The sequence below is a fragment of the Osmerus eperlanus genome, chromosome 3, assembly GCF_963692335.1.
Source record: "Osmerus eperlanus chromosome 3, fOsmEpe2.1, whole genome shotgun sequence".
Taxonomy (NCBI): Eukaryota; Metazoa; Chordata; class Actinopteri; order Osmeriformes; family Osmeridae; genus Osmerus; species Osmerus eperlanus.
Genome location: NC_085020.1, coordinates 21,456,754 through 21,570,324, shown reverse-complemented (window position 1 = coordinate 21,570,324; position 113,571 = coordinate 21,456,754). Strand labels below are relative to the sequence as shown.

Sequence of the window (113,571 nt, the reverse complement as noted above, 5' to 3'; positions counted from 1 at the left end):
AAGTCACTAAGCATTTGCACCTGTTTCGTCTACAAAACAATAAAAAAAATAAAGCTTAAAAATTAAATGTGTACATTGTGTCATTAGTAACCATTCACTAGGTGTTTGTCTTGGACTTCCTGTTGGTTCATGTAAGCATAAGAAGGAAAACGGGAATGAATGTTGCAGCTGGTCCACATTTCCCCCCAGCGCCTGCCCCAGTGAGAAGGTGCCCCAGTGAGAAGGTGCCCCAGTGAGAAGGTGCCCCAGTGAGAAGGTGCCCCAGTGAGAAGGTGCCCCAGTGAGAAGGTGCCCCAGTGAGAAGGTGCCCCAGTGAGAAGGTGCCCCAGTGAGAAGGTGCCCCAGCACGCCGTCTACCTGACTGGATGACGATGGCCCCGGTGTTCCTCCTCGCCTTCTCCCGGCGGTAGCGTCGAGCGCCCAGCCAGCCCTTGGTGTAGGCCTGCAGCACCACCACGCGTGCTATCACCTCCCGCAGCAGCAGGTTCAGCTGCTCCACGTGGTAGTACTTCAGAAACACCTGACGCACAAGCACACCCACACAGGCCCTGATAACCCTCTCAACACACCTCAGCACACAGGAAGCATTCCCCTGGACTTAGAAGAAGCAAGCTAAATACACAATGAACCTTATGGTGTTAGAATTTTACTGTTGATTGTTTTTTCTACAGGGACACTCTTGCACTCTTGTGGGAGTTTCATGTTGTTTAATTGTAACTTGTTTAACTGCATGCTCTTATGGTTCTTCCCTTTGGCACTTATTTGGTTTTCCACCATGTATGCTTCATGTTTTGGCTGCTCGCAATGTTTGGGGCTATCTCGTTGTTATGATCAGTGACCTATGCTCTTTTGTAAAGCTCTCTCTTGGAAGTCGCTTTGGATAAAAGCGTCTGCTAAATGCATAAATGTAAATGTAGAATGCTCCTCGATTTGGTCAACACCATTTTAGTCAGGCAATCGATCCCTAAATGACTTTAGTATCTCATGTCTGAGACACGGGGAGACACATAAGACGTTTTTGTCCCTCAGTCGGTGAGACATGCTCTCTGAAACTGCTTGAGGGTCACTACCTTGGTCTTGCCCACGACCCAGTTCTCCAGCTTGGCCCGCTCCAGGATGACCACAGCGTTCTCCAGGCTCGTGTCGGGCATCTGGTGGGCGCGGAAGGCCAGGTAGTAATACCTGACACAGAGGAGGAGGAGGAGAACTTGACATCTGTCATTCCATCACAACACCCACTTTTCCCAGTACCAAAACGTAAAAAAAAAAAAAATATAAGTGATTTTTTTCTCTCCAGCGATTGCATTTCCACCGTGATTTCCTTCTCCGTGTAACAGAAAAAAACAACGTTGAAAGCCGAGACCAGAAGCCCAGAGGCTCAGAGAGACATGAGTCCCAGACAGAGGCCTATTGTCTGCAGCTCTTTTCAGTGGCCCCTGCTCTCTTATTTCAATGGCCTCGCTCGGCCCACAAGCCAGGGCCTCTCCGCGGGCATCAGCTCCACGGCGTGTTTACACCCCAGTCTGGACGGCCCTTCAGTTCCCCTCCTGCAGCCGTTTACCAAATACCCGCATAACAGGACAAAGCTGATCTAACTGTTTGTTCAGGGACATCAAGGCACACCAGACTGCTGGCTCATCCCTCATGTTCTGCTGCTGGTCAAAGAGAAGAAGAACAACAAGAAGGAGAGGAGGAGGAGGAGAGGGAGAAAAAAAAGGTTCTTTGAACCTCCATCCACTCCAGTCTACAGTCCTCCATTCTAATTCCTGTTGATACCTGTTATTTCTTTGATGGTAAATACAAAGCTCGCTCCTTGGCAACATCAGACGAGCCTTTGATATGAGAGCACACATTCAAATCAGTTTCCACTAAAGGTGCAGTTTAACCATGGAGTCTGTCTGTATTAGTTCTGCCTGGCTTAGGTGGGATGAGAAGGGGTTCAATGGCAAGGTGCTATCCAGACAGACAGGACCATCGCAGACGTGCATACACTCATGTATGCACAGACTCGAACTATTTGAGGGTTAACGGTGACTTTTTAAGGTGATCAACTATTATATTTAACACCGAACAAAACATTTACACAAATTTGCGTACACTACAAACTGGCCGCAGAAAACTGTCAAGCGGTCCTCCACCTAAATTAAATACACAATCTTTTAAACTCCCCTAGAGCAGAGAAACCAACCAGCTGTCTCACAGGTTTTTACACAGGCCACAAGCCTGAGCTAATTAAATTTTATATCATCTGAAAGCCTCCCCATTGGAGGTGCCCGGAATATTTTTCAAAGGATAATTGATCAAACGTAGGTTTCCTGCGTTTTCCCAAGGATCTTGTCTGAGTGTGTGTGTTGTTCATGACAGCACTAAGGAGGGTTTAAATGCCAGTTTTGAAAATTGCTGGGCTAAAAATATATTTTAAAGTGTTTGAACAGGTGATATTAATTAGACTATTAACACTTTAAAATAGTAACACACAACCGGTAAACATTTAAAAACCCTGTAAGAAAGTCACCTAATTATAGAGTCGCTTCAAATTCTGTCGTACGTAATTATCGCCCGGGGTGAAAGGGGACTGATTTTGTCCAGAACATTGAAAATAAGAACAAACCCTTCATGAATAGTAAAGAAAAGTCATTAAAATGTACACTCTCAACATCCTCTCTTCCTTCCTATTTGAACTTTGTCCTCATGGTTCAGCCGGGCAGAATCCACCCAGTTACAGCGAGTACTGTAGGACGTAGTGTTCTGCCGTCGCTAATGACTACCAATTAGTCAGTCTTCTGCTGTGCTCAAGTTTGACTCCTAACTCATTAAGGAACCCGTGTTTTCCTGTGATGTCGCACGCAGTGTGCTCGTCCTGGTCCATCTCTGGGGTTGTGTCGGCGTACGGCACCAGCGCACTCCGCCAGGTCGCGGCAGCCAATCAGGAGAGGGAGGAGAGGAGGGGGTAGGTCACAGAGCGCCATGGTTACCTGTTAACAAACTCCTGGAACAGGATGCGGTGGGAGTAGCCCTGCCGGCGGATGGCCACGGTCTCCAGGATGCCGGTGTAGCGCAGCTGCAGCAGCACCCTCTCCTTGCAGAAGCGCAGCGCCTGCCTGTCGTCGTTGGGCTTGATGCAGCGCACAAAGTGTGGCTGTCCCACCACCATCTTGGAGAGGAGGTCCATCAGGGAGTACTGGGGGGAGGCGCAGGATGGACACGGGGGGGGGGGGGGGGGGGTAGATATTGTTTGAACATCTATCATTGCTCCTCGTGTCTCCACCTAAACTTCACCTCTGACGTGGTCATCATTGCTGTGGCAGTCCCACTGATGCAGTATGTACAGTTGGGTTTACTGTGGCCACAAAACAAGCTGTTCTCTAGGAATTCAGTCTAACAGGTGAATGATTGGTTCTGGCTTGTCTACAATTACAAGTGATGATAATAATATAATCATAATATCAAGGATACAAAAGGTAGTATTAAGGTAGTAATAGGCATACATAAGGTAGTATTAAGGTGTTAATAAGTATGCATAAGGTAGTATTACAGCAGTAATAAGCGTGCATAAGGTAGTATTACGGCAGTAATAAGCATACATAAGGTAGTATTACGGCGGTAATAAGCATACATAAGGTAGTATTAAGGCGGTAATAAGCATACATAAGGTAGTATTACGGCAGTAATAAGCGTGCATAAGGTAGTATTACGGCAGTAATAAGCATACATAAGGTAGTATTACGGCGGTAATAAGCATACATAAGGTAGTATTACGGCGGTAATAAGCATACATAAGGTAGTATTACGGCGGTAATAAGCATACATAAGGTAGTAAAGGTAGTAATAAGCATACATAAGGTAGTATTACGGCAGTAATAAGCATACATAAGGTAGTATTACGGCGGTAATAAGCATACATAAGGTAGTATTAAGGCGGTAATAAGCATACATAAGGTAGTATTACGGCGGTAATAAGCATACATAAGGTAGTATTAAGGTGGTAATAAGCATACATAAGGTAGTATTAAGGCGGTAATAAGCATACATAAGGTAGTAAAGGTGGTAATAAGCATACATAAGGTAGTATTAAGGTGGTAATAAGCATACATAAGGTAGTATTAAGGCGGTAATAAGCATACATAAGGTAGTATTAAGGTGGTAATAAGCATACATAAGGTAGTATTAAGGTGGTAATAAGCATACATAAGGTAGTATTAAGGTGGTAATAAGCATACATAAGGTAGTATTAAGGTGGTAATAAGCATACATAAGGTAGTATTAAGGCGGTAATAAGCATACATAAGGTAGTATTAAGGCGGTAATAAGCATACATAAGGTAGTATTAAGGTGGTAATAAGCATACATAAGGTAGTATTAAGGTGGTAATAAGCATACATAAGGTAGTATTAAGGTGGTAATAAGCATACATACACGGAAGTAGGAGGCCACGGTCTGCCTCCTCATGTTGGTGGTCTCTTCCGGGTGACGCATCATCTCCATGGTGTCCACCTGGGCAGAGGAAGACACACATCAGCCTCCATCCTTCTGCCCAAGCAACTCAAGTCTCCTAATCAAGTGATTGCAGCTGGTCCAAACCAGACAGCTTCAATGAGAATGAGGGATATTAATGCCGATAGCTTTAAATGGGCTGGGCCAGAATGATTTTCTATAACTGTGTCGTCTTGAGCTGGGATGCCCCATAAACACTTAAAGCCAACTGAGAGGCTCCCCCACTGCTGTGGGGCATGGGAAAACAGCAGAGCATTGGGAATAATGAGACTAGCTATCCTGAAGGAGGTAGTCATTCTGACAAGGTATTAATGAGGACACAATATAAGCATTCTAATGGTGCCTGCACTTCATGGCTTCATCAAAATTAATGAAGCAATACATATTTTATAGTAAGTCTACACAGCAAAGTGCATATCTTAATACTATATTTCATCTTCGGCACAGAAGGAAAGGTATGTCAAACATTTTCTGAATAACTTCAGGGAGTAATTGGACGACTTGACAGTTTACTATGCGGAATGCTGTTCAGTTGGAAGCCCCGTCTGTCATGCAAGGTTCCATTTCTAAGGGCCCACTAGATGTCTGCTTTAATCTGATTGCACTGATGACTTTTGTAAGCTTCTCATCTGCTAACAGTAACAAACTTTCCTCCAACTTAGACTCGAGCAAAAGATGACACACATTTTACATCAATCATGTCTTGAAATGTAAGTCCTCGGAAAGTACAGTAGTGATTTCAACACTTTGGCCTGGATCTTTTGAAAACTACCATAAAGTTGAAAATACTAGTACTCAAATTTTTGTACGGTCTATGACACATGATCATTAGAAATATAAATAAGTAAAATATATATATATTCAAGACTAACTATCACAAGACTGTCTCATTGTAAGTTTTCAAGACTAACTGCTGACTACTGTTAAACACTACTGGTTTCCCTTACCTTCAACAGGTACCTGGGAGACTGACAACAGGACATGCAGGTGAAATGAATAGATATGAGGTGACAGAGAAGCAGTAAAGGATCTGAAATGTTACACACCTCGAATCACAGTGCTGAGCTACCTCAGAACAAACCACATCAACTGTCAAACGGGCCAGGCAAGTCGACACATTCATTCAGCAAATTCAACAAAGACATCCGGCGGCAGTATATGTATTTTCTCAAAACCTTTACATTATGATCTTTGTATAATTATGATTGTAGCGAATGTTGCCCCTTAAATAAGGTTAGTTTCAAAAGGAGAGACTAACAGAAAACAAGGGAAGCACATACTGTACACAAGCTGTCCTACCAATCAGCCAGGTGAGAAGGTGATAACAGCTGAGTGAAAGGTCAAAGGTGAAGGTAGGTTTGATTACTGACAGGCGTTGTTCCTGAACTACAGAGCGGGCTGTTAGATGGAGCACCTTGTTGCGTCCTGAGTTGAGCTGGGGAGGCAGGGATCTGGAGGCAGCCGTGACTCGGGCTCTCGATGTGGCTAGATTACCTGTCGTCATGCAAAACAACCCAAAGATCAATACATCGTATCCATAAATCATCTACATACGTATACATTTAGTATAATTTCATTATTACAGTGTGTACAAAAAAAGTTCAATACTTCAACACATGGTTTGTTGTAGAGGGTTAGGGGACTGTGTACAGTAGTACATTTCAAGCTAATACTGTAACTGTGGTGAAACGGTACTGGTGTCAAAGAGTAAGCCTACAACTGCAGAACTGCAGTTACTTTACAGGCTGGAAACATGCAGGATGGCATCTGTTTCTTTTCCCAGTAAGACAGGGAGCCAGCCGAGGCGGCGTATGTGGACTTGTGCAGTACTGTATGTTAGGTCATCTTAACAGATGGAAAAAAGGCAGTTTTAGGACCCTGAGTTGGTCTGTGATGGATCCTGTGGACCCTGCAGTGCAGCTGTCTGCCCAGCAGTGCTACAGTCCTAAACACACACACACCCACACACACACACACACACACACACACACACACACACACACACACACACACACACACACACACACACACACACACACACACACACACACACACACACACACACACACACACACACACACACACACACACACACACACACACACAGGAGAGGATATGAACCTCGCATATGCAAGACAGTCTGAACATTTCAAAGTTTCTGCACAAGATGTCCAAATGTTTTCTCTGGCGATATCTTCAGAGGCTAAACTGTGATTAATAGCACTGAAAGAACCCTTTGAAGCCGGATTGGTGACATCAAAGTCCTAATCCATGGGTGGCAGGATTTTTATAATGAGTGGGAAGTATCTTAACACATTTCAAAGGGTTTACTCCATGAATAAACAATAGCCGCGCAGATGTGCCACACACACCTTTAGAAAAATACGCCTGTGCAAGCAGGAGGCAGCCTGCGCCAAGTAGGAGCGAATGGCAAGCAGGAAAACCTTTGTTTTCATATTAGCTAAAGTTGAATTGACAGGCCACCGATTGTGCTGGGTTTTTATACAATGGAGTAAACGAACACACAAAAAACTAGGATGAGGTCATTCGTTTGATACCTTACTGCAACGCTTTATAGGTCAGTGGGCTGTGAGCGACTATTTCATGTATCAGTTTATAATGAAAAGCATGACTCGTACATTTCATAATCTCTGAGGAGATTGAAATCAATTTGTGGTGGATTAATTAAAAGTCACATCACATCTAACTTTAGATGAAGAACGCCCTGCTCGAGCCAAAGGAATGTGTCACATCACAACACACGCACACACACAGCTGTAGTCCAAATAAGCCACAGACATAACAGGAACAGGGAAGTACAGTTCTTATGCACGTAGAAAAAAAGTGCTAAAAAGCCTGCAAAGCTGAGACCTGATCCGAAGAATAAATGTGTTTGAAAAACCACACAAACCCAAACACAACACACAAACAGCGAGCGTGTTTTCCGAGCGGCGCTACCTTAACTGTGTCAGGTGCCTCCCCATACCACAGCCAGGGCTTCGCTCCAATTAGCCCAGAGTAAAGCTGGCTGATTAATTGGAGTGGGTCTTGTGCAAGCGAAGAGCCCTCTCCCCACTCCCCATTAGCGCTGCTGGGCCAGATCATCTGAGAACATTTGTCATGATGAATTAGCTGCTGGGAGTGGAACGGGCCCGCGGAGTGCCACTGGGCTGTCACGCCTCTCAGCACCATGACACCATCAAGGGGAGATGAAGGGGCTGCTGGAGATGAGGGCGGTTATGACAGTAGCACCTAAGCCCCGCTAACGGACACTCACAGCTTCCTACATGTATTCCTCGACGGTTCGAGTTAATTCATTCTCTTCGTGATTTCGTATCCCCCCCCTCCCAACCCCCCCCCCCCCCCCCCCCCCCGCTCCCCACCCCCACGACTGGGTGATTAGAGCAGGGGTTAATCGTCAGACTCCTGGAGGACGGGTCCTTCTGAAAGGTGTCAGCCAGCACCTGTGATGTCCCTCTCAGAAGCCAGGCTTCACAGAACAGCTGGATGGTGACGAGGGCCCTGTCAGAGCTGGACGGGCAGTAACCAGGGAATTCGCGGCAGGTTTCAAGATGCAAAAGATCGAATTTTGCAAGCGGGGCACAGCTTCCGTTTTAAGGCAGTCCCCTTTTAGTAGTGTCATGCCAGAGCCTTTAAACCCTCGCTAAACTCAAACCACTTTGCTCTCATCTTCTGCATCCCTTTTCATAGGTTGTCATTTCCATATGTTAATATAAAACCTATTTAAGTTCCACTATACCGTATGTTATGTAATATATTATGTTCAAGGGCTTGTGTAATATGCTTGTTATCATCACTTAGCACTTTGTATGTTGTGTGAATTATTGTGTGACTGAATATGTGTAGTTTAGCAGTATGCAATTGCTGCATATAACCATATTCTGTATCGATTGGTGTTGATGTTTTTTTTTCTGGGATGAACTGCAGCATGGAGCCCAAGACAGATGTACCTTTGGGGACAATAAAGATTGATCTTATCTTTCTCTTATCATATGCTATCATATCAGCCGATAGCTATCGTTTGTTCTGGCAGAGGAGAAGCAGGGTGGAGAGGGAGGAGAAGCAGGGTGGAGAGGGGAGGAGAAGCAGGGTGGAGAGGGAGGAGAAGCAGGGTGGAGAGGGGAGGAGAAGCAGGGTGGAGAGGGGAGGAGAAGCAGGGTGAGAGGGGAGGAGAAGCAGGGTGGAGAGGGGAGGAGAAGCAGGGTGGAGAGGGGAGGAGGAGAGGGGAGGAGAAGCAGGGTGGAGAGGGGAGAGGAACCGACTGGTTCCTCTTCCCATCAGGTCACCCTGTCATCAGAAACAGGCGGTGTCGGGGCACCTGACTGATCATTTCTGCTTCATGCCTGCTACTCTTGGCGCAGGCTGCCAGGACAGACACAGGGAGGGAGAGACAGGGAGGGAGAGAGGGAGAGAGAGAGGGAGAGAGGAGAGACAGGGAGGGAGAGAGGGAGAGAGAGGGAGAGACAGGGGAGAGAGGGAGAGAGAGGGAGAGAGAGGGAGAGACAGGGAAGGAGAGAGGGAGAGACAGGGGGAGAGAGGGAGAGAGAGGGAGAGAGAGGGAGAGAGAGACAGGGAGGGAGAGAGGGAGAGAGAGGGAAGAGAGAGAGGGAGAGAGAGGGAGAGACAGGGAGGGAGAGAGAGGGAGAGAGAGAGGGAGAGAGTGGGAGGGAGAGACAGGGAGGGAGAGAGGGAGAGACAGGGAGGGAGAATGAAGAAAGAGAAAAAAAGCCTTCCCTGGCATCTGTGCGTTCACTTTGAAAATTAAGCCCAGCAAGAATCCTATAGAAAAAAAAATCTCAAGCTGGCAGTTGTATTGGGTTTCTATTGACAAGAATAGTCAATGTGCCCAGGATTAAAAAGCAATCCCACGTTCAATATGACACCTCCCTACACGCTTTTATGAGTGCCAGTGAGCTGCCTTGTACTTCAGAAGCGGTGGATCGAGCTGTCGACGCGGGGGACAACCCAACTCGTAAGAGAAAGCTGCCTTCTCCGAGCTGAGCTAGCAGAGGATATCTCTCTGACTCTCCTCTCATGCACTCGTTTTGAATACATGTGGATCTGGAAACTCGACTCAGCAACCAAGCAAATGAGATTACGGCAGCCATAACCTCCGCCACCCAAACCCTCTACACAAGCAGCAGCGTTTAGGCCCACGGATCACTTCGGGGCTCGGCTGATTTAAATGGCATCCTCCACTGTCGGGGCACATCAATCATAAAAAGCACGGTGTAATTGGCTTTTCGTGACACAACATAGTGTCGCGTTTATCAAAGGGTGTTCAAGCATGTGCTTTCTGAGAAGGGCCTGCTCCCGTGCCACTGAAGAGGGGCAGCAGATCCCAGTGCTGACTCCAAATGTTCTCTCCACTACTACGATTAGATTTCTTTTTGTGGGGAGGGGTGGGGGGGGGGGAGAGAAGAAGATGAACAAAAGTATTACTTAGTAAGTGTCTCTGCATTGACAGAGAGTGTATGGGAGTGCAGTCTGGCACCCTGGTGAAGCAGTGTGGAATGTGCCCACTGGGATGAAAGACTTTCTACTGGGAAAGAACAAAGAGCTAAATGTGTCATAACGCTGGGTGAAGGATGTCACTTCTTCACAGGGGAAGAGAGAGAGGGAGAGAGAGAGAGAGAGAGAGAGAGAGAGAGAGAGAGAGAGGGAGAGAGGCACACTGCACTGTCTAGAAATAGAAAATAGAAAATGTTGAAACCAATATCATGTAGCTTTCACTTCAGATACTCTTACATTAAAGAAACTTTCAATATGACAAAAAAAATCACAGGAATGTGAAGGCTAGTAAAACAGGCGATGGAGACTAACTGTTTTACATAGCGGGCTTCAGTAATGTAATGACAAGTCTTGATAGAGCATACGAACATCATATCTGTGGTACTAAGAAAACCAGTGTACTCTAGATAGCATCTGACTACTATAACCGCTGAGATATAGATAGAGTATGTTAATTGTGCAATCTCCGGGTCGGGGAGGAGATCTTGTCCCAAGCGGAGGAGTTCAAGTATCTCGGGGTCTTGTTCACGAGTGAGGGAAGGATGGAGCGCAAGATCGACAGGCGGATCGGTGCGGCGTCCGCAGTGATGCGGGCTCTGCATCGGTCCGTTGTGGTGAAGAAGGAGCTGAGTCGAAAGGCGAAGCTCTCTATTTACCAGTCGATCTACGTTCCTACCCTCACCTATGGTCACGAACTGTGGGTAGTGACCGAAAGAACGAGATCGCGAATACAAGCAGCCGAAATGAGTTTTCTCCGCAGGGTGTCCGGGCTCTCCCTTAGAGATAGGGTGAGAAGCTTGGTCATCCGGGAGGGGCTCAGAGTAGAACCGCTGCTCCTCCGTGTCGAGAGGGGCCAGTTGAGGTGGCTCGGGCATCTGATAAGGATGCCTCCTGGACGCCTCCCTGGTGAGGTGTTCTGGGCACGTCCCACTGGGAAGAGGCTCCGGGGAAGACCCAGGACACGCTGGAGGGACTATGTCTCTCGGCTGGCCTGGGAACGCCTCGGGGTCCCCCAGGAAGAGCTGGTGGAAGTGGCCGGGGAGAGGAAAGTCTGGGCCTCCCTGCTTAGGTTGCTGCCCCCGCGACCCGACCCCCGGACATGCGGAAGATGATGGATGGATGGATGTTAATTGTGCTTTAGTAACCCTGCCCATCTATACACTAGAGAGTAGTCTTCGGAGCAGGAAGAATCAGCAAGCTTACATATTATAAACAGAACATACATTGGTTTGCAAGTGCATAAGTTACAACATATGAATATTTCAGCACACTCAGCCCACCCTTTTACTCTCCTGTTTGCACCAATAAGATGTGTGTGCCTTACAGATCACCACCAGTACAGAAGCCTGCATACAGCCATCAGCAAGGCCAATATTACAGTTCTGTTTTCCTATACATAACTGGCTTTTCGTATACTGCAAAAAAACTCAAAGATAAACAGAATGTATTGCTTCACCAGTGAAAATGCAGGAAGTTGCTAGTACTGTGTGTGAAGGGTGGCTGTTTGCATGGTTCAAACCCAAAACTGAAAGTATCCAAACTAGAGCCCGACCGATATATCGGCGGGCCGATATTATCGGCCGATATTGGGCATTTTCCAAACTATCGGTATCGGCATTTATAATGGCCGATAAATGAATATTAATGTGTTTTTTTTTTTTTTTAAGACTTCATATCTTAAGTTTGTATTTTTATAAAAAAAAAAATATCAGAAACTGCATTAACATATTATTTTAGTGAGGAAATAATAACAGGAGTCAGACGGCTGAGCAGTTAGGGAATCGGGCTATTAATCAGAAGGTTGCTGGTTCGATTCCCGGCCATGTCAAATGACGTTGTGTCCTTGGGAAGGCACTTAACCCTACTTGCCTCGGGGAATGTCCCTGTACTTAATCGCTCTGGATAAGAACTTCTGCTAAAAGTGACTAAATGTAAACTACAAATAACTACTGTAAGATAAATCAGTTTGTTTTGTTACGCGTTTCTGGATTTTATTTTTTTTTTATTTTTATATCGGCCGATATCGGAATATCAGATTTTTAAATCACCAAATATTTGTATCGGTATCGGCCTTAAAAATCCTTTATCGGTCGGGCTCTAATCCTAACTTCTGATTCCACATGAAGCCATGTATAGACTATACTGTAAGTGTGCAAGGATTCTTGCAGTGTTCTCTGAAAGTGGGCTGGCTGTGATAAGTAGCCAGGACTAGGGACAAGCCCACCAGGCCCAGGGACTAGCCAACCAGGCCCAGGAACTAGCCCACAGGGTGACCACGGGCTGGCCAGCCCCTCCTGGCCTCCACCACTCAGCCCTGCCAGTTCAAACACCGGGGTCTGACTGATCTGGGAAAGACCCTGGCTCAGAGAAATTTGTCCATGCAAATACATGCCATTTCCTCTGACAAAACAGCACCACATGTCCAAGCCTCCAGGTCCAAGACTCTACAAGGCTCAAGCACCTCTTCTCCTCACGAGTTGGGGGGCTGGGAGGCTGGGGGGGCTGTGAGGGCGAGGGGGGTGGGGGGGCTGGGAGGCTGGGGAGGCTGGTGAGGCTGTGGGGGCTGGGGAGGCTGTGGGGGCTGGGGAGGCTGTGGGGGCTGGGAGGCTGGGGAGGCTCTCAGCTACACACTGTTCTCAAGACAACGCGGCGTGAAGAATCCTTACTCACTCTGTTAATAATAAATACTACAACAGAGACATAATACAACTTAGGTCAACGTGATTTGTAAGCAGTTGCTGTCCAATGCTTGGAATCTACTGTACAACTTGAATCTTGAGACTGTTCAGAGTATAAACTTTTCACAGTACGGGGTGGAGGGCAGTATCGACTAAGTCTCTGACTGTATGTTCATACACACATTTCATAACACCGATATAAAGTATCTGAACTGTGCTAGTGATGTCTGGTCTCAGATCCAACATTAGGCTCTCACGCCACAACACTGTGCATCTGCAAGGGGGACCCCTAGTGGTGACATGAAGTCACATCACTCTGCAAGATGAAACCACCAGAGTGCAAAAGATTCAGATCAGATCCAGCAGATAGTTGTAATTTCACAGATAACGGGGAATCTATAATATGAACTAAAATGCAAATTAAATTGCCCCGGATTTTACCCCGAAGAATAGAATTATAATTCTCATATGCTACTTCTCACTTAAAAGAGAACTCAAGCTTTTCCAACTTGATAAGGAGCAGCAGTGTCTTGGAGGCGCTATCTGGTTTGATTATCTCTATTTTCATGGACTGTCAGAGGAAGATGGGACCTCTGGCTCTGGAGGATGATGGAGGTCGACGGAGAGGATCCTGAGGACACAACCTCAACTCAGAGAGACAGAGAGAACAAGACAAAGAGAGGAAAAAATAAAGAATAGAAGGAGAAATCGATTGCTACGCGCTCCACATCACCGAGTCTCCCCGTGACTGGCGTCTCACTCTGGTGATGCATTCCACTTTCACTCGCTAAAAAAAGCCCCCAAATTCAAAATAATAATCGCAATCCCAACCTAGTGCACAGGACCAAAAGGAACTGGTCTGCAAGTGAGTTTACGTACTCGACTAGGATGCAACACAAGCAGAATTTGAGGAGCTTTTAGGCCTTAATTGACACGACAGTAAATGGGAGATCACATTTCTGTCCCCGTTCAATTATCTGGGCACCAAAGTGCAGCTCATTCCACACCTCTGCTAATAGAATTGATTTCGCTATTAAACCTGCTGGATTCCTCGAACAGCTCACCTCCCAACTTCTCTGTACGCTGCATGGAAGGTGTTGAACAGCTCACCTCCCAACTTCTCTCTCAGGGACGCAGACACAAGGATTTTTTACTACAGACTAAACCCAGGTGTGTTTTTTTGCTATTTTATAAACCACAACTTAAATCAGCCATTTACCCAAAGGCAAAGAAAAATTGAATCCAGGAGAACATAATACAGCTTTGCTTGGGGGGGGGGCTCACAACTGAACCCATGCATTAGCACTCCCGCTAAATCAAGTGACCACGAGGCCCCAGCCTGGGCTGATGGCGAGAACATCCCCCTCATCTCCTACTGCACCCAGCCAGGAAGAGACTGAGGAACACTCGCTATTGTGATCTCTAAATAGCGTCTATTCATCCCCTGGGTATTTAGAAACCTTATCACGGAAATATCCCGCTGCACCCCCAATCTGCAGATAGCAGAGAGCGGCGGGAAACCAAGGGGGACAGCTTAGTGAAAATAAAAACAGAGCCCTGCGCTGAGAGCTGAGCCTCGGAGGAGATAATGGGAGACGGCAGACTTATCTCCCAGAGAGAGGAGAGGCTCCGCGTGGAGGGGGACCACACCAGCCCCTTCAGAGGAGTCTTTAAGAAACCGACTTACCTGAACATTCATGGAGCAGTGAACAACAGCAGGCACACACACTCTCAGACCGCCATGTCTGGCCAGGAGGCTGCTACTCAGTGTAGAGAAATGATCAAAGTTTCCAGTGAACTGCATTCGAGTTGTTTTAGGAATGATGGCAGTGCTAAAATAACACTCCTTAATACTCGTTTAGAGTACATTTACATTTAGTCATTTAGCAGACGCTCTTATCCAGAGCGACTTACAGTAAGTACAGGGACATTCCCCCCGAGGCAAGTAGGGTGAAGTGCCTTGCCCAAGGACACAACGTCATTTTGCAGAGCCAGGGATCGAACCAGCAACCTTCTGATTACTAGCCCGATTCCCTAACCGCTCAGCAACCTGACTCCCTAGAGTAGACACGTTGTTACTATACACATGTCCTATATTTTTGGGGGGGATTTTTATGAACACATTTGCATCTAACAAGCATCCAGAAGATGACCTGGGGAACATTCTCACCGGTTTTGGTCAGGGGGCTGGAGAACAGCTGCTGCAGAAGCTTGTTCTCTGAGGTTCTCAGGAGCACCACGATGTCTGCCGGGAGCGTGTCTCGGTTCTTCTCCAGGAAGCCGTTGACGTTGTACAAGACCTGCACACACACAGTCATTTAGTCAGCGACTTGGAATCCGCCGGACTTATGCTCAGCACTCTTTTAAATGCATCACTGATTTATCACAAAAATGTATCATCGATGGTCATTCGGTTTGATCTCCTCACGGGTGATTCATCTTATAAATAGAAAACCTAATAGCGCTACGATACTGTACCTTTCCCGCGTAGTGCTGAATGCCAAAGCAAAGCTCCAGACGCTTCGGTCTCCAGAAGTACTTGTAGCGCAGATTGTCCTCAAATTTATCTGGACAGAAGAGAGGACACATTTGGAAGTTTTAACTGTGCTGCTTAACAGGCCCTTCATACTTTAAACAACACTTTAAAGAGGATGTCAAGACCTGTTCCTGGACTAGGAGGAAACATTTAGTTTAGCAGGATTTTGGGGAAGCGTTTTCTGCTTTCTTTATAATGACAGTTTGAGAAAGACAGGGAGCGCAGGCAGAGAGAGGAGGGGATGACATGCAGCAAAGGGCCCGGGGTGGAATCGAACCCGGGCCGCTACGGTAAAACCTTGTCCTTGTCCTCTACCTGGTGAGCCACAGGGGCGCCCCAAGTACAGCAGAATACGTGAGGATGCATTATAACACACGCCCCAAGTACAGCAGAATACATGAGGATGCATTATAACACATCCAACTTAAAGGACTTTCTTCCACACAGGTGTAAACACATCCGTCCTGGTAGAAAGAGGACCATGGGTTCCCACTAAGGTCTGGTCAGTGACTCTTACCCACTAAGGTCTGGTCAGTGACTCTTACCCACTAAGGTCTGGTCAGTGACTCTTACCCACTAAGGTCTGGTCAGTGACTCTTACCCACTAAGGTCTGGTCAGTGACTCTTACCCACTAAGGTCTGGTCAGTGACTCTTACCCACTAAGGTCTGGTCAGTGACTCTTACCCACTAAGGTCTGGTCAGTGGCTCTTACCCACTAAGGTCTGGTCAGTGGCTCTTACCCACTAAGGTCTGGTCAGTGACTCTTACCCACTAAGGTCTGGTCAGTGACTCTTACCCACTAAGGTCTGGTCAGTGACTCTTACCCACTAAGGTCTGGTCAGTGACTCTTACCCACTAAGGTCTGGTCAGTGACTCTTACCCACTAAGGTCTGGTCAGTGACTCTTACCCACTAAGGTCTGGTCAGTGACTCTTACCCACTAAGGTCTGGTCAGTGACTCTTACCCACTAAGGTCTGGTCTGTGGCCTGGGGGAAGCGGCTCTCCTCGTCCAGCAGAGACAGCAGGCCCATGGGCTTCTGGAGGAACATGTCCAGGATGGGCCTGTTGTCCTCGTACTCCACCAGGCTGGCATCCACTCCCTCGCTCTGGTACTCCATCTAATTAGAGCCCGCGAATGTAGAACAACCTTCAGTTAATGATTTCCCTAAATAACCCACTTAAACAGTGTGCTGAATGTGATGTGTGGGTGTTTGGGAGGCACCAGTACTGGTGCCTCAGCTGCATGTGCAGAGAGTTCCAATTCTGTGACTGAGGTTTATAATAAGAGGCTGTCGCTGTATGTATTATACAGAGCCTTTTCGGAAATAACAAATAGAGCCACTTACTAATCTATAATTTATTTCAATTTGCAAATAACCCAGAGTCATATCATATTATTGCATCTGCTTAATTCAGATCAAAAAGTTCTTTTAAATATATATTTGACTAATAAAGCGGAACCAATGGATCTAAACATGGCTCATGTTTAAGTGATTAACTTGGAATAATAAGCTTCTGTGTACCACTGGATGGAAGCCATATTCCTTTTACAAAAAAATCCCTTTCCCGCTAAGCACTAACCCTTTATCGAAGGCAGCTAATATGTCTGTATCACGAGAACCCATAGAGGCAAGTTCACTACTAAGGTTCCAGAGAGAGACACTAACATGAAGAGGACTTGATATATGAGGTACTATAGTACGGCCTAAAGATATTCCTGGATACGTAGACGACAAAAGACATTGGCCACGTTCACCTCTTAAGTTATTTGATGTTAGTAAGCTAATGAAGGCCAGCTCATAATAATAACAGGATTTCTGAGAAGGCTGGAAGGCACATTAAGACAAAACACATTACAGCAAAAACAGCCTTTGAGTCATGTCTGTAACATGACGTCAAGGAAAATGAAGAGCTTCTTCAGAGTAAACAACTTCAATAAATCAATTAAGAAAATGATTTCCAGAGTGTGGAAGGCAAAATCATTTCAATGTCAATGTGCAGCTAGAGCAGGAGTAAAATATAATGAATTATAGTATTTTAGCCACCAGAAATGTGATTAATTATCCAGGCTTAGAATATTGAGACGCTTTTAGTAAACAATGATTGAAAATTAACAAGGCTTAGAATATCAAGAGGCTTTTTTGTTAACAATGGTAGAGAAAAAAGATCCCCATTATGCAGTGCAACAAAAGGGCATGTAAGGCTATTGTTGTGTAAATGTGTTCATTGCTATGTAATGGACTGCCCTCCTACTCTGAGTTCAAGAGGCAATTCATCTTCAATAACCCAGCCCTTCTAAACACCCACCTGCTCAAGGGCAAAGATATGCTGGTTGAAGTAAAACTGAATCTGTTCGTTGGCAATGTTGATGCACAGCTGCTCAAAGGAGTTTTTCTTGAAGTTCTCAAATCCAAAGATGTCCAAGATTCCCACATTCATTCCACTTTCCGCGGCACTTCAAAGGAGAAAAAGGGGACACACACACTTATTTTTCTGTGAGTAAATCCCAAGCAACCACAAGAGCTGATCAAATTTTCATGATAAACCAAGTTCAACCCAAATAGAAAGAATATCTGGAATACAGAATAGAATAATTATAATGGCCTATTCTACTTTAGTAGAGAAATTCACTTTAAATAAAACTTATTTTGGATCCAGAAAATACTCTAAATTCATCAACAAATGCAACTCTTTTTGTAACAGTTATGTAAACGAAAAAACTGTCTTTCAGACTAAGTGCAGAGTTCGGACCCCAGCGCTACAGCATCACCACTTCTCTGTTATTTGCCAGTTCCACTGTCTGCACACAGAGCCGCACGTCTTAGAGGTCACCTTCAGACTGGGTTAACAGGTTATTAATGGCAATAAGAGAGAGGAGAGAGATGATTGTAGTTTAGACAGGCACAGTGGGCCGCACGCAGCTCTGATAGAGACAGTCAGACGATTCTCTGACAGTCTACGCTCGCATTTATCAGGGAATTCTCACGGATCAATGAACAACCCTTTACAGTCTCTCTGAAGTCTTTTTAATCATCTGAATATTATTTTCTTGGCACGCAACTCGGTATCAAAAATTTATTAAAACTTCTTTTGCGGTTCTTTTCCCTCCTTGTGCTTGTCCATTAATATTCCACACCCAGGGTGCACTGCTCTACACAGACTTGAGGTAAAGGTCACACGAAGCTTCACAGATCGTACAAAACTAGTGAGGGGAGCTCTGCGTCCCAAGGACAGAGGGAGGCACCGGGCGGGGCGGCGTGCGTGCTCACCAGATGTTGGTGTCGGGCTGGAGGAGGGCGTTGATGCGGTTGACTATCCAGCTGAACAGCCGTCCGTACAGGGCCTTGGACATGGCGTCCCGCACGTCGGTGGCCTTGTCCACCGTGTTGGTGCGGATGATGGTCTCGCCCCGGGTCACCACGCAGTGCGAGGTCAGGGCCTCCTGCAGCTCCTCGGGGCCGATGCTCAGGAGCGCCGCCGCTGAGGCAGACGGTGATGGATGAATCTCATTTCGCTCATAACAGCTAATCCACAACATCTGTACTGCGGTGAAACCCTGTTTCACTCTGATCAGAGATTCATTCTTCTGATACTATATTCTCTGACTGAACCAGCATATATGGGAGATTTTGACTTTTCAATGACAATCCTTCCGTTCCAGTTTGGAGACACTAGAAAGGTTGCCAGCTGAACAGAGGCCTCACCGTTCTCCAGGGGTTCAGGGTTCGGCACTTCGCTCTTATCTGTCTGGTGTTGGGATGTGATGGCAGCGAATTCAATGTTTCCTGTATTTAAAATGGCACAGAGAATCCTGTACACCGAGTTCACCTCCTACAACAACAAAAAAAACAAGGAGGGAGAAAAAAAATAGCGCCATGTCAAGACAAGGATCGACATTCAAAAGTGCGTGGACAATTCCAGTTGAATTTGTTGAATTTATGAAATGTAAGGAGGGCAGTGTTTCAGATGAGCCGGAAGCTTCTGTGACCTCGTCTGTGAAGCCGATGATGCGGAAGCAGTCCTGAATGGCGTCAAACTGCTCCTGGTACAGCTTGTTGGACACGATGTCCTGCATCGCCCGGCCATGCTCGTTATTGATGTACCTGGGACACAGAGATCCTCACTGAGACCTGCTTCAGGTCGAGCAGGTGTTAAGAGCCCTCGGGGCAGCAGGGGGCGCCCTCTCAGGCGTGCTCACCTGGGGGGCTTCCTGTCAGGCAGGCTGTAGTGCTTCAGTTTGCCTTGGTGGTACAGCCCAGCATAGATGTAGTAAAATATGTGGAAGTTTTTCTCCCCGCTTTGGGTCAAACAAAAGAAGAACTGTGAGTTATAGTACGGTCAAAGAGTAAGTGTGCTGGGGAGGACCACGAGGGGTGCTGGAGCTAGCCTCACTCACGTGGCCTGGGGAGGACCACGAGGGGTGCTGGAGCTAGCCTCACTCACGTGGCCTGACCACGAGGGGTGCTGGAGCTAGCCTCACTCACGTGGCCTGGGGAGGACCACGAGGGGTGCTGGAGCTAGCCTCACTCACGTGGCCTGGGGAGGACCACGAGGGGTGCTGGAGCTAGCCTCACTCACGTGGCCTGGGGAGGACCACGAGGGGTGCTGGAGCTAGCCTCACTCACGTGGCCTGGGGAGGACCACGAGGGGTGCTGGAGATAGCCTCACTCACGTGGCCTGGGGAGGGGTGCTGGAGCTAGCCTCACTCACGTGGCCTGGGGAGGGGTGCTGGAGCTAGCCTCACTCACGTGGCCTGGGGAGGGGTGCTGGAGCTAGCCTCACTCACGTGGCCTGGGGAGGGGTGCTGGAGCTAGCCTCACTCACGTGGCCTGGGGAGGGGTGCTGGAGCTAGCCTCACTCACGTGGCCTGGGGAGGGGTGCTGGAGCTAGCCTCACTCACGTGGCCTGGGGAGGGGTGCTGGAGCTAGCCTCACTCACGTGGCCTGGGGAGGGGTGCTGGAGCTAGCCTCACTCACGTGGCCTGGGGAGGGGTGCTGGAGCTAGCCTCACTCACGTGGCCTGGGGAGGGGTGCTGGAGCTAGCCTCACTCACGTGGCCTGGGGAGGGGTGCTGGAGCTAGCCTCACTCACGTGGCCTGGGGAGGGGTGCTGGAGCTAGCCTCACTCACGTGGCCTGGGGAGGGGTGCTGGAGCTAGCCTCACTCACGTGGCCTGGGGAGGGGTGCTGGAGCTAGCCTCACTCACGTGGCCTGGGGAGGGGTGCTGGAGCTAGCCTCACTCACGTGGCCTGGGGAGGGGTGCTGGAGCTAGCCTCACTCACGTGGCCTGGGGAGGGGTGCTGGAGCTAGCCTCACTCACGTGGCCTGGGGAGGGGTGCTGGAGCTAGCCTCACTCACGTGGCCTGGGGAGGGGTGCTGGAGCTAGCCTCACTCACGTGGCCTGGGGAGGGGTGCTGGAGCTAGCCTCACTCACGTGGCCTGGGGAGGGGTGCTGGAGCTAGCCTCACTCACGTGGCCTGGGGAGGGGTGCTGGAGCTAGCCTCACTCACGTGGCCTGGGGAGGGGTGCTGGAGCTAGCCTCACTCACGTGGCCTGGGGAGGGGTGCTGGAGCTAGCCTCACTCACGTGGCCTGGGGAGGGGTGCTGGAGCTAGCCTCACTCACGTGGCCTGGGGAGGGGTGCTGGAGCTAGCCTCACTCACGTGGCCTGGGGAGGGGTGCTGGAGCTAGCCTCACTCACGTGGCCTGGGGAGGGGTGCTGGAGCTAGCCTCACTCACGTGGCCTGGGGAGGGGTGCTGGAGCTAGCCTCACTCACGTGGCCTGGGGAGGGGTGCTGGAGCTAGCCTCACTCACGTGGCCTGGGGAGGGGTGCTGGAGCTAGCCTCACTCACGTGGCCTGGGGAGGGGTGCTGGAGCTAGCCTCACTCACGTGGCCTGTTTGATGACTCGGGATTTCTCCAGGAGGTACTCGGAGATCTTGGCCCCCATGACGGCTCCGGAGGGGGTGAACTTCATCTCCAGGTACTTGCCAAAGCGGCTGGAGTTGTCGTTAATGGCGGTGCACGCGTTCCCGAAAGCCTCCACTAGGGGATTCACCTGCAGGATCTTCTCTCTCAGCATCCGGTTGTTAGCCTGCGATCACAGGTCATCTGTCAGACGGCCCGTCGATCCACGTAGCTCAGCGCTGTAAACAAACCTCGGAGAGGGACTGTGAGGCTGGGCCTGTCTGTGAGCAGTGATGTACCTTCCCCAGGAAGGTGAGATGCTGGACAATCAAGTGGGCGCTCTCTGTCTTCCCTGCTCCACTCTCCCCACTGATGATGATACACTAACCCACAAGGGAGTAGAGCAGAACACATCAGAGTAGAGCAGAACACATCAGAGTAGAGCAGAACACATCAGAGTAGAGCAGAACACATCAGAGTAGAGCAGAACACATCAGAGTAGAGCAGAACACATCAGAGTAGAGCAGAACACATCAGAGTAGAGCAGAACACATCAGAGTAGAGCAGAACACATCAGAGTAGAGCAGAATACATCAGAGTAGAGCAGAACACATCAGAGTAGAGTAGAGCAGAATGGGGGTCAGATGGCTGAGCGGTTATGGAATCGGGCTATTAGACAGAAGGTTGGCGGTTTGATTCTGGCTGTGCAAAATGACGTTGTGTCCTTGGGAAAGGCACTTCACCCTACTTGCCTCGGGGGGAATGTCCCTGTTCTTACTGTAAGTCGCTCTGGATAAGAGCGTCTGCTAAATGACTAAATGTAAATGTCTGAATGAATACATCAGAGTAGAATATAGTAGAATAGAGTAGAGTAGAGCAGAGTAGAGCAGAATACATCAGAGTAGAGCAGAGCAGATTGGAATAGAGTAGAGCAGAATAAAGCAGAGCAGAGTAAAGTAGAGGAGAGCAGAGTAGAATAGCACTTTATTGATACTACACACAGAATACGACACATCGTCTACCATGATCAGGAGCTGTACAACAGTCTGTACAACGGGTGTAGCCCCCACATAGTAACGTTCTCCCTCCCTACCTGGTCCTTGCTGAAGGTCACCATGCCCTGGTACACAGCTGTCCCTCCCCACCTGGTCCCTGCTGAAGGTCACCATGCCCTGGTACACAGCTGTCCCTCCCCACCTGGTCCCTGCTGAAGGTCACCATGCCCTGGTACGCAGCTCTCCCTCCCCACCTGGTCCCTGCTGAAGGTCACCATGCCCTGGTACGCAGCTCTCCCTCCCCTCCCTACCTGGTCCTTGCTGAAGGTCACCATGCCCTGGTACGCGGCGTCAGCCGAGGCGAAGATGTGTGGAGGGTGGTCGGCGCGCTTGGCCCCGTGGTACAGCTTGGAGAACTGAGGACGCAAAGAGAAACCTGCTACCGTGGCGCTTCACCCGTCACAACGCAGGACTGGCACACAATGTCACCCTGTCACCCTGTGACGATGACAAACAAACCTGCGGGGAGTAGATGCTTAGGTTCTGGAAAGGGTTGAGGGCGATGAGGATGTCTCCAACGTAGGTGTATATCTGGAGTTCGTCGTACCTCCTGTGGAGGTGCGTGATGATGGTTTCCTAGCGGGGTGGGTCAGAGACAGCAGCTGTACTGTACACCTGCTGACACGTTGTGCACTACAGCGGCTGTACTGTACACCTGCTGACACGTTGTGCACTACAGCGGCTGTACTGTACACCTGCTGACACGTTGTGCACTGGGTCAAACTACGGAGTGACTGAACGTGCGTTACCTCGTCTAGAACCTCCAGGTTGACGAGGTCGTCGTCGGGGGAACTCTCTATGATGAGGGTCTTGCGAGTATTGATCCTCTCATGCCTGCGTGAAGCCAAGCAGAAACGGAAGACTTGGGAAGCATCCAGATGAACGGTGGATGCAGACAAATGGGGGTGGGGGGGGGGTGATAATGTGTCGTTTCCATGGTGAGGCCCTCGGGGGAGGCCCCTCATGATCACAAGCTGTGATCGCACTTCATCTGGGCTTGACCTCTCACTCTGCAGGGGCCCGCTGGGGGGGTCAACACGCTGGCAGCTGCTCCCCGGGGCCGAGCACACTCCCAGGGGGCCTAGAGACAAAGTGTGTGTGTGTGTGTGTATGTGTGTGTGGCTGTATGTCAGATGGCTGAGCGGTTAGGGAGTCGGCTATTAATCAGAAGGTTGTTGGTTCGAATCCTGGCTGTGCCAAATGACGTTGTGTCCTTAGGCAAGGCACTTCACCCTACTTGCCTCAGGGGAATGTCCCTGTACTTACTGTAAGTCGCTCTGGGTAAGAGCGTCTGATAAATGACTAAATGTAAATGTATGTGTTTGTGTGTCAACAGACTAGACTATTGAGTAACAACAATTTTAGTCAGTTCGATAGAACTCTGCTGTCCGTACCACAGAAACACATTCAAGATCACAAAACTTCCCGTGACCTAACTAAGCCTAACACTCACAAGCAACAGCGGCAGTATCGGATTCTCAAAGTCTATCTATATTCCATGGCAATAAATAATCGATCATATGAGAGGAAGAACAGGAGACCAGATTCACCCTGGGCCACGTGCATTTTTAACCTCGTCTGTGTTCCCCTTCATTTCCTATTCTGAGCAGAAACCCAACAGTGAGTCCACAGGGGACACATCTCCGAAGTCGTCCCTGTCACCGCGCGTCACTGGAGGCTGCACGGCAGGAAATACTCGCCACTTCACTCTCTTACACACGTCCCATATAGCCTTCTCACATACACTCTCATACACACGTCCCATATAGCCTTGTCACATACACTCTCATACACACGTCCCATATAGCCTTGTCACATACACTCTCTTACACACGTCCCATATAGCCTTGTCACATACACTCTGGTCCGGATCATACCCAAGAATGCAGGATTTCTAGCAAGACTGACATTTTGCATTCGTCGTCACAGTATGCGTACCGTTTTTCTGAAAACCTCCCTCTGTGAATGACCTCCCTGATCTGTCCTTTTCCTCTGCTGTGATGAAACCTGCCTTTCATCGCTTTGAGATTTGCCTCCAATAAACACATTCTGCCGTGGCCGCGTGCCTCTCTCCAGGTCCACCACTTCCTGAAGCCTCCGTGTTCCGTTTCCATGGATCAATCTCTCTTTTGTTTGTGGTTTCAAAATGACAATGCAAATTATAGCCTCGGGGGGAATGTCCCTGTACCTACTGTAAGTCGCTCTGGATAAGAGCGTCTGCTAAATAGCTAAATGTAAATACGACTCACGGGCTTCTCTAGACACTCGGAACTCAGTCTCCCTCCCTCTTTAAATCGTCGGCCTCTTCTCCTTTGTGTCGTTCTGTTAGATAGCTTGCAGGTTTGCAGCTGTCTGGCTTGGTGTCTCTCTGCACACCACAGCTAGGCTAGCTACAACTCGGAGGGCCAAAATGTGTAAAGAACCGAAATTGATATGCAAGCCAGATAAAAATGTGCAAGGGGCCGGATTTGGCCGACGGAGCCTTGAGTTTGACACACATGCTCTAAACCAGGGGTCACTAATTGGCGGACCGCGGCCCGGGTCCGGACCCAGGCGGTTCCCTATCCGGACCCGGACCTATAACCGATATATTATTATGGAATTAATTCATTTTGACGGAACGTTTCCATTTTAACTGATAAAATAGCCTACGTTCCCGCTGCTATGGTCACTATGACACAAAGCATGGACACTTTGAACAAAATAACCCCCAGAACTCTGAGGTAAGGGCCAGAAAAATAAACCATAATTGTTCCGGACCCTGGACTGAATACAAATTTGGTTAGTGGACCTTCTAATTCTAATTGAGTCTAATTGAGTACCCCTGCTCTAAACCCTCCGAGTCTGAGTCCTGGCTGGGGTGAGACCAGAACTCTAAGATCACCTTCTGTCTCCTCAAGCTCCTAATCTAGTTATACACTTTCACTGTGAACGGGGGGGCAAGGGACTACAATCACTGGCGCGCCACACACACACACACAAGGGAGGGGGGGGGGGGGGGGGGGGGGCTGGCAGGGGGCAGGGCTGGTGTTCTGGAGCAAGTTTTCAGATACCAGGGAAAGTAGTCCCATAGAAGCCAGAGGGAAGGCTTAAAAAACAATCTCACTAATCTCACCACAATGTGGAATAGAACTCACATGGTGGCCCTGAGATATTGTTTTCTTTTATATCATTATTTATTATGATCTTATTTATATTTAAATGGACTTTAAATATACATCCATCCATATATAGGTCCATTAAGACCAATTCCTAGCTAGTGCATTTAAGAATGTCCAGTGCTGAGCGGTCATTAGGACACCATCCCGGAATAACTGGCAAACGTTCCGCCATTTAGCATTAGACTACGTCTTTCCACAAGTTGATCAATCTTCCACAGCGTTTCCCCCCCCCCTTACTGCTTCACCCCGGGCAGCAGAGCTCAGTTTTACTCTGCTCATCAGGATGGTTAGTGGATGCATGGGCACCAAGCACAAAGCTTTGATTCATCTAAAGGTTAGTCAGCACAATTCCGGCACAATCCCTCCTCCCAAATGAGTCTCCCTCCCCTAACCTCCCTTAATCACACTCTCTCCATCGCCACTCAGGCCGGGCCTCATGGCTGCTGTGTGGCTGCTGGAGCGACGCTACTGTTTTAGGAGATTAGACTCTGACCCCTACTGGTGAGAAATCTCATTTGATCGGTTCATCCAATCACTCCCCTTGCTCACTACTTCACCCTACTCTTTGCCAACCAAAGAGAACCTGACAAAAAAATAAAATAATTTAGCAGTAATAAAGTAGTTCAACAACACAAGCAGACCGGGATATCGGTCAGATCTCAGCATGTGAGCCGACGGGCTTCCATGGCTTACTTGGTCTTGGTTTTGCAGCTCTTCTGAGCTTCCTGCTGCTGGCGCAGGAGGCTGGAGAGCTGCTGGCCCAGGGGGAGCTCCTTGCCGTGGGCCTGCTTGATGAAGGGGTGCTCCAGCAGGTGGGTCACGGACGGGCGCGTCTCAAAATCCTTTATCAAGCACCTGCGCAGCGGGGGTGGGGGGTGGGGGGAGACAACAAACACACACACACGGTCACCACAAATGTATACACCCTCACAGAGACAGCAAACACACTGTCGGTGCGGTAACCTCCCCGGCATGGACCCGGCGCCTGATGATGACAGATCATCTCCATCCAGCTGATCTTTTCCTATAGTCTCTGTGGACGTCTACAGCTGAAGACGCCGGGACAAACGACAAACAGTCACCTGAGCATTTTGCAAAGCTGCTTCCTCCAGGGATCGTCTCGGTACAGGGAGGATGCCGAGGCAGGGATCCGCTCCAGAGTGTCTGAGTCTGGGGCACTGATCGCCTCTCTCCCCCCTCCCCTCCTCTGGACCACATGGTCACCATCACCATGGCCCCCGTGTTTGGGAGGGAAGTCCCTGCCCCCTATCTGCACCGTGCAGTGTTTACCCCCAGCATGTAGTCTGTCATCCTGACACACATGCAGTCACATGGGGGACTGATTTAAATCCATCACATCTGAGATGAGAAGACACAACCCAGTGTTGTTCTCGTGACATCGTAGGGACGTAGAGTAGCAATATCCGTGTAAAGTAGAACCAACATGTCCAACATGCTAACATGCAAAGTAAAGATAAACATAATATGTTTCATGTAATTTGACGCGAAAGGCATTCACATCCTGGTCAGACAACAGGTAGACAATACGTGACTGGTCTCATTGTACAATTCCTCTAAACTCCCAAGTGCCTGGTCATGTTTGTCTGTTTGGGAGCACTGCAATACAAACTGCAAGCAGCCCTGAGATAAGACAGCCAAACAGCTCTAACATAGCTAGCCCTTTCCGCGCTCTAATAAAACGCTCTGGCCACGCTCCCTATCTGCTTTGTTCTGTTGTGAAAATTCATTCCCAGAATTCATTAGTGTCAGAACATTAAGCAGAGGTTGCACCCATTAGCGGTGCTGTGTGGGTGCTATGCTAAGCACAGGCCACTTCGTCACAAAAGGCAGCAGCTCTCTGGCTGCCTGAGACACTGGTGATGCTTTCATTACCCACGAGAGTCGACCCCTGTTCAAACACACACACACGCACACACACATACGCTCACTCACACACACGTTCACAAACACATTCCTTACATACACACACACACGCACACACAGGTCTGGCAGAGAACTGAAGAGGCGTCACAAACAGCCTGCATTGCCTGATAACATTGTCCACCCTCCCTGCATTGTACCCTTGTGGGCTTTGTTTGAGGAGATTATTTCTGATCTCTTATCACACAATCCATTACCTCACATTACAGTGGGCACAATCCAAATCAAATCCAATGAAAAGCACTACAATCTTACAGTATAGGGTGCATTAATAAAATGTATCTTTAATCAAATATAGCAGTTTTAACATCTATAGTAGCCCTATTATGATGTGTGTTTGCAGAGAGAAAAGCGTGGTGGTAATGGATGTGTGATTTAAAGAAAATGTATTTTAACATTCATCAAAAGACTCAGAAAAGGCTTGTATTAGAACATTATTAAGAAACCGCAACCAATGGGATTAAATAAACCCAATCCCATACCTAACAGTTTGTATGTTTATGACAGGGAACGCACTCCGAGATAACTAGAAGATATAAGTGCTGTTTTTGATTAATCAACGACAGACCCTGGTGCTTTGAAAAACGCACGAGTCACACAAATAAACAAGAAGATTCAACTCCTTCCTGGTTCCGCTTCACATATGCCTTTTTATTGTTCTCAATACTCAAAAATGAATTAATAGTCATTCCTATTCCATTTACTCTTCTTTTTTTTACTACTGAAATAATAATACAAAAAGGAAAACAGAAATCCACAACCCACAAATAACCTTCCAGATAAATTGAATTCTGGCTCCCATTTACACCTTGCCTCAACTCCATCACCGCATCTCTTCAGGTTAGATATTAAGGTCGTATATTAGGAGACTGCATTAAGGGCAAACGTTGACATTATGTCTTTCTGCACACCAGAGGATGTGATGACTAAATTAGGACACAGATAGAACTGGTCATTCAGTAGAATTAGTTTTCTCCCTCTGTGGCAGATTTACACAAATAGAAAAAGGGTGCAGACTGTGAAAACATACTGATATCATCTAGTTTTGACATAACGTCAATTCCCCGATTCCCAATCATCAGAGGTTACCAGGTAACAAATGCATAAGCGATTCTCATGTCAATAATGAGCTACATCCATCAAAAGCAGAACTGAAAACAGCTGGTTTATGATCACTATCATATTTTCAAATAGATTATTAAGTATTATAATATAAATCAGGTGAATGGAACCATGTCACAATATGGTGTTAAACAACAGTCACACTACTCATTATAGCCATTCAAAGCCAGCGAGTGGTGTGATGTGCTGTAGTGTGCTGTGGGGAGGTGAGATCTGGTGAGGTGAGGTGTGGTGAGATCTGGTGAGATCTGGTGAGGTGAGGTGTGGTGAGATCTGGTGAGGTCTGGTGTGGTGTGGTGAGGTGTGCTGTGGTGTGGTGAGGTGTGGTGTGGTGAGGTGTGCTGTGCTGTGGTGTGGTGTGGTGAGGTGTGGTGTGGTGAGGTGTGGTGAGGTGTGGTGTGGTGAGGTGAGGTGTGGTGTGGTGAGGTGTGGTGTGGTGAGGTGTGGTGAGATTAGGTGTGCTGTGGTGTGGTGAGGTGAGGTGTGGTGAGATGAGGTGTGGTGAGGTGTGGTGAGGTGTGCTGTGGTGTGGTGAGATGAGGTGTGCTGTGGTGTGGTGAGGTGAGGTGAGATGAGGTGTGCTGTGGTGTGGTGTGGTGAGGTGTGGTGAGGTGAGGTGAGGTGAGGTGTGCTGTGGTGTGGTGAGGTGTGGTGTGGTGTGGTGAGGTGTGGTGAGGTGTGGTGAGATGAGGTGTGCTGTGGTGTGGTGAGGTGAGGTGTGGTGAGGTGTGGTGAGGTGTGGTGAGGTGTGGTGTGGTGAGGTGTGGTGTGGTGAGGTGTGGTGAGGTGTGGTGAGGTGTGGTGTGGTGAGGTGTGGTGAGGTGTGCTGTGGTGTGGTGAGGTGTGGTGAGGTGTGGTGAGGTGTGCTGTGGTGTGGTGAGGTGTGGTGAGGTGTGGTGAGGTGAGGTGTGCTGTGGTGTGGTGAGGTGTGGTGAGGTGTGGTGAGATGAGGTGTGCTGTGGTGTGGTTAGGTGAGGTGAGGTCTGGTGTGGTGAGGTGTTCAGGTAGAGAGAGCAGGAGAAGCAGAAGAGACAGGGGAAATGCTTCACTCACTGAGCGATGAAGTGGCAGAAACTCCGGCACCATTGATCTGGCTTGCGTAATGTCGGGGAGGGGTTTCTGAAACACACAGGACAAAAAAACACCAATTACATGATGTTCTTCCTGTGCTTAACCTAACCATCATCAGTGTACTGTATGACCCTTTAAAACCCTAATGTCGTGATCCGTCCATGACTGCTTGCAATGGCCCATTGCCCATGCTACCTGACCATAAGATTGTATTAGCTACAGGTGTCCTAAGACTCCAGTGAGAGTTACACAAGTTTACTAGGGACCAGGCTGGAGGGTTGCCAGGTTGCTGGAAGGTTGCCAGGTTTGTGGCAGGCAGGGAGAAGTGACAAACGATAAGAGCTTCACAGCTGTCAGGCAGGAAGCATCTGCTAGGAGGAGAGGGAAGTTATGAAAGCCGGTTATACCTCTGTCAGCAGCGTTTATGGAGCCCATCTACAATGAGGCAAGTACCTTTAAAAGTAGCTCGGTGTGTGATGTCAGGTCTGAACACCAAGGCCGAACTGCTGGGAGGGAAAACTGGAGGTCTGGTGTTCAACAGTCATAATATTCTCCATTAAATCATTAATGGGGAGTTGACTAATTGGGAAAACTGGTAACAGCTACTTGGGAGGGAAAAAAGTAATTATCGAATTAATGTGAAACTATTCAAAACAAATGGGCTCATTTTGATTATCACAAAAAACATCAAGAACAAAGCGATGAGCGTCACTCATAAACAAGACCCTATTAAACCTCTCTATTTTTCAGCAATAAATCTGTCATTCTCTCCAGCACTAAGTCACTCACTGCTTTGATAAAGATTCAGACAGGCAGTCTTTTCTGAAGTGAAGATCAAAGCCAAGTAACTGACTGCTTCAATGCAAAATATAATATAAGCCCAAAGCCATGTTCTAGCCTTGATGTTGTTCTGCACTGCTTATATTACAAAGTCAATACACCAGCACACTGGAGATAACACAGTCAAGTACCCTCATTGTGCTCAGGAAATTCAGGCATCTTTTTTTTTATTTTATTATTCCAGTATTTGTGAAAGCAGTGACTCACATTGTAAACACAATTGGCTTATTCAAATCTAAGTCCAGGCACACATAGTATTGTCAAACGTTTGTCAGAGTGGATCCAGGCAAAATCAGGGGGGGCTGTCAGTGCTGCCAGCGATGAACCCTGGGTCTCATTACTGAAACAGGAAGAGAAATGAAGAAATCTGTTGGCTTAAAGAAGCTGACTTCAATGCAGAAATCGTCCTCATACCAATACCAAAACACACAGTCTGACATCATTCCTCCACTCTTAAGGCTGACTTTAGGACTACATCGTCAGCCCAGCTGAAAGCGACAGCAGTGAGAGGCAGCATGGAGGTCTCTGGGACCAGCAGAGTGACACCGAGATGGCCTTTTAAAGGCTGAAAGAGTCGAAGAGGGAGGAGAAAATAAAGACTCGTTATGGGGAAGGACCACCCGCTCCAAACCCAGCTCATCTATCACCCCCCCCCCCCCCCCCCCGTTCTCCTGGGCACACATGAGCGCACACAGAGAGGAGCCGCAACATTTGTCTTTGCCCAGCCGCGCATGCTGGGGTTCTGGGGCCCAGCATGCAGGCAGCACGGTGGGAATTACTGCATAAAACACACGGGCGACTCGAAGCTCTCCTCACTGTTCATGATTGAAATGTCACACAAACAGTAGACTATCCCGCATCAGGGTGTCGCTGCGGCCGGCGTGTCAGATGTATTGTGTCGTCTTAGAGCTACGAGATGTTGAAAAAACAGGAAGTGGATGAACAGTCGGATGAGTACTATAAATTGCTTTCTTGGATAGGTTTTATCTGGTCAGAAATCGATGAGATTTAAAAAGGGAAGAGAGATAATTAGGTTGTAAAACTTGTCAAATGATGCTATATGGCTCGTTCATTTTTCGAAACAACCCATGAAAATAAATTCCACAGTATCGTGGAAAGAAATGACGGCGATCAAACAACATTTAGTTTATTTGCTGCGGCTCAACTCTAAATCAGGACAACCAAGTCGAAAAACAACTGCGTGTGGTCTGTGTATCCACAGAGAGAAATATAAACATGGGTCACACAGAGTGCCAAATCTCACATTTTTCTTGGAGACAATCTATGATGGATCGACCAGTTGACATGTGGTCAATGGTAATCTGCCACATACAAAAGGTTCCACAATCGTTCCGAAAATGTAAGGCCTCTCTGAGTCAGAAACTAACGCAGATAACACTACCATTTACTTATCAAAATGTAAAGAGACAGCATTGTGATTTAGAGAAGACACAATGTCATTTTTAAAAATGTACAATCTGTAAAATACATGTTTCTTTTGTTGAAAGGAAAGGGTTAGAAGAAAGGGTTGGAAAGGGTTAAAACACAGTTTAAAATGTTTATGCACATACGGTTCAGTACTGGAGTCAATTCCAAATCTAGTCTCTCAGGGTTGAGAAATATTGGTGGAAGAAAACAGCAAAAGAAAAGGCCATCTTCCCCCCCGACTGTTCTGTTCCGCTCCGCAGATTTCAAATCCCCCCCTGGTTCCTGCAAGGGGCACGGACCCAAATCCCCCCTGGTTCCTGCAAGGAGCACGGACCCAAATCCCCCCATGGTTCCTGCAAGGAGCACGGACCCAAATCCCCCCCTGGTTCCTGCAAGGGGCACGGACCCAAATCCCCCCCTGGTTCCTGCAAGGAGCACGGACCCAAGTCCCCCCCTAGTTCCTGCAAGGGGCACGGACCCAAATCCCCCCCTGGTTCCTGCAAGGGTCACGGACCCAAATCCCCCCCTGGTTCCTGCAAGGGGCACGGACCCTCACCACAACACTGCTTTTGGATTCCACTCACAAGCCTCATGATTTCATTAGCCTGAGTTGCCCGGGACAAGACATCCTTTCCTCCAACCCCCTCCCTCACTTCTGTTTTCCAGCTCAGACATATACAAGCCTGGTTATATACATGTCTAATATCCACTTGGATCCGGGCAAATACACCCAGCCTTGCTCTTCTTTATCTATTACCTGTGACCTTCACAGCCTTTCATCACACACAGGTCCTGATGACTTTACACAGGGACTTTCATGGTATGGCAAACTTTGCAGTGAGAATATTGGCCCAAGTAATTAACCTTCCCACATATTGAACAGCATCGTCTTAAGTTTCCATAATTAATTCGGCAGCTTACACTTTTACAGCTTTCCTCTTTTACACGCCCCATTACCCACATCTATGGTAACCATGGTCCCCACATATATGTCAAATCGCCGGCGAAATTACAGCCGGCCGTCTCATCATAACACAGGGCATATAATCCTGAAGGTTCCAGCATCTTGGAGGTAACAGAAAAAAAGAGTGGTGCATCCACAACACCAGAAAACATCCACGAAACCACAAAACACTGAACATCCACAACACCACAAAACACTGAACATCCACAACACCACAAAACACTGAACATCCACAACACCACAAAACACTGACATCCACGACGAGTCAGTCCCGATATCAAGCCCCTGTACTGTGTTGAAACCATCTCCATCTCCAACCAACCAATGTGAACCTGCAACCTCTTGATCTACAGTCAAAAATGCTCTAACCACTGAGCTATACCCCTCAGCAGTGCTGTGCCAGAGAACAGGGAACACAGAAATACTTGGACAACCTTGGAATTTAAACTCTTATGTTGGTCTGGATGTTCAGGAATAGAAATAGTCTTATTTCAGGAAGATGAGTGTTTTTGTTGGGTGTGCAAACCCTAACATGTGCAGGTACGTTAAGAACTGCAGAAAAGGCGCACTTCCCAAGGACAGTCCTTCATCAGCATCAGCTATTCTGATCAAAGCTCGTAAGATAGTCAATTGAAAAAGGTGCTCAAGCATGGGAAGCTCTTTTCCAGGAAGATACTTCCGTAATATGACATCCAGCTCTTCAATACAGGGAAATATAGTGTCCCAGTCGCCTGTGCTCATCAGAGGGGCTCTCCAGAGCATCACTACCGTCGTGTTGGAAGGCATTTCCCCTGTTAGGATCACAGTCCCGACACGACAGGCAGGACACAGCACACGCGTCTCCCCTTGATTCTGACTGCCTTCCTGCATTGATGGGAGAATATATTTGAGATAGATGACATGTTAACAGAATCATTTCACGGTTCAGTGCCCCCCCCACTGTGATTTATCGTGGAGTCGCCCAGCCAAAGGTCCCAATTCACACGATTTATGGACCCGGGCCAAATATCTATTTTGATTCGAAAGAGAGACCCAAGCCTCAATAGCGTTAGCTTGTAACACGTGTCTAATTCTATTCAAACCTTTAAGTCGTTCAAAGAGAAGAAAAGGTGATAAAAGAGATGTATGACTAGCGTTATGTACTGTAGATGCATATTAGCCTTGCTATCATGGCCTAGGCTAGATGTCAGCTGAGGATCCTTGCAGTTGCATCTCTAAAGCAGTTTCATTTACGGAACTGTACTCGATACACTTTTTAAGGGTTGTTTTGTGTCCAACAGTCTATCAGAAGTAGTCATGACTGCCTCGGAATTAACCTTTGCAGACTTTGAAAGTCCATCTCGTTCTTTTACAACCCACTGGTATTGTTGAGCCCTTTCAAAGAGATGTACATCCCTCCAGTCTTTGTCTGCCTCTCTCTCTCTCTCCACACAGAGAAGAATGTTGCCGTCCTCTCTGTGATTTGGGAGCCCCTCAGGTTGACCCAGACAGCCACTGAGAATCCTTCCTCAGAGACAATCCATGCGACCGGTCCTAAATTCACATCAGTATGTAGTTGTGACCAAAAGCTGTGATGACACCCATAGATTCCTGCTCGACAAGGCCAAGGCCTGCCTGTCTCCCAGCTGGCTCATGGGGGGGGGGGGGGGGGGCAGCTGACAGGCTCATCTCAATGTGAATGGAGCTAATCACCGATGCAAATTGCAATCAGGGGGGGCCACATCCTCACCTAACAGTTAGATAATTGCACGATTGTGCTGATAACCAAAGGTCAGCCACTTGTACCATCAAGGCGTTCAAATAATCTTTAATCAAAAATTAAGTCTGCATTGGAGGATATTGTCCGATTAAATACGCGTAAAATCAAGAAAGGGTTGTTCTTAATGATGTGGAGTTCTGCAGTAAGGACTTTCAAGATAAAGAACAAGGGAACCACTATATACATATATACTATATAAACTGTATAACTGTTTTATACATTTACATGTATATGTGTGTGTGATTCTACATAAAAAAAATAAAAAACTTGGGTGCATTTCGTAAAAATGTTCAGTGTAGCCTTCTCAGACAGAGAGACAAGGAAAGAGAGATCTGGAGAGATTCACACATAAGGATTCCCTCACTATCCCCCCCATCTGAAATTAGGGCCGGTCGTGTAGCAAGCGTGCAGCCTCAGGGAGAGCCCAGTCAGCCGTGTGCAGAGGGCGCCCCCTGGTGCCTCACCGTGGGATCTTGAAGAGGGCTTTGACGGGGTGCATCTCCGACAGCGGGGGGTCCCCGTCGGCCAACTCGATGGCCGTGATGCCCAGCGACCACACGTCGCAGCGGGCGTCGTACGAGTAGTCGTACTGCTGCTCGCAGGCGATGACCTGGAACAGAGAGAGCGCGGACGTGAGGCGAGCAGGTGCCACGGCGCTCTGACCACTCAGAGGAGGGGAGGGGGGAGGAGGACGGGGGAGGAGGACGGGGGAGGAGGAGGGGAGGAGGGGGGAGGAGGAGGAGGGGAGGAGGAGGGGGGAGGAGGAGGGGAGGAGGAGGAGGGAGGCTGCCCTGCGACAGTGTTTGTAACCTACTGTTTTTGTACATAATCTCTCAGTGATAGCGGGGAGCTGGGAAAGAATAATCCCTCTGCAATGCAACACATAAGACAGTTTCTTCTCTGCTCCAGCTTTGCTTCCCCCCCCCCCACAAAAGGAACATAAATACTTGAATGAAACGAAACACACAGAGAGAGAGAGAGAGAGAGAGAGAGAGAGAGAGAGAGAGAGAGAGAGAGACAGAGAAAGAGAGAGAGAGAGACAAAGGACACCTTGCTGGAGCAGGGAACGGCGGGTCAGAGAAGTTGTCTTTGGTGCGCTCGTCCTTCCCTCACCGTCAGTAACCATTACCCACACCAGAATTTACAGCTGGCTTTATTCTAATTGGCCCTGAGGACCCCCTCCTACCAGCACAATCATCGCGCCTCATTTCTGCCAAACAGTAATCTGGGGCCGGCCCAGACTCCCAGCTATTAACCTTGAGGAGACCTCCAGAGCAGGACGTGCACAATGGAACAACAGGAGGGGGAGGAGGGGGAGGAGGAGGAGGAGGGGATAGAGAGAACAGCACAGCCACAAACCTAGACCAGTCTGTCTTTCAACAGCTCATAAAACACATCTACTGATGCTCGTATAACCCAACGGCCATGTCAATGACCATTAACATGTTGAAGAGTCTTTCATATTACCATTTGGCGGGGACAGGGGGGGGGGGACAGGGGACAGGGCTAGCAGGCTAGCAGACTGACCTCCGGGGCCATCCAGAACGGCGTGCCGACGGACGTGTTCCTCCGCAGGCGTGCACTGGTCAGCTGAGCGGACACACCTGGGCAGAGTTTAGCATCGTTAACACACCTGGGCAGAGTTTAGCATCGTTAACACAAGCCCCTGCATTCAAACAAGCATCCGGGCTTGTTAGGAACATCGAGACTGTATATCACATTGACGAGAAATGACAACTGCGTGTTTGTAATTATATACTAAGCAGTGTTGGGTTTGTGTGAATATGGTAATCAATCAATAAAAAAACTGCCATTTCCATTTCCTGTGGCAACCTGCCATACCGTGATAACTATTGGCAATAATAGTCTCAAATTAAGTGGGACAGATTTTTATCAGCAGGGGTCTGTTTCATCTGTAACACATAGACGATTGCAACATGCCCGAGGGAGACTGGAAGCTATTTACTAGAACAGCTTTCTTTTTTATATGCAAAGGATCAAATAATGCAATTCAAATGAGCAATAATAGCCTTAGGTTAAGGCTCTGGCCCATGAATTACACAGATGCTACACAGAGCGAGGAACTAAGATCGTCTGAATAAAGAAGGTGATTGTCCGCGTGTTTGGGTTTATCTGATGCTTTGTCGATGATGCCACGGGATTTTCTGCGGGTAAATAAAATGTGTTAAACTGTTCACAACAACAGATGAGTCATCTGTCAAACAGAAACCCGCACAAAACAGACAACGCTAAAGATACTGTCAATGTGCTCCCTTTGGCATATTTCTGTGAACTATAATTGGGCTAAATTGCCCCTCAAGAGCAAAACAAAGGCTGTTACCAAAGTCAACGAGTTTGACTCCTCCCCTGTTTGTCAGAAGGATGTTGTTTCCTTTGACGTCACGATGGATGATCCTGTTGTTGTGTAAATGCTGCAGGCCCTGTCAGGGAGTGGGGGGAGCACAGGGGGACTTGATAAACACCAGCAGCCCCTCTTCAACGAGAGTGATCAATATCATTTAAATGCACTTCAAATAAATCAGTTCACTGTCATGCATATCAAAGGACGCCCCCTGCCCTGGTCATAGCTGGGTAAACCCCCCACAGACCGCTGTGGAAGAACCACACCCCTCCACACCACACCCCTCCACACCACACCCCTCCACACCACACCCCTCCATACCACACCCCTCCACACCACACCCCTCCATACCACACCCCTCCACACCACACCCTCCATACCACACCCCTCCATACCACACCCCTCCATACCACACCCCTCCACACCACACCCCTCCATATCACACCCCTCCACACCACACCCCTCCACACCACACCCCTCCATACCACACCCCTCCATACCACACCCCTCCATATCACACCCCTCCACACCACACCCCTCCACACCACACCCCTCCATACCACACCCCTCCACACCACACCCCTCCATACCACACCCCTCCACACCACACCCCTCCATACCACACCCCTCCACACCACACCCCTCCATACCACACCCCTCCACATCACACCGCTCCACACCACACCCCACACCACACCCCTCCACACCACACCCCTCCACACCACACCCCTCACTACTAACCCATCCCATTCCCCCCCACCCCACATTAGCAGCGTGGTGGAGGCCCGTCTTACGGAGAGGGCGCCGAATAAGATGTATGCGATAACGGGCTCCTGCAGTCTCTGGCCTCGCATGAGCAGGCCCTTGATGAGCTCGGTGACAGAGCCACCATTGCACAGCTGGGACAGAGAGAGACAGAGAGACAGAGATGGAGAGACAGAGACGGAGAGATGGAGACAGAGAGAGAGAGATGGAGAGAGAGAGAGAGAGAGAGAGAGAGAGAGAGAGAGAGAGAGAGAGAGAGAGAGAGAGAGAGAGAGAGAGAGAGAGAGAGAGAGAGAGAGAGAGAGAGAGAGAGAGAGAGAGAGAGAAGATGGAGGGAGAGGAGGAAACAACAGTAAGTCATCCATTACTCACTGTGTGGATTATGATTCATGACCTGAGCTATCTCAGCTTCCCTTCCAGTCAGGCCTCTCTCTCCTCTCCCTCCCCCGGCTCATGTTTCCATGATGGGATTGAGATATCTGCAGGGAACCTTCCAGACCCTCGCAGCTCAACGCTGGGTCTTGATCAGAGTCATCTACAGTAAATCTGTTGTTTCTGTGACACAGAGGCTGCTCTGACATCACGCAGCAACAGTCGTAACTGAGGCTGGATCTGGCGTGTTTAGACTGGATCTGAGTCCGTGTGCAGAAGTGTGTGAGATGACACGGACTGGGTGGGCGGTGATAAGGTCCCGCAGCACGTTCCTGCATCAACACGTTTGACAAACATTTTATAGACTAAGTTATGCCTTTAACAGCAGCCACATGTAGTATATAAACCCTTGTATGATGAATTGCTGTACATGTGTTTACCATGCTACTTCACTGGGGCCTTGTGACAGGTGCTATACAGTTCTGTCCAATGAAAGACCTTCAGATGAGCTCACCTCCAGAACCAACCAGAGCTGCCCCCCGGAGATGTCGTCGGACTTGTAGAACATGCCGTAGAACTTGACCACGTTGGGGTGGTTGGACAGGGAGCGCAGGATGTTGTACTCCGCCTCGATCTCTTCGTCCACATCCTTCGACAAAGGAGGCCCCAGTTAGCCCACATCACGGTATGTACAAGGCTGCGCTAGAGCACCATCACACAGACTCTCTAGGAAGCGTAGCTTCACACAGAGTACCCCTCTGGTGTCTCCTGTAGCTCTACGCGGAGCAGGTTGATCTGGAGGTGAATAAACTGCAACACAGAGACCTTTGATCAGGGCAGAGACCTAATAAACACAGAGAGAGACTCCGGCTCTGACTCCGGTTCTGAAGGAGCGTCTCTTTATCAGTTTAAATCTCAGGGGAGGTGAAGAGAAACAGTCAGAGAGGCAGAATTCTTCTTCCTGGATGTGTGAGCGATAGTGTCAGCAGTCTAATCAAGGAGAGGGATGAGGGAGGCATCTTCATGGGCAGGCAGGCAGGCAGGGAGGCAGGGAGAGAGGAGGCAGGCAGGCAGGGAAGGAGGGAGAGAGGGGCAGTCAGGCAGGCAGGCAGGCAGGCAGGCAGGGAGGCAGGGAGGGAGGCAGGCAGGGAGGGAGGCAGGGAGAGAGGAGGCAGGCAGGGAGGGAGGGAGGCAGGGAGAGAGGAGGCAGGCAGGCAGGGAGGGAGGGAGGCAGGGAGAGGGAGGCAGGCAGGCAGGGAGGCAGGGAGAGGGAGGCAGGCAGGCAGGCAGGGAGGCAGGGAGAGGGAGGCAGGCAGGCAGGGAGGCAGGGAGGCAGGGAGAGGGAGGCAGGCAGGCAGGCAGGGAGGCAGGGAGGCAGGGAGAGAGGAGGCAGGCAGGCAGGGAGGCAGGGAGAGAGGAGGCAGGCAGGCAGGCAGAGAGGGGCAGTCAGGCAGGCAGGCAGGGAGAGAGGTAGGCAGACAGGCAGGGAGGGGGCCAGGCAGGGAGGCAGGGAGGGAGGCAGAGAAGCAGACCATCAGCAAGGCAGGTAGACAGTTAGACAGACAGGCAGGCAGGTAAGCCGGCAGGCAGGCAGGCAGGCAGGCAGTAGCAGAGCCAGGAGGAGGATTTCACACACAGAGGAAACACTCGTCTTCAGCCTCCAAACACAACATGGCCCCTCAGCAGGGGTCGTCCGGGCGCCCAGCACAGACCGCCTGGGAGGCGGAGCGAAGCGGAAGGAGGCGGAGGTCTCTGGCAGCTAGCTGTACATCTCTGGGTTGATGTGACAGGGAAATAAGAGGAAAGGAGGGTGCACTGACTGGTAAGGATGAGCGGGGGGGAATGCGAGAGGATGACATGGAAATAAACTTGACAAGAGGATGGAGACAGCTGAGAAACGTAGGCCACCGTGTACCAGAAACAGGAAACCCATAAGCTTTTAAAACAGTCGAGGAGGAAGGAGATGGAGGGGGAAAGTCAGGTGACCACTTACTCTGTTTGTATGGCTGGAATACTGAGACAAGCCCAAAAATTGGTAAAGAAAAACAAAAATGATTTCCTTTATTCATACATTTGATTCTGACCTTTTTGTCACAGATCTGCTATGACATTTCGGCAGGAAAAAGGAAATGTCACTTGCCAGACCCGCAGCAATCGTGCTCTCAGGGTCAGCGTGATTCATCATAGTTGTATTTTCTCCAGACTTACGTTGATCGGGTCCAGGACTTTGACAGCGGCCTGACTGCCATCCTTCTTGTTGGTCACCCGGTACACCTTTCCATAGGTCCCCTTCCCGATGGTCTCCACGATATCCCAGGCTCCAGACGGATCGGCCAGCTTCTCCAGACCCATCATGCTGGCCTTGTAAGGGTACAGTCCATACAGCGACCGCCTAGAGGTTCCACAACCAACACGAACACCTCAGTTGAGAGGGGCCCAGAAGGAACTGCACAGCAACCCAGGCTAACCACCCCAGACGGAGCGCTGCACCCGACAGCCCCAACAACACGATTAAACTCGACAACACGTGTTCAAATGATACCTTCCATCCACTGTTGTTTGTGAGATGGGTTTTAAAACGATTTCAGCAGCGCAATCTTTTGTAATCTGAGTGCAAAGTTTACAGAAACTAAGTTCAATGTTAATCCCTCCCAATGCTTCTACCCTCTGAGGAGATCTTTTCTAATCAAGCCGCACACAGGTCTTACCTCATGACAGCCAGAAACACTGTTAGCCTGTTACGACCACAGGGTTACAGCCAACCACCGACTGATGTTACGCGCATACCGTTACAGCCTGTCCCAGCCAACCACAGGGTTACAGCCAACCACCCACTGATGTTACGCGCATACCGTTACAGCCTGTCCCAGCCAACCACAGGGTTACAGCCAACCACCCACTGATGTTACGCGCATACCGTTACAGCCTGTCCCAGCCAACCACAGGGTTACAGCCAACCACAGTGTTGAAGCCAACCACAAACAAAACACATTCTCTACCTACGGAAAATAATATACTGCCCCTACATCCTCTGCTCGTGCTCACTGGCACTGCGTTTGCCAAGGGAGCCCCTTAACGGGTTTAACACGCTGTTAGAGAAAGCTAACACCCAGCCGGGTGACTGGACGCCTCTTACTTACACTGAGACTGTTATTTTGTCCCGACTCATCAAAGCATCGGACGGAACACTCTAATGAGCGAAGACCAGCACAACAAGAGCGCAGACACTCGCTTCAAACCTGCCGACAGACAACAAGGAGAATCCCCCGCCCCACCCCCCCCACCCCCGCCCCACCCCCCCCCACCCCCGCCCCACCCCCGCGCGCTGAGTTAGTCCTCTCAGCGGGGGCCCCACAGTGCGCTGAGAACATCGCAATCTCCTCAGGATCAGATGGATTTACCTGGGATTAACTCGACAAGCGCTGCCCTCCAACCACTGAACCGAAACCACCTTCACGCAACATCCTGACTGCAGTGCGCTGATCCCATGTGCAGCATACACAAGTCAGCGTAAGTGAAACCATTACCATGAGTGCTACACCAAAACACCTCACATTAATCACCACAGGCTCTATAAAGTCATGTGTCTTCTATAGATCACTGATTCAAACAGGTGACAGCGTATATGTACGAGTGGCATAACATGATGTATTAAGAAATCATATTTACATGCTCTGACCAAATGTATGTTTTGGGCTGTCCGAGTGATGGATGTGTGCGTGGACGCGCGTGTGTGTGTGTGTGGACGTTTTTCAAATGGTTTGTCATCGAAGTGTCACGCCTCACGTTGTGTGACCCTGAAGGAGAGAGCTGGAGAGGGGGGCGGAGGCCTTTAGTTTGGAGCGCAGGTTGATATGAAAAATGTAAACCACGTTTAAACCACGGTGGCTGTCTGTCCCTACCGGGGCGTGTGGGTGTATTGATGAGCTGCATGTTGAGGGATGGCGTGACACCCTGGACGGACGCCATAATGACCGCTAGGAGACTTCTGAACACACAGCAGCACAGCAGTGATGACGGATGTCCTTCACTGCGTCCTTTGTCACAAAGCGAAGTCAGGTGGCTGAGCAGTGAGGGAATCGGGCTAGTAATCCGAAGGTTGCCAGTTCGATTCCCGGTCATCCAACTGACGTTGTGTCCTTGGGCAAGGCACTTCACCCTACTTGCCTCGGGGGCATGTCCCTGTACTTACTGTAAGTCGCTCTGGATAAGAGCGTCTGCTAAATGATTAAATGTAAATGTAAGCGAAGGGACTCAGAAGCTTTGCGGGGACGTCTGAGCATGCAACACGGGGAGAGGACGTCTGAGCGTGCAACACTCACTCGCAGTCCGTCTTCACACAAACACAACGTTATCGCTGATCAACCGGCCTGGTGAAATTCCAACACCACGGTGAACAGCGCATGCCTTGCGCATACAAGATTAAAAAGGCTGCTTTAATAGCATCCATTACAGTCACCGCCGTTTCCATTGTACACACGGTGCATTGAACGTGTTGCCATGAGGCTTGTTGCCCGGGCGTCTAAGACAAGCTATTGTAACAAGTGGCTCATATTCCACAGAAGCAGCTGTGCCCCAAGACAAGCTGCCAGCATCAGGTCCCCATTCAGTAATATCAACATGCTCCCCAACAGTATCTAACAAGCTCAAGAGTTCACTAGCACGGCTTAAAATAGCATCTTGCTGATGGCAAAAACTATTATTTTTACAAACCATTTAATGAGCTTTATGAAAGCTTAAAATGTGCCATTTAAAAGTGCAGACTACAATGCACAAAACAGTACATGAATAATCAGGTTGCCTGGCAACATTTTCTTGTCTTCATGATTGTCAAGAAAGACAATCAGCCAATATGGTCATGTAACATAAGAAGCCCTGCTATAAAACAGTTATAAAGTCAGTGAGCTACATTTAAAAAAAAAAATGTTTTAACAAAGGTAGTTATTTGCATGTGCATATTCAGTAAAGCGATAAAATTCCAGATCATCATAAAATGTCATAAAACTTAAAAATGTATGCATACCTGTGTCTGATTAATGATGTTGAGTCAAGTTCTGCTGAATGTGTGTGTGTGTCCTTGTGTCTCTGTCTGTGGCTTGTGCCCACTAACATATACCTGGCTAAATCATGCAAATCAGCCACAATTAATTATTAATTCAGTAGTAATCTGCAATGCGATCTAGTGTTAAATATTCAGGGGCCAGATGTATCCAGTCATAATGGTGGAAGTTATGAAGACTCGTGTTACATGCTGGTAACCAGGAAGTCCAGGATAGTTACAGGGTCACATGACCCCTGCACGCCCCCTCTTTGTAAATAATCTGCGCCCTGACCAGATGTTATATTCTCCACCTCACCATCTACGACCTGACACTTAAGAAACTGTGAACAGAACTAAATATTCACGTGTTCATGTAGCATTGTGAAGTGTACTCAAGATTGTGTGTTGCAATGTGATGTTGTGTTGCAATGTGATGTTGTGTTACAATGTACCAAAATGCTACAGGGGCATAGCTATAAAAACACAACCCTATTTTGCCGTAACACCAGTCCCAGCAGTCATGTTGCCAGGCACTCAAACCCCTGGCCAATCCTCAACATGATACACCATCACAAAGCTGAGATGCACATTCATGTTTTCCGTTTCAAACAGATAACTGTCAGTAGGCTAGACTAGATTTCAATTTCAATTCCAAAGCTTATTAAAAGACATCAAAACTAAACACAGCATGCTCTCATTCAGAAAATGGTGTCAAACTTTTACTGCAACCAAGAGACAGCACAATTATGTCCAGTGACTGTGATACAGCCTGCCTCTCATCACACAAGGATGGAAGCCTTCAATTGTTTTGGCTCAGGGATACACTGACTGGAGGACAGGAAGGGAAAGAGAGAGAGGGAGGGAGGGAGGGAGGGAGGGCGAAGGCGAGAGAGAGAGAGAGAGAGAGAGAGAGAGAGAGAGAGAGAGAGAGAGAGCGAGATCCCTAAGAACTGGACACCGGCGTAGCTTGATGAGCAGGCTCAGGTTCCTCATTGTCTGCTGCAACACTGTGTCAACATGCCACACACGATCCTGTGACCTCACTGCTATGTGTACACACAAACTCATCAGGACTCGAGTTATTCAGTGCAATTGGAGAAAATGTGTACACAGACACACGGTATGTTTTACTGGCGTAAAGGCCAACATGGATGTCTTATATATGTGCATTGTGAGAGTCAGATGGCTGAGCGGTGAGGGAGTCGGGCTAGTAATCAGAAGGTTGCCGACATGGCATGGCCGTTCGATTCCCGGCCATGCCAAATGACGTTGTGTCCTTGGGCAAGGCACTTCACCCTACTTGCCTCAGGGGGAATGTCCCTGTACTGACTGTAAGTCGCTCTGGATAAGAGCGTCTGCTAAATGACTAAATGTAAATGTCTATCGAATGATCCCCAACACATGGGGCGGAAGCTACACCTCACAGCTACAGCAACCGTGTCAGAGCAGAAATAGGAGCCAGGAGACCTTGACTCTTGTTAGTGCGCTGTGCATCATTCTGCGCAGTCATCGTGCCTGCGCAGGTCCAGCCGGTGAGGTGGGCCGAGCCTGGGAGAGCACCATGGCACTTTCCAGACCACGAGGCATACTGTCTGGCAACAGGTTGTTAGCATTTGACACCAGAACCAGTGTTGCAAAAGGTAAAAGTGGTTAATCTCATTTTCTGCTTCTATCTAACTCTCACTCTCTCTCACTCTCTCTCTCTCCCTCTCCCTCTCTCTCCCTCTCTCTCTCACACACACACACCACACACTTGATAGGCTACTACAGCATCTTAGTAACTACCAAGCCACCACACTTTACTGTGGTAAAAAAAAAAAAACTCAGTTCCTTAGCTATAATCCCTGTTAAGGGGATATGAGAAGGCTTTACAGTAAATCCTTCATCCTCAAAGTCAAATCATAAGACCACATACTGAAGATGTCCTGTATCTCAGCCTCAATGGTGGAGAGAGAGAGGGAGAGAAAGAAAGAGAAAGAGAGAGAGGGAGAGAGGCGAGAAAGAGAGAGATACAGGGACCTCACACACTTAGGAGCAAAGGGAAGGATGAGCTTAAGGTGTATTTAGAAATTGAGACCAACGTACTGCCCATTTTTCATACAATTTGCGTTGTACTATTTAAGGGGATTTTGAGGATAATTTGGCCCTGATACCATATGTACAAAACATCTATGTGATATGTACAGGCGAATGCTACAGATAGTAGGATTCACGGTATCTGGTCCTATCTCTCACCAGATCCTGCCATGAAGGTGGAAAAACTCTTTTGCCTTGAGGTGATTTTCGTCTGTGTTTCCAAGACCCCTGAGTATTGAGTAAAAACAGCGCACCTAATTATTGGCGATACAAATACATAATTACATTCAAATGAATGACAGAAAAAACCTGTCGCAGTTTTAGCAATCCATTCACTCAGTATCAGTCTCTATTTATGGCGACCACGTTACGTTAAAAAAATGTAGGTAAATTAAAAACTTAAAATACAAACATGTTTAGAGCGAGACAAGTACAGCTATTGTATATTATTAATCCACAGGGGTGTGCGAAGGCCTCATCCAAGATCTAGATTATAGGCAGTGAGGCCTGGGTGATTTAAGATAATTGGTCATGCAGGTGAAATAAAAACATTGTCAGGGTACTGTGGCTCCATCTAGCTAACTTTGGCCTAGGCAACACCTACAATGAGTTTATAACTGTCACTTCATTGTAGAGAATCTAAAACACAATCTGAAGGAACAAGGGTTTAACTGGATGACTTTCGATGACTTTTGATGCCACAAAATAATACTTTTTAAGAAACATCTCGAAGGCACAAGCAAAATGAAGAATGACAGTCGGCTAGATTGGATATGCCTACCCTGCCGTTGCTGCCCCTGTGTTTCCATTAGTGATTCCTGCAAACAGAACAGAGACAAAGGTACACATAATAACTTTGACGACTTTTCTGTTGACATTGCCACAACTGTACGCCTACACCAAGCATCACTCGCCATCACAAATTGATGACTCAACCTGCGGCGCATTTCTCCTTAGATTGCTGTTACTGTACCTCTAAACCCACACACTTTCAAGGTACTCAGTGTAATATACAGTCAAATGATTTGTCAATCAATATAAATGTATTCTGTGTAGCTTACCTTCCATGGCGACATATCCGAACAGATTTTCTCTCTTTCCTCACTTAATGCAAGAGGGTAAGTGAGGATTAATTATTAACTGAAACTTGAGAACCTCTTGCAGGAAACCAAGCTACCGCACCTGAACAGACCGTATCCGTGTTAGCTATACTCGTTACCAAACAACAAAGTAAATGTTTCAAATGTTCGTAGGCAATTCATTTTCTGCAATTGATGGCAATATGCCATTGAAAATCGCCGTTTCATATGGAATCTTACCGAGGCTTGAGATAACTAACTGCTAAAGTGTAATGTTGGAATTGCTGCGGATATAAAACCCTTTGAAAGCGCCTCCATCTCTAACGTAGCATTTTTTAACAGTGTAACTCTGTAAAATGCCTTGCTGGCATCAGCTGGATGTCTCGCATTTTCTCCCAATTAGAGAAGATTCCACAAAACAGGCTTCGTAGGGCCTTGTTCATTAGGTTAGAGCCTCTATTGTTTGTGAAACTTCAACCCACTTTCCCCCTCAGTGCACAAACAAGTTAGTTTTGATTAGCGTTTATGGCTGCACTGCAACGGGTGAGTATTGCACTGTTCTCTGATGAGGGGACGAAAAGTGTTTCTTGAGTCACATCTTGTGCTGGTTAACATGACGGACTGCCCAACTTATATTTATTATACAAGGCCAACACTATGGCTTTAAAATCTTGAGTGGAGCAAACTATGAAACCGGATTTAGCTTTCAGGTTTATGCTGCACTTCCAGTTGGGAGTAAAAACAGGATGAGCACGTGGCGATGAGAGCAAATCAATTACAGGGCTTCCATGAAGAGTGCATTAAGGTTGACATGCAACCAAAACACATTATATTTAATTGCCAAAGTGGGTACAGGAAATAAATGGTTACAGACACGTTTTTAAATTCTGTATGGGGACATCAGCCTCTGAAACACATTATTAGCTATAATAAGACACAAAAAAGCAAAGCAGGAATCAGTGTGTTTATATTTTATTCACATATGTTACATTTTGCATTAAATGTCTAAGTCACACTTCCTGATCCAACTCAGAAAGCACCTACAGTAATGTACTGTATTCTTTCTTTTCATCCATACAGGAGAACACGCAAAGAGCTTTCAGATGAAGTGTACAGCCATCGCCCCTTGGCCACTCTGTTGCGGTCACGTACACACTGGGGACTGTAAAACAAGAGGCTGGGGAACATCAGAGTAAACAGATAAGCAGCATGCGTGAATTCAAGAGGAAATCATTCAAGTGTTTGCCTAAAAGAAAAAAAAAAATCCTATTTCCAGCACAATGTGGACCAGCAAAACGTACTAACACCAGCATTAATCAACCAGGGATCCCACAGTACATTTTTTTCTTTCCAATATCAAAAGTAACATGAACCTTACAGGCACAGCTGGATAAGTGTCTACTCATTCGGAGGGGGAAATGGTGATTGAAACTAAGCATTTGAAACAATTAACTCAAAGGAGTGGAAAACATGCGTGTATGATGGGTACTGAAGATGCTCAACTGAACTCTAATGTTGGAATGCATCCATGACTTGTCAGTCAGTGATTACAATTTGGAGTAACTTGTATGGGATTGTCTACTGTATGCTTAGCTATTTTGGATATACATTTTGGCAACCAAAAACATACAGACGAAGGTAGGTGACAGTGCGGAAAATATGATCTACTGTTATTGTGATACAGCACTAATAGACTGATGACACTTCTCAAAAGTTTCACACTAGGTAACACAATGAATACACAAACGGACCAAATGTTATCCTTCAGATCTCTCTCCCCCCCTCCCGTAATCTCCTTTTAATCCAAAAGAAAGAGTTGTTTGATATGCCCACAACATTTCACGACATTTACTGCATCTTCACAGAAAGGGCTCACTGAAAGCATGTGAAACCAGACATTTGAACATTCGCCCAACGCCCAATGACTAAAAACCTTCAAACTGCTAAATTCCTCACCAGCACAAAATGATAAAGGTTTCCCCCATGTAGTTGGAGTATTCCACATCAGTATAAATCTAAACGTGTTCAACTTTACAGGAAGAAAATAACTATCGAATTTGTGAAAAATGTAATACTAAGAAATAAAGAAATATAAATCAAATGGGCAAACATGTAAACTGAAGTGGACAGATGCACTTTGATCCACACAGGTCTGTCTGTATTTCAGTCTACTGGGTTTGGTCTGGGAAACGGCTGTCTGATGTTTCTCTCAGAGCCAGCGAGGCCTAGTGGAAGGAGGACTGCGTGTCGAATCCAGAGACGACCGCACATCTCTCAACTCTGCAGTGAGCTTCAGTCAACAGGCCGTCTCTATCTCCCGTAAACTCAAAACCTTCACCATTTTTTATTTTTTAGAAAAAGAAAAAGAATCTTTACAAAGGTAAAATTACTTAAATCGAACAATGAGCAGCAGCATTTTATTTAAATATTAAAAACGTTGTATTTTAAACTACAGCAAAAAAATTCCTGAGGATGAATTGCAACTTGACCCCCCAAAAAACGAGCCTTTGTTTGTTTGCAATAAACTGTGTTGATGGGTGATTTCTCCTGCCTTCCTCTATGTTCCATCCAACACTCATTTTGCAACAACATCGCTACCCTCACCAGGAGCTTGAAACCCATGCCGGCAACGAGATGTTGCTTAGATGAGGGATATGCATCAACTCATACATGGAGACAAATGAGCGTTACTCTAACCAAGGGAATCTATTTTTTTTTGTTGCAGAAAACAAACTATATGTTGGGCTTGAAAAGCCTTCTAAACCTATCTTTTTTTCTCTGGGCAAGGTTGTGCTTTCACTTATCCAGCTTGTCAAATTTTGTTTCTCCCTGTTGAAAAGCACACGGTAAATCACTTAAATAAACACACACGCTTGTTAGTCTTTAGGCATGATTGTACACCAAACTTCACATAAACCAAGGCTGTAGCAGCGCCACTCTCACTGCATGTTTGTTTATATCACATCATAAGATTCCCAGTTTTACAGAGGCAGACACATGAAACCATGGAGATTCTTTTCCACCTGGAGTTGCGGGGCTGCTGTGTACGCAGGGCCCCTTCACAGGCCGTTGTAGTGGGGCCCCCAGCGCTTGTTTATGTGGTCGAAGGTGTGCGAGACCCACTGCAGCTCCAGCACTCGGTACCTCTCTTCACAGAGAAACAGGGGCTTGCCACGGCTGGAGGAACAAGGATTGAGATATTATTATGGTTGTTATTATTATTCTCGTTCCCCGTGCCTGGTAGCCTTGCGATGTGGTTACTCTGCAATGGGCCTGGTTAAAAACAAGACATTCCTTGACTTTTACCGCCAAAATACGATGGGTCAGATGGCTGAGCGGTTAGGGAGTCGGGCTATTAATCAGAATGACGTTGTGTCCTTGGGCAAGGCACTTCACCCTACTTGCCTCGGGGGGAATGTCCCTGTACTTACTGTAAGTCGCTCTGGATAAGAGCGTCTGCTAAATGACTAAATGTAAATACAGTCAGAACTATCTAATCCTTGACCATCAGCAGTACTCTCTACAGTGTGAGTGTGTAACTCGATGGATCAAACTAGCGAGCCCCCTGACTGGACGTGGGCCTGAGAGGGGGTGATATGATGCGAGGCGAGGCTGGAGCCCCCAAGCACGAACGGTCCGGTCTCTCTTACCGGAGGTCTCTGTCCTCCTCTCCGTGGGCATCCAGGTACACGGACCCCCACAGGCAGAAGCGATGCCCTCGGATGATGATGATGACGGAGGCGTTGATCAGCAGGAAGATGCCCGTCGCCGCGCCACAGTGTTGGGAGTGCTGGAGAGACAGAGACCACAGTTACCATCAAACCTGGAGACCAGATTCTTAGGATGCGCATTCTGCTCATGGCGAGTCAGCGAACCTACAAGGACGCATTTCAGAGGTATATGGCAAGTTGTAATCGTTTTTTAAATACCGTGTCTTATACCACTATATCTCTCTTATATCTCTGATATTACGGAAGAAACATCAAAAAGTAAACAATATATATATATATATATATATTAAATAAAAGACAAGATATCACTGGTGGTCCCTCGGGTTGGGGATGAGACTTGTGGCTTGATAGGAGGCAGTGACTCACCAGAACACATTCACAGATGCCCTGCTGCTTGCAGCACAGGCCCTTAGAGGCAGTGACTCACCAGAACACATTCACAGATGCCCTGCTGCTTGCAGCACAGGCCCTTAGAGGCAGTGACTCACCAGAACACATTCACAGATGCCCTGCTGCTTGCAGCACAGGCCCTTGAGGCAGACGAAGGCCCCACAGACGAGGCACAGGGCAGGGTCCTTTGGCACCTTCTTGCAGGCGGAGCAGGCCTTCCTGTGGTAGTACTGGAAGATGGTGTTGTAGTTGTCGGGGAGCTGCAGGAGATGGGGGGGGGCCCACTGAGGGTCCTGGACGAGCAGGGTCTAGGAGAGACCAGTCACGACAACAGATTTATTATTATTATGTATGGCAAAGCACAAATATTGTATTTCGTACTGTAAATTCAATGATGTCTTGAGTAACCTTTGACTGCTGTACACAGTGGTTATGGTTAGTCTGAGGGAGGAGAGACCCATCACAACAGGATTTATTATTCTGTATAACAATGTCAATAAAATATGTTTGGAGTAACCTTTAACAGACGTACACAGAGCAGTTCTGGTTTGGGTTAGCATGGTTGAAGCATTGGAGACACTGGCGAACTGGACCCGAGTGTAACCTACAACACCCCTAGCCTGGAGGAGCACTGTGTCTGTACTACAGGATCTGTCAATCACTGAACATCAGAGCCGAATCCCACCAGACGTCCTCTTTATTACCCATGATGCCTCAGTGTGCATGAGCTCCTCTCTACTGCCTTAATGAGGCCTGAGTCACCACTAATCAGGCTGACCACTTCTCAGATCTCCACTGCCACTAGAAGCAGGGGACGTCCACGGATTTCACTGCAGGACGTCACTGCAACATATCGACGCTTTTGCATCATCCATTTACCACAAAACACAAATAGAAATAGATAAGGTAGCTACTAGCTATAAAAAAATAAAAAAAATAAAAAAAAAGAGATCAAATCGCGACTTTTATTTAGCCTTCAATTGAATGAATCTTCCTGTTATCTGCTGCTGTGCTGCGCCTTCTCCTGTCCTTCAGCTCGTCTCTGGGATCATAAATAACAAGTAACCGTGCAGGAGGAGTGTGGAAACAATCCAAACGGCCGATCAAAACACAGAGTTCTCATCAAGTGATGTACGGCATTCAAAAGGTCAATGCTGAATGACAAAGCAGGCCGACAAACGCCTGACTTGTACAGCCATAACTCTCCTGGGCTCAGCTTACGCCCAGCCCAGGCTTGGAAACCAGAAGCTTCTTCCACACGGGGCTAAAATACGTCTGAAGACGTGGCAGTACACAGTGGGCACGCTGATCGAGATCCCTGTGGGAGCTCTGGAGACATCTGGGTGCCTGGTTGCCGTGGTGAGGGTGAACCCGGTTGCCGTGGTGTGGGTGAACCTGGTTAGCCGCGGTGTGGGTGAACCTGGTTAGCCGCGGTGAGGGTGAACCTGGTTAGCCGTGGTGTGGGTGAACCTGGTTAGCCGTGGTGTGGGTGAACCTGGTTAGCCGCGGTGAGGGTGAACCTGGTTAGCCGTGGTGTGGGTGAACCTGCTTATCCGCGGTGTGGGTGAACCTGGTTAGCCGCGGTGAGGGTGAAGTGCACAAGCTCACCAAGGACTGCTCAGCCTGGGAGTCGGACAGCCCGGTGACCTCGGAGCACCACTGGGTGATCAGGGGGAAGGCTCCCACTGCCCACTCCAGACAGGAGGCACTGGTGATGGGGTTGGAGGTCTGGGGGCAGGGGGCTAGGAGCCCCAGACACACAGCCAGGGAGGAGAACTCGTCATCCTCCTGAGGACACGCACAGACAAGGAGGAAATCAACATCACCTCCATCTGGTTACGGTTTCTTAGAGGGAGGGTAACACCTGTGGTGTTTATTTGACTTGCGGAGCGTTTATATACAGGTCCACTCATGAGCTGGACATGTATAAACGCTCCTGGTGTCAAATGATTTCATTGGTGGATTTGGAATACCTCACATATCATATCATCGACATTTAAAAGAAAACAGTCCTTGTGTTAAGAGGTGTGGGCGTGGGGAGCTTGTGGGACAAGACTCCCGGTGACCCTGCTGGGGGAGGAGCAGCCAGGGCGGCCGGCCGGCCGTGGTGACGTACCGGGCAGCCGGACAGGTGGTCCCCGTACAGGTGGTGCTGCAGCAGGCAGGAGAGGCGCAGGAAGGGCAGGCAGAACTGCTGGAGGCTGTACTCGATGGACTGGGGGGACCACACACTGGAGCTCAGCTGGGAAGGCAAGCGCAGTGACGCCTCATCAATAACCTGGGAACAGCTGGCTGATAATGGGGTGATATATATCTCTCTCCTGGAGACTGGGGATATCTAACCACTGTGGCTCTAGGTAATGGCCAATTCATCATGCAAGAGAAAATAGGAAGACAGGGGGGGGGGGGGATGCACAGACTAGTGGATTAGCTACCAGGAGAGATGCAGTGATAGATAGAGGAGGCCTAGTTCTGAGTTCTGCGGGTTACTGGATCAGAATATCTCCGAACTGTTCTTAAAATGGTTTGTTCGAACTGGGAGACTTACCATCGAAGGTTCCTCAAGGTTCACATCATACACGCTCCTCTCGCTGGACAGCTCACCGATGACATGGCCTAGAAGGGCTTCACTAGACTTCTCAGCATTGGCTGCATTCTGTAGGTGTAAAGGTAACCAAATAAAACAGTTTCGGACAAAATTAAGATTAGCAGCTCAGGGATCGTACGGTAGGATTTCCAACCAAAGCAACGCCCCAGGGAGTTTTAGATGATCCATTGTAAAGTTCTAGAAGTAGTGCGAGAATTGTGTCCCGGTGTCTCCCTAAGTACTCAGTCTATCTTACAACAATGGGCTGCGCTGTATAATATTATAATTTATGCAGAATGAGCCTGGTGCGCAATAATTCTTTTCATGCAATAAAATATCTGACCGTCGATAAGCACAGAGACATTACCGAATGCGTGTCCTGATAAAAAAAATTCAACTGGTTTGACTAATATTTTATATGGGGAAAAGCTGCTGGCATTTATCAAGTTGACGGTGCTGGAATTTAGAACAGCAGCCCTCTTATCTAGCCTGGCGTCCTCTGTCAAAGATTTATAGAAGAGGAATTTAATGTCTCTGGATTTCCTTCCTCTGGGCTCTGATCTAGGCTCTGAAACTTGCCGTCTTCCTTTATCTCGCGCAATTTAAATACGACGACATCCTTCCAAATATGGACGGTGTTAACAATAAGGATTTGGTGTGCGTCTTAATGACAGCGAGGGCTGCATTGTTGAGGCCCAGACGAGGGGGGATATTCAGTCGTGCCTGGATAATAGATGGCAACATCCTTAAGGCAGGGGTTTTGCTATTTGTCCACTGACATTCAAACTAGCCGCTCACTAATACATATTTAATAGGCTGAAGACGAATAGCCAATTAATGGAGCGGTGGTCGGCAATCACACGTTCACTGATAATGAAGATCGATATTCTCGGCCTCACATACAACATAAAGAAAGACTGTAATAGCTTATTCGATCTCCAAGCAGAAATCAAATACAGCAATTTAATATGGTTGTGCATTGAGAACAGGGAGAAGCAACAAAGGCAGAAACACACACACACACACGTGAGTGTGACAGGGCGGTGTGAGGCCTGGGGAGAGGCAGGGCGGGGGGGGGGGAGGCAGAGGGAGAGGCAGGGGGTGGGGTGAGGCCTGGGGAGAGGCAGGGCGGGGGGGGAGGCAGAGGGAGAGGCAGGGGGTGGGGTGAGGCAGAGGGAGAGGCAGGGGGTGGGGTGAGGCCTGGGGAGAGGCAGAGGGGGGGGGAGAGGCAGAGGGAGAGGCCGGGGGTGGGGTGAGGCCTGGGGAGAGGCAGGGCGGGGGGTGAGAGGCAGAGGGAGAGGCCGGGGGTGGGGTGAGGCCTGGGGTGAGGCAGGGCGGGGGGGGGGGAGGCAGAGGGAGAGGCAGGGGGTGGGAGGCAGAGGGAGAGGCAGGGGGTGGGGTGAGGCCTGGGGAGAGGCAGGGCGGGGGGGGGGTGAGAGGCAGAGGGAGAGGCCGGGGGTGGGGTGAGGCCTGGGGAGAGGCAGGGCGGGGGGTGAGAGGCAGAGGGAGAGGCCGGGGGTGGGGTGAGGCCTGGGGAGAGGCAGGGCGGGGGGGGTGAGGCAGAGGGAGAGGCAGGGGGTGGGGTGAGGCCTGGGGAGAGGCAGGGCGGGGGAGGCAGAGGGAGAGGCAGGGGGTGGGGTGAGGCCTGGGGAGAGGCAGGGCGGGGGGGGGGAGGCAGAGGGAGAGGCAGGGGGTGGGGTGAGACCTGGGGAGAGGCAGGGCGGGGGGGGGAGGCAGAGGGAGAGGCAGGGGGTGGGGTGAGGCCTGGGGAGAGGCAGAGGGAGAGGCAGGGGATGGGGTGAGGCCTGGGGAGAGGCAGGGCGGGGGGGGGGAGGCAGAGGGAGAGGCAGGAGGTGGGGTGAGGCAGGGCGGGGGGGGAGGCAGAGGGAGAGGCAGGGGGTAGGGTGAGGCCTGGGGAGAGGCAGGGCGGGGGGGGGGCAGAGGGAGAGGCAGGGGGTGGGGTGAGGCCTGGGGAGAGGCAGGGCAGGGGGGGGAGGCAGAGGGAGAGGCAGGGGGTGGGGTGAGGCCTGGGGAGAGGCAGAGGGAGAGGCAGGGGGGGGTGAGGCCTGGGGAGAGGCAGGGCGGGGGGAGGCAGAGGGAGAGGCAGGGGGTAGGGTGAGGCAGAGGGAGAGGCAGGAGGTGGGGTGAGGCAGGGCGGGGGGGGAGGCAGAGGGAGAGGCAGGGGGTAGGGTGAGGCCTGGGGAGAGGCAGGGCGGGGGGGGGGCAGAGGGAGAGGCAGGGGGTGGGGTGAGGCCTGGGGAGAGGCAGGGCGGGGGGGGGGAGGCAGAGGGAGAGGCAGGGGGTGGGGTGAGGCCTGGGGAGAGGCAGGGGGGGGTCAGCAGAGAGAGGCAGTCTGTGGTACCTTCTTCAGGGCTCCAGACGTGCTCCAGGCCTGCCTCTCCTCGGGGCTGAACCTGCCTGACAGAGCAGCCAGGGCCTGGGCGTACAGCAGGTTGTACAGCATCCTCACCACACACATGAAGTGTTCTACATGAGAAACAACACAAGTTACACACTGAACACCAACTGACATTTAACAAGAAGCCTCGAAATCCATACAGTGCATTATGTATTTACTGTTTACATACAATAAATTACATTTCTCGGCATATAGAGAACCAATTTGAGTTTAAGGGACCCTTTTAAAGGAGAGCCCCTTAAACAGGTGGATCAGCCTGTCTTGGGTGGAGCCCACTAAGACAGGTCTATTTGCCAGGGACATGTCTCTTTCCCTGCTCCCTGTGTTTGAAAAGGTTCATCAAACACAGGGAGGTGATTAGCAGAGTCCTCCAGGTGGGAGGTGTGATGGGGGGCACAGCTCCTGGTTCAGAACGGACACTGACACAATGAGCTCCATTATCACACACACACCACCCACCCCCCTCCCCCCCTTTCCCAAGAGAATCCCTAGTGACAGGTCCACTGCAACAGCTCATTGTCTTGTGTGACAGCGTTGCATTAAAAGCACACACAAACACCTTTACTGCCATGAAGGACAAGGTGTAGGGTCATTATGGGGCCAGGCCACGCCTCCACCCTGCTGTCCTCGCCCAATCCCAGGCCAGGCCTGGCCTCCACCCTGTTGTCCTCGCCCAATCCCAGGCCAGGCCACTCCTCCACCCTGCTGTCCTCGCCCAATCCCTGGCCTGGCCTGCGCTCCCCATGCCCGGAGCGTTAATGAAACACTGTTCACACCCGTCTCTCATCCAGATGTCGATCAAAAAAAATCAATCCTTGATCTCACAATGACTGCTGTAATGATGCTTATTTTTGGCTTTAATCAATTTGGAATTGAAAAAGATACAAAGCCTATTTAAAGGCTAATGAGACATTGAGTGCGGTTTTCCCTGGCAGGCTCTGAAGAGGTGTGTGTGTGTGTGTGGGCGGGGGGGGGGGGGTTGTCCGTCGATAGAGGACAGCCTTAGCTGCAGAGACACGACATCCCAAGCACAACCTCTCCCTGGAACTGCTCTGCTGTCGTCCTGCTCTGATGATGCTAGTGAGTTCCACCACGGCAGCTTTGAAGTTCTGGGCTTCCGTCACGTCCTCCGCTGTGGAGGTCTTTCATGACAGCGTCTGCTCATTTCATGCTCACATCTTCAGGCTCCAGGGTTTCTCCTGGGTTCAACCAATTCAGTCATCACGGAAATAATCAGCTTTGTACGACCCCGTCCCCCGTTAAACGTGATTGCTGCCGTTTGGGCATCGGCAGGGGTGGCCCTCCCTCCACCCAGCCCTGGCCTCCTATCCAACCCCCTCCCTCCCTCCACCCACCCACCACTTCCCTCCACCCCCTCCCTCCACCCCCCACCTCCACCCCCACCCTTCTCCTCCTCTTCCCTCAAAATCCACCCCCCCTTTCCACCTCCACCACCCTCCCCTCCACCTGCCGTGAGGGGGGCCTGAGCAGCAGGAGATCCTAACAGCCACTCCCCGTCTGGAGATGAAGGGCACGTGAAGGAGACACCAGGGCCCCGTCACCCTGCTCCCCACCCCCGGCCCCCTCCCGATGAGGCTGAGGAACCTGCCCCGCGCTGCGCTCGCTCATGATTAGGTCTGATAATGGCTCTGTCATCGTGGGCCTGGCCCCTGAGACCTACCCCCCCACCTCCCTCCCTTCCTACCTCACTCCTTCCTCCCTACCCCCCCCCCCCCCTCCCCTAGCCCTCCCTCAGGCCTGAAGAACAGAGCAGAGAGAGAGAGAGAGAAGGATGGGGAGTGGAGGCTGCACCTTTGCGTAGCGGCTGGGGCATGGTCAACACGAAGATGATCAGGAGAGAGGGGACATCTCGGAACAGCATGGGAACCTCAGGACGCTCTTCATCCAGGCCGCTGTGGAGGACACACACACACACAGTCATCAATACACATGCATGACACTGCATTTGATCCATAGATAACGAGCCTTCATCATAACATGTTATACTCTTGCAAACTAGGTGCAGTGAGACTTAGTGACGTTTATTGGGGCATTCAAATGAGTACACACGACAGGTTAGGTCCACAACATGAAGGAATGTAGGCCGTGTTTATTCATAAGAGCAAAGTCCTCCATGACGATGAGGCGCAATTAAACTGGCCTAAACAAAGATCTACTTCCAGGTCTCCACTAGGACTCATCCACTTCAGCCTCTCATGCAGCTGTAGAAAGGCAAAGCAGAGCCCTCTCATGCAGCTGTAGAAAGGCAAAGCACAGCCCTCTCACGCAGCTGTAGAAAGGCAAAGCACAGCCCTCTCACGCAGCTGTAGAAAGGCAAAGCACAGCCCTCTCATGCAGCTGTAGAAAGGCAAAGCAGAGCCCTCTCATGCAGCTGTAGAAAGGCAAAGCACAGCCCTCTCATGCAGCTGTAGAAAGGCAAAGCACAGCCCTCTCATGCAGCTGTAGAAAGGCAAAGCACAGCCCTCTCATGCAGCTGTAGAAAGGCAATGCACAGCCCTCTCATGCAGCTGTAGAAAGGCAATGCACAGCCCTCTCATGCAGCTGTAGAAAGGCAAAGCAGAGCCCTCTCATGCAGCTGTAGAAAGGCAAAGCACAGCCCTCTCATGCAGCTGTAGAAAGGCAAAGCACAGCCCTCTCATGCAGCTGTAGAAAGGCAAAGCAGAGCCCTCTCATGCAGCTGTAGAAAGGCAAAGCACAGCCCTCTCACGCAGCTGTAGAAAGGCAAAGCACAGCCCTCTCACGCAGCTGTAGAAAGGCAAAGCACAGCCCTCTCACGCAGCTGTAGAAAGGCAAAGCAGAGCCCTCTCATGCAGCTGTAGAAAGGCAAAGCAGAGCCCTCTCATGCAGCTGTAGAAAGGCAAAGCAGAGCCCTCTCATGCAGCTGTAGAAAGGCAAAGCACAGCCCTCTCATGCAGCTGTAGAAAGGCAAAGCACAGCCCTCTCATGCAGCTGTAGAAAGGCAAAGCAGAGCCCTCTCATGCAGCTGTAGAAAGGCAAAGCACAGCCCTCTCACGCAGCTGTAGAAAGGCAAAGCACAGCCCTCTCATGCAGCTGTAGAAAGGCAAAGCACAGCCCTCTCGTACGCCTGACCTACTTCCTTAATGCCGCAGCAGATACGCTACATATTGTTGTTGACTGCCAACTCCATTTAAATGGCTTTTTCCCTCCTTCTTCTGACTGCCCACAGAGAGCTTGCGCTCGCTTGGCAGGGTTTCATACAAGGTGAAAGGCACTTAGAGAATAATACCTTCCATTCTGAAGGCACTCTCTGGTTAAATGTGCAGTGAACCGCTCCTACACGGCACCATCACCATCCCAGACAGACAAATGCACTGACCATCACCATCCCAGACAGACAAATGCACTGACCATCACCATCCCAGACAGATAAATGCACTGACCATCACCATCCCAGACAGACAAATGCACTGACCATCACCATCCCAGACAGACAAATGCACTGACCATCACCATCCCAGACAGACAAATGCACTGACCATCACCATCCCAGACAGACAAATGCACTGGCACCGTTCGGCTATTCAATTATCCCAGACAAACTGAAATGACTCATGAATTAATCTGTTTAGAAAAAACACAATCTCTCCATGAAACTATGTATTCCACATTTACACACCCTTCAAAATGAATGAAATAAAAGTGTGTCTAGGTCACAGTACAGGCCCCTCCCTCCCCCCTCCCCTATTTAAATAGAGCAACCAGACTGCCCCAGGACACCAATGACTGCAGATCCTTCTAATATCCCTAACAAGGTATTTTTAACACCAGAGTGGTCCTGTGAGAGTCCTGCCTGGCTGCTGGTGTTTCAGCAGTAACAGGTACGGGCGCTGTCTTCCTCTGCTAACAGGAACAGGAGAGCTTGTTAGCCCGGCTAACAGCGCTGAGAGTTATACGAGTGGCTCGCTGGCAACACTTCAGAATGTGAATCTTGACAATAGAACGGTATTGACCGCTAAAAGCACATTTGACACACACAAAAATAAATCCCCCTCACAGTCAGTGAGGCAGGGAGGGGTGAGGCAGGGAGGGGTGAGGCAGGGAGGTGTGAGGCAGGGAGCGGTGAGGCAGGGAGCGGTGAGGCAGGGAGCGGTAAGGCAGGGAGGGGTGAGGCAGGGAGCGGTGAGGCAGGGAGTGGTGAGGCAGGGAGCGGTGAGGCAGGGAGGTGTGAGGGCAGGGAGCGGTGAGGCAGGGAGCGGTGAGACAGGGAGGAGTGAGGCAGGGAGGTGTGAGGGCAGGGAGGTGTGAGGCAGGGAGGAGTGAGGCAGAGAGGTGTGAGGGCAGGGAGGTGTGAGGGCAGGGAGCGGTGAGGCAGGGAGCGGTGAGGAAGGGAGCGGTGAGGCAGGGAGGAGTGAGCCAGGGAGGTGTGAGGGCAGGGAGGTGTGAGGGCAGGGAGCGGTGAGGCAAGGAGGGGTGAGGCAGGGAGCGGTGAGGCAGGGAGGAGTGAGGCAGGGAGGTGTGAGTGCAGGGAGCGGTGAGGCAGGGAGGAGTGAGGCAGGGAGGTGTGAGGGCAGGGAGCGGTGAGGCAGGGAGCGGTGAGGCAGGGAGCAGTGAGGGCAGGGAGGAGTGAGGCAGGGAGGTGTGAGGGCAGGGAGGTGTGAGGGCAGGGAGCGGTGAGGCAGGGAGCGGTGAGGCAGGGAGGTGTGAGGCAGGGAGCGGTGAGGCAGGGAGGGGTGAGGGCAGGGAGGAGTGAGGCAGGGAGGTGTGAGGGCAGGGAGGTGTGAGGGCAGGGAGCGGTGAGGCAGGGAGCGGTGAGGCAGGGAGGGGTGAGGGCAGGGAGGAGTGAGGCAGAGAGGTGTGAGGGCAGGGAGCGGTGAGGCAGGGAGGGGTGAGGCAGGGAGGGGTGAGGGCAGGGAGGGGTGAGGCAGGGAGGGGTGAGGCAGGGAGGGGTGAGGCAGGGAGGGGTGAGGCAGGGAGGGGTGAGGCAGGACCCTCTGGTAAATGTTAAATGTCCTTTGGCTCCAGAGCAGCGTGTTGTGAAGGCGAGCCGGCAGAGATGGCTGTACTCTGGGTTCGTACTCTGGCGGTACGCCGGGCGGGCTATTCCCGGTGCAGTGATTGTGACAGGGTCGTTTCGCTCTCTGTGGAGCAGCCGGTAATTTGCCAGATGCGGCAATTATTGGTATCTATGGCAACCACACACGGCCCCTACTCTGTTTTTAGCTCCTCTTTGTCTGGAAGGAAAAGCTGTTAGGAGCCAGGAGGAGATGGTGTTCAGAGAGAGGGGAGAGTGGCACTGGGATTACCCTGGGTGTGTGTGTGAGTGCAAGTGTGTATGCGTGCAACAAGACAGCAGTGCTTGTGGAGGCTGGAGGGCGAGGCTGGAGGAAGGCTGTGTTAAGAGGCTGAGGTGTGGCGGTAGAGGCAAAGGCTTGGGGTGGAGGTAGAGGCTGGGGGTGGAGGTAGAGGCTGGGGGTGGAGGTAGAGGCTGGGGGTGGAGGTAGAGGCTGGGGGTGGAGGTAGAGGCTGGGGGTGGAGGTAGAGAATGGGGATGGAGGTAGAGGCTGGGGGTGGAGGTAGAGGATGGGGATGGAGGTAGAGGATGGGGGTGGAGGTAGAGGATGGGGATGGAGGTAGAGGCTGGGGGTGGAGGTAGAGGCTGGGGGTGGAGGTAGAGGCTGGGGGTGGAGGTAGAGGCTGGGGGTGGAGGTAGAGGCTGGGGGTGGAGGTAGAGGCTGGGGGTGGAGGTAGAGGCTGGGGTAGAGGCCACTCACTCTGCCTCTCTGCCGTGGGTGATCTGGGTGAGCCGGTTCCAGGGGTTGTACGCAGAGTCGATGCTGTACAGACGCATGTGCATGTTCAACACATGGAACAGCTGGTCTGAAAGACAAGAAAACACACACATTACTGTCTTCTAAACATGTTAACACACACGTTACTGTCTTCTAAACATGTTAACACACACGTTACTGTCTTCTAAACATGTTAACACACACGTTACTTTCTTCTAAACATGTTAACACACACGTTACTGTCTTCTAAACATGTTAACACACACGTTACTTTCTTCTAAACATGTTAACACACAAGTGACTGTCTTCTAAACATGTTAACACACATGTTACTGTCTTCTAAACATGTTAACACTCCCTCACAGACTTGGAATGGCAGAGGAGAATTGTATTTGTGTTGGAAACGCTTCATAAAAAGCATGTTAGGAGTATGACAGAATGGAAACACAACTTGAGCTAACAAGAGACTGGACACTGATGACTGAGCAGGAGAGAGACAAAGAGAAGGAGTGATACACAACCAGATCAGATGTCACCCTTGTGAAAGGACGTTATGAAAGAAAACGTGTTCCTTTCTGGAACCATGTCTTCACTTGATCTTAATAGCTCAAAAACAAATTAACCTACTTTCCTGTTATAGCTGTGGTTCACATGAACGCCGATTAAAGCTAGAGTGAAAAATGTGACTTCAGAAGAGGACTCAGCTAATCCTATTTTTAAGATTTTTTTGAAAACATTCAATCACGGGTTGAAGAACGAGAGCATGCCTGCATCAGATGCCAGTACACCAAAACAGACCCAAAAACACACACGTTACAAATCCTAACCTCTCGTGTCAACAACCCTACAATCCACACATACCATTGGATTTTCTCTTTGCCAGAGAGTTACATCTGTAATGCACCAAAACAATACATTCACAACCAGTGCTGCAATATTGACTTCCATTTCAGTCGGCTAGCCGAAACCTAAACCAACACTGCCCTCTACAGGTGGAAGATGTGCGCACCGCAACCACGCTAGCTGCAAAGCAGTTCTGCTGTTCTATCAGACGGAGTTCCTCCACAGGAGGGGGAACGGGACAGCCAGTGTGTCCCGGCAGCAGTCCCTGCCCCGCGGCCTGGCGGAAGCCCAGCGCCCCCCTGCTGGCCCCCCCGCAGGGCACAGTGACGCCTCCCTATCAGTCCTCCATGCTGCCCCCCGCCTGCAGCTCCCCACGCCCTGACAGCAGCATCACAGACGCCTTCAGCCCCCTGATATCCATCTGGCTCGGCATCCTATTAGAGCTCCCACCATGTGCCCTGATCCTTTACCCCCCCCCCCCCCCCACCGCCCCCCCCCCCGCCTTTCTTGTCATCCTTTCCGATTACAGATGTGTAATGTCTGTGTGACCCATGGTGGGCCCAGATTACCCAACAAAGCCCCCCCCTCCACCCCCCTCCAACCTCTCTGCCCCCAGCCACACCCCTCCACCCCCCGTGTGGAAAGGCACTCTATTAAAATCGTCAACAAACCCAGACTCGCTACCTCCTAGCACGCTAGCTCCTAGCACGCTAGCTCCTAGCACGCTATCTCCTAGCACGCTACCTCCTAGCACGCTACCTCCTAAGTATCCTTCTCCGACGCGGTGAGATCCCGAGACTGCTAAGCACATTCTAACCCTCGCTGCTCGACTGACCGGACCACTTGAAGGGTCTGCCGTGCACAGCTGATTTAACACGAGGCACTGCCAGCCAGCCCCCCTCTCCAGCCCCCCCCCCCCTTCATCAGCTAACTGGCAGAAGCAGTGCCTCGTGGGATGCAGGCTCAGGACGCCCCCTGGGGTGCTGGCAGTTAGCGCATGTCTCCCGTTCCCCTCCATAACCCGTCTCCTATGAGGAAGGAACACTAATGTTCTGCAACTGAGTAAATGTGGCCACCAGTACGGCTACACGGTTAATGTAGCTCAGAAAATTGCGTACCTCCAGCGCGAAATCTCTTTTGCCCCACTCAAGGATGACAGGCCATTCCACCGGGGCAGCGAGTGCTTCAAATTTATCGCCACTAAACAGACTAATTAAACAGACAGAGAAAATGGCCCTTGCTCGTCTCGTCACAAAGGAAGGTTCCGGGTGACGAGTGGAATCGTCTTTCAAGATGTGACTTTAAAGTGCCAAAAAGAAATAAAAACGGCAGAAAGTCGAAAACCATCTCACTGTCTCAGGTAAACACTACAAAAGCCTCGTGGGACGGTCTGCCCGTGTGTGCCTCCCCAGTCCACCACCTGAGGCTGTCATTAGCACAGCTGTGTGTCACAGAGACCAGGCACACCTCCAGACAGCTCCATCACTCAGTCTCCGCCCTCCTCCCCCTCCACCTGGCCAGAACCTTGCATCACAATCAACTAAAAACACCACTTGACCCGTTTGTCCGCTTGGTTTAGCCAGCCGGCACGCCCCGCCGGCTCACATGGGACCTCGTCTCTCCTTCGCTGCCACAGCTAATCGACAGTTTTACAAACGGTCCCTCGGTTCGCATGGACCAGCGCCTTCCATCTCAGCCGGACACCTCATTACAGCGAGGCCGACGGGACACAAGTCCTGCCACCCCCAATATCCCAACAGCCCCCATCGCGGCCCCCCATCGCGGCCCCCCATCGCGGCCCCCCATCGCGGCCCCCATCACGGCATCCAATCAAGGCCCCCATCACGGCCCCCATCACGGCCCGTCTAAACAGCTCAGCCCAGGGGCTGGGCTGAGGTTCACTGCCAGGCAGGTTTGGTGTCCTCTGTACCCCAGGGCTGAGGTTCACTGCCAGGCAGGTTTGGTGTCCTCTGTACCCCAGGGCTGAGGTTCACTGCCAGGCAGGTTTGGTGTCCTCTGTACCCCAGGGCTGAGGTTCACTGCCAGGCAGGTTTGGTGTCCTCTGTACCCCAGGGCTGAGGTTCACTGCCAGGCAGGTTTGGTGTCCTCTGTACCCCAGGGCTGAGGTTCACTGCCAGGCAGGTTTGGTGTCCTCTGTACCCCAGGGCTGAGGTTCACTGCCAGGCAGGTTTTTCTATTGTGGTGGGCCGAAAACTGGATATAAGACACCTCAGGTTAGAACTAAGGGGAAACACCATGATATAGGGACCCACGCCTCCAGTCTCTCCGGAGGCGTGGGTCCCTATATCATGGTGTTTCCCCTTAGTTCTAACCTGAGGTGTCTTATATCCAGTTTTCGGCCCACCACACTATTTCAGTCCAGTATTTTACATCCATCCAAATAAAGTAATGAAAAACTTGAGTATTGAAAACAGTGACAGACAGGGCTAGGGTTAGGTCATGTTGGGGTCATGTTAGGGCTGGGGGGGTACTGACAGACAGGGCTAGGGTTAGGTCATGTTGGGGTCATGTTAGGGCTGGGGAGGTACTGACAGACAGGGCTAGGGTTAGGTCATGTTAGGGCTGGGGGGGTACTGACAGACAGGGCTAGGGTTAGGTCATGTTAGGGCTGGGGGGGTACTGACAGACAGGGCTAGGGTTAGGTCATGTTAGGGCTGGGGGGGTACTGACAGACAGGGCTAGGTCATGTTGGGGTCATGTTAGGGCTGGGGGGGTACTGACTGAGGCAGGAGCGCTTGGCTGCAGCACTGGCTCCTCCTGAACACAGGTTCCCCCCACGATGCACCAGCTCCAGCTCCAGGTTGGTCCTGAGGAAACACACACACACACACACACATCCCTGTTAAGCAATACGTACAGCAGGCCCTGACGAACACACACACTCACGACACATAAGGTAGCAGGAGGTCCATTCAAATTGAGAAACGGTGAATAACAGTCAGACTTCCAAAACCTGTAATAACCTACGATCAGGACTTACAACATCCAGCTGATGAACGGACAATCTAAACAAGTCACACAATCAGGTTACTGACGGCCTCATTTATGGTTTATTTACATTTAGCAAGATCCATACAAAATACAATCTCTAGTCAAACCTGTTATGCATCATTTGTTGCTTTGTATACATCAATACCAGACAGCATTTCCAAGGCTGAGATCCTGCACAATATGGACCTTTAGAATCAAATCTGTTTTTGTGTATAATCCCAGCTGTGGATTTCCTATGCATAGCCAAACACTTTTCACGTCACATTCCAATTTCCACAGCCAAACGGTGATGAAATTAGGCAAAAAACAAAACATAATAAATGGATCTGGGGAGCAAATAGGTGTTACTAAAATTAGACTGAACAAGATCTGTTTTTATTCTGCCGTCGACCCCAGTCTCCTAGGGGGGGGGCAAATCCCTGGGCTGTGAGAAAAAGCAATTTCACACAGATAATGCAGCCGCTCCCAAGCTCCATCTGCCTGCTGCTGATAACCCTGCCCAGTGACGGAGGAACGTTCCACCCTGCCCTGTGACAGAGGAACGTTCCACCCTGCCCAGTGACGGAGGAACGTTCCACCCTGCCCAGTGACGGAGGAACGTTCCACCCTGCCCTGTGACGGAGGAACGTTCCACCCTGCCCTGTGACGGAGGAACGTTCCACCCTGCCCTGCGACGGAGGAACGTTCCACCCTGCCCTGCGACGGAGGAACGTTCCACCCTGCCCTGCGACGGAGGAACGTTCCACCCTGCCCTGCGACGGAGGAACGTTCCACCCTGCCCTGCGACGGAGGAACGTTCCACCCTGCCCTGTGACAGAGGAACGTTCCACCCTGCCCTGCGACAGAGGAACGTTCCACCCTGCCCTGCGACAGAGGAACGTTCCACCCTGCCCTGTGACAGAGGAACGTTCCACCCTGCCCTGTGACAGAGGAACGTTCCACCCTGCCCTGTGACAGAGGAACATTCCACTCCTCAGGCAATTTGCTGTTCACTGAACTTCAGAGCCAACAGGCAGCCAGACCATCAGAAAGGAGACCTCTGTCTGCAGGGTCCAGGGTGAGGGGAGCACAGCCCGGGGGGGGGTCGAGGAGCAGGTGGGGGAGGGAGAGGTTGGAGGGATGGCCAGGTAACATTACATTCAGGTGCTTGTAATAAGCATTAGTTAATAGGTAATAAGGCCCTTATAAGATGCTTATTAACATTAACATGGGTTAATAAGGCTTACTAACTTACTAAGGCCGTATTAGCTATTAGCTAAGGCTCAATACAAGCACCTGATCTACAGGGCTACCAGAGGGCCCTCTGAGGCACATCTCTGGGTGACAAAACTGTTGCCTACACGAGAGTCCTGTCACTATAGGGTGGAAGGACTGCAAAGTGCCTGCTGGTGTCATTGTGTACACCATCAGGAGAACCGCCTCCTTCAGGATGGCTTGCTCGGCTCCGAACGCAGGAGCAAGCACAGCTGTGAAGAAGCACTCTGGGGAAGAAGAGGTGCTCAAAATCAGTTGGACTGGGAGCAATAAATCCATACAGTCAAGAGTGAATAAAGGGCCTGGTGAGGGGTGGCGGAGCCCGAGTCGATACCGTTTTACTGCAGGCTGAATTGACAAGGCTGCTAATGTTGCCTGGGAAGAGCGTTTCCAGAGCCGCCTCCAGCTCCTCTAGCAGTGGAATCAGAGGTATGAAGAAAGCCAATCAAGGGGGAATAAACCCCTCTTCACAGTTCCTGAGAAACCTTCTGAAGAAATAGGGAAAAAATGCCAAGTAATCCATACGCTCGCTGTTGGTACAAAAACTGGGTAATATCTGTATTGAATTTTTTCAAAGCCTGTTCAAGCGTTCGCCCTGGAAGCTAAGAAGTTTACACAATGGAAAAGTAACAAAACAAGATGACTAATGTGGGTCCACCAGGCTGTTTTTCTGAGGACAGCAATCAGGCTACGGGGCGGCATGGTAGCATCTGAAGGAGAGGGTTTTTAGTCGAGCGGGGCCACCAGGCAGGGGGTGGGGGGAGGGGGGGTGTAGGGTAGAAGGAGACCTCCCTGTCTGAGTGTGGGGGGACACGAATAGAGGGTCACTAGCCACAGGGACAAGGCTCACTGAGAGATAACCCACAGTGACCACACCATCGCTCATACACCAGCCTGGAACAAACATTCAGAGGCACAGAGGCGCTAGCGCACACACACACACACACACACTTAAAACACACAAAGCCATAGTTCACAGAGACGAGACAGAGAAACAAACAATGTCTCGTTTAGTCTCTTGGCGTGAGACGGTTCTAAATGGAGACGTAGGCTCCATGCCAGGGGTGCATGAGTCATCCTGAGCGGTCCCAGGGGCCGGGCGGGGGGTGACTCACCTTGCTACTGAGTACATGAAGAGGAAGTCGTTGTCAGGGGAACCAGGGTTCCTGCCGTAGTCCATGTACTTCTTCTGGGTGGTGTTCTTGATGTCCTTGATGACCAACTCCATCTCCTTGCTCAGATTCGACTCCGTCTAGGAGGAGAACGTTACGATGAAGCTTCACAGGATCCAAACAACACCTGGGACTGGAGGATGCTAGGCTAATCTGCTAGCACAACACCTGGGACTGGAGGATGCTAGGCTAATCTGCTAGCACAACACCTGGGACTGGAGGATGCTAGGCTAATCTGCTAGCACAACACCTGGGACTGGAGGATGCTAGGCTAATGTGTCAGGCCAGTGTGCGTCAGCACATTGAGGGGACAACATGAGAGATGACCAAAGCAGAGTGTCATCCGGAGATGATAGATGGTTAGATATCGGTTGGTAAAAATTAGCTCAGATTGGAGTCATTTTGAACCCTTCACCGATTTCCTGAGTCTGTCTGTCTGTCTGTCTGTCTGTCTGTGAGTGAAGATGGGGATTAGGAAAGAGGTATGCAGGAAGTGAGGTATGCAGGAAGTGAGGTATGCAGGAAGTGAGTAAAGGTTTATCTGCCTTACAGTGTGACTGCTTACTGGGAAAAGGCCCAGAGTGTCCTGCTGGTCCTCCACCTCCTTGACCAGCACGCTGGTGGTCTTGCTGCTGGGGGCCCGCCAGGCCCCGGCCTGCGTGCCCCGCCCCGGACGGCACGGCAGCACGCTGTTGGCGAACTGGCGGCACAGCGGGCAGGTGAACTCGCCCTTGTCCACGGAGAAGCCCTGCAGCACCTGGTCGTTCTGGGGGGAAGCAAGCCAAGGCTCTCAGTCCACACGGAGAGCATTCGCGAATAAGCGCGATGGTTGGGTGAAGAGGTTTGCACCACATTAGGATGTAACCTCTCCTCAGACTCACCCTCAGAGACTCCATGTAGGACTTGTGGCAGTCGATGTGCAGGGTGTGTCCGCAGGTCTGCACGTACACGCCCCCGTCCCAGCCTATAGACACCGACTGCAGGCAGGAACTCTGAAACCAGAGAGAACAACACCTTAACCACCACCCACGGGTTGCCAGGTCGAGAACGCCCTCCCTGTAGGCCACGCTCTCAAAAGAAAACCCTCCCTGTAGGCCACGCTCTCAAAAGACGTCCAGCTTCTCCCTGAGTGGCAGCAGAGGAGATTGGGCTTCTCCTAATGCTGACTGAACTCTTCACAGGCTGGGACTGGACATGTCGAGGTGGAGAGGGCATTTGGCTCTGCTAGGAGCTGTAAATCCTCCATGTCGTAATCCCTTTCTGCTGGAGCAGGCAGAGACAGGGGCCGGGGGGACTGATTCACCTGAACCTCAGTCAGGACAATGTGGGACACAGACAGGATAGGAAGCCCAGTCTGTCATGACTGAGTGTGAAAGAGGCTTAGGGATGGAGAGGGCTGGGTTGGAAACGCTAGCTCGAGTGCTACATGGATCCTTTCACTCGGCAGGTCAAAGCCAATGACAATTGGAGGAGAGACATGAGGGGGGGGGGGGAGAGAAAAGCTAAGCAGAAAACAGAGTGAAAGAGACAGCGAGATCGACAAGAAAGAAAGAGAAAAAAAAGAGAGAGAGGCAGGCAGGAGAAACTGAAGGACAAAAAGTCAGGCAGAGTGGGCGTGTTGTGGGAGTGCGTCAGAGAGAGAGAGAGAGACCTACATCTTTGAAGAAGCGCTGCATGAGGGTGAGCCTGACGTCGTGCGCCGCGCCGCACGTGTCGGCGGGGTAGACGTGCTCCTGGTCGCAGGTGGGCAGCTTCTTCGCCTGCTCGCCCCTGCAGCGGTGGCCCAACACTGCACAGCAATCAAGGAACACAGGACACGGAACGCCGTTCACTCTCACTCGTCACAAAATGAATAACGAGCTATCAGGCGCGCTATTTATAGGTTACGCATAATATTTACATAAAATAAATCAAGGACAGTGACAGACGGGACAGTGTGCCGGGCTCAGGCCTGCCGGCGATCCTACACAGATGTTTTTCCATTCCACGTCCGAATGGAAAGCGACTGCTGATAAATCAGACGCGGTAATGACAGCTCATTTCCAGCAACGCAGTCGCCGTAATCAGAGGCAGTGAAACCATTCTGGAGAAACGCCCAGCTGAAAATGATTACGCCGGTCTCCCGTCTGAGGAAGGGCAACGTGACAGCGTGAAATAATGAACCTTTAAATTTGTCACTTACGATTTTTTACATTGTCTTTTGATGGGACTGCGTGGGACAACAGGTGGTAGATGACATAAGGTGTACTCCCTGACCTCGAGGAGAGGAGTGCGCCGAAAACGACTTATTACTCCACTAATTGCTAATCAAACACAACGTTTATTTTCGTGACAGTGAGTGATACTGCTCCGTTCGCAAACACGGCACAGAAATTACCTCCACGCAGCAAACCGCTCTCGAGCAACGCAACCTGGGATCAACATGAATGATGAACGACCCAATTAAAACAACAGCTAACCTGCCTATTAAGATGAGCCGTCCAATATGGCGGAGTTAAGCTTCCATGAATGACTATTTTGGTTTAATAGGCTGGACCGCTGATAGGGGAGTAGATTCTCATATCTGTGAAATACACGACCTGTTCATTTGACTCCCCCTCCTGCTGTTTCATTAGCTGGGTGTTTAAACAGAACTACAAATCAGGACGGCGGTGTGAACAAAGCCAGGCCGTGTAGCCCATTAATCGAGGTGCGTCGGGGAGCGCGGGGGAGTGTGGGTAGTGTAGTTCCTGACCTGAGGAGGCCTGGAGCAGGACCACCAGGCCTGTGGGCCGGTCCTCTGTGGAGGGCCCGCTCTGGCCACATATCACACAGTCATACAGGACCTCAGACTCCATCAGCTCGGACGCTCCCATGTCCATGGCTGCTTCAGTCTCAGGAGATTCTGACAGGAGAGACAAAGGAAACACAAGTTTACTTTTCAGTCCGTACGAAGCAGTTCATCAACATGCAGCACTGTGCACACGTCTTAGGCAGCCGAGGTTTTTGACAAGAATATTGTGTCATTTATTTCGTTATAATTTTGTCTTCTGTATTTGTGGGGCAGTATAAAAGTGCAATGTTGAGAACAGTTCCGTATTTTCATTTCATTATTTCTTCATGTATTCTTGCATCAGAATATTTGTAATGCACATGCTCTGCAGGTTCGGGTGTACTGTTGTCCAAAGCTGTATGAAAACATTTAAAACAATGATCAGGCTTTCTGATCTGTTGACATAAAACTAACTAGCTGGAGTTGGGGGACAACCACATCGGAAGAGGAAGACGAGCTTGACAAACCATGTGTAAAGAAAATCAAGAAAAACTGAACCCCCCCCCCCCAAAGCATTAGGCGGTAATGTTGTGTGAAGCTCTCCTCCTCTGGGCAGGCTAAAACACTGAGGCGAGAAAGCTCCATTAGAGTGAGAGGATCGTGGTCATTCCAAGATACACTCGCTCTCAGGGAAATAACACCATGCTCAATTAGGTCGTTCTTCGCTGCTTCACACCAGCTCGATGACAAGCTGTGTTAGAATGACGGCCCCCAGTCTGGCCTGGTCTGCTAGAAAAAAAGGGGATTTTTCTAAATGGTCTAATAAAGAAAGGGTTCAAAGGCTAGCTATTAAAAGAAGTAAAAGAGTCCCTTTATCAGGACAAAATAAGGTCTCTTGCTGCTTCTGTCATGTTTCACGAGCACTCTGCCTTACACAGCCTTAGCTTTCCTCGAAAATCCCTCCCTATTCTGTGGTGCACAGAAAAGAATTATTTGGAGAGCCTGGCTGTATCAATATGTACCGTAGAAATGCAACTCAGTTCCCTGCTTACTGACACATCGCCAGAAATTAATGACTGATGTGAAATTAGTTTTAAATGTTAAAGACTGCGTTCTATGTGAGCAGTAAATATCGTGGCGAAATGTCAACCTGTGTTGGAATTGATTTATCGCTTTTTCTTTTGGACAAATGTGATCTCGAGAGAGGTGGTCATGTTCTGGGGGAAATGGAAACTGTTTGCGTTAGATGTCAACGCAAGAGCTTTAGCCTTGGGCTATCAGTGTACCCAGCCGCTCTGGGTAAGGTGTGTGTGTGTGTGAGGACGCACAGGGGACAAGGGCTCCACTGTTACTATAAGGGACTTGTGACATTCATGTTTTTCCATCATCACACAGACGTGATGACGCCTGCAGTGAATCTAGACTTTGATTGCTTTTTGTCGACTGGTGTTTGGAGTCACAGGGAGTCTGAGGTGCCTTTATACGCCACACTGGCCGTACCGGAGGGTCGGTCTCATTTGCATAATATGAAATATTATTTCTGTATACACATTAACCTCAAAGTCATTGTCAAGCACTGAAGGGGAAAAAAAAGCCAAGCCACTTCTGGTCAAAGCAGATGCTCACAACATCTGTTACTATACACGAGTCAAATCCATAAATGCTCTGATACTATCATGGCATCCCAAATCCCATTTCTGGTATACGAGCATTCCAACAGGACCCCTCAAGTGGCACATGACCTAACCTGCAAGCCACACTAGAAAACAACTCGAAAGGGGACATGAGCAGAAGCTAGTGCATGAAACACAAGACCCTGTTTACAGCCTGATCTTGGCTTTGCCACAGAGCATTCAGCTCTGAAGCCAAAGAGCCCAGGAGAGATTCATGTTTGAACAGATGCTTCTGCAGTCGGACCAATCTGCCTTGTTAAAATTCCAGAGCAAATATTTATATCCCCTATGACCTTTGATTCAATCTGGGAAACAAATGTAGCTCGCCAAAAGACCTGGGCCCATCCTTTAAACTGATAAGATGGAAACACTAATGTAGAAAAAGCTTCAGCACGTCAGCTGGGACACGTGCTGACGGATGTGGCTGCTCACACACACACACACACACACACACACACACACACACACACACGCACACGCACACACACACACACATACACACACATACACACACACACACACCGCTCTGCAGGGTCACACACACACACACACACCGCTCTGCAGGGTCACACACACACACACACACACTGCTCTGCAGGGTCACACACACACACACACACACACCGCTCTGCAGGGTCACACACACACACACACACACACACACACACACACACACACACACTGCTCTGCAGGGTCACACACACACACACACACACACACACACACACTGCTCTGCAGGGTCACACACACACACACACACACACACACACACACACACTGCTCTGCAGGGTCACACACACACACACACACACACACACACTGCTCTGCAGGGTCACACACACACACACACACACACACACACTGCTCTGCAGGGTGTGTTTGGGCCCCTACATTGGGGGGGGGGGGGGGGGGGGCTACATAACGCAGGGGCCAGGTGTCAATTCAGGCCTGGGACATTTCCTGCATGTCCTCCTCCTGCATGTCCTCCCCTCTCTCTCTCTTTCTGCATTCCTTTCTCTCTCTCTCTCTCCAACGGTCTCGATCAGTAAAGCTGAAAATAGGTTGAAATAAAAGTATCTGTAAGGGGCCGTTTCTGACTTCCAGGCTGGTGGAGGGTCTGTGAAGCCGGCAGGCTGGAGCCAGGGGGCGGCGAGGAGCATCGCCTGCCCTGCTGGACGGCCACAGACGCAGGGCTAACTGGTACCCACCAGCCCCGGGCCTCACAGCAGCTCCGGATCACAGGGAACATTATTCATCCACTAACCACAGTGTGTCAGGGTGGCCCCTGGGAGCCCAGCCCCACCATTAGTGCTGTGATCCGCTGTGCCCTCAGCCAGCACGGCCCCCAGAGGAGCGCTGCCCTCTCAGTCCTCCTAACCAGCGCCCCCCAGGGAGCGGGCCAGCTCAGGGCCGCCGTCACCTTGCCACACTCAGGCAGGGCAATGATGGCTATATTTGAGCCCACAGCTCCTCCTCTGCTTCAGGGACTCAGTAGAACAGGTGCACAGTGTCCTCAGAAGGACGTTCAGAACAGGGGGCCGTTTTAGTGGTAACATGGTTTTATAATCTAATCTACATTTACATTTTACATTTAGTCATTTAGCAGACGCTCTTATCCAGAGCGACTTACAGTAAGTACAGGGACATTCTCCCCGAGGCAAGTAGGGTGAAGTGCCTTGCCCAAGGACACAACGTCATTTCGCACAGCCGGGAATCGAACTGGCAACCTTCAGATTACTAGCCCGACTCCTTAACCGCTCAGCCACCTGACTCCCTGATCTAGTCTAAAACGTTTTAAAAAAATTCACCCAAAAGTAGCGCACAAACGATCAAATAAAGGTGTCTTATGTCTGCCTCCCGTGCTCTGAACAGGAAGCTCTGCTGCTGGGTTATGAGTGATACCGCTGGACTACTGGAGCCCGTTCTTACCCACGTCCATGGCCGTCTCCATGAAGCTCTTCTGCCTGGAGGCAAACTCAGCCAGCAGCTTCTGCTGCCTCTCCCGGGCTCGCTGGCGTCTGGAAGGGAAACACACGCCCGCGTTAAGACACGCCCGCGTTAAGACACGCCCGCGTTAAGACACGCCCGCGTTAAGACACGCCCGCGTTAAGACACGCCCACGTTAAGACACGCCCACGTTAAGACACGCCCACGTTAGCACTCCTAAGTCCTGGCGGGCCGCCGGCATCACAGGACCAATCACGCTGGAGCGAGCTGGGTGAACGCTCTGGAGGACACCGTCGCCGCATGACCACGGCATCATGCTTATCCACGGGGAGATCATCGCCATAGCAACAGCTTCCATGGGAAGTGTCTCTATTGACCAATGATCACCCTACGTCACACCACTGTCAAGCATGCTCAACTGCGCATGTCGGCTGCAAAAGACAAACTTCTCCCGGGTATAATACACTTGGAGTGTCGATCAGGTCATCATAATATGATTCATATATCTCTGGCCACTGGATTTCAGAGCTTGACATTAACTTTTTGAGGCACTTGTCCTTTGGACAAGTACATTTACGTTTCATTTGTCCATGCATAAAAGTCACTTGACCCCTGATACCTTTAAATAGCCTGACCCAGTGATCGGGCAAAACTAGCCCGGCTAACGGAGGTCACTTTCTCAGGCAAATGACGAATGAAACAGGCTCGGTTAAAGAAATCCGAGATGCTGACTTTCTTCAGCAGGCTTGTATCTACAAAAGGCAGTCCTCCCTGACGTTTATAGTGGAGAATGGAGTGAAATACAACATTGTGCACACTGCAAGTGAGCGACCCGAGTCTGACTGAGGCTAACAACGTCAAAACAGTGTAACGGGGACGCAGTCTCACTCAGATTGCCAGTTTTACACAAATCACAAAAATAATCACAGCTGGCTAAAAGCAGAATTCCCATATCTCTTTAAAAGCTTCCCTGCTTGACTTTTTAGGTGTATAATTGACTGTAAAACTGTAAAATTATGAACTTTGTGACATGACGTGAGGACATGGCTGCCGCATAAGGCTATGCTGTCTACCGGGCGACATTCTCACTCAAATTTCAAGACTTCCGTAACCCAAATCAAAATTCTGATGTGACAGATCAATGGGGAATCGCTTTTTCTCTTAAAGGCTGTCCTCCTCGACCTTTTTGGTCTTTTTAAACCGAACTATTTGTATAATCCGTGTACTTCTCTAGCCATTATAAAGGCTATCCTTTCCCGGTTTTCTGCAGCCACATTGCGCGCGCATGTTTACAAACAAATAATTGGTCTATAGTGTACCGTATTTAGAGGGTTTAACAGAAAAGTCTCAGTGAATAGCCCCCCCTCCCAGGGCTACAGGTACACTAGCTGACACACAAAACAAGCGTCCCACAACTTCCACAAGGTTACATGTGGGTGTTAGCTAGCCGTTGCTGACAGCTGAAACAGCAGCCGGTGCAGGCTGGAGGGGCGCGGGGCCGACGGGAAAATAGACACCCTTAATAACAGGACGTAAACGAACCCTGACAGGAGGGCCACAGCCCAGCGCTTACAACCTGACAGTCCTGTGGGCGGGGGGCGGGGACTGGCGGCGCACCCAGTTGCCCCCCCCCCCCCAGTTCTTTCACTGCTATTCGCTGGCTGTGGGCGGTTGCCGTGGTAACGGCTGCAGTGCTCACGCACGGGAAGGATGCCACCTTTGTCTTTGTCGGCAGGTCGAGTCAACCTCAAAAATAGGTCATCATGGAGCGCTCATAGCCCATTCCATCATCGTTAGAGGGGGGAGGAGACAGAGGGGGGCTGGTGGAGGCGGGGGGAGAGGAACCACCAAATCACATCGGATTCATCTTCATTGCGATAACTGACAATCTCCAGTCTGCAGGAGAGCGCTGGTTTGATGCTGAATTCAAAAGGTACGGGCTTGGAGCCATAGTTGTACCAGCTACATCAGGAGAGATATGGGCCAAAGGCCCACCCTTCTTTTACTCTCAAGCCGGGTTTCTGTTAATCACAACCTCTGGGGTCATTTCAGTTGTATCCTTTATGGCACTGAAAGGATCTCTCTGACAGCTTTCATCTGATCTACAAGTCATATCCGCCCAGCACGGCACTTACACCACTTTGGCTCCAAGCCCTTACAATCTACCCTTCTCTGAAGGAGCCCTCGGACAAGAATGGATTCAATGAATAAATATCACGTTGTGGCAATTAATATAAGCTAATAGGAGATCACGACTCCTAATGGCTGTGTTTAGGTGCGGTCTAATGATTGATAAACAGATCCTGGTCTTAAGGGAGGTTGTGACAGTACTTCCTGCAGACCGAGCCCCTCACCTCTCCTCCTTGTCCATGGTCTTCTTGTCGGAGGGGCTGTTCTTCTTCGGTGGTACCGGAGGACACACCTTCCCGCAGATCTCCTGGATGCAGCGCCGGCTCTGGCGGCTGCGCGTGGCCGCCTTGGTGAGGATGCGCTCGATGGCGGTGATGCCGTCCCCGTGGGCGTGGCGCCCCGTGTCCATGTCCTCCAGCCAGGTGGCGGACAGCGCGCTCTGCTTGGCCGACAGCTTCTGGTGCAGCTTGACGAGCAGGGACACCATGCTCTCGCGGATCTCCAGGATCTCCGTGACCAGCTGGGGGGGCGTGCCGGGCGGGACCCAGCGGGTGGACGAGCTCTTGGGCCGGGCCGACTGGCTGGCCTCGGTGCTGCTGCGGTTGATGATCTCCTGGAACTTCCTCCTGCGCTCCGCCACCAGGCTGAAGACCTGCGCCTCACGCAGGTTCTGCATGACGGACACACACACACACACACAGAGAGAGAGGTTATGTCAGGGCAGATCCAGGACCACGCTTCCCTTCATCCCCCGGGGCGCTAGGAGGTCAGGCTGAACACCTGCGCCTCCCGCAGGTTCGACACACGGCACAGGAAGTGATGTCACACGGGGCAGGTCCAGGACCATGCGGAGGACACCATGCACACGCACACATCTCCAAATCATCTCACAAACCATGGCTGTTTAGTAGACACAGTCTACAGTAGAGGAATTGCTCCAGTCATCATCTTTCCTTCTTGCTCCCCCCATCCTAATCTGAACCCCGTCTCTAAACAAGAGCCTGGACAGGCTAGTGGGTCCGACACACACACACACACACACACACACACACTCACTCACTCACTCACTATCTAGTGAAATTACAACTTCACTGACAGCCCATCCAGCCCTGATGCATCCCGACTCTGACGATAATAATATGCCAGTCCTTCAGTTTTAGACAGGCACGGCACACATATCAAAGTCAAATTAAATTCCCATTATACAAATCCAGCTGACTTCTCAAGTACCTGTCCTGAGAGTGCTGGCTCATGCTCATGGGGAACATTTCAAATCATCCTGCCCAAACCCAAGACAAGTCTTTGAAGGATGGCAGTGACCTGACCCAGCCTGGGAACCAGGCCGCTGTTAAATAAACATACATCATACAGCCCAGTCATGGCTCCATCCATCACACTGACATGCAGTTAAAAAGCATTTACCCAGGCTCACATTATACACTGAATTAGTTTCAGCCGTTGAGAGGGGGGGGGGGGGGGGGGGGCGATGGCCCATCAGAGCACAGCAGTGTACACAACACAACACACACGCACACACACACTAAACACACCATGGGAGACTTTCACCGTCGTATCAATACAGCGACAATTATATAGTAAAACAAACGGGCATATAAACACACACACAGGGGAAAAGGAAAACAAAAGTTTGGAGAGGCCGATGCGACCAGAACAGCACACCACCACCAGAGTCTGTGAACACAGACCATGTCTGGTTAGAGGACAGGAGACAGCACACTGAGATGCAAGAGGCTACCTCTCTCCAGTTCCCTGTCAGCCGTCTGGAGTTCTGTGGGACGAAAAGCAACCAAAACGATATGCATGGGAAGACTACTTCTAGAACATACAACCACCTTACGTCTCAAATTCCCTCATCTTCAGAGGTGACACGCTGAGCACTGCTCCTGCCACCAGCATTACAGGCTGTTTTCTCAGACACAGATTAAGCCTTAGTCTAGGACTAAAACATCGAATTCAATAGAAAACTGCATTGAGCTTGTTTGTTTAGTCCTAGACCAGGTTTCGCGTCTGCGAAACCAGCCCTACATGTTGTAACCTCCATGTAGAGATACGTAGCGGTTTCTACAGTTTCCCTGTGTTCCAGGACTCCAGTTTCCCCCTGTGTTCCAAGACTACAGTTTCCCCCTGTGTTCCAGGACTCCAGTTTCCCCCTGTGTTCCAGGACTCCAGTTTCCCCCTGTGTTCCAGGACTCCAGTTTCCCCCTGTGTTCCAGGACTCCAGTTTCCCCCTGTGTTCCAAGACTACAGTTTCCCCCTGTGTTCCAGGACTCCAGTTTCCCCCTGTGTTCCAGGACTCCAGTTTCCCCCTGTGTTCCAGGACTACAATTTCCCCCTGTGTTCCTGGACTACAATTTCCCCCTGTGTTCCAAGACTACAGTTTCCCCCTGTGTTCCTGGACTACAATTTCCCCCTGTGTTCCTGGACTACAATTTCCCCCTGTGTTCCAAGACTACAGTTTCCCCCTGTGTTCCTGGACTACAATTTCCCCCTGTGTTCCAGGACTACAATTTCCCCCTGTGTTCCAGGACTACAATTTCCCCCTGTGTTCCAGGACTATAGTTTCCCCCTGTGTTCCTGGACTACAGTTTCCCCCTGTGTTCCAGGACTACAATTTCCCCCTGTGTTCCAGGACTATAGTTTCCCCCTGTGTTCCAGGACTACAATTTCCCCCTGTGTTCCAGGACTACAATTTCCCCCTGTGTTCCAGGACTATAGTTTCCCCCTGTGTTCCTGGACTCCAGTTTCCCCCTGTGTTCCTGGACTACAATTTCCCCCTGTGTTCCAAGACTACAGTTTCCCTGTGTTCCTGGACTACAGTTTCCCCCTGTGTTCCAGGACTATAGTTTCCCCCTGTGTTCCTGGACTCCAGTTTCCCCCTGTGTTCCAGGACTACAGTTTCCCCCTGTGTTCCAGGACTACAATTTCCCCCTGTGTTCCAGGACTATAGTTTCCCCCTGTGTTCCAGGACTACAATTTCCCCCTGTGTTCCAGGACTACAATTTCCCCCTGTGTTCCAGGACTACAGTTTCCCCCTGTGTTCCAAGACTACAGTTTCCCCCTGTGTTCCTGGACTCCAGTTTCCCCCTGTGTTCCTGGACTACAATTTCCCCCTGTGTTCCAAGACTACAGTTTCCCCCTGTGTTCCAAGACTACAGTTTCCCTGTGTTCCAGGACTACAATTTCCCCCTGTGTTCCAGGACTACAGTTTCCCCCTGTGTTCCAAGACTACAGTTTCCCCCTGTGTTCCTGGACTACAATTTCCCCCTGTGTTCCAAGACTACAGTTTCCCCCTGTGTTCCAAGACTACAGTTTCCCCCTGTGTTCCAAGACTACAGTTTCCCCCTGTGTTCCAGGACTACAGTTTCCCTGTGTTCCTGGACTCCAGTTCCCCCTGTGTTCCAGGACTCCAGTGCAGAGCGTACCTGGCTGAAGGTGGAGGCCTCTGCGCTGGTGCTGGGGGGGGGCTCCTTCTTCACCTCCGGGGCCGTCTCGGGCACCCGCACCCTCACGAAGTTGATGACGTGGTGAAGGTTGGTCAGCAGGTTGGTGCCGGGGAACCAGCTGTCGTGGCAGTGCTCCTCGATGCAAGGCTCCTGCAGCACACACACACAGGACGTCACCCAACAGGAACTACACCGGGAATAATGACACTTCAAAAATGTTTGGCTTAAATAAGTAAATACAACTGCGATAAAAAAAAACTGGGGATTTCTTGAAATATGATGTGATATTTAGGCCTTTTAATACATTTTCTTAAATCTAATAATCCTTTACTTTGACACAAGATGATCCATCTTTACCAAATAATACAGCATCTTAAAAACCTTTTGAAATGTCAAAAAAGCTTGCTTTATCTGAGATATGACTGCAAACAAGATTTCAAACCTCTTCAATTAACAAGATATTCAAGACGCATTGTCTAAAAACAAGTCCGTATATCTCACTGAAATGTTACTTATCGACAAATATACTTGGTGAGATTTGTATGTTTCGCAGTGAACATGCTTCAGTCAAGCCGCAACCCGACCACAACACCACACAACATCGGGGACGCATAAGAGAGATGATATATGTGGAACATCCTGACGAATCTTTACATAGCAGACCCAGGGAAATGAAACACTGCTAACCAAACCCAACAGCCAAACCCCCCCTAATGTCCCAGAGTTCACCTCCTCCTCCTTGTCCTCCTGCACCATGTTGTCCAGGCCCAGCTCGATCAGGTACAGCACCATGCACAGGACGTGCTCCGACAGGTTCTGGTGGTCCATCCAGATCTAAACCCCAACCAGACAAGTGCTTAGAGACCGGCTGGCTGCCTGTCTGGCTGCACAGTAGGACGGGAGGAGAGGCGGGTGTTTAGACGGCTCACCTTGTAGAGCAGGGTGAAGATGACAATGTGAAGGGTTTTGCAGTGCAGCAGTCTGGCTAGGCCTTTGTAACACGGGTGCAGAGGGGTCCTCTCCTTGTAGGGTGGCCACGGGTTCCCTGTGTGCATCCCTGACTGCTTCAGACTGGAAGGAACAAACGACACACAACCCATTCCATATGGTCAATTCATCAGACGCGGGCCACATATATCCGCGCGACGCTGGCCCGATGATTAGGGTGACGCTGAATACTCTGGAGAGCGAGCGTCTGCACAGCAGAGCAGGCCGCGGTCTGGACAGACTCTCACTCTATTAGCGATGAAAGGAACGTGCTTACATCAAAACGGGGCCGGCCTGACAGGCAATCCATCACATTCAAACAGTGTGAACAAGTAACACAAGGCTGATATCACAGACTGCACGAATGGGGGGGGGGGGGGGGGCACGCAACTTCACGATGTTTAAAGGAGAAACGTGCTTGTGTGTCGAGCTAAAGCTTCGTCAATGTCAGAGTGATCCAGGGCGTTACACTTCCCAGAACAAGGGTGTTTCTAACACAGGCCATACGGGATGAAACAGCGCCGTTATTTCGGTTGAGTTGAAGATAACGTATTAAAGAGAAACAGAGAATCCATTAAGCAAGTAATCTCCCACCACCAGTGAACTGCCATTTCACCGAGACAAGAGCAGGCAGGGGTGGGATCTCTCGGTTCTGCCCAGCCTGCCCACTTATCCCAGATATCTTCAGGAAATTAACCTCACTTGCTATCTCCTTCACCCCAACAGACAAGTTTGTCTTCTCTGGCTTCTAAACTACATCTTACAAGGAAGGATTTCCTCAATTCTATTACACTCTGGCTTGATTTATAGATTTTGTCCTCGACAGCCAACTAATTGGAACCAACATATGGGGCCAACCCTTCTTATCCCGGGGGGGGCAAGCTGGAGGGAACAGCCACCCTGAGCCTCTGGACCAGAGTGGATGGGGGGGCGATCAGGAGGGAACAGCCACCCTTAGCCTCTGGACCAGAGTGGATGGGGGGGCGATCAGGAGGGAACAGCCACCCTTAGCCTCACACACACACGGTCAAGTTAGACGGAACAGGAACAGAGAGTTCAATCCTGATGAAGACCATTCATGTGTTTCCTGTGAATCAGTCTGTGAATGTGTCCTGGCCCTGCAACACGGCACCCATTTTCAAGAAGAAGATTCACAACAACAAAAAAAATTGGTGTTCACTTACAATGCTGAGTATCTGTCCATGGCAGACTGGACGTCACGCCGGTAGACGGTTCTGAGGATCACCATGATGGGGTCAAACTCCTTCTCCCACACCTCCGCTGGCAGGGGGGAAAGCACACATCTGTTTAGTGACCCCGGCTGATAAGTCACAACAACGAAAAGATATTCCTCCAGTTCAAAACGTGGCGTTAGGCTGCCCCCAAGTGGCACGTGTAGCACACGAGCTCAAGTCGCCCACACACACGTCCACCCACACTTACCCTATGACACCAGCAGTTTGCTGCCTCCTACAACAAATTGTGTGCAAGTCAAATATTCTCAACGCTTCAACACATCTCTATCCCACGCCGGCCCACAGAACAATCACATCATCTCCGCCTGAGCCACGGCAACCGTGGAACAATACCACGGCGCCGTCTTTATAATTAGAACCCATTTGAGACTGGACCGAGGCCAGATGGGGGCGACCTCTTGTACGCTTCAATCTGCTTCAGAATCACAGGGCTGATATGAGGAGGACGAAAGCTAATGAGGCAGATCCTTCTCTGCTATCACAGAGAGGCCATTTCTCATAACAGCCACAGACTTACCCTGTGGTCTGGGGGCCAAGGCAATGCCCTATGTTGGGTAACAGAGAGAGACTAAGGGTTCGTAGGACGGGACTACTTCCAAACATGAGCACAGCAGGGAATCTTCCAGAGACACCACAGGTGTGCTGTAGTTCTGTGAGCTGTGCAGCTCTAGAAGACCAGCATTGGCCCGTGTGCCACAGCCCACTGTACAGCAGAGCTGTGCAGCTCTGGAAGACCAGTATTGGTCCTTGTTCTACAGCCCCACTGTACAGCAGAGACGCCCTCTTCAGACAGAGGAGGGCAGTAGTTCTGTCCGACATCAAGGTGCTTCACCTGTTGATCTGTTACGAGGTTAAGGACAGCTAGCGCACGTCACCAGCAATGTTCCCTCTAAAAAAAAAATCCCGCACTGAGCAAATAGAAATGTGTCTATTTGGCCCTAATCAGGCCCTGTCTGGCAGCGTGCGGAGGGGCTGTAGGGGGGCTGTAGGGGGTCTGTAGGGGGGCTGTAGGGGTACCTTTAGGCGTGTACATGCCCTGCTGCATGGAACCCCCCGGTTCAAACACGGGGGCTTTGAAGTCCGCCACGGCCGACAGCATGTCCTCGAAGCTGCAGCTGCCGGGGACGATCCCACTCTTGGGGTTGGGATTCTCAGGAATCTGCAAGCGTACTTAAGGAGAAGCGGGGGAATTTCTCATCGGGGATGAATGAAGTTGTATCTAATCGAATGTACGTCTGTACGGTAAACCTACTCATAATTAGCACACACACATATGTATGTTTCGCCTTAATATACATCTCCCACATTTATACATTTATACATGATATAATGGTTTGTATATACACACACATATTCATGAATGATATGCCTGCATGGGGCCAGGATGTGGCTGTAAGTGAATGAGGCTGTGTTCCTTTGCGACAGGAAGCGGTGGAGGATACGAGGTCGAGCAGGGAACTGTGGGTGCGGTCGTTCATACACAGCTGAGAGACCATCTCTGCCCGGAGGATCTCATCATCTCCCATGCCTGTGAAGAAGAGAGGCCCAGTCAGGACAGACACACCAGCGCCCCAGTCATCACACACACACACCAGAGGCCCAGTCAGGACAGACACACCAGCGCCCCAGTCATCACACACACACACACACACCAGAGTCCCAGTCAGGACAGACACACCAGCGCCCCAGTCATCACACACACACACACACACACACACCAGAGTCCCAGTCAGGACAGACACACCAGCGCCCCAGTCATCACACACACACACACACCAGAGTCCCAGTCAGGACAGACACACCAGCGCCCCAGTCATCACACACACACACACACACCAGAGTCCCAGTCAGGACAGACACACCAGCGCCCCAGTCATCACACACACACACACACACCAGAGTCCCAGTCAGGACAGACACACCAGCGCCCCAGTCATCACACACACCAGAGTCCCAGTCAGGACAGATACACCAGCACCCCAGTCATCACACACACACACCAGAGTCCCAGTCAGGACAGACACACACACACACACACACACAGCAGCTTAGAAGGGAATCACAAAGCCGCTGGGTGATGTGGCTTTGTCCCCAATGTGATTTCATTCACGCCCACCCTGCCGAGTCACTCCTGTGAAAACACTCTGTTCTCTAACAGAGAGATGCTTCTAGAACGTACCGAGGTGGATGCGGAGACTGGATAGGATAACCAGGAAGGTCAGGGCCCCCTCCAGCATGGGCCTCTCCTGCTCCGAGTCCAGAACAGCGTTCTGATGCTGAGACGCCATGGTGAGCAGGTCGACCACCTTGAACCTGAGGACGGGGGAGGAGCCAGGCTTCAGACACGGCCTTTAGGTTAGGTTACACTAAGGGGGAGGAGCCAGGCTTCAGACACGGCCTTTAAGTTAGGTTACACTAAGGGGGAGGAGCCAGGCTTCAGACACGGCCTTTAAGTTAGGTTACACTAAGGGGGAGGAGCCAGGCTTCAGACACGGCCTTTATGTTAGGTTACACTAAGGGGGTGGAGCCAGGCTTCAGACACGGCCTTTAAGTTAGGTTACACTAAGGGGGAGGAGCCAGGCTTCAGACACGGCCTTTATGTTAGGTTACACTAAGGGGGAGGAGCCAGGCTTCAGACACGGCCTTTAAGTTAGGTTACACTAAGGGGGAGGAGCCAGGCTTCAGACACGGCCTTTAAGTTAGGTTACACTAAGGGGGAGGAGCCAGGCTTCAGACACGGCCTTTATGTTAGGTTACACTAAGGGGGAGGAGCCAGGCTTCAGACACGGCCTTTAAGTTAGGTTACACTAAGGGGGAGGAGCCAGGCTTCAGACACGGCCTTTATGTTAGGTTACACTAAGGGGGAGGAGCCAGGCTTCAGACACGGCCTTTATGTTAGGTTACACTAAGGGGGAGGAGCCAGGCTTCAGACACGGCCTTTAAGTTAGGTTACACTAAGGGGGAGGAGCCAGGCTTCAGACACGGCCTTTATGTTAGGTTACACTAAGGGGGAGGAGCCAGGCTTCAGACACGGCCTTTAAGTTAGGTTACACTAAGGGGGAGGAGCCAGGCTTCAGACACGGCCTTTATGTTAGGTTACACTAAGGGGGAGGAGCCAGGCTTCAGACACGGCCTTTATGTTAGGTTACACTAAGGGGGAGGAGCCAGGCTTCAGACACGGCCTTTATGTTAGGTTACACTAAGGGGGAGGAGCCAGGCTTCAGACACGGCCTTTATGTTAGGTTACACTAAGGGGGAGGAGCCAGGCTTCAGACACGGCCTTTATGTTAGGTTACACTAAGGGGGAGGAGCCAGGCTTCAGACACGGCCTTTAAGTTAGGTTACACTAAGGGGGAGGAGCCAGGCTTCAGACACGGCCTTTATGTTAGGTTACACTAAGGGGGAGGAGCCAGGCTTCAGACACGGCCTTTAAGTTAGGTTACACTAAGGGGGAGGAGCCAGGCTTCAGACACGGCCTTTAAGTTAGGTTACACTAAGGGGGAGGAGCCAGGCTTCAGACACGGCCTTTAAGTTAGGTTACACTTTTCAAGGTCGAGTAAATAGAAAAGTGGTACCTCTCGAATACAGAGGAGATGAAGTAGTCTGGATCGAGTCTTGATGCACAAACCTGGAAATAAAAGACATTTAATTGTGCTACATTACTACAATACTGACAATCGAAAAACGAGGCAGGTTGAAAAAATAAATTGAAATCTTCAACCTTTAAAATATAAAACCTTTTACTCCTCTGGAAAGCATCCTTGGGTGTGTGAAAGATGCAGTAGAAATGTGAACCTCCTCATTATTACGATGAAGTATAGTACACTGCTTTAGTCTCCGTGAGAGGGTGGTGTGTCTAGACCTACCTGGAGCAGGTAGATGTCTGGGTCGATCATGGAGTTGCAGAAATGAGACTGGACGTAGGTCATGGCCTGTCCTTTAATCTGCAGGCCGTTCCTCACCCACATGTTGCTGTGGACCTCGGACAGGCTCGCCTAGGGGGGGGAAACAAAACACTGTCAAGCTTCATCTCTAACAGGGGAACTGACACTGACAGGGCACTGAAGCCTCCAGCGCTGCACCTGAATCTGAAGAGGATGGACCATGATCTTCATCAGCATCTCCTGGTCTGGGAGAAGGCTATCCAGGTCCAGGCCCTGGCACTTCACTGCCTGCGGGGCACAAGAACCAGATAACACGCGTGTCAACATGACACGTTTAGGTCAGGCGTGTCATATGTGCGATAGCATGTCGTGTATTCAGAGTCAGGTTATCGCACAGTGATACTGTTCCTAGTGAGGGTCATTTCATCAGACTTGCCTTGCTGAGGAACATGGCATAGTAGCGGTGCAGTGGAAGGTGAAAGGTCACCTGGTTTGGAGCCGGCTGGAGAGAGAGAGAGACGACAGGTCAGAGGAGAGGAGAGGAGAGGAGGAGGAGGAGAAGAGGAGGAGAAGGAGAAGAGGAGGAGGAGGAGGGGGAGGAGGATAAGGAGAAGAGGAGGAGGAGGAGGAGGAGGAGGGCTGTTTGTCAACACAGATGCAGACACAGTGTTTCCTAAAATGGGCTCCATCTCAGACCTACCTCATCCACAAAGCCGATGGCATCGAACCAGATCTGCAGGGTCTCCAAGCAGTAGCGCACCACTGTTTTAGTGTATTCCTGCGTCTCCTGCACACACGCACACGCACACGCACACGCACACGCACACACACACACGTGAACCCAACGTTAGGAAGTCATCAAAACAATCCGACAACACAGAACAAGAGCCCACGGGGCTGATAAGCAGAGCGCTGATGTCCACGTGGTATTTGTATACATGACGTGGACGTGAGCACACCAGCTCAATGTGAGGAGAGAAAGGGATTAGACTTACTTTGACTTTGCAGTGTGTTAACAAGCCCCACATGGGCTGTGCACAGGCCTCCAATTCAGCTGCAAAGGCTGCATAGTACGTCTGGGACTCAAACTCCACGTGCTCATTCAACTCCCGCTTATTCAAGTTCATACCTAGAGGGAACAGGAGGGGTTCAGGGCTCGCCACTGCATTCAGGAAGAGTTCTGGTTGCTAGGTTTTGGGTTTATTTACGCGAGCTACCTCGGAATCTCAAACTAAGAAATGTGCAAACCTGTTCACCATGTTTCTTGAAAGCCAGATCAAATCTGTCATGAGAGGATCCCTTGTAAGCAAGGGAAGCGCTAACAGCACATACAATGACATAGTGGCACTCTGCACCGAGCCTGAGTAAGGGGACACTCGGGTTCACAGTATTTGAGGTTGAGAGCTATTTTTAGAGCCGTGGTTGACTACACATGACGGGGTGCAACACACACTGCTAATACAGAGACAGCGAGTCACGTCTGATTCATCTCTATTAGTGTCACTGTTGGTGTCATACGGCAAGTTCCAAATCACAGTGAAAAACTGTGTGCCAAATATGGATTTTGCAGGAGGAAGACAAAAATAAATCCATTCCACAAGCAAACAGTTTGGTTACTATTAAAATGAATAACAATGTGATGCAATATTGGAGGTTTAGATTCAGACGTCCTCTCCTACAGCCATGACTTGCACTTCTTTATCAGCGACATTATCAATAGTGATACAGAATCACTGAAGTTGTATCATATCAATTACATTGGCGCCCATAACTGTTATAATCTGCTAACAATGAATCATTTTCAAGACATGACTCATCTTGAACACAGCGGTAACACCCAACAACAATTCCTGACTAACAGGTATGGTGGTTAGGTGTTAGCAATGCTAGTTAGAAAGGGTTAATCACCGTCATATCGAAAACAATATGTCTACCAAAGCTATGTCAATTCAGACACTTCATTTAATAAGGATTTCAATTTACCTTGAAAAAAGGACACGAATGTCATCCACAGCATGAGCAGGGAATGGTCTTCCAGGAACTTCTTTGCTACACTTTGGTGTGAGAGAATATTGATGAAGTCGCTAACTAAAGGCCAGTAGGTGTTGTTCTTCAGCAGAGCCTCTCCACAGTTCACCACCACGTGGCGACTGTTCTCTTCATCTGAGAGAGAGAGAGAGAGAGAGAGAGAGAGAGACACAGAGACAAAGAGAGAGACAGAGAGAGAAAGAGAGACACAGAGACAAAGAGAGAGACAGAGAGACACAGAGAGAGAGAGAGAGAGAGAGAGAGAGAGAGAGAGAGAGAGAGAGAGAGAGAGAGAGAGAGAGAGAGAGAGAGAGACAAAGAGAGAGACAGAGAGAGAAAGAGAGACACAGAGACAAAGAGAGAGACAGAGAGACACAGAGAGAGAGAGAGAGAGAGAGAGAGAGAGAGAGAGAGAGAGAGAGACACAGAGACAAAGAGAGAGACAGAGAGAGAAAGAGAGACACAGAGACAAAGAGAGACACAGAGAGACACAGAGAGAGAGAGAGAGAGAGAGAGAGAGAGAGAGAGAGAGAGAGAGAGAGAGAGAGAGAGAGAGAGAGAGAGAGAGACAAAGAGAGAGACAGAGAGAGAGACAGAGAGAGAAAGAGAGACACAGAGACAAAGAGAGAGACAGAGAGACACAGAGAGAGAGAGAGAGAGAGAGAGAGAGAGAGAGAGAGAGAGAGAGAGACAGAGACAAAGAGAGAGACAGAGAGAGAAAGAGAGACACAGAGACAAAGAGAGAGACAGAGAGACACAGAGAGAGAGAGAGAGAGAGAGAGAGAGAGAGAGAGAGAGAGAGAGCAATGGGCAACAGGACAGAATCATAAGATGACATCAAACTAGATTTCTATCAATATTCAGTGTTTCTCTAGCAAACAAAACCAACACACTCTCCTTTAACAGACAAATCCCACAACGACAACCTTGATTTACGTCACAATATTCTCATATAAACAAAACCATTAACAGCCTCATCCCACATGTGAAATCCTGAAAACCTACTGGCCGTTCCAACACAGCTCACCTTGAAGTTCACTTTTGATAAGGCAACTCTCCATCATGTACAGGAGCACAGTGACCATGATGTCCAGCAGCTGGCACTCCTCAGTCACGTGACGCGCCAGCTCCTCGTTACTGAACAGCTGGACACTGATATGGACGATCCGATTGGACATGGTGTCGGACTCATGGCTCTTCATCAGTGTTTTCATAATGAATGCGTAATGTTGAACAAATGTTTTCGTAAAGGTGATCTAAAAAGACAAAAGAATGGGGGTAATGTGACCAAGAGACCACTAGAAACAAGGGTTCCGCCCGCCGCAAAATGTGGTTGCTTAAGAAATAATTTACCGATGTCAGTAAAAAATAGCATGTGATGAGTTGATGTTATCTAAACATTAATTCATTCATTCCAGGATTGTTCCACAATACTGAGGTAAAACATATTACAATACTGACAATCAGAAAATTAGGCGGGTAAAAAAATAAAATAATAGAATTTAAATCTTCATCCTTTAAAAAAATTTAACCTACCTTGTAGTCTTGATCTGGCAGCATGTTAAGTAGGAAGGTAACCATCTTCTGTGGAAACTCATACTTAATTGTCCAAAACAGTAACTCCTCCAAAAAGCATTTGTGTTTTAGAGAGTCCATTATGGATGGATCTTTGGACAACAGCGAAAAACATATTAGTACAACGACTCACTAAAACTACCAGTGAAAGTCTATGGCGGCAGCCAAGCCTACCTTTGGTGGTACTGCTGAGTTTTACCCTCTTCCTCTGACCAACACACTGTCCGCCATCTTGATCCTCCTTTCAACAGACAAACAGAGAAACTCATCAGCAACTAAACTGCTGGAAACTCATCTAAGGCAGCCACATGACCCATTACTCTACTGCTTTTACATTTGGAAAAATGTTCAACTAAGAAAAAATGCTTGTGTACAGTACGCATACCTCTTTATTTGAGTCATCGGGGCTAGCTGGTGCTGTGGCCCCTATGAGGGGAAGAAACAGGTACAACATTTAGCCCCTCAATCCCATATCAAATCCAATAACGAGGCCCTGTTCTCACAGAACCATACTGATCATGTCTGCCCTCGTGTGTTGAGACTGGAGAGACACTACGGTACCTAGGAGCCCCAGAGCCCCGGCCGTGGCCCCGGCCTCGGCCCCAGCCCCGGCCTCGGCTCCTGGGGGAGGTTCTGCTGCCCCAGCCTGGGCCCCGGCCCCAGCCCCAGCCTTCTCCTCTGAAGACACCAGGCCTGAGTTCTTCAGTGCAGACAGGTACTTCTCATAGTTATTTTTAGCATAAACATTCTCTTCTTGACCTTAAAAGAATAGGAAAAGAAACTTGCTGGGTATTTGTTTAACCAACAGACAGACTTAACAACCTTAAGAATAATGGCCAGTCATCACATGGACATTAAACAGGACCTGTTGTACACAAAAACTGTAGCAAGTCCTACAACGAACAGTGGTACAGTATCCTGAGCCAATCACAGGTGTAAATGTTAAATGCGTACCCATGCTCAAGTCCTTGAATGTTTGCTGATTGGTTAAGATCTTTGTCAACACCGTCCTCATGGCCCCACCCATCTTCGTCAGGTCTTCCAGGAAGGAGATCTGTGGCTCCAGCTGCTGTAAGACCTTCTGGAGATCCCTCTCCGCTGATGTGTCTGCAACAGCAGGATAAGAGATACGATGTAGGGACTCTGACGTGGTAAACAAACAGGGTGACCTCAAAGAAACCAAGTTACGCAAACCACATCTCAACAACCAAACAGCTTTCCTGTATGACTCTGCTGCACATTGCTGGGTGACAGGGGCTTACAAACATCCTGTGGAGGTTAGTTGTTGAACAGTCATTCAGTCACCTGGTTCGGTGTATCCATCCCGTAGGTACTGCAGGATACATATGATGAACCTGGGAAGGACCGTCTCTGACATGAGAAGTAAGTCTCGTGGCACTGACGGAACATTCTCCCCTGTTCTTAACCGATGCCTTCTGCAAAACCTGCCAGGACACAGCACCCCCATATGTCAGTTCAAACCAACACTTTAAAATTCTGTTAAGATAGAGCATTTTAAAAATCTAATGAAAAAAAACATATGCATACATTGGATTGCTATGAGGTCCAGGCCAATATATTTGATCAGACTACTGAATGGGTAACTCCCACAGAATAAATTTGGTGCGTTGTATAGTTAAGACTGATCTGTTAGACCGGAGCGAGCTTCCAACCCCTACGTGCCTACGAGCTCTAAGCAATAATTGTGGTCAATCATGGTATAAGCCACCTGACCTCAGAATTTGTTTAACGTTAAACCCAACAACTGCAATCATGCACATATTGACTGTAATATGCATTAACAACTAAAGTTTTTGTTTGTGTATGAATACCTAGATAAAAAGATTGCTAGCCTTGCTAATTACTGCGGATAGGCTAACTGGCTAGCTAGCCAGGACCTGTCAAACGGTACTGTTCTGTTTCAGGGCTTGTAAATAACTCACACGTTAGCTAAACAGGTTGACACATGCTCCCATCTATGCCAACTTACGTTACAAGAACGCTGCAAGAAGTTTGTGGCTTATTACTTAGCTTGTTGTATTGTTATTAGGTAAGTTAGATTAGCTAGAAGCCTAGCTAGCTAGCACTGAGGACTTACCCACTTTCTCGCATGACATTACTGTCTCCACAGTCACAGGCCCCACCAGCCTGGCTTCTGAACATATTGAAATCATGGCCCGTATGATCACCGTTGTTAAAGCATTCAGCGCAGAGTGACATGCACGGTGATATGCCACAGGTCCGACAGCGATATGCCACAAAATTGGCTGTCCAAACCAAGCCACAGAGAGTAGCGTTGTCATAGGACCGGACCGTTTTGCAGAACTCTTCGAACCCTTCTCCTCCTGCTATTAGACATTTACACCAGTCCAGAGCCTCTGTGTCGGCCGCTGGTTTTTCAGGATTAAGAACACAATCAAGTAGCTCCTGAAGCTGTCGGACACCAGAGCTATTGTCAGTCCGATTAAGGTCTGCCTTTAAATGGGCAGCAGTAGCTTTCTTGTCCCGGCGTAGCAGCGACGCCGCCATCATGCACTCTTGCTTGTTGTCCACAAATTTATTTTTGTTGTCTTGTTGCTACGTTCTCGGGGATTCTCGCGATACCTGTCAAAGCGATTGTTACAGACTTCCAAGTTCGGGGTTCAGAGTATCAGTGGTTCAGATGTCTTCAGCTAGACTTCCATGGTCTGTGACTTGCTGCATTGTCTTGAATCAAACGACACGAAATGAAGTGATGTGAAAAATGTCAAACTACATATCACTCTCACCACACATACGCGCTTACACGTACACTCTTTCTCAGCAATGGCCATGAGACTTTATGCTTTACGTTGTCTATTTTTAGTCAAATCCATTTTGATATAATTCATTAAAATGATTTAGTGAACAGGTTGTTAGTTTGTTGGAACAGGAGCAAGTAGTATACTTCTATACCGCTAGTAAGTAAAGAGTAATAGCTTTGTCTTGGTCAATAACCATGGACTTACTTAAGGATATGTTTAGAATTATATCAAAGAAATCCATTAAATCAACACCGATCAGTCCCACCGTTGTTCTGCCCCCAGATGCACCCCCACCCTGAAAAGCACCCCCTCGCGGGAGCATGCGGACAACACTGGGAACACAGGGGAACAGATTTCCCTGGAGGCCTAAGGAAAGTGGTTCCCCCCTGTATATTACAGTCTGGACATTTATAAAGCAATACAGTGATGCTGGTATGTTATTGTGATCATTATGTATAACAAGTTTCATCTATACACCAGTCTTTTAATGCCAATACATGTGTTTGTACAGGTTTGACAGGTCTGAAAATAGAATGATCCATGGTAGGTGGGGCATGAATCTTTTTTCATTTATTTCTTTTGATATATAGAGGTTTTAGTACTTGTCTTTTATAGGCTATACTTATGTGAACCTTTGGTCCGGTTTCAGGACAGCTGATATTCTGGTTCAGAAGGCTATTAGTTTTCGACTTGTTGTAGGGTAGTAGCCTACCCTACGCTCATGCTAACTGCATTAACCCTTGTGCTGCCTTCATTGTGACCCACCGTTGTATTGCGACAACTGATACCTGATACAAAAATAAAGTGAAGCATTTTCTTTTAACCTTCGCGATGTCTCTGGGTCATGTGACCCCCCGCCGTGTTGGTGCAACTTTTCCCAATAGCATGTGCCTGTAGAGCCTGAGAGCTGCAGTTTCAGGACCGCAGTTCTAGGACCCTAGATTTATCAGACAGCGCCACCTAGTGAATTGGATGACAAAATATACTAGTGAGTGTCACAAGATAGGCTATTTGAATGGTTTAAGAAAGGCAAGAATCAAGGAAAACTTGGTTATCCAATTCGCTAGGTGGCGCTGTCAGATAAAACTAGGGTCCTAGAACTGCGGTCCTGAAACTGCAGCTATCCGGCTCTGCAGGCACATGCTACTCACTTTTCCTAATACAATGTAATAACATGATCTTCATCAGTTATTTAGATTTTCATCACTTGTTTGTATTTTTCTTAAATTTGAAATATGTGGGTTTTTTGGAAATGTAACTTGATGTAAACAAAAAAACTAACATATTTCACATTTAAGAAAATTACAAACAAGTGATGAAAATCTAAATAACTGATGAAGATCAGGTTATTACAACAACAACGTAGATGCGTAGGGGAGGGAATGTGAAGGGGGGGGTACATCACATGATATATCACGTTATATCACTAGTTACCACTAGGAGGAGCCCTCGCACTGTATCCGGGTCGTTGTCACCCACCACCATGTTGTGACAACTTTTCAGAATACAAAAATAAAGTGAAACATTTTATTCCTGGCGTTGTCTGCCTAGTCTATTACGCCACTCCAGAGAGGAATTGTGTAATCACAGTTACAATAATTTAACCTTACACCGCTTTTCTAAACCTCTGGTTTCCGATGGGCTCCCGGTGAGATTAACTAACTAGTTACACATATATACCTTTATAAGAAGAATATGTTATTTTAGTGACTAGGACACTTGTCAAAAATTGACACACACACACACACTATAAACACTACTTTGAGGAAGTAATTTAACACAATTACCCACATCAATACTGTGTGTACGTCTGTGTGTGCTATGTCCCCTCCCTTCACCCTCCCTTCACCCTCCCTTCTCCTCTCCTCCTCTTTCCCCTGCCCTGCCCTTCCTTCTCCCCTCCTCTCTCCCCCTCTCTCCTCTCCTTCTCCCCTGCCATCCCTTCTCCCCTCATCTCCCCTGTCCCCCTCCCTTCTCTCATACACCTCTCCCTTCTCCCCTCCCCTATTCCCCTCCCTCCCCTCTCCTCTTCTCTCCTCTTGTCCTCTCTTCTCTTCTCCTCTCCTACCTGCTCTTCTCCTGCCCTCCTCCTCTTCTCCCCTGTCTCCTCCACCCCTCCTTTCATCCCCTCTCTCCCTTCTCCCTTCCCCTCATCTCCTCTCTTCTCCTTTCATCTCCTCTCCCATTCTCCCCTCCCCTCCCCTGTCTCCTCCACCCCTCCTTACATCCCCTCTCCTCCTTCCCTCCTTGTCTTCTCTCCTTCCCTCTCCTCCTGTCCTCCACCTCATCTCTTCTCCCCTCCCCCCTTCCCATCTCATCTCCCTTCTCTCTCTCTCTCTCTCTCTCTCTCTCTCTCTCTCTCTCTCTCTCTCTCTCTCTCTCTATCTTGTCCTCTTCTTTCTCTCTTCCTCCCTTCTATTTGTCTTTCTCTTCCTTTCTCTCCCCCCTTTACTCAATCCCTATCTCTCTCTCCCATCCTTCTCTCCACCCTGTCTCTCTTTTTCTCTGTCTCCTCCCTCTTTCTCTCCCTATCTTTCTTTCTGCCCTTCTCTCTCTCCCTCCACTTCTCTCTCTCTCCCTCCACTTCTCTCTCTCTCTCTCCCTCCACTTCTCTCTTCTCCATTTCAATCAGGAGAGGCCTGGGATGAGTAAAGTGTTATTTATTTACAAAAAATGCTGGATTTAACAACAGGTGTTTGTTACTTGGACCCCACAGGGAAATCAGTGATCAGTGGGCATCAGCCCTGCAGCTGTTTCCTTTAGTCTCTCCACCCCTGCTGTAAGGGAGCCCTAGAGACAGTGTGACCCCCCTCAGTCTCACCATGTGTCCATCTCTGGGTTAACTGTGTCTCAAATGTTCTCAGACAGTCTGGTACCTGAACCGATCAGGCTAGTCTTCTGTTACAGGGAGGGACATGTTCACAACAACTGCAGTTCCTAATTCCTGGCTGGTTCTCAGAAAGAAGAGATTCATATCAGTTTAAAAACATTCCATTAGTTTCCAAAAAGAGAGGAGAACACTTTTGTAAACATTTTATAATTGATATACAGTATGTAGCAGACATTGGAGAGAGAGAGAGAGAGAGAGGTAGAGAGGGAGAGAGAGAGAGAGGGAGAGAGAAAGAGAGAGAGAGGGAGAGAGAAAGAGAGAGAGAGAGCGAGAGAGAGAGAGAGAGAGAGAGAGAGAGAGAGGGGGAAAAGAAAGAGAAAATGGTTAGAAAAGGGTGGTGGTCCCGTCTCTCTCCTTCTCACCTCCCCTATCTCTCCTCCCCTATCTTTCCTCCTCACCTCCTTATATCTCCCCTCCTCCCCTCCTTATATCTCCCCTCCTCCCCTCTCCTCCTCACCTCCTTATATCTCCCCTCCTTCCTTTCTCCCCTCCTGTTAGGGCCTGCATGTACCCTTACAGAAGTAAGTTCTAGTAATGACACTGCAAACATTGAGGGGTTTATGTTTGCATTGTGAATTATACGTAATGTATATACACCACCCTAAGTACAGCTTAAAATAAAACAATCTTTGTCCATGTTTGTTTAATAATTACTGTATATTATTTACCCATAATTCTAACAAGTCATGGGACCTACAAATCTTGGCAACACCCATCATTTCTGCTGGCAGCGTCAAGTTCAAAACAACTGCATTTCTGTCATGTCCCCGGCCTAGGCCAGACCGGGTGTTAGTCCGTTTCTTCCAGGTCCAGTCAACCATTCCGCTTCTTCACTCCCTCCCGGTACTCACCTCACCTGCGGCTCATTCCCTCATCACCACCACAGCTCTTAAACCCCGGATTGTCACCCACTACTCGCCAGTTTGTTAAATCACCGACCTCCACGTCTGTATTCCTGGCTTTCCGTGTTTTAGACCAGTCTATGCCTGTTTTTGTGCTGACCTTTGTTCTTGTTCCACCACCAGATCACAGCTTCCAGTCCTCCAGTCCTACCGGTACCCCCGCTCCACCATCCACCAGTTACCCTCAACGGTCCTCCCCATCCTTCTCTCAATAAAAGTCTGCGCACGTCCTAAACCTTGTGTGTCGTGCGTTTGGGTCCTCAGTACAGCCGTGACAATTTCCTCATACATGAAGTTGGTTTCTCCAGAACAGAGGCTGACAGACAGACAGACATCAGACATGAGCAGGAATGCTGTGTAGCCTACAGCTGAGGAGTGGATGCCTGTAGAAGAAGAGATTCAGATCAGTTTTCTATATCAATAAAACATTCCATCAGCTACAAAAAGAAAAGAGAATGACATTGTAAACATGTAATAATTTATAAAAGAAGCAAGTCCAAGTCTTTCTACTTCCTGCAGAAGCTCCAGTGAATGTCTCTCTCTCTCTCTCTCTCTCTCTCTCTCTCTCTCTCTCTCTCTCTCTCTCTCTCTCTCTCTCTCTCTCTCTCTCTCTCTCTCTCTCTCTCTCTCTACCTCTCTCTACCTCTCTCTACCTCTCTCTCTTGATATGGAAAAATTCTAGCGGCACTGTGTAGATTTGAATAGTCAAGAGATGGCGGTTACAATAAATTTATTTTGCTTATACAGATCATGATTTAACAAAGTACTTTGTGATCAGTCATAACGAAGGAGGTGCTAGCCACAGGTCGTTCGCCAGAGTGATACAGAACAACCCCAAAACCCTGCCTTATATAAACTTTAGATCAAATGGTTTTTCTGAACTCTGTGATTGGTCAGCACTGCTCAGTGACAGTTAAGACAATATAACCCCCCAGGTCAAGTGACCAAAGTCTTTTGATGTCACGGCTCTTTCTCTAAATGAGGACAGTAAAGATACCCTTAATGAAACACAAACAGGACACAGGACACAATCTCCTTGGCCAAAAGGTCAGGGCTGCTAGATCAACTGACCCATCTCCCTTTAGGCCACAGAACTCAAACATCCCCCAACCTCCGTGCCCCTAGCTTCTCAATCAGGCATCATAACCCAACACCATAAATACCTTAAGACCAACTGCAACATCCATTTGTTTAAACACAACCTCAGTCTATTAAAAATACATTCTTAGTAACTATATCAAAAAATGCCATCACATTCCTTACTTTTTCTTTTTAAACAACAAAGGCATACAAAAGCATAAGCATACAAAAATATAAAACATCCATACAGATATGGAGGCAAAAAAATAAAGTAACCCCCTTTAATCAAACATAACCCCAAAAATAACAAGAGAATTACATATCACTCACAGTAGCCTCTTCATCCTTAAATGGTGGAACCCAGTCAGAATCCTCTAAGGGACTATAGTTCATCATTTGAACAGCAAATGATTTAGCCATTGTCTTTTCCACAATCTTCCTTACACAGGGAAACAGACAACAAGCCAAAAACAATAGTATCAACAAAATGACACCTATTCCACACAAAACAGACAGAAGAACTGCCTTCCATTTACCAAACATTTCCCAAGAACCGTCAATCCATGACCAAACTCCTTTTGAATCATCAAATCCAGAATGTTCAGACAATTCTAATCTCAAAGTACGCATGCTTGATAATGCTTTAGTGACTGACCCATCACTCGCTGTATTATTGGGAATGTACGTACAACATGTATTATTGAAAAGTACACAAACACCCCCTTTTTCAGCCAACAACATGTCTAGAGAAATCCTGTTTTGCCATGCCATCTCTGAAGTCTTAGCCAATTGTTCTGATAATCCAGAAATCGCATCAACAGTGTAATTAATAAAACTTTGCTGATTATAATATATATAATTAATCCAATCCACATTTTTGTTAACCGTACAATGTACGCAAAAGAATGATTCTAGTCCTGCAGCTACCTGATTTCTAGCTTTAAACTCAGTAGGCACCCCTCTTGGTACTCCAATATCATCTATGTAAATTCCACTATCAAAAGAACCAACAGGAGCAGCTCGTCTCTGTCTGCCTGAATCAACCGTCACATTTCCTAAAGGCTTAATCAACGTCTTACTAACTAACATCACCTTAGCACACACTCCCACCCATCCTTTTGGTAAACGTGATCTAATTCTACCCCCACAATACCAAAATATATCAGCTATATCGCGTCCTGGATATACCAATGGGCCAGAAGGTGGTGGAGTATGATGTTTTCCCTCACTATCCACATGAACAGAGCTTCTATACTTGTAACAAGGGTGTAAAGTCCCATTAACATCTCTAAACTGCATCGCCTCACAGTATGGATTTACCACCCAAGTATGTCCACAAGTTCCAATCTTTACTTTCCCTTCACTAAAGTTCCCCACGAATACTGTTTTAACAATATCGGAACTTTTCTCAAAACACTCAAACTTTTGCCCTGGAACTATAACAAAATCAATCAGAACATCTTCCGTTCCCTCGTTCTCAATTGGTCCAGTAAGCATAGGACGTACTGCTGCACATCCTAGATTGGAATTTAAATACCAAGCACTAGAACTCTGGTAATGATAGCAGTTAGTGGGACAGACTGGACAATTCCTGAACAAAACCAGATGACTACTGTCCACACATCTCGTTTTATCAATGTCACCTGAAATAATTCGATGGTAATTAAAATCATAACAACTAGTTGAATTAAATGGTGCTGGCATAATCAGTGAAACATCCTTAAGTGGCTGGCAATACACACATGGTGGGTGTTCTTCGCCTAAAACTTGTTTTACTGAATATGTTGCTAACTTATACCAAGAATTAAACTCCATCTCCGATTCCATTTCATCTACAACCTCTCTCTCATCACTTTTCAACATCTGGAACGTTGCAGGTGAAACAGTTGAAGTCATTGGATCTATTGTCATAGTATCATCAGAATTATGCATACTTTTATTCAAATACAAAAGCAAAAATACATTAAGAGCAATAAGAAATGCCATTCCCAAGACAAAACCCACTGCACCCCGTATACCACAAAGTCCAGGTTGTCGGAACTGATGCCATGGTCGTGCATCCGTAGTGGCCATCTTCAGTTGGCTTGTAGACAAACTTCTGTCTGGCGGTGTAGTCTAGTCGAATCGATTGCAAACGACGATCAAATTGCTCTGGGCAACTTTCAACGACACTGCACTTCACGTACAGCTCGGAAATTTCCTTGGTACTACGCAGAACGCGTATCCTCTGCTTCCGTCTCCAGACAAGGTGCACGCTTGCAATGGTTAGCGTGTATCCACGTTGCTCTCCCCTCGATCTTAACCGCCGAATTGGTCGTCAGGAGAATCTGGTATGGCCCCGTCCACCTTGGATTCCTCCAGGCGTTTCAGGTCCTTCACCACGATCCAGTCATCTGGTATCAAATCATGCAGCGGTCCAGTCATAGGAATAGTCTCCTTCACCTGCCTGTGAATCTCACACAAAATAGACTCCAAAAAGGTTGCACAGTGATAAACAAGCACATTCTCACAGAGGTCAGTTAAAGGTAACTGACTTCTTGTCGTCTGACTTAGTCTTCAAAGTTCTGTTCTCTCATTCAACTGAAGTGATTAACACAATGTTGAATCCTATCAACACCAAAATAACTTCCTTAAACAAGTGTGACCCATTATCATTACATATCCTCAAAGAAAAATCCCATCGAAAATAATCTAAATTAACAAAAGCTTGATCACTGAGCCCCTGAGAAGTCTAAAACTTCTTCCCATCAACAATCATTAAACAGTATCACTTCTCCAAAAATTGAACTCTACAAAATCCATCTATCAATACCCAAATGGTTTCTCTAACCTTAACTGTGAAGCTTATCGTGTTTAAATTCCTTTTCTCATAATACTTGTCCCACATATGAAGTATTAACAAAATGACTATGCATCCATTACAAATCCTCTTGTATGCTAAAATAATGCATTCTTCTTGATATCACACAAACTGTAGAGGCATGATCTTTCCATGTGTTAACTTAGCAAAATCTCAAGATAAATGTTTTAAGCAGACCATACAACCTCCATTTTTTATTCTCATATCCTTCCTTTTTCCAAAACGCATTTTCTTGTGGATTAGTCCAAGTTCGAATCTCCATTCCACCATTCCTTTCTCCATCTGTCCGCTGTATTCTGTAATTCTTATCAAATATACTCAAACAAAACAAAATTCTCACTCTGGGTTAAATACAGTCCAATATTTTCAACTCAGCAATATCATATCAAACCCTCACAATCCTATCACAAATCCAAACTACTGAAGCTAAATTCATAAAACCATAAAACCCCCATAGTCACTCTCTGTTTAGATCAGTCAGTCATCAGTCAGTCATAAATTCCTAAACGTCATCTCTTCCTCTCTAAGAAGCCTGCGCTTCCCTTAAAGAATCCATAACAAATGTTGTATCAAGGTCACACAACAATTTTCCTCAAAAGAGTCCTGTAAGCCCAAATTTGTCAAGTTAGGCTCATCCGGACATATCAACATCATCTCATCACTTCCTGTAAACATATCAACATCAAAAACATATTCTAGTTAGTTCATCAATGCATTCAGGCAATCTAGAAACTGCTCCAGCTAGTATCAGCACTAGCATTTTCCCTGTGGAATAATCATAATTGTTAGAGTGAATTCCACATTTGCATACAGCAAGTTGTGTCCCAGATCAAACTAAGAAACTTCCTGTTTCCATACCTTTCCCAAAATCATATGTAACACCAATGATGTATTTAACTATCAGTACATATTTTAACTCTTTTCCCTTTTATGAATTAACAAGCTTACACTGAAGCAAACTACTTTTGAACCAATTTGTATAAAATAAAACTATTTTAGAAAACAGCCAAATTACGAATAACCTCAACTTTTAGTCTCTTATTATCTTTTCTTCAAAAAAACCTTTAGGAACAGTTCAAATGAATACCTTTAAATTTCAGATTCCCTTTTAATTTTTCCCTGTATTTAAATTCACCAAATCAACTCTCTCTTTTTCCAAGACATGTAGAAAACTAGCATCACTACCCTAAACCAGAATTTAATCTGTATGATTCCAAAATAAAACATAGACCATAAAATGTTCTTAATGTAACCATTAACCAAACTTATACCCCATCTATATTTCTATATAGGTTAGATAGGTAGAACTTCATAACTTGCTTTGGCTGCAGTCCAGAACAAGCTACTTAGCACAACCATCACACCACAATTTATCAGACTTAATGAGTCTTCCCAAATTATTTCAAAACCAAATTATCATAACCCTCTTTATGAACCAATACCATAATGATACAACCTCATCACAGCCTAACTGTTTATCCCAAAACATTGTACCATGCCCTTAAGACAAAAGAAAATATAAACTCTCCCTTTTTCTTTTAAACCTTTAAATTCACAATTTAACATAAACCCGTAAAACAAAACCTTATTCTTTCAAAAGTTTTATCAAAGCATGTAATGTATACACCTTTGAATATTCCTATATTTACCAGCTATCTCAATTACTCTTTGTTAGTGAATCAACTCAAATAAACAATCGCGCATTTCAAACTCGCATCAAACAGCGCGCTCTGGAACAAAGCAAAAACTCTCAACCTTTTTTCATTTCTTTTAAACAACACAGATGGTTGGCGTTTACCAGCTATTCACTTAATTTTGCTAAAGTATAACTTTTCCAATCCAATTAGAACTAATTTATGAACCAGGGTCTAATTTCTGCATTTTTATGGATACCATCACACACCACAGATTTTCCGCTCGTAAATACAAGTTCTGGTCTGAAAGGCTCCTACCTCCCTGTTTGGCTAGGATTTAGAACAAATGTTAAATCATACATTCGTAAACCACCAAACTTCGAATTCATCTAAACGGACACATCTTTCACCATTAATACTCACATAAGTATGCAGAATTACACCCTCTGGGATCACCTTTGTAAAACTCATCGTAACGGGACTTTTTTTGTTTTTGTTTTGTAGCCCCCACCTTTCCTCGGAATTTCTGAAACTCATTTAAAATGTCCTCAAACAAACAAAACCTTGTTAGCAAATGTTTCAAAATACTCATCACCCAACATATTTCAAAAATAACCAAATTAATATGTAAATTCGCTTCAAATTGATCTATTTCTCTAAATTTTCGTCTTGGTCAATTTCTCAATTTCCATCTGCGCATGCGTCATGCGATTACTCATCCTGGATCTCAAATATCAAGCTGCAATTCCTTTACTAGCCTGTACCCGCCTGTCGGTGTGCTAGTTTGTTAGCCAATGTCGTTGCCATAGTTGCAAATTCAACTTCCTCGACTCTCCTTTGTCTCAGGACAGAGCAAAATGCACTTCCTCCACGTTTTCACCGTTAGCCATTAACCAACAAAGTCACGGCCTTTCTTTACAATTACAACCTTTACAATTCTATCAACCATTAGCACTATTTTATTTTCAACATAAAAATTTGGCTCCGAAATCAACATATGCACCTAATATCACTCGTCAGAGAATGACAGTTTACCCATGTATTAGCATTCTGGTTGGACAAAGCTTCAACTTCAAGTCCATTTAAATAGGTAAATATGAACCACCAAACCCAACACATTTCAACAAATCATCTCAGCAGCAATAAACACACATATGTAGTACCTTTGCCCTTGACAACAATCGCAATTCAGTCTCTCTAACTAGTTCCCCTTGTATACACTTAAGTCCCTCGGACTGGCTCAATCTTTCTAATCACTTCTTCATAACCCTTTACATATTTCTTTAAACAACAGTAACATCTGTGAACTCCCACAAAATTAAAAATAAAACCATCGAACATTTCCAGACATAAACAAAAATATTCCTTAAACAACATAACATTTCCGTTTGAACACATAACTTTCTATAAAAGTTTCAATAACCCCGGGATTGTAATTCTTAAAATGAATACCGCTTTTATTGCCAAAACTGGCCTTTTACCAATTATCCTACCCAAACACTAAATTTCCAGCGCGTTATTCAATAACGAATCAAGCTCATAATATAGAAAATCGGTCTGTACATAATTTCCAAATCAAGAGTATGGCAACTCACAATATTTTCTTAAGTTCGACAAAGAAACAGAAACACACATCTGTTTTCCCAACCAATATACTTCACAATTCAACGTCAAATTCTCAATAAAATGAGTGATATTTTTTTTTTTTTTTTTTGCACTCACGTGTGGGCACTGCACGCAGAATGAGCTTCACTGAAAGAATCAACTTCCACTAGGCTCAAGCGCATGCGCCTCTTTTCAAGTGGAGAATTCAGTCAAAGAATTAACATTAGCATTTTCAAAACAGAATGTCTCCGTCTTCAAAAACAAATGCCTTCTGGCGGTAATCAGACCGATGTAAAGTCTAACATCAAACATATAACGGTTAACACAGAGTTGTAAAACAATCGTCTCTCCTCTACCAACAGTGTCAACCGATAAACATTGTACGCCACCATTTCGAAACTCAACTTCCGGTCACGAACCCCTCTGATTTTGCGAGAGTTCGCTCACAATTTCCAGAAAACTTTCAACAAAGATGACACATCTCCGGACATTCACGTACATTTTGCTCAAATTCCCACAATTAAAGCACGCATTTTGGATTGACCTTACCTAGCAATTCGTGTTGGCCTACATGTTTTTTCAACAGCATGTCAACACGCTCTGCATCAGCTTTGACCATAGCCCACAACACGCTTATTCCAAACACAACAGGGACTCAAAGCAAAGCAAATCTATAAAAAACATTCCAGGATCCTACTTTCTTGACTTTTCCTAGATATAACCGGCTGTCAGAAGAAATGGCAAATGTCTGACCTCTTCGTATTCTGTTCTCGCATTCCCGCAAACCCTCATGCGCCCGCGCATCCTGCCGCAACACCCCTGGCTGCGGATGAGGCGAAATTTGTTTGCGGAACAGCCAGAAAATCTCAATCGTGAATCTGTGGGGAAATAGATGAAAAATTCCCCACACTATTCTGTCCTAATATTTCTTTATCCCTCTACCTATCTCCATCCAATCAGAAAAAAAAAGCTCTCCAATCAGGCTAAAATCTATTCTTTTCTCCACTTCAAAAAAAAATTGTGTATCTATTTCTCTCCACGAACCCATTTCGCAATACAATAAGGTCCTTAAAACAAAACGACTCCACACTCGAAAATCCACATTTATCAATCCATATTTGCATTTGCAATAAACTATCGTTACCATACTTTTGCTTCATGTAATCGATGTTTGGACAGGTCAATTCTGCCTCCAGACCATTCATTTTCAGAATTACAATCCATAAACGATAACCAACAACGGAAAATAAAGACACAATTACCCCTTTTCTTTTCTAAAAACAATTAAATTCCGACTTCCCAACTTTCAATGAAAATAACTGCACAATCTTAAATTACAAATATTCAAACCGAAAAATAATTAAAGTTTTGAAAAATAATTAAAATTTTGATTTTTGTAATTTGTATATAGGTTGAATAATAGACACCATTAGTTACTCATACTTCTTTTAACCTCAAAAAACATAACTTGCAATTAAAACAAAAAATGAACACGCGTGTTGCAAACTTAAAACCTCTACTTTGAAATTTCACAGGCCCAATACCTTCTAAGCTTTTTTTTTTTTTTTTAAACACTCAGCTGATTACCAATTACCAATTTTAATCTTTACCAATTTAATATTTACCAATTTAATCTTTACCAATCCTCTAAAGTATACTTTTTACCATTTTACTCTTGGGACTCAGAAATCAATAAATTTCCTGACCCAATTTCCCAGGGCCTTAAAGACACACAGCACGATATCACGTGTGAATTATTACCCTTTATGCGCTCGTCAGCACATTTCCTGCATGCTTTTTTGTACGACTCTAACGTAACGGGACCAACGTTCCCCACGTTCCCCCAATTTGTACGACTCTAACGTAACGGGACCAACGTTCCAACGTTCTCCCAATTTGTACGACTTGCACGCACAGGACAAAGCTCTTCTCCAGTCTCCGCCCTATTACTAACTAAACCGAATTATTGACCATAGTCTAAACAACACACATTTAGACAACTCAAATTACACAGTAACCAAAAGAATATCTCACCGGTTCTTTTGAAGACCCCGCGTCAGCCACAAAACGTCCAACGGGCGCCCCCCCTGGCCCTGCTGTCTCACGCATGGCGGAAGGAAAGGCGGCTTTTTGCCGGAAGATCAATTCGCCGAGGGGAGCCGCCTGCTGAACGCCGTAGACCAATCGAGGATCCCCCTACTGGCCACCAAGTGATATGGAAAAATTCTAGCGGCACTGTGTAGATTTGAATAGTCAAGAGATGGCGGTTACAATAAATTTATTTTGCTTATACAGATCATGATTTAACAAAGTACTTTGTGATCAGTCATAACGAAGGAGGTGCTAGCCACAGGTCGTTCGCCAGAGTGATACAGAACAACCCCAAAACCCTGCCTTATATAAACTTTAGATCAAATGGTTTTTCTGAACTCTGTGATTGGTCAGCACTGCTCAGTGACAGTTAAGACAATATAACCCCCCAGGTCAAGTGACCAAAGTCTTTTGATGTCACGGCTCTTTCTCTAAATGAGGACAGTAAAGATACCCTTAATGAAACACAAACAGGACACAGGACACAATCTCCTTGGCCAAAAGGTCAGGGCTGCTAGATCAACTGAATCCATCTATCCATCTCCCTTTAGGCCACAGAACTCAAACATCCCCCAACCTCTGTGCCCCTAGCTTCTCAATCAGGCATCATAAACCAATACCATAAATACCTTAAGGCCAACTGCAACATCCATTTGTTTAAACACAACCTCAGTCTATTAAAAATACATTCTTAGTAACTATATCAAAAAATGCCATTACACTCTCCCTCTATCTCTCTCTACCTCTCTCTCTCTCTCTCTCTTTCTCTCTCTCTCTCTCTCTCTCTCTCTCTCTCTCTCTCTCTCTCTCTCTCTCTCTCTCTCTCTCTCTCTCTCTCTCTCTCCCTCTCTCTACCTCTCTCTCCCTCTCTCTATCTCTCTCTACCTCTCTCTATCTCTCTCTCTCTCTCTCTCTCTCTTCTCTCTCTCTCTCTCTCTCTCTCTCTCTCTCTCTCTCTCTCTCTCTCTCTCTCTCTCTCTCTCTCTCTCTCTACCCAGAGGCTGACAGACTGATAGACGTCAGAATGAAAATGTGTTTCGAGTTTTGCCAAAAGAGTGTCTGATTCGACAAATGGGTTTAGGCCACTGAACATTTGATTCAGAGAATGGGGAACATTTGATTCAGAGAATGGGGTTTAGAGTTTTAGCAATTGTTAAAGCATATTACCAAAATAGCATTTTTCCATCTACGTAACATAGCTAAAATAAGAAATTTCCTCTCAAAGGATGATGCTGAAAAACAAATACATGCATTTGTTACATCCCAATTGGATTACTGCAATGTATTATTCTCTGGCCTTCCAAGAACCTACATAAAAATGTACAACTGGTGCAAAATGCTGCTGCTAGACTAGTGACCAGAACCAGAAAGTATGATCATATAACATCTACTCTCGCCTCTCTACACTGGCTCCCAATCCAAGCCAGAGCTGATTTCAAAGTCCTACTACTAACCTACAAATCTCTCCATGGATTAGCACCACCATACCTCTCTGGTATCTTTGCACCCTATCACCCAACCGAGGGGGGCTGGAACATGAAATCCCTTTTTGGTCTCCTAACCCTAACCTGCTGCACTAGTCCACACCTGACCAGTGGGGCCCTCGTTCTTACAGTAATATAACTGGAACTGTTAGTTTCTCCTTGCTTTCTCTAATCCCTGCTCTCCTCTCTCTATCCCCCCTCCACACATCCCCTGTGGTGTGGGGGGGTTTGAGCTGTCAGCACCTGCCTGGTCGTCGGTCTGCCAACGCTGGACCTGGTCGCCAGTGGACATCGGTCTGTGACAGTCTGCCAAAGCTGGATCTAGTCGCCAAGTGGACATCGGTCTCCCTGACGGACAACAGCGAGTTCCTGGTCCCTTCCTGTCCCTCCACCTGCCTGTGATGCTGCACTGCCTGTGATGCTGCACTGCCTGTGATGCTGCACTGCCTGTGATGCTACACTGCCTGTGATGCTGCGCTGCCTGTGATGCTGCACTGCCTGTGATACTGCACTGCCTGTGATGCTGCACTGCCTGTGATGCTACACTGCCTGTGATGCTACACTGCCTGTGATGCTGTACTGCCTGTGATGCTACACTGCCTGTGATGCTACACTGCCTGTGATGCTGCACTGCCTGTGATGCTGCACTGCCTGTGATGCTACACTGCCTGTGATGCTGCACTGCCTGTGATACTGCACTGCCTGTGATGCTGCACTGCCTGTGATGCTACACTGCCTGTGATGCTACACTGCCTGTGATGCTGTACTGCATGTGATGCTGCACTGCCTGTGATGCTGCACTGCCTGTGATGCTGCACTGCCTGTGATGCTACACTGCCTGTGATGCTGCACTGCCTGTGATGCTGCACTGCCTGTGATGCTGCACTGCCTGTGATGCTACACTGCCTGTGATGCTGCACTGCCTGTGATGCTGCACTGCCTGTGATGCTACGCTGCCTGTGATGCTGCGCTGCCTGTGATGCTGCACTGCCTGTGATACTGCACTGCCTGTGATGCTGCACTGCCTGTGATGCTACACTGCCTGTGATGCTACACTGCCTGTGATGCTGTACTGCCTGTGATGCTACACTGCCTGTGATGCTGCACTGCCTGTGATGCTACACTGCCTGTGATGCTGCACTGCCTGTGATGCTGCACTGCCTGTGATGCTACACTGCCTGTGATGCTGCACTGCCTGTGATGCTACACTGCCTGTGATGCTACACTGCCTGTGATGCTGCACTGCCTGTGATGCTGCACTGCCTGTGATGCTACACTGCCTGTGATGCTGCACTGCCTGTGATGCTACACTGCCTGTGATGCTGCACTGCCTGTGATGCTGCACTGCCTGTGATGCTACGCTGCCTGTGATGCTGCGCTGCCTGTGATGCTGCACTGCCTGTGATACTGCACTGCCTGTGATGCTGCACTGCCTGTGATGCTACACTGCCTGTGATGCTACACTGCCTGTGATGCTGCACTGCCTGTGATGCTACACTGCCTGTGATGCTGCACTGCCTGTGATGCTGCACTGCCTGTGATGCTACACTGCCTGTGATGCTGCACTGCCTGTGATGCTGCACTGCCTGTGATGCTACACTGCCTGTGATGCTACACTGCCTGTGATGCTGCACTGCCTGTGATGCTACACTGCCTGTGATGCTGCGCTGCCTGTGATGCTGCACTGCCTGTGATACTGCACTGCCTGTGATGCTGCACTGCCTGTGATGCTATACTGCCTGTGATGCTACACTGCCTGTGATGCTGTACTGCCTGTGATGCTACACTGCCTGTGATGCTACACTGCCTGTGATGCTGCACTGCCTGTGATGCTGCACTGCCTGTGATGCTACACTGCCTGTGATGCTGCACTGCCTGTGACGCTGCACTGCCTGTGACGCTGCACTGCCTGTGATACTGCACTGCCTGTGATGCTGCACCGCCTGTAATACTGCACAGCCTGTGATGCTGCACTGCCTGTGATGCTGTACTGCCTGTGATGCTACACTGCCTGTGATGCTGCACTGCCTGTGACGCTGCACTGCCTGTGATGCTGCACTGCCTGTGACGCTGCACTGCCTGTGATGCTGCACTGCCTGTGATGCTGCACTGCCTGTGACACTGCACTGTCTGTGATGATACACTGCCTGTGATGATACACTGCCTGTGATGCTGCACCGCCTGTGATGCTGCACCGCCTGTGATGCTGCACTGCCTGTGTTGCTACACTGCCTGTGATGCTGCACTGCCTGTGATGCTGCACTGCCTGTGATGCTGCACTGCCTGTGATACTGCACTGCCTGTGATGCTACACTGCCTGTGATGCTGCGCTGCCTGTGATGCTGCACTGCCTGTGATACTGCACTGCCTGTGATGCTGCACTGCCTGTGATGCTATACTGCCTGTGATGCTACACTGCCTGTGATGCTGTACTGCCTGTGATGCTACACTGCCTGTGATGCTACACTGCCTGTGATGCTGCACTGCCTGTGATGCTGCACTGCAGTGATGCTGCACTGCCTGTGATGCTGCACTGCCTGTGATGCTACACTGCCTGTGATGCTGCACTGCCTGTGATGCTGCACTGCCTGTGACGCTGCACTGCCTGTGATACTGCACTGCCTGTGATGCTGCACCGCCTGTGATGCTGCACAGCCTGTGATGCTGCACTGCCTGTGATGCTGTACTGCCTGTGATGCTACACTGCCTGTGATGCTGCACTGCCTGTGACGCTGCACTGCCTGTGATGCTGCACTGCCTGTGACGCTGCACTGCCTGTGATGCTGCACTGCCTGTGATGCTGCACTGCCTGTGACGCTGCACTGTCTGTGATGATACACTGCCTGTGATGATACACTGCCTGTGATGCTGCACTGCCTGTGATGCTGCACTGCCTGTGATGCTACACTGCCTGTGATGCTGCGCTGCCTGTGATGCTGCACTGCCTGTGATACTGCACTGCCTGTGATGCTGCACTGCCTGTGATGCTATACTGCCTGTGATGCTACACTGCCTGTGATGCTGTACTGCCTGTGATGCTACAATGCCTGTGATGCTGCACTGCCTGTGATGCTGCACTGCCTGTGATGCTGCACTGCCTGTGATGCTACACTGCCTGTGATGCTGCACTGCCTGTGATGCTGCACTGCCTGTGACGCTGCACTGCCTGTGATACTGCACTGCCTGTGATGCTGCACCGCCTGTGATGCTGCACTGCCTGTGATGCTACACTGCCTGAGATGCTACACTGCCTGTGATGCTGTACTGCCTGTGATGCTACACTGCCTGTGATGCTACACTGCCTGTGATGCTGCACTGCCTGTGATGCTACACTGCCTGTGATGCTGCACTGCCTGTGATGCTGCACTGCCTGTGATGCTGCACTGCCTGTGATGCTACACTGCCTGTGATGCTGCACTGCCTGTGATGCTGCACTGCCTGTGATGCTGCACTGCCTGTGATACTGCACTGCCTGTGATGCTACACTGCCTGTGATGCTACACTGCCTGTGATGCTGCACTGCCTGTGATGCTGCACTGCCTGTGATGCTACACTGCCTGTGATGCTGCGCTGCCTGTGATGCTGCACTGCCTGTGATACTGCACTGCCTGTGATGCTGCACTGCCTGTGATGCTATACTGCCTGTGATGCTACACTGCCTGTGATGCTGTACTGCCTGTGATGCTACACTGCCTGTGATGCTGCACTGCCTGTGATGCTGCACTGCCTGTGATGCTGCACTGCCTGTGATGCTACACTGCCTGTGATGCTGCACTGCCTGTGATGCTGCACTGCCTGTGACGCTGCACTGCCTGTGATACTGCACTGCCTGTGATGCTGCACCGCCTGTGATGCTGCACAGCCTGTGATGCTGCACTGCCTGTGATGCTGTACTGCCTGTGATGCTACACTGCCTGTGATGCTGCACTGCCTGTGACGCTGCACTGCCTGTGATGCTGCACTGCCTGTGACGCTGCACTGCCTGTGATGCTGCACTGCCTGTGATGCTGCACTGCCTGTGACACTGCACTGTCTGTGATGATACACTGCCTGTGATGATACACTGCCTGTGATGCTGCACTGCCTGTGATGCTGCACCGCCTGTGATGCTGCACTGCCTGTGTTGCTACACTGCCTGTGATGCTGCACTGCCTGTGATGCTGCACTGCCTGTGATGCTGCACTGCTTGTGACGCTGCACTGCCTGTGATGCTGCACTGCCTGTGATGCTGCACTGCCTGTGACGCTGCACTGCCTGTGATGATACACTGCCTGTGATGATACACTGCCTGTGATGCTGCACTGCCTGTGATGATACACTGCCTGTGATGATACACTGCCTGTGATGCTGCACCGCCTGTGATGCTGCACCGCCTGTGATGCTGCACCGCCTGTGATGCTGCACTGCCTGTGACGCTGCACTGCCTGTGACGCTGCACTGCCTGTGATGCTGCACTGCCTGTGATGCTGCACTGCCGGTGATGCTGCACTGCCTGTGATGCTGCACTGCCTGTGATGCTGCACTGCCTGTGACGCTGCACTGCCTGTGATGCTGTACTGATCACAGTCCCCCAGCCCTGTGGCTACCTCTGAAATACTGACATTTACCAACTGACCCAAGTTGAACAATGGATTTTGATGTTTCAACACCCATCCCTGCTGTATGACATCCCTGCTGTATGACAGCAGGGATGTTTAGCCTGTGTTCTGCTCCTCTCTTTCACCAACTGTCTCTGGAGAAGGGGTTCCCTCACTGAATTGCTCTAGTGAGTTTTTCTCTGAGTTTTTCCTTGTCTTCCTTGAGGGTTTAGGTTGGTTGGGGGGCAGTGCTATGGGCGTATGTGGAGCCCTTTGTGACATTGCTTGTAAAAAGGGCTATACAAATACATTTTGATTTGATTTACACATATGCAAGTCAACTTGGGATGCACCGAATCCAGATTTTTGGGGTTCGGCCGAATACCGAATCCACTGGTTAAGATTCGGTCGAAACGGAATACCGAATCCACTGGTTAAGATTCGGTCAAATCCGAATACCGAATCCACTGGTTAAGATTCGGTCAAATCCGAAACCGAATACCGAATCCACTGGTTAATATTCGGTCAAATCCGAAACCGAATACCGAATCCTACTCCCATCCTCAGTCCATTAACACAGTAAACACATTAAAGAAGTAACCAACGTCCACAGCAGTGAACACAGCAGTTTTTCATTTGTATAGAACAGGAAGACAAGTGGAAAAAACTATTTTGACAATTACCATATGCCTATGTTCCTGATCTCAAGATCCAATCAATATCCAAAATATTAGCCTTTTAGATTTCTTGAATTTCTTTCGGATGTTTCATACGCAAATGTTTTAACAGCGGAGATGTTGTGTATTGTTTAGGGTCCTTGCCACCACAAGACAAATCGGCATTGCAAATTGAACATGTGACTCGACTTGAATAGCCTTCTTTTGACTGAAAGTAGCCTACTGCCAAACAACACTTTTTCTGCTCACGAGTTCCATTTTCACTTTCTCTCAGCCTACTGCATTGAACGGTCTACCTACGCAAACACCTTCCTGTAATCAACGGCGGCATCATTATGTCGACCAGCGTAGCGCGTGTAGTGCTGGGCGTAGGGTTGGGGTTGGGCCGAAACTGAACCCCGTCAAAAATATTTGGCCAAATCCTAAACCGAATCCTGGATTCGGTGCATCCCTAAAGTCAACACATACACACACACACACCACACAGTGGTGTACTACATTCTCCTCCACTCACACTTACATACAGTATATTTACACATACATTACACTGATACAAACACGTTCACACATATACACAGGGTACATTCTCTATCTTTTTCTCTATCTCTCTCTCTCTCCTTCCTGTCAAAACTCAGGTTAAGAAAATGGATATCAAGTTTGAGTCAACACACCTTAACCAGGATCAAATCCTCCCCCTCTCTCCTCCTCTACACCTCCCCCTCTCTCCTCCTCACCCCCTCTCTCCTTTACCTCCTCCCTCCTCCTCTACACCTCCCCCTCTCTCCTCCTCACCCCCTCTCTCCTTTACCTCCTCTCTCCTCCTCTACACCACCCCCTCTCTCCTCCCCACCCCCTGTCTCCTTTACCTCTTCTCTCCTCCTCTACACCTCCCCCTCTCTCCTTCAAACCTCTGCCTTTCTCCCATCCTGTTTTGGCATGCATGCACCCTTACATAAGAAAGTTCCAGTAATGAGACTCCAAACAGGATCAACTGGTCCAAGCATAAGTGTGTGTCTGTGTGTGTGTGTGTGTATGTATGTGGGTGTGACACATTCAAATATGTATTGTATGTTCATGAACAGTACCAATAACAACACCAGTAAGAGTAGTCTTTAATGTTGGGATCAGATGAGTACAAGGCAGCACTACAGGTGATCAGACTGTCAGCATTACAGCAGACACACACATAACCTGATGGATCACAGAGAGGAGGCTGAGGGTGAAACCAGAGTTTTATAAAGGTCAGTAGAAGGTGTTTATTCATATGTTGGAGAGTGAAGGATTTACTGTCAGTCCAGAATAGGTTATCAGTAAGTAAATTAGCATTTCTATTCCTGGTCTGATGTGTTATCCTTTGAAATACTGGGAGGAGTCAGGTGGCTGAGCGGTTAGGGAAGCGGGCTAGTAATCAGAAGGTTGCACAGTGTACATTCTCTATCTTTTTCTCTATCTCTCTCCTTCCCGTCAAGATTCAGATTTTTTTTTTAAAGATCTAAAGTGCGAGTCACAGCACGCCTTAACCAGGATCAAATCCTCCCCCTCTGTCTCCTTTACCTCCTCTCTACTCCTCTACTCCTCCCCCTCTCTCCTCCTCACCCCCTGTCTCCTTTACCTCCTCTCTCCTCCTCTACTCCTCCCCCTCTCTCCTCCTCACCCCCTGTCTCCTTTACCCCCTCTCTCCTCCTCTACTCCTCCCCCTCTCTCCTCCTCACCCCGTCTCCTTTACCTCCTCTACTCCTCCCCCTCTCTCCTCCTCTCTCCTCCTCACCCCCTGTCTCCTTTACCTCCTCTATACTCCTCCCCCTCTCTCCTCCTCACCCCCTGTCTCCTTTACCTCCTCTCTCCTCCTCTACACCTCCCCCTCTCTCCTCCTCACCCCGTCTCCTTTACCTCCTCTCTCCTCCTCTACTCCTCCCCCTCTCTCCTCCTCAC

At 48.8% G+C, this 113,571-nt stretch overlaps 4 protein-coding genes across 8 annotated transcripts in view; 1 reads left to right on the top strand and 3 right to left on the bottom strand.

The window, feature by feature from the left end:
* Positions 1 to 30,472, bottom strand: part of LOC134017042 (myosin-IIIb-like) — a 30,935-nt gene extending 463 nt beyond the window's left edge. The window contains exons 1-22 of the mRNA XM_062456288.1: positions 30,467 to 30,472; positions 26,444 to 26,673; positions 26,055 to 26,216; positions 22,950 to 23,034; positions 22,660 to 22,776; positions 22,452 to 22,556; positions 22,239 to 22,265; positions 21,445 to 21,528; positions 21,130 to 21,332; positions 19,440 to 19,538; positions 19,230 to 19,344; positions 18,946 to 19,072; positions 18,511 to 18,721; positions 17,549 to 17,696; positions 16,206 to 16,359; positions 15,183 to 15,271; positions 14,875 to 15,004; positions 5,909 to 5,988; positions 4,417 to 4,494; positions 2,976 to 3,181; positions 1,071 to 1,182; positions 358 to 520 (exon numbers count right to left, since the gene is read on the bottom strand). Coding sequence (XP_062312272.1) covers positions 358 to 520; positions 1,071 to 1,182; positions 2,976 to 3,181; positions 4,417 to 4,494; positions 5,909 to 5,988; positions 14,875 to 15,004; positions 15,183 to 15,271; positions 16,206 to 16,359; positions 17,549 to 17,696; positions 18,511 to 18,721; positions 18,946 to 19,072; positions 19,230 to 19,344; positions 19,440 to 19,538; positions 21,130 to 21,332; positions 21,445 to 21,528; positions 22,239 to 22,265; positions 22,452 to 22,556; positions 22,660 to 22,776; positions 22,950 to 23,034; positions 26,055 to 26,216; positions 26,444 to 26,673; positions 30,467 to 30,472 — 2,731 coding nt within the window. The remainder of the gene's footprint in view (positions 1 to 357; positions 521 to 1,070; positions 1,183 to 2,975; positions 3,182 to 4,416; positions 4,495 to 5,908; positions 5,989 to 14,874; positions 15,005 to 15,182; positions 15,272 to 16,205; positions 16,360 to 17,548; positions 17,697 to 18,510; positions 18,722 to 18,945; positions 19,073 to 19,229; positions 19,345 to 19,439; positions 19,539 to 21,129; positions 21,333 to 21,444; positions 21,529 to 22,238; positions 22,266 to 22,451; positions 22,557 to 22,659; positions 22,777 to 22,949; positions 23,035 to 26,054; positions 26,217 to 26,443; positions 26,674 to 30,466) is intronic.
* A 4,474-nt stretch (positions 30,473 to 34,946) lies between these two features.
* Positions 34,947 to 46,421, bottom strand: LOC134017792 (myosin-IIIb-like). The gene is made up of 8 exons (XM_062457822.1): positions 46,164 to 46,421; positions 45,884 to 45,920; positions 40,194 to 40,377; positions 38,500 to 38,634; positions 37,643 to 37,747; positions 36,828 to 36,927; positions 36,014 to 36,090; positions 34,947 to 35,096 (listed from the first exon to the last, which is right to left on the bottom strand). Exons 1-8 carry the CDS (start codon positions 46,168 to 46,170, stop codon positions 34,947 to 34,949), a joined length of 795 nt encoding a protein of 264 aa, XP_062313806.1. The 5' UTR covers positions 46,171 to 46,421.
* Positions 46,422 to 47,137: 716 nt separating this feature from the next.
* On the bottom strand, positions 47,138 to 91,720 carry ubr3 (ubiquitin protein ligase E3 component n-recognin 3). Of its 5 annotated transcripts, none has more exons than XM_062457791.1 (40): positions 91,155 to 91,716; positions 90,362 to 90,501; positions 90,011 to 90,163; positions 89,618 to 89,815; positions 89,442 to 89,482; positions 89,231 to 89,297; positions 89,018 to 89,148; positions 88,509 to 88,737; positions 87,437 to 87,616; positions 86,449 to 86,582; positions 86,154 to 86,240; positions 85,886 to 85,955; positions 85,652 to 85,737; positions 85,436 to 85,564; positions 85,145 to 85,197; positions 83,749 to 83,882; positions 83,012 to 83,097; positions 82,587 to 82,728; positions 81,498 to 81,594; positions 80,256 to 80,397; positions 80,056 to 80,160; positions 79,306 to 79,476; positions 77,619 to 77,651; positions 76,087 to 76,532; positions 73,715 to 73,803; positions 70,095 to 70,244; positions 69,016 to 69,149; positions 68,242 to 68,352; positions 67,911 to 68,126; positions 67,304 to 67,440; positions 64,665 to 64,750; positions 61,062 to 61,167; positions 57,121 to 57,221; positions 55,252 to 55,376; positions 52,851 to 52,958; positions 52,419 to 52,544; positions 51,911 to 52,090; positions 50,401 to 50,610; positions 49,832 to 49,971; positions 47,138 to 49,358 (listed from the first exon to the last, which is right to left on the bottom strand). In XM_062457791.1, the coding sequence occupies exons 1-40, from the start codon at positions 91,586 to 91,588 to the stop codon at positions 49,241 to 49,243; spliced, it is 5,625 nt and encodes a 1,874-aa protein (XP_062313775.1). In that variant the 5' UTR covers positions 91,589 to 91,716; the 3' UTR covers positions 47,138 to 49,240. The 5 variants fall into 5 exon arrangements, 4 of the variants coding, with proteins under 4 accessions (XP_062313775.1, XP_062313776.1, XP_062313777.1 ...); XM_062457792.1 differs by having other exon boundaries at positions 67,926 to 68,126; positions 91,155 to 91,713; XM_062457793.1 differs by lacking the exon at positions 77,619 to 77,651 and having other exon boundaries at positions 91,155 to 91,714.
* A 20,929-nt stretch (positions 91,721 to 112,649) lies between these two features.
* Positions 112,650 to 113,571, top strand: part of LOC134017786 (protein NLRC3-like) — a 168,620-nt gene continuing 167,698 nt past the window's right edge. The window contains exon 1 of the mRNA XM_062457801.1: positions 112,650 to 112,880. The gene's annotated coding sequence lies outside the window, so the exon portion shown is untranslated. The remainder of the gene's footprint in view (positions 112,881 to 113,571) is intronic.

What these genes read in the sequence shown, in the direction of transcription:
- LOC134017792 (XM_062457822.1), bottom strand. An exon ending in ACAGGGGCAGCAACGGCAGG is followed by an intron (nt 40,378 to 45,883) that starts GTAGGCATATCC and finishes TGGAACCTCTAG; the next exon opens with GCGGTCGCTGTATGGACTGT. An exon ending in AGTCAAACTCGTTGACTTTG is followed by an intron (nt 36,091 to 36,827) that starts GTAACAGCCTTT and finishes AACTCTGCCCAG; the next exon opens with GTGTGTCCGCTCAGCTGACC.
- ubr3 (XM_062457791.1), bottom strand. Translation starts at nt 91,588, where the DNA reads ATGATGGCGGCGTCGCTGCTACGCCGGGACAAGAAAGCTACTGCTGCC. An exon ending in TCCATCCTCTTCAGATTCAG is followed by an intron (nt 85,565 to 85,651) that starts GTGCAGCGCTGG and finishes TCCCCCCCCTAG; the next exon opens with GCGAGCCTGTCCGAGGTCCA. An exon ending in GAGGAGGACAGAGACCTCCG is followed by an intron (nt 49,359 to 49,831) that starts GTAAGAGAGACC and finishes TTGTTCCTCCAG; the next exon opens with CCGTGGCAAGCCCCTGTTTC.